The sequence below is a fragment of the Pelobates fuscus genome, chromosome 5, assembly GCF_036172605.1.
Source record: "Pelobates fuscus isolate aPelFus1 chromosome 5, aPelFus1.pri, whole genome shotgun sequence".
Classification (NCBI taxonomy): Eukaryota; Metazoa; Chordata; class Amphibia; order Anura; family Pelobatidae; genus Pelobates; species Pelobates fuscus.
In genome coordinates, this window is record NC_086321.1 from 330,408,747 (window position 1) to 330,552,925 (window position 144,179).

The 144,179-nt window shown below is 42.0% G+C and overlaps 1 protein-coding gene across 1 annotated transcript; it reads left to right on the top strand.

Annotated features, from left to right (window-relative positions):
* The first annotated feature begins 26,338 nt into the window (after positions 1-26,338).
* Positions 26,339-106,612, top strand: PPP1R16B (protein phosphatase 1 regulatory subunit 16B). The gene is made up of 11 exons (XM_063455705.1): positions 26,339-26,574; positions 44,110-44,436; positions 53,552-53,622; positions 70,440-70,585; positions 72,060-72,163; positions 72,722-72,846; positions 83,377-83,502; positions 83,789-83,864; positions 84,222-84,351; positions 85,228-85,378; positions 104,560-106,612. The coding sequence occupies exons 2-11, from the start codon at positions 44,181-44,183 to the stop codon at positions 105,034-105,036; spliced, it is 1,662 nt and encodes a 553-aa protein (XP_063311775.1). The 5' UTR covers positions 26,339-26,574; positions 44,110-44,180; the 3' UTR covers positions 105,037-106,612.
* Positions 106,613-144,179: the final 37,567 nt, after the last annotated feature.

A 144,179-nucleotide genomic window follows, 5' to 3' on the forward strand; every position in this document is an offset into this window, starting at 1 on the left:
AAAAATGCAAAAACGCCAATTTTGGCCAGTGTTTGTGACTACTAAAAAAGACTGGACATACCCCATTTGCAATACCTTGGGTTGTCTACTATTGCAAATGTTATGCCATCATAGGGGTAATTTTCATTCTTTGGCTACCATAGGGTCTCAAAGGCAACGTAACCAATCTGGCGAATTTTAATGTGAAAAAAATGAAACACAAGCCTTATATTTGACGATGTAACTTTTGGAAACACCATAAAACCTGTACATGAGGGGTACTGTTGTACTCGGGAGACTTCGCTGAACACAAATATTTGTGTTTCAAAATCGTAAAAAGTATCACAGCAATAATATCGTCCGTGTAAGTGCTGTTTGTGTGTGAAAAATGCAAAAAACGTCACTTTTACTGGCGATATCATCGTTGTAATATATTTTACTGTTTTGAAACACTAATATTTGTGTTCAGCGAAGTCTCCCGAGTAAAACAGTACCCCCCATGTACAGGTTTTATGTTGTTTTGGAAAGTTATAGGGTTAAATATAGTGCTAGCAAATTAAAAAAATAATTTATGAGTCTTGGGGAGGGGGGGAATGTTTGTGTATGTATGTCTGTCAGTGTATGAGTGTGTGTGGGAGCCTGTGTGTCTGTCAGTGTGTGCTTGTGCGTGTATGTCTGTGAGGAAGCCTGTGTGTGCGTGTATGTCTGTGAGGAAGCCTGTGTGTGAGTGATTGTGTGCGTCTGTCAGTGAATGTGTGTGTGGGGGGGTTTTGTGTCTGTCAGTGATTGTGTGTTGCTGTGAGTGAGTCAGTGATTGTATGTGTCTGTCAGATTGTGTCAAATCAGTGTGTGTGCCTGTCATTCAGAGTGTGTTAGTCTTTGACAGGAAGAGGTGGGGCATATTTAAATTAGGGGGTGCCTGAGTTCCATCATGTCTAGGGCAGCACAGATCCAAAATACACCACTAATCCTAGTTATGATTAAAATGGGTTTTAGGAGGCAAGCTCCTGTCATCACCCAAGTCCTGCCTGACAAACCTCCATGCTGTTGCCATTAATTGAACAGAGTACCAGAGTGTAGGCTGTCCGTCATCCTAAGAGCAGTATCTGAGCAGGAAGCTGCTGTAAGATTAAATATTTATTTATTTAAAGGTATATTCATTCTAATAAAATATGCGTGTCAGGTGAACTCTGATCAGTTTTATTTATAGCTCTTCCTGCAATCCTCACAAACGAAATGGTTACTTGTCTGGATTTTGTGCCAGTTTCATTGTTTGTTTCTTTATTTGGAGGAATTTACACGTTTGTGTTTCTGACTGTTGTATTGTTATATTAAAGGAACACGGGGGGAGAGGGGGGAATCAATTTTTTTTAGATATAGTAGATATAAATCCCCAAATATATACATTTAATATTTTGGGGAAAAGAATACATTTCTGCAGCTTATGTAAACCTTCCCCCCCATACATGATGGACTTTGGCCAATCACAGGCTTCTAACTGAGAACACTTGTGGGCAAATCATGCATGCACACGACTGGCCAATCATAAACGTCCCAGTAAGCTGTATTTAGCTCTGGTAATTGTACGAATTGTAAGGGCTGAGATCTGCGTCGTCCCTCGCGTCTTTAAATTATCATTCAAAACCGATGAGGCAGGAAACTCTCTCAGCTGTCAGATTGACACAAGGTGTCAAAAAGGTGTTTTATAAACATGCCGATTTCTCTTGCCTGGCAATTTAAACCTAAAGCACTTCAACAATTGAAGTGGTTTGTGTGCCTGCAATGCTCCTTTAAGCATGGCTGCACACATTCTATTTATCAGACATGCACGGCTTCTAAATCGGGAGATATTCAAATGCAAGACCATCAGCTGTTAATGAGCCGCAAGTCTGGTGTTTTGGTTTTGTTGTTTTTTTTTTTTTTTTAAATATTGTTGCTCTCCACTGATTATCTTTTTGTGATTTCAGAAATTATTTTTTCTCTGCCTTTTGTGTGCTGAATTCTTCTCAAATTTGTGTAGGCCTGCTATGGAGTATACGTGAGTTACATTGTCTAACCGAATATTACATTTGTAAAACACAAAGGAAAAAAACAATGATTTCTGCTTGATGTACATACCTCTCTCCATAGTAAATTTATAGTCCGTTAAAGCACAAGCTGTGCCTTTGGGATGGGCTTACTTGCGCAGTGTTCTCCTTGACATATGGTCCAGTTTTGAGCAACGTCAATGGCAAAGGTATTAAATCATTTGCGTTTCTCATATGATCTGTGTAATAACTGAACATTAAATAGTTATTAAGCCTTGGTAAAGTCCAATAATATATATTGGTGAATTCCACTGCAGGGCTTGGGAGCGATCGTGAAGGTGTGTTAAGGTTGTTAACATTAAGGAGTGTCTATTATAGAAAAGGAGTTTATATACTCACTAGTATTTTGTAACAAGTTACAGAATTAGGTCCTAAATAGCTGGGTTATTTAAAAAGAAAGCAATTGCAGCCAAGACAGGGTTTTGTGTTTTTTTTTTTTTCCGGATTATGGTGCTTTTTGACCTGCATTTTACTAATCTGTTTTTGCTTCAACACAACTCACCTTGAAATGATACACAGCTATGATAATTAAAATTATTTTAATGTCATTGAAATAGCTGTGAAGGTGTTTTTAGTATCACTCCAATGGCCATTTAAGTGTAAGCTCACGTCACGGCAAAACATCTCAGGTGAGTTCTACACAAACAATTCACCTTCCTTCTTTCAGCAAATAAGCACCAATCTCTAATGAGACAGAAAGGGGTATTTTTGTAAAACCCTACATGATTATCAACCCTTTATAAGTTAAACATGTGGTGGATGGCAGCACTGTAACATGGCGATGAAGTGCAGGTCTTCAGTTTGTGTTTTTAATTTAACATTAAACTTTTTTTTTTTTTTTTTTTTACTTTTTTTTTTGTTAAGGAATAACTGATGCTTAATACTAATTTTACAAAAAAAGCAAAAAAAACTGTCTTGATTTTCACATTTTACCTAGGATCAAGTTTGATCAAGGAGAGGCGCCTGTACTCTGCCTAATGTGAAATCCGGCCCTGTGTTCTTCCATGTTCCTGAATGCAATTCGGCTAGAGCAACCTATAATATATTATGAAATTAAAGTGTCAACCCCTTATTTTTGCATGATAGGTACACTTTAAACCAGGAATGTCAAACTTGATCCCAGGTAGAAGGTCAAAATCAAGACAGTTTTTTTTTTTGGTAAAATTAGTACTAATCATCAGTTATTTCTTGAAGAAAAAAAATATAATAAAGTATAATGTTAAATTAAAAAACACAAACTAAAGGCCTGCACTACATCGCTGTGCAGGGGCGGACTGACCGGTCGGGCACTTCGGACATGGTCCGAGGGCCCGGCCGGTAGGGGGCCCGGCCGCCCCTTTAAATGCTGCAGCCGCCTGAGCGCTCTCTTAAGAGCCTCAGGCGGCTGCAGCTTCTCACCTCCCCTCCCCTGTAGCTGTGCGGCCTGCGGTGCCCGGCCGGAGTGATAGGAAGGTGCTCAGTGTGCACCTTCCGGTCAGTCCGGCCGGGTACAGGAAACAGAAACTTCTGTTCCGCGCGGAACAGGAGTTTCTGTTTCCTGTACCCGGCCGGACTGACAGGAAGTGCACACTCAGTGTGCACCTTCCTATCACTCCGGCCGGGCACCGCGGACCGCACAGCAGCTCGGCCACGCTATGGGGAGGGGGTAAAAAGAGAGTGGGAGGGGAGGGGTGTGTGTTAAAAAGAGAGTGGGAGGGGGAGTGTTAAAAAGAGAGTGGGAGGGGGAGTGTTAAAAAGAGAGTGGGAGGGGGAGTGTTAAAAAGAGAGTGGGAGGGGGGGGGGTTAAAAAGAGAGTGGGAGGGGGGGGGTTAAAAAGAGAGTGGGAGGGGGGGGGGTTAAAAAGAGTGGGAGGGGGGGGTTAAAAAGAGTGGGAGGGGGGGTTAAAAAGAGTGGGAGGGGGGGTTAAAAAGAGTGGGGGGGGGGTTAAAAAGAGTGGGGGGGGGTTAAAAAGAGTGGGAGGGGGGGTTAAAAAGAGTGGGAGGGGGGGTTAAAAAGAGTGGGAGGGGGGGTTAAAAAGAGTGGGGGGGGGTTAAAAAGAGAGTGGGGGGGGGTTAAAAAGAGTGGGAGGGGGGGTTAAAAAGAGTGGGAGGGGGGGTTAAAAAGAGTGGGAGGGGGGGTTAAAAAGAGTGTGAGGGGGGGTTAAAAAGAGAGTGGGGGTGGGGTTAAAAAGAGAGTGGGGGTGGGGTTAAAAAGAGTGGGGGTGGGGTTAAAAAGAGAGTGGGGGTGGGGTTAAAAAGAGAGTGGGGGTGGGGTTAAAAAGAGAGTGGGGGTGGGGTTAAAAAGAGAGTGGGGGTGGGGTTAAAAAGAGAGTGGGGGTGGGGTTAAAAAGAGAGTGGGAGGGGGGTTAAAAAGAGTGGGAGGGGGGTTAAAAAGAGAGTGGGAGGGGGGTTAAAAAGAGTGGGAGGGGGGTTAAAAAGAGTGGGAGGGGGGTTAAAAAGAGAGTGGGAGGGGGGTTAAAAAGAGTGGGAGGGGGGTTAAAAAGAGTGGGAGGGGGGTTAAAAAGAGAGTGGGAGGGGGGTTAAAAAGAGAGTGGGGGTGGGGTTAAAAAGAGTGGGAGGGGGGTTAAAAAGAGTGGGAGGGGGGTTAAAAAGAGAGTGGGAGGGGGGTTAAAAAGAGAGAGGGAGGGGGGTAAAAAGAGAGAGGGAAGGGGGTAAAGAGGGAGGGGGGTAAGAAGAGAAGGAGGGGGTAAGAAGAGGGGGGGTAAGAAGAGAAGGAGGGGGTAAGAAGAGGGTGGGAGTAAGAAGAGGGGGAGGGGGGAGTAAGAGGAGGGCAATTGCCCCCTCCCCTGTCCGCAGGCACCGTGCGGGCAGCCGGCAGGGGAGGGAGGAAGAGAGGACCCGGGAGCTCGGCCTGCAGCTCCTCTGGGTCCTTCTTGCGCGAGCAGATATCGTTGCCGCGGTTACCACGGCAACGTTACGGCTCTTGCGAGAGTAAACTCTAGCCCTGGAGCTACGGGCTAGAGTTCACTCTCAACACTGTGACCACCAGGGATTCCTGGTGGTCGCAGTGGTGAGAGTGAACTCTAGCCCCATAAACACACTGCCCCCACACACCATACACATTCACACACTGCCCCCACACACACCATACACATTTACACACATTGCCTCACACACACATACACTGCCCACCCATACACACACAGCCCACCCATACACACACAGCCCCCCATACTAACATTGCCACACACATACACAGCCCCCTCATACACGCATTGCCCCACACACCCTACACATTCACACACTACACCCACTCACACACACTGAACCTTTCACACACACTGCACCCCTTACACATTGCACCACTGCTCCTATACCCTACTACAGCCTCATATCCCAGCAGACCCCAGGTAAGTTGTCAAACTGTTCTTAAACGGTTTGACTACTTACTCTGGGAGGGGGCCCGGCCCTCCTGGCACCATAACGACTACACAGAGCAGTAGTGGTTATTGTGCATGGATTATTTCTTTAAATAATCTACAAGTGCCCCAGTAGCTAGCAAGCCAGCCAGCCCACAGGCCGGCCAGCCAGCCAGCCCACAGGCTGGCCAGTAGCCAGCCAGCCCACAGGCCACCAGTTAGGCTTACAGCCAGCAAGCCCACAGCCTGCCAACCGCAGCCAGCAAGCCACAGCCTGCCAGCCAGCAAGCCACAGCCAGCAAGCCGCAGCCTGCAAGCCCACAGCCTGCCAGTCGCAGCCAGCAAGCCCACAGCCTGCCGGCAGTAGCCAGCAAGCCCACAGCCTGCCAGCCGCAGCCAGTAAGCCCACAGCCTTCCAGCAAGCCCACAGACTGCCAGCCAGCAACAGTAATTAAGGTAAGAGGAGCCAACTTGGCCTAGGTATCAGCGAGCTATGTTGTGTTGCTATATTGTGAATAGGAACCAGAGTGTTGGAGACCCCCCTCCAGTCCCCATTAGACTCCACTGTAGTCTTTAATGGGACCTGGAGGAAATTCTTTCTAACACTCTCTAAAGGACACTGAGATAGCCTCTGCTAGAATGCTCCCCCCCCCCCCCCCCCCCTCCATGGCCCATTAGCCCTCAATTGTAGTCTCTACTGGGGCCTGGAGGCGACTGTTTCCAGCAGGGACACTGAGATGGCCTCTGTTAGAAAGACCCCCTTCCAAGCCTATTAGACTCAATTGTAGTCTCTAATAGGGCCTGGAGGGGATTCTTTCTAGCACACTCTTTAAAGGACACTGAGATAGCCTCTGCTAGAAAGACCCCCCTCCATGGCCCATTAGCCCTCAATTGTAGTCTCTACTGGGGCCTTGAAGGGATTATTGCACTTTTGTTCCTTGTGTCTAAAGATTGTGTAGGGTGTGGCTGGAGGCGGTGCATGGAGGCGGGACATGGGTGGCGCTTGCTGCGGAGTATAGGTGGGGCCTGTAAGGGGGCCCTTGATTTATTTTGCCCGGGGGCCCTGAGGGTTCTCAGTCCGCCCCTGTCGCTGTGTGTGTGTGTTTGTATGTGTATCTCTCTCTCTCTCTCTCTCTCTCTTTTTATTTTATTACATTTTAAATGGTTTGATTTATTTAATAAGTTTATAATTTGTCCTCCTAAACAGTCTGAATTGACCAGATGTATGTAGTATGCAGGGAGGGCCAGATAGGCGCAGAAGGCGATCTGTAACATATGGAGGTTTCATTGAGGCTTCCTTGTGATCATGCACAGGATGTCTTGGATCATTATTGCACTTGGCAGAATTTCAGGCCTTCCTGATCTAGCATAAGACATTCTCTCTCATTATTGTCTTTCGTCCTGTTTGCAATAATGTAAAATTTTCCACAGTGAAAAAAGACAGGTGCTTCTCTGCATCATACAAACAGAAAGTCACACAGAACCAGGTAGAGAGTAATCCACCTATCATTCATACCATTTGTTCTTTTATTTTTTTTCCCCTCATTTTCTTTATTTGCATAATTTTTTGTTAGGTTTTTCTACTGGCAGCAGTACATTGTGCCAAATTTTAATTGGTGACTTAAGGAACAAATTCATTCTTATTCCTGGTCTAGCCAGGTGCATGTTATGTTGACTGGTCTAGAATACGTGCTGCTTGATTTCCCACTCCAATATAAAGTATAGTGTCAGCTGACAATTTGATTAAATGCAAAATGGTGAATCCGTTGAATAGACCAAGTGAGTTAAACAAGCATAGAAACGTAGAATGTAACGGCAGATAAGAACCATTCGGCCCATCTGCCCAAATTTTCTAATTACTTTCATTAGTCCCTTCTCCTTATCTTCAGTCTAAGATAGCCTTATGTCTATGAAGTGGAAATCAATCAATAAATTGATTATTTTGTGTATCTGCCCCTGGCCAAATTAAAGAAACAGTGCGTGCACGCTCCCTGAAGTAATTCACACCAGACACAAGTTTCAGGTTAATGAAGAACTTGAGGAATGTTTATTAGATGGGGTGGCATGCCCCTTGTAAAGCAAAATTACTTCATAAGCATTGTCAGAGATAACATTGATTTATACATCAATAATTGGTTAGGGGTTAAGTGGTTGATTCATTGCTTGTCCTACCGGGTGTGATGTCACTGGCATCTTGCGGGTCTCCCCCAGATTCCAGGGCCATCTTGTTAGTAAGGGTGTTATTCGATGACTAAGGGAAACTCCCTGGCCCTAGCGGCCATTTTAGGTAAATCATGTGAAACAATAAATGCTGATCAAAGCTATATAAAGTAAATAGACATTTTACTAACTAAAAGAAATCAGGATAATATTTCATGTCCACAATAGTCTATCCCACGCATGCATAAACTCCCTCACTTTGTTAACCTCTACCACTTCAGCTGGAAGGCTGTTCCATATATCCACTACCCTCTCTGTAAAGGAATACTACCTGATATTATTTTTAAACCTTTGCCCATCAAATTTAAGACTATGTCCTCTTGTGGTAGTTTTTCTTCTTTTGAATATAGTCAGCCTTATGCTCAAATTGCATCACCTTGAGACAGATGCATGGACTACAATGGTCTTGAGTACGAGCACAGAAGCTATTGTGTTTTTTTAATTTGCTCTTATAGTTAATGTTTATCATTTACAGTAAACAGTCTAAGCTATTATTATTATAATAACATTTATATAGTGCCAACATTTTCCTCGGTGATTTACAATTGACCAATGGGATATTTAAGAACAATTAATTGAAAGACAAAATATAATGTTGAAAGACAAGAGGTGAAGATGGCCGGCTCAAACAAGCTTACGATCTAGGAAGTAGTAAGGGAACACAAGTGGAAGAGCATCATTTCAGAAGTTGATGGACTAATTAAGCTTGGGATAGTAGTTTGTGAAAGGAGAATGAATGAACTATGGGTACAAGAGTAGTGTGAAGGGGCAGAAGGGTGAGAGAAGAACCAACCATCAAGATGGTAAGCTTTGCTAAAGAGGTGGATGTGATGGTAGTCACCATCACTGGGAGCTAAAGCAGAAAAAAAAACCCTGAAGTGTCTCTGGAACAATGGGTCAACACCCTTCTGGGAAAACGACAAAGAAAGTGGTGAGAAAATAGACATCATGTTCCTATAATGGGTACAGGGTGACTAAAACATAAGACCAATCTGGAGATCCACATGAAGTGTCCGTCTTCAGACCCCAGTGATGGTGACTACTGTCACAGTGGATTTTTCATGGACTTGAGGCTAGGTAAAAGTTAACTAGCTATATAGTAATCTTGATTGAAAAAGAGAGCTCTTCTAGAATGAGGTTGGGTATTCTTTAGGTATGAGGCAACCTTTCATAAATCCTGTAGATGAGAGATTGCAATGCAGACAGGGGAGAAGATCACTCAACATGCACACCTTTTCTGTTTATGTTTTGGTATCTATCCAAAGTGGTACAAGGGAGGACAACCGGTTAAGCCGCGTCAGGGTCATGGGTGGCTAAGGCTCATTGATGCAAAGGCAAGCCGATCTGGTCTGCCCACACAGAAGAGCTACTGGAGTTTAATTTGCTTAAAAAAAACGTATGCTTGTCATGATAGAAAGGTGTCCGAAAACACAGTGCATCACAGTTTGCTACATATTATGGAGATGCTGGAAAATCTTGGGTCCTGGCATTCATGTGGATGTTGCTTTGACACGTATCCCCTTCCTAGAGATTGTTGCAGACCACATACACCCATGGCATGGCAATTGTGTTCCCCGATGGCAGTGGCCTCTTTCCTCAGGATAATGCACCCTGCAACACTGCAAATATTGTTGACAAATGGTTTGAGGAAATATGACAAAGATTGCAAGGTGTTACCTTGGCCTCCAAATTCTCCAGATCTCTATCTGAGAATCACTGGGATGTGCTGGAACAACAAATCTGATCCATGGAGGTCCCACTTCATAACTTTCAGAACTTAAAAGATCTGCTGCTAATGTCTTGACGCAAGATATGCCACGACATATTCAGAGGTCTTATACAGTCCATGCCTTGACCCATCAGAGCTGTTTTGGCAGGACGAGAGGAACCTACACAATATTAGGCAGGTGGTTTTAATGTTGTGGCTGATCAGTGTATCTACTAAACGGAGATTTCTAATTATTTTTATTTTGGCAGTGAAGTTTCCTTTTTAAGTGTTACTGGAACAGGAAGCTTAGAATAATGTGTAGTGGTGTACACCAGACATGCAGAGTTACAAGTTCTCTAACAGCAAACACCTATGGTGTTTAGACAGGCCATATGGCAGTGAGCTCAGCATGGTCGTTGATCCTGGGGATCTCAGACTTAGACAACAACCCAATAATTATCATCTTTTGTATTCAAGTACTATAATGATGGGATGAAGGATCTGAGGGATAATACAATCTTTTGTGATTAGACCCATGTGATGTCTATTTCCTGTAGGTGCAAGATTTAAAGGGGAAAAAAACTTTTAGCTGTTTAATTCTTTGAAACAATTGTTCATTTTGTTCCATTCTGAATTTTTCTGTGGATCCCTCATGAATACACATCTCTGAAGATACACTATTGTGGTGAAACAATAGCAGGAGGTGATCTCACTAATGTGCTTTAGATGTATGGAGGTGTTTCCATTTTGTTCTGTAATATATTCTGTGTGAGACCACAGTGTAATGATAGGAGTGGGCTGAATGTTCAGATAACTCCCGTTCTTCTGCAGTGTTTTTCAAGTCTTTAACTACCATTTCTTCCGAGATTATGGGGTGCATTTGACAGGTGCATAAGCATCTGTTCGATTCTCTTTGTCTCTTTATCCATCTGTACGCAATAAACAAGTTGGCAGCTTTTATAGCAGACTCTTCTCTTTCCCATATCCCCGTTTTACAATTCAGTATCTGATAAAACTGTGGCATGTGGCTTTCATATCAACAATATGTATTTATTTGCAATCCATCTTTTATCTAAGGTCGTTGACCTTGGCAAATAAACGTTGCTTTTTCTGATTCCTGGCCAGCCTATCAGATGTGTATCTAATGTGTTCTGCCAACCATACCACCCAACATTTAAAATGGTAAAAGTAGGACACTTCTATTTTAGAAGTGTGGGTGTTGCCAGTGGCCGGTGACTTACTAATAACAAATAATGAGACTGAAATCAAATTGGGATTTTAAAAAAAAAGTTATGTTATTGATACATTTATTGTAGTTTAAAGACACATTGCTGTAAGTATTATTTGCTGTGGAGCTCTGTTATACACTCAGACACACTAACATGGAGCTCTTAGAAAAGAAGAACAGAGAGATTTGCATACATCACATGTGAAAGTGAATGCATTGAGCAGACTACTCGTGTGCTTCTGACTCTTAAAGGGACACTGTAGGCATCCAGACCACTTCAGCTAATTGAAGTAGTCTGGGTGCTGTGACCCTTTTGAACTTAGTGCTGCAATGTAAAACAGACAGCCACTAGAGGGCTTTCGGAATCCAAACTGACTTTTGGTCCGTTATCTGACGCTGGACGTCCTCACGGACCTGCCATTGCCTTGCATGTGTATTAGGTCTCCCCTGCCGGCTGACGTTGGCAGTGGAGAAGCTTGGGCAGAGCCTTACCCAGGGCCGAGAGACATCGGCGCTGGATTCAGGTAATTGGCTGAAAGTGGGCCTTGAGGGAGGGGGGCACTTCAGGAGTCTATAGTGCCAGGAAAACAGGTTTGTTTTCCTGGCACTATAAGATCCCTTTAACTTTATGCGCATCGTAAGATGCATATTCAGTAACAACAGCCTTCTCCTAATGTGACTGAGCAACTTGTATCAGATGGTAGATATTTACTCACAGTGTCTAACATAGGTCAACAGAAGAGCTTTTTCTCCCCAGATATGTTCCACAATGCAAGTAACACATACAATTTTTCACAAAACCATTCCATCGTGTCATTGCATAGTATGAACCGCGCATGATCATGAAATTAATGTTTTGAAGCCTGTATGAGCAGTTTGCTCCCTGGGCAGGTTAGGAGTATTACAAATGAAGCTCATGAAACTTTGGGTTTAGGAAGGGGGTAGAAGGACAAAGACAAGAGGTAATGGCCCAAGATAAATACACAGCACACTCATGCTGGCTCAAAATGTCTTACTTAAAATAAAAGTTCTTGGGGGCGAAGCCTGACCGGGAGCTGAAATGGCTGCGTAGCATGCAAGCTCCCGCTGCCGGGCTTAACAAACAGCTACGTAAATAACCGCAAGCGGTGCACGGACTCCCCAGCGACACGGCACACATCCGAATACCCCCACAGCCACCCGCGGACATGGGAGATAGAACAGGACAGGTGGAGCAGAGGGCTGATGAACTCCTAGAAAACCTTAACACACACAAAGCTGAAATCAATACACTGAAAAACAAAGTGGAGGAACTGGAGACAGGTATGGAAGACCTAAACAATCGCTCTAGGCGCAACAACATAAGAATAAGGGGCCTCCCTGAAACAGTCACTCCTGACATGCTGCTCTCCACGCTGCGAGAATTGTTCCTCACAATCCTCCCGGAGGCAACGCCACAAGACCTAGCCATGAACCGAGCACACAGAGCCCTGAAACCCCCTAGCCAAAACCAAATGGCGCCTCGAGATGTAATAGTACGCCTTTTACTATTTTACCATTAAAGAAGCTATCATGGCGGCCACACGCAAAACCCCGCCAAAATTCAACGCCACCATTCTCCAGTTCTACCAAGACATCTCACCCATCACATTAACCAAACGCAGGGAGCTCAAACCCCTCACCAGCGCACTGGCACAAGCAAACATAACATACCGATGGGGACACCCATTCAAGCTACTAGTCCACAAACAAGAAGCACCCACGTCCTTCAAGATACCTCAAAGATGGCGTCCTTCGCTGCCGCACTGGGAATCAGACTGCCCGAAGCATAAGCACACTCCATAAACCCATCGGACAATGCCAGACCACAACGGATGCCACTCTGGGAAAAACTACGGACACCCCGGAACCAACCACCCAAGCACCAGCAGCAAACATCGTCGCAAACCCAAGACCGGGACACCTGAACAACATGGGACTGGTATACAATGGACACAACCACACCCTGGCAGAGACCATCCCCAGAGACTTGATGGGACTGAACACTCTGATCACTCTCGGGTGAAGGAACGCACACCACTATATCCTTTTACGTTACTATCTTGGCGCTACTAAAGCCATGGTTTACTAAGGTTTAATGGGACACAAAACGGACACTGGGACACTCATACAGGCCACTGAAAAATGCCTATAGGGGGGGGGGAGGGAGGGGAGGCGTAAGGGACCAGGGCATTTAAAGAAAAGAGGGGAACTGGGGGAGGGGACACACTGGGCGGGTAGGGCGGGGGGACGACAAAGAGGCACGCTCCACTGCAGATATGTACAAGTTGAGGTAGGGACCCCCGACGGTTCCCCCACAAAACACCAATCCCAACACAGCACACCACAACTACACCTGAACACCAGCACATACCCACCCCTGTGCACTAACAGCAGCCCACATACACCCGGAGCGGGGTGCACACCGAGACCGTACTGTGCAATGCTCCACACAGCACAGAACGAGGGTCACGAGACCCACCCAGGTCGGGATAAATCCGCACACCCCACTCCATTAGGCCTGGCACAAAGCCTAAGACCAGGCATTCATTATTCCTGTTTTTTATATTCTTATATGTTAAGTTTAGTTCAATGGTTTAAATTGGTCTCACCAAGGGGTCACATGACGGAATCAATACTTAGACATACGGGATACTGTCCAACACCGGGGGGAGGTATTCTCCACCCCAACATACCAATAAAACACATTCCACCACACAACCATGACAGCTAGCCTAATGTGCATCTCTATCAACTGCAAAGGGCTAAATAACCCCACCAAACGCCACCAACTCATGAGATGGGCTAACCGTAGCAAAGTGGACATCATCCTATTACAGGAGACACATTACGCAGACACACGTCCTTTCCCTCTCCTGAGCCGCCACTTTAGGGCCTGTTACCTAGCCAACTCCAACTCAGGCAAACACAACGGAGTGGCGATTCTTCTGAGAAAAACCTGCCCCCTCCAGATCACCACCACACACAGGGACCCCAACGGCCGCTTCCTCACAATAGCGGGCACAATAGGCCCAACCAAATACACGATCACCTCCGTCTACGGCCCCACAATCCCGGACCCGGGATTCTGGCCCACCCTACAAGCCCACCTCAGCCTACACCCAAACTACCACCAGATTATAGGCGGAGATTTCAACGCCACGATCGATCCACAAATAGACAGACTCAAACAGCTACCACAGACTTCTACACACACCCAACCGACCAGAACTGACAAACGTATGGCAGACTTCATTTCCACAACCAAACTGATAGACATCTGGAGACTGCAACACCCTACCACACAAGACTACACTTTTTATTCCCACCCACATCGCACCTACTCATGTGGGGGAATCTCGGTAAAAATAAATTTAGTAGGCCGTGATTACCACGTGGCATGTGTACGTGCAAATGCCTACGTATCGGTCGGTCGGTTGCACGTGGCAAGATACGATCAGTAGTGTACGGAGCATGTGCAAGAATACCGGATGTAGTATTCCCCTCCTCCATTATGCTGGACAGGCCATGCGGTCAAGCAGGAAGTTAATTCTTATTTGTATTGATTGGTTAAGAGAATGTGCGGGTGGAGCTTAATATGGGAGGAGTTATGTGCCTATATAAGGAGCCTGCACTTTTGTCCGGGGCTCAGAACTTGTTGTATTTTGGTGACATTAGTCCCTCTGAGTCCCGATCGGTGAACCGAATAAAGAATCTCTTCCTTCCTGAAGAAACCTGTGTCCATCTCTCTGTGCTTGGCTTCCGTCAGTTTCTCCGGTATCATTTGGTGCATTGGCCGGGAAGCTCATCGTTCAACGGTAGCTGAGAAGCAGAGGCGTGAGACGGTCTATCTTTGCCCACGTTCTCTACGGCTGCACCCCTGAACTTCTGCGTGGACCTCCCTTCGTCTCTGCGCCACTGGTCTGTTGTCCAGGAGATCATCGGCCTCTACGTAGTAAGTGCTGGGGTGTCCCCGTCGATGAGTGTGAACTCAGGTTCAGGAACGAGGAGGTAAGACGACCACTGTTTTAGACGGCGGACCCACTAGGGGTATACCGATTGTGCGGTAGGCCCATAAGGGGTTAATCTGTGTATGGAATCTGCCCCCTCTGTCGGAGGGAAGGAGCGAAGGCGCACCGCTCAATTGAACGCTCTTTAGTAAGACCGTTTAATTTGGTTTGGAGTCAGGCGGGGTTCTGTGTAAATAGCCCTAGCCGGACACCGGTGTCTTGTCTAGACTGGCGTTCTAGGGTGTACAATTTGTTCGCTAGGTCGGAGGGACCGGGAGACTAAGCGGCGTCTGTGTAAATTCGGTCCGCTAGCTCTCAACCTATCTTGGCTAAGTGGGAAGGCGTGTAAATTTGGAACCCACTAGACTTTTGATAGAGTAGATAGACTAAAAGGGTTCTGTTGTAAATTTCGCCCTCTAGTTCGCTATATGACCTCCCTAGGCAACATAACGTGGTCAGACCACGCTGAAATATCAATAACGTTTCAGCCACCACGGATCTCCAGACCCTGGTCCTGGAGACTCAATCCGATACTACTCCACGACCCACAAATCATACAACAAATCAAAACAGAACTTAAAAACTACTTCGCCATAAATAAGGATTCAGTACAATCTAAAGCAATACTATGGGCTGCTCACAAAACGGTGATCAGGGGCTCCCTCATCAGCTTAGCCACAGCACACAAAAAAAGACGTCTCGCCCACATAGAAAAAACTCTAGCAACCATTAGGGACCTTGAATCCCAACATAAAAGCACCCCCACCCCAGACCTCACTACACAGCTCCAACACCAACGACAGGTCCTCAGAAATGCAATGGCAGTAGACGCCACCAGAGCCCTCCAATGGACAAGGCAAATGTACTATGAAAAGTGCAATAAGGCTGACAAACTCCTGGCCCGCAGGCTGCGCAAGCGCATCCAGACAAAGCAGATAACATGCCACCATCGGGACACAACACAGAGATACCCGCAAAAATCGCAGAAGCATTCCAACAATACTTTGCAGACCTATATGACCATTCCCCCAACACAGACAACGAACTGCCAACCTTTCGGACCGCATCCAAACCTTTCTGGACCGAACCCACCTGCCCACACTATCAGATAGCGCGATCACTCAACTCTCGAAGGAGATCTCAGAGCAAGAAGTAGCAACTGCGATAGGGGCCACTACACCCAACAAAAGCCCAGGACCAGATGGATATTCAGGCATATATTACAAAACATTCCAAGACACCCTCCTGCCCCACCTAGTACAACTATATAACTCCCTGCTACAGGGACACCCACTTCCCAAAGAAATGCTACAGGCCAACATCTGCCTTCTACCCAAACCCAACAAACCCCTCTCAGAACCAGGCAACTACCGGCCAATATCCCTAATAAACGTTGATGTTAAAATATTCACGAAAATACTCTCCAACAGGCTACTGCCATACATCACATAATTAATCCACCTGGACCAGGTGGGCTTCATCCCCACTCGCCAAGCTAGTGATAATACAAGGAGGATGCTAGACCTGATATGGGTGGCCAAACAATGCTCCATCCCGACACTACTCCTATCCCTAGATGCCAAGAAGGCATTTGACAGGTTACTCTGGCCATTTCTCTTTGCAACTCTGGAGAAACTCAGATTCCCCAAACCATTCCAAGACGCCTTGCGAACGATCTACTCCAATCCCACTGCTAACCCACTCATACCAAACACGAACCCCCCCTCGTTCTCTATCTACAACGGCACGAGGCAGGGCTGCCCCATATCCCCTATCCTGTTTGCCCTCTCCCTTGAACCACTACTGCATCTCATCCGCACCACACCCCAGATCACAGGCATCAAAATCCGCACCCAAACGTACAAAGCGGCAGCATACGCCAACGATCTGATGCTGTCACTCACAGACCCGCAAAACGCGCTCCCACCACTTCTCCAACTCATAGACGACTACTCAGAGGTATCGGGGTACAAACTAAATCTAGACAAAACAGAGGCACTCATGCTGACCATAGAAGAAAACCACAGACAAACAATACGGAACACATACGCTTTCAAATATAACACCTCACATATCTCGTACCTAGGGATTGCACTACCAGCGGAACTACACCGCACATATGCATTAAACTACACACCGATGATACAAAAAGTAACAGAAGACCTGCAGAACTGGAGGAACTTGTCTTTGTCGTGGCTGGGACGTCTAGCCTCGGTGAAGATGAACCTACTACCACGTTTACTCTACCTCTTTCAGACCCTCCCCATCCCAATACCCAACTCGGACTTCAAATACCTACAAACGCACATCGACAAATTTATCTGGTCGAACAAAAGACCGAGAGTGAAAAGGGCGACCATGTACATCCCCAACAGGACAGGAGGCCTAGGCCTACCCCACTTACAACACTATTACCACGCGACCCAAGTCACACAGATACAACACCTACACACCCCACCGGGGACAAAATGCTGGGTGGACCTAGAACACAACATATTGGGCTTTGACCTCCCCTCCCTATACCTCTGGGTTCCACGAAACTCCCGGCCCACACCACCGCCCATACCTCCAACACTATCAAACTCGATAAGCACTTGGGACAAACTTACCCGAAAATTCCCTATTATCAACAACCGGTCACCACTGACACCCATATTGCGCAACAAAGCATTCAGCCCAGGCATGAACCCAAAAGATTTTGCACACTATGAATATAATGATCTCTATAGGATCTACCACTTCTTCGAAGGAGGAAAACTACTGTAATACAAAGATCTCCCCCAACAACACACACAACTTTTTCAGATACATACAACTAAAGAGTTTTCTGGAACTCCCCGAAAACAGGCCAGCAGCCAGCACCAGACGCACACCATTTGAACGAGCATGTATAAACAACCCAGCCCGCAAGGGCCAGATCACAGACAACTACAGCTTACTAATTACTGCTCATCCCCCTACGTGGCTGCTTGAGAGAGGGACCTGGGGCCACCGGAGGACCCGACTGACTGGCAGGACATATTGGAGGCCACGGCTTCTATCTCTATATGTGTCAATCACAAGGAACAGGCCTACAAAACATTACTAAGATGGTATCTAACTCCCGCACGACTATACCACATGGGTAAGACTGACACAGACCTCTGCTGGAAACAGTGTGGACAAAGGGGAATATACATACACCAATGGTGGCAATGCCCAAAACTAGCACCGCTATGGGCAGAGGTCGCCCGTCTGGTCTCCAACTTACTCCACATAGATATTCCCCTAGACCCATGGATATGGCTCCTATCCAAACCCTGGGAACCCTTAACCAGAGCCCAAACAAACTAACAAATAGAACAGCCCTGGCAACCAGACGAGCAATAGCAGAACTCTGGGGCACCCGGAGGTCCCCACATTGTCCACAATTATCCGTAAGACTAGGGAAGCCATTGAAATGGACAGACTCTCAGCCCAGGTTCATGAAACGTCACATAACTTTTACAAAATATGGGACCCGTGGCTGAATGAACCTGCCCTAACAAAACCGAACCTCACTAAGCCATAGCCCTCACAAATGGCCAACAGAAGCATAGCACAGCATAGAAACCAGAGGGGGGAACCCAACAGCAAAGCATACAGGGAAGACCCCACAAAGGCCCGCACCCGCAACCCAATAGGGTAAGCCCACAACAGATCCTAGCTGACACCCAAAATCCCAGAACAGAACCACTAAAGCCTCCCGTGAACACACCACCCAACCCCTGAGACCAAAGGTTGAATTTGTTTATACTTGAATGTATATTTATGTTTATATTTAAGTTTCATTGTTTTCTATGGTTTCACTATTCTGCAATCTATCAACATGCTACCAATGCAACAGTATAGACGGAAACCAGCTACACAAAAACAATTGGTTATAAACTGATGTCATACATGTCATCCGATAAATGTCTATAGCAATGTTGAAAAATACCTCTGAAAAATAAAAAAAAAGATTGTTTAAAAAAAAAAAAAAAGTTCTTGACTCTTAATCTAGGCAGCATATTTGCAAATAAGAAATCCTAGAGTACATTAGGATTATACCCTTTCTGATTTCGTCTGCAGCGTTACTGTGTTCCTGGTGGATGGCCGTCCACAACTTCGTGCATTTTAACTGCATCTTAGAATGTGCATGGTTGCATCGGCATTAGTTACTGCTAACAGGGCAGAACCGTTAGTGATGGTCTTTGACACCTGCAACGTGTGAGCTGAAGGCAGATCTATAGTTGACCTCTTTCCTCTATCAACCTTGCTCAACCCAGTGGAATATCCTCTCATCGATTACTGCTTGAGCTGTTGCTGTGAATACTCTGTGAGTATGGTCGCTTCCTTACATCTACCAATAACCCTGAAACTGCAGGCCTAGTTGGTTTGAATTGGTTTTATGCTTGGTGCCTTAACATATTTAGTTGTCTTACCGGTAGGTTTAAGTATGCCTTACATTTAGCAAATCTATTTCGCCATATAAAATTGGCAGGCTACCTCTCCATGTACTTGATATTTAAATGACAGTGGAGTTATATAAATATAATTAATTCTAATTTTGGATATCCCTTTTTAGTTAAGCAATATCTAAGGAACAATACTAATTTGCTCCAGCCCGCAGAGCTGAGTAATCAGTGTTTTAACATTCAACAAAACAGTTTGCACTGTCAAGGTGTGAATATTACCTTTTTTCTAATTGAAGCTATGTAACTAGTCTAAACTAAAGACAAATATATCTAAAAAGATGTGTAAGTGTGTGTGTATATATATAGTACAGTGAGAGTGTGTGTATACTTAATAGTGTGTGCTAGTGAGAGTGTGTATACTTAATAATAGTGTGTGTTAGTGAGAGCGTGTCAGTGTGATTGTGTGTATACTTAAGTAAGAGTGCGTGAGTAACCATGTGACCAATTATATTCATAATACATATAGATTATATTGTAAAAATAGGCAGTGTGCATGTAAGGGTGTGTATGTATTAGGCAATATGTGTGTATCGATGTATGTGTATTTTGATGTATGAATTAGGCAGTATGTGTGTATGGGTGAATGTATGAGGCAATGTTCTTGTATGGATTTATATATTGAGCAGTGTGCGTGAGAAGGTATGTATGGACAGCAGAGCAGAGAGAAGCAGAGAGGAGGAGCAAGCAGACAGAGAGGAGCTGGTATTGCGGGCAGCGGCCTGTGCCACATCTAGGTAGCCAAGGGCCGAGGCCGGCAGGGGAGATCACAGGATCTCCCGGGCCGCCCATGCAGTGCCGACACTATCAGAGTGCCGTCCCTGCTGTGTGCCTTCATGGGCCAGTGGGGAGATCAAAGATCTCCCTCACCTGCCCACAGGCACTGTAACACTGCCGTTGGCTGGGGAGGGAGGGAGAGGAGGACCCGGTGGGGCTCTACCCTGCAGCTCCACCGGGTTCCTCTCACGAGGTTGGAGCATTGTCGCGGTTACCACGGCAACGCTCAGATCTCACGAGAGTGAACTCTACCCCAGGAACTGCAGAGTAGAGTTCACTTACCACTCGGACCACCAGGGATTGCAGCATGGCCCTCCTCCATGGCAGCATGACTCTCCTCTCCCAGGCTAAAGGTAAGAAGGGAGGGGGGATATATGAAAAAACAAAAACAAACATTTAATATATTTACATCTTGCCTCCCCCCCCCCCACACACACACACAATCCCTCCAGACATATTCACACACACAGCACATACACACTAACAGCACACTCACTCACACACACACAGCGCACACACACACTAACTGCAGACTCACACACAGTACACACACTAACAGCACACTTACACACAGCACACTCACACTAACAGCATACTTACGCACACAGCACACTCACGCACACAGAGCTCACTCACACACACCGCACCCTCAGACACACACAGCACCCTAACAGCACACTTGCACACTCACACACACAACACCCTCAGACATACATAGCATCATCAGACACACACAGGACATTCGCACACACAGCACACACAGCACCCTCACACACACACAGCATCCTCAAACACACACACAGCACACTTAGACAAACACACAGCACACTCCCCCTAGCAGCACACTTACACACACAGCACGCTCAAACACACAGCACACACACAACACCCTGAGACACAAATAGCACCCTCACACACACAATATAGTATAGAAAATAACTCTCAGTGAGTTAACAGACAAAGAGAATTAGACACATAGAATGTGATGGCAGATAAGAACACCCTCACACACACAGCACCCCTCTTACACACACACTGTAACCCTCACACACACATGCTGCACCCTTCACACAAACACACATGCTTCAGACTTGAGAAAGGGAGGTTCTCCCGAAAGCTTGTCATTAAAAAATTCTATCTGCTTTTTTACATAATTGTATTCTATTTCTCATAAAAATTTAATTTTAAATCTTTTACCTTTTTTATACATGAAATATACACACAGCCATGGCAAACAAGAGCGAAGATCACAGAACCACTAAAGATAACCATCCTTTAGATTGTAAGCTTGTTTGGGGCAGGGCCTTCTTCCCGTATGTCTAATGTGTTTTGTTAGAGTTAAATGTTTGTCTCGTTTTCTATTGTACAGTGCTGCAGAATATGCTGGCACTACACAACCCTGTGAGGTATAAAAAGCAGGACCGAAGGGTGTATGCCAATGGCATACAGTGTGAAGTGCCCATTAAATGTTACCATTTCAGTCATCCATTCAGTTTGCCTGTGTGCGAAGTCAAGTGCAGGCACTCTTGTTTAGCACAAATGCACAGAAACTGCTCTTCTATTAATGTAGAACTTTATCTGTTGTTCCCATAAGAGGTACACCAGAGAAAACACACAGGGATTTGGGGGTATTGTAGGTTTCTTCTTTTTTAAGGTGGTACCTTTTTACTCTAACAAATGCAACACATTGACAATTTTGTCTTTGAAATGGCTTGGAGTAATTTGTTTAAGTTAGTACAAGGTGTCATATGCAAAGTTTTTAATAATGTCTGTGATACAGCAGACAAATAGTGGTCCTTCAAATTCTTGTATTTAAGTAGGTTAAGTGGTGTGCTGTTTCACCAGAACAAATGAACACTTGGCGAGTACATATGACTCTCAACCTCTGAGTGAGAATTAAAAGAAACTCCATTCCAAACGTAAATACAATATATACTACAAAACAATTGGCATGCAGACATCTGCTTGTTTAACATCTAGTTAGAAAACCGTGGGTGTTAATTTGGACTTATGGGCAATGATATCAACCGAGTAGGCCTGACCCACAGCCTAAGATCTAATTCATGTGAAAGGGGTTGAAATCGGGGTTTGTGCAAACTTGTACAGTTCTTCCACACTAATTTTGTGTGTTTTATTTACAGAAAATAAATAGCAATGATAGTCCTAAATCACTTAGATGTAACTTAAACAGCTTTAATAGGGCAGGGATACGATGAACCACCTTGTCAGAAATGTGACACGTTCCTTAGATCCACATTATGGGCCATTCTATTGGCAATATTTGTTCATGTCTCTGAAAATTGCATGTCTGTGTGCTTGATGTTATACCTTTGCCAACCACAAGTGAGACTGAAATAGCCTATTCCACTAATTTCCACTAATTTCGAAGGAGCGTCATATTTTCACATATTTTGACCACGTCCTCTATAAATCCATACCTGCCTTGTGGAATGAATATTGCCAAACATGTTGTGCTTACTTGGTTGCAAGGACCTCTCATTGTTCCTGGTCTTTTCTGATGACCAAAGTTATGCATTAACCTGGTTGCTCACCCTTCAGGTACTGGATTATACTGGAGAGATTTGGTGTGTTTCAAAGCATATTACTTAATGAGGTACTACTGAAACCAACGAACAACTACAGCTCGAGTGATTTTATTTGTCTGGTGCTTGCTATATAGTTCATGAAAACTACAATTTTTTTTTTTTTTATACACAGGTTGATCCCATCAACATTGATTCATTCAAATTATATTTTGTTGTAAATCTGAATATTTCTGTTTAATATTTCAGTCATACAGGATGAGAAATGTAACGTAGGTAAGAACGGGACACTTTTTCTTTGGCAGGACATCTGATTATATTAATGAATCTGATTAATTACTTTCCCAGCATTTTATGGATGCACGTAAAAGTTGTATGAGCAAATACATACCTGGATATATCTTTAATTGTACACAGACGTATTCCGCACAGGCCATAATGCGTTACCTAGTATACCAGTTTGAAACCCTTGCAAATAAACTATAAACATTGTTTTGTTTAAAAAAATTTTTTTTTTTAGAAACATAGCAAACTAAGTATAATAAATATCTCTCTAACCGTTGCACACTGTCTTTAGGACATTTCTGATGTTATGTTACAAAACAACATAATTTACTGCTAAACATAGTTTAAAGTGGATACAGGTATCTTTGATGGTTATCAGGATGACCCACATGGAATGACAACCTCACCTCCAAGGTGTTCCATTGATATACAAGTTGTATACCTTCAGTATTTGTTTCCCAAACACAAAGAAGGGGATTATCTTTGAATGGCCAACACTCCTCAGGTCCACAGAAAACCGCATAATTGGTTTTCATTTACATAGTTGATAGGGGACCAAATGCAAACATTCAGTATATATTCAGTATGGCAGTATACATTTTAGAGTAGTGTCTGTACTGTACATAGCAGTGTGTATTTGTATTATATGCAGAGCAGCCTGGGTAGTATTATACGTAGAGCAGTGTGTGTATCTGTAGGGTACTCAGAACACTGTGTGTTAGGGTGACCATAAGTCCAAACTGCCATTCAGGGACACTTACTTTCACGAGTGCATTTCATCAAATTTATATATATATATAGGGGGCTGATTGTGGTGTGTGTGTGGGTTTGTGTAGGGAGCTTTAGTGTGTATATACAAGGACTGTTTTTTGTGTGTGTGTGTATAGGGGGCTGATTTCAAATAACAATGAAAAAACAACAGTACATTTATTCCCCACCTTCCTTCTGTATCCTTTTGCCAAGGGAGTAGGGTATCCTGGTGGTGTAGTGGGCTGAGTGCCCTCTCTGGCTGCTTCCTCTGACGAGCTACGCCGTTACTGAGAGCGTTGCCATGGAAAACCGCGGGCACAGAATACATGGCTGGCCCCCAGCTGGAGGTGAATTCAGCCGCTCGCTGCACCGCTCTGCCTGTCTGTGCAATAGGCCGGTGAAGGAGAATTCCAATTTCCTAACCGGCCCATCAAGGGACATTGTCACATGTTTTGGCCGCGCTCACTGAGCGTCCACCCTGCGTTTGCCAGACGGGGAGATCTTTTCTCCCTGGTTGGCCTCAGCCCTTGGCCATCGCGTCCCACCGGGCATTTTCCTGGTTTGCCCGATGGCCAGTCCGGGCCTGGAGTCGGATAGCGGCGGAGGCGGTGCAGCTCAGCTCATTCCGGGACACTATATTGTCCCGGAGAAGGTGCCCGTGACCCGGGACAGACTCTCAAAATGCGGGACTGTCCTGGGTGATACAGGACACATGGGCACCCTACCATGTGTATATGTAGGATATGCAGAGCAATATGTGTATCTGTATTGTACTAAGAGCAGCGCATGTATCTTTATTATACACAGAGCAACATCTGTATCTATATTATATGCAGAGCAGATTGTTTAGTATTATACGCAGAAAAATGTGTATCTCTGATCTCTGTGTTTGTGTGTATCTTTATCATATGTAGACAGTACATGTGTATTACATTCAAAGCCGCATGTGTATTTATATTGTACTCAGAGCTGTGCCTGTATCTCCATGATTTGCAGAGCACTGTGTGTATCTGTATTGTACTCAGTCGTGTTTGTACCTGCCTAATGCACAGTAGTGTGTGTGTCTGTATTATACGCGGAGCAGTGTGTGTATCGGTATTATACGCAGAGCAGTGCGTGAATCTGTTTTACACGCAGAGCAGTGTATGTATCAGTATTATACGAACAGCAGTGTGTGTTTCTGTATTATACGCAGAGCAGTGTGTGTGTGTCTGCCTTATACGCAGAGCAGTGTGTGTATCTGTATTATACACAGAGCAATGTGTGTATCTGTATTATATGCAGAGCAGTGTGTGTATCAGTATTATACTTAGAGCAGTGTGTGTATCTGTATTATACTCAGAGCAGTGTGTGTGTGTCTGCCTTATACGCAGAGCAGTGTGTGTGTGCCTGTATTATACGCAGAGCAGTGTGTGTATCTGTATTATACGCAGAGCAGTGCGTGTATCAGTATTATACGCAGAGCAGTGCGTGTATCAGTATTATACGCAGAGCAGTGTATGTATCAGTATTATACGCAGAGCAGTGTGTGTATCTGTATAATACGCAGAGCAGTGCGTGTATCAGTATTATACGCAGAGCAGTGCGTGTATCAGTATTATACGCAGAGCAGTGCGTGTATCAGTATTATACGCAGAGCAGTGCGTGTATCAGTATTATACGCAGAGCAGTGTATGTATCAGTATTATACGCAGAGCAGTGTGTGTATCTGTATAATACGCAGAGCAGTGCGTGTATCAGTATTATACGCAGAGCAGTGCGTGTATCAGTATTATACGCAGAGCAGTGCGTGTATCAGTATTATACGCAGAGCAGTGCGTGTATCAGTATTATACGCAGAGCAGTGCGTGTATCAGTATTATACGCAGAGCAGTGCGTGTATCAGTATTATACGCAGAGCAGTGCGTGTATCAGTATTATACGCAGAGCAGTGCGTGTATCAGTATTATACGCAGAGCAGTGCGTGTATCAGTATTATACGCAGAGCAGTGCGTGTATCAGTATTATACGCAGAGCAGTGCGTGTATCAGTATTATACGCAGAGCAGTGCGTGTATCAGTATTATACGCAGAGCAGTGCGTGTATCAGTAATATACGCAGAGCAGTGCGTGTATCAGTATTATACGCAGAGCAGTGCGTGTATCAGTATTATACGCAGAGCAGTGCGTGTATCAGTAATATACGCAGAGCAGTGCGTGTATCAGTAATATACGCAGAGCAGTGCGTGTATCAGTAATATACGCAGAGCAGTGTGTGTATCAGTATTATACGCAGAGCAGTGTGTGTATCAGTAATATACGCAGAGCAGTGCATGTATCAGTAATATACGCAGAGCAGTGTGTGTATCAGTATTATACGCAGAGCAGTGCGTGTATCTGCCTTTTACATAGAGCAGTGTGTGTATCAGTATTATACGCAGAGCAGTGCGTGTATCAGTATTATACACAGAGCAGTGCGTGTATCTGCCTTTTACATAGAGCAGTGTGTGTATCATTATTATACGCAGAGCAGTGTGTGTGTATATTATACGCAGAGCAATATGTAGTATGCACAGAGCAGTGCATGTCTTTGAAAAGTAGTTCATTTTTTCCCTTCTGAAAATGTTCTTTCCATTTGATATTCAGAAAGTAAAGAGTCAGCTAAGGTAATACAATGTTTGCCAATAAAATTATATATCACTATAAGTAGTCCTTGACAAGGGTTTATACGTGAATCTTAAAAACCGGTTAACACGTTAGGGAGGATATAAGCAGACATTGCTCCTTTAGGTGTGACGCATTACAGCTACCGAGCCTGGATGCTCCTATTTAATACATGTATGTAGCAGTGCCTGGCTGTGCTGGAGGAGGAGTATACACTGAGGCAGGCTCTGCACATGCTCCCCCTCCTCGCAAGGTCCTCAGTCTGCAGCAGACACCTCCTCTGTATACCCTGCAGAGCTTAGAGTCTTGCCTACTGCTCCCTTAGCTCTTATTGCACTGGATGATGAGCCCTGTCTGCACTGGTCCCAAGATGCTGTCTGTTGCTACATGATCCCTGTCTGTGTTTTCCCCTGAATGGCTGTCAACTGGTCTTGGAGCTCAGTCTAAGCTGGTCCCAGAACACTGCTTGCTGGTCCCAGAGCACTGATTTATCACAGGTAACACCAGCTTGCAGGGAGGGTATTTAAGGTAGATGTTGTATGATAAATTGATGTCTACAGGGCATTGTGTGTGTGTGTACATCAATCGTATACAATTGGGAATTCTACTAAGCTGTCATAATTTTCCACCATGTGACTGTTAATATGTTTCCATCAATACATATGTTTGCTGCATGCATGAAGATATATCCATCGGTCTAGCGGAGAATATGCCTGTCCCTATAATTTGTAGCTCGGTGTCTGCGTATATATTGACAGCATATATAAGTGATCTTGTCTTTTTCGAATTGATATTTATAGATTGTACAGCGCTGCGGAATATGTTGGTGCCTTCAAAGAAGTGGGTGCACATCATGTGTATATGACTAAGCTAGCGGTGTTTGATCTGTGTGGCGCTGCTAGAGAAGAAACCTATCTTAGCATCCCATGTACTAACAGCTTGAGTAACACTACATAATCATGTTAATACTACTAATAATAATGGGATTTAATTCACTTCACAGTGATACAGAGAATGTTATAACGTTGTTGCTATTCTGTATTCTAAACTGTAGTGCTGCATTTCCTTTTTTTTTTTTTGTACGTGGGGAGTGGGTGGTAGTTTGAGTTATTAAACGAAGTGGCAGGGAGCCTAGAGGCAAATCTATGTATGTATGAATCCGTATGTTGCGATTTTGTTTCTCATTTTTAACCCTCTTTCAATTTTTTGTCTATGTTAAAACAATTATTCACAGGAAAAATTCAATTGGTAAAGTAACAGGGTCTTAAAGAAGATTAACTAATGATTCATCTAAAATCGTGGTCCATAAAGTCTTATTTAATTGATTCATTATTTTCTTATTTTATTTATTTATTTTAAAGGACCTGTTTGCTTGGAGACCCATTTGTCAGCTGGGAAAATAGTTCAGAGATCCATATAACATTTAAATACATTTGGCGAAACAACTTAATTAGCCACCTTTCAAGATCAGAGGGGTCTTGGTTGCATTGGGAACGGCATAGCAGCTTCACTGATCACATCATTGTGGGCAGTTGCATGGTTTCTTTGGTGTGCCTGTTCGTACCTTTGGGACATAATCAAAATGACAGGGAAACATATTTGGCTATCAACCCAGGGGTTTAAGATTTATCCATATAGCCTTTGTGGGCAGCGATACAGTTTCTTAAAAACTTTGCGCAGGACCCTAGTAGTTACCCTGTATTTTGTATAATGTTAACTGTAGGGTATTCACAAAGTGGGTGCCGGGGGGGATTGAAACCTATTTATGTGACTATTGGTGTATTTAAATAATAACTGAACTAATTTATCAAACATTTTTAGATTTCTTTAAGTTCCGAATATCTGGCTTTATTTTTGTCTGAAGCGGCCAGACTTAATTACCAAAAACTAAAACGATTACTAAAGCTATTGCTGCCACCCAAAAGTAGTGGGAGTTTGAGCACAGGGCTTAATTCTGTGTGTTTTTACTTGCTTTTGTATTACACAGCCTTTTTACAGTGCTGCCACCCACCCCCCATGGGTGTCCTATTAAAGGTTAGTAAGTTTCATTAGAGATTTAGCATGTTGGCTAAAAGCAACAAGGTGCATTGTTAGTGTAAGACACCCCTAAGAGGTTTGCCTTGATGTAGCAGGTAAGGGACTACTACAGGGTCCCTCTGCCCCACCCCCTCGCAGCCTCCCCCTGATGGCAAGGAAAGGGTTGAATAACCCATTTTTCACTTACCAGATTCCAGTCCCTTGGCGCTGGGTCAGGCTCCTCCTCTGCTGACATCAGCTGATGGGGGGGGGCCTCAAGTGCATGCGCAGCATGAGTGCGGGACGCATTAGGTTTTCCCCATAGGAAAGCATTGATTCAAAACACACTGAACATCCTCATCAAAGCTCTGTGAAAGGCCAGGAATCGCCTCTAGTACGGTCTTAGCCATGCAATGAAAACATGGCAGTTTCTCTGAAACTAAATTGTTTGCCGTTGCAGGGTTAGGGGGACAGTGCACCCAGACCACTTCAATGAGGGCTACTGGATACTGTAACCATTGCTGCCGCCCAAGAGTAGTGGGAGTTTGAGCGCAAGGCTTTATCCTCAGCGAGCCAGATATAATTGTATTGTATCATCAGGAGTTATGCTACAATAAATGTACAGTGTGAGCAGAACACAGTTTTTGGGTGTCTCAGAAGAAGATAAAAATGAGGAATAATTTAATCTCCTCTGTAAAAATATTTTCTGCCCACACTAATTTCACACAGCTATGATATTTGTTCATTCTACTCTGTCACGAGATATGTAAAATGCAAATTGGGCAGACTGGGTTTTTTACTTTCTGAATCATTGTACCAAGTGCTTCAGGAATTAATTTAGATGGCAACTTGATTTATTTAATATTAATTGGATTAAATGTTTTACTTATTTATAAAGCACCGTGTTATTCTGTGGCATATTACATGGACGGATATGCAGTCATCTAATTAGAGATTCCAGTGAAGTAAGGACTGGACTTAGAATTGATTGTTTAACTAGGGTGCCGAGAACTTAGGGACTTTGTTTAACCCCTTAAGGACACATGACATGTGTGACATGTCATGATTCCCTTTTATTCCAGAAGTTTGGTCCTTAAGGGGTTAAAGGGACACTCTACAACCCAAATACAAGAAAAAATATGTTATAAATATTATTTTTTTTTGTGGTAGATACACTATAATGAAACTACGCATACATTTAATTATGTGTACGTTCAGGGCCGGCCGTAGGTGATCAGATGCCCTGTGCGAGCCCAACATATGGCGCCCCCCCCCCTTCAGCAAAACCCTGGCCACTTCTACAATAGCCCTGTTCCGCCTACTACAAAACCCCCGCCCCCCTTTCTACAAAAACCCTACCCCCGTTTTTACAAAACCCCTGCCCCTTCTACAAAACTCCTGCTCCCCCTTTAATAAAACCCCTGCCCACCCTTCTACAAAGTTTTTACTCCCCCTTTAACAAAACACATGCTATCATTATATATCTCAACTATACAGCAATGTACACATAATATCACTAAAAACCTTCCCCCTCCACCAAAACCACTGCCACCCTCTACAAAAGCCCTGTACTCATTCTACATAAACCTCTGCTCCTCTTCTACATAAAACCCTGCTCCCCTTCTCCAAAACCCCTGCCCCCCTTATACTAAACCCCTGCCCCACTTATACTAAACCCCTGCCTCCTTATACTAAACTCCTGCCCCCCTTATACTAAACCCCTGCCCCCCTTATACTAAACCCCTGCCCCCTTATACTAAACTCCTGCCCCCCTTATACTAAACCCCTGCCCCCCTTATACTAAACCCCTGCCCCCCTTATACTAAACCCCTGCCCCCCTTATACTAAACCCCTGCCCCCTTATACTAAACCCCTGTCCCCCTTATACTAAACCCCTGTCCCCCTTATACTAAACCCCTGCCCCCTTATACTAAACCCCTGGCCCCCTTATTCTTAAACTCCTGCCCCCCTTATACTAAACACCTGCCCCCTTATACTAAACCCCTGCCCCCCTTATACTAAACCCCTGCCCCCCTTATATAAACCCCTGCCCCCCTTATACTAACCTCCTGCCCCCCTTATACTAATGACTCGGGCCGGCCTGTGAGTGACTGAGTGCGAGCTGCGTCGGCCGCCTGGCGCCCCTGTTGCCATGGCGCCCTGTGCAGCCGCACAGCTCGCACACCCCTAAGGCCGGCCCTGTGTACGTTCATTGAGGATATATCTAAAAACAGCTTGGAAAAGCTGCAGTTCTGTTGCCTTTGCAAGTCCTCCTCTTCTAACCCCTCCCAGGGTTTCTGTGGCTGTCCAATCACAGACTTCCCAATGCAACTCAATGAGAAGTATTTGCAAGGCAGGTGCTCTGGGCAACTGCTGCCTCTTGAGTTCAGCTCCACTGAGTTAACCAACCCAGGAATTAACAGTATCGGTTGTCTTATTTATAGCCAGGGGGGTGTAAAACGAATAATTTAGAAAAGTGCCAATTTCTAGTCAAACCTGCAGTTTCTGTAAAATGAAAAAGAGGACACACTCGTCACAAATAAAGTATTTCAGCAAGCTGATGCGTTTTTGGTGTCTAGGCTTTAGGTGTTTCAAAATTGGCATAACAGACCGTTATCTTCAAGCACTGCTTTCCTGAAAGCAAACTAAACTGAACAACAAACTGTTAACATATTTAAAAACAGTGACTGACATAAAAACACACATTTCAAAAGGGGCAGAAAAAAAAGATACCCTAGCTCTCGTTGGCTTCCCACATGTGAATGCCTTGAAGAGACATTCCAGACCCCTAATGCACGTTAGCTTGCTGAAAAGGCGTATGTGTGAAGTGTGTGTCCTAATTTTTTCATTTTACAAAAAGTGCAAATTTCAGTAGAAATTGTTACTTTTAGAAATTAACCTGTTTACACGTCCTTGCATTCAAGCAGACAACAGGTAAACATTACTTTCTGGTTTTGGTCAGCCCAGCAGAGCTAAACTCTAAAGGCAGCAATTGCTCAGAGCACCTGCCTTGCAAAGACTTCTCATTAAGCTGCATTATAAAGTATGTAATTGGACAGCCACAGATAGTCTGGGCGGGGTCAGAAGGGGAGGGTTTGCAAAGGCTGCCTGCAGGTTTTTGCAAGCTGTTTTTATATATTCACTCAAAAATAACATAATTAAAAGCATTCAAGTTTTCATTTGGGGTATATCTTCTAAACAATGATTTTTAAAAACATTTTATTTTGTGTTTGGGCACTGGAATGACCCTTTAATGCTCACTGAGCAGAGGTTAGCCATCGCTGCACTAGGTTGTCCCCCTACTGGCACTGTCCAAAAGGGGATGGCCATATTTTCAGCTTAATCTAGACTGTAGAGCAGAGGTGGCCAAAAGGTAGATCCCTAGATGTTGTAGAACTACAACTCCCATGATGCTTAGCATGCCTTTAGAATGACAAAGCATCATGAAAGCTGTAGTTTTTTGTATAGAGCATCTTCATACTATACAATATTAGATGTCATTCCGACTGTGTCATTCTGACTAGAATGAGCTTTCCTAGCAAATCTCTAATTTAAAACAATAGAACCCATGATTTCTAATCTCCACCAGGTAAATTGCTGTACATAAACTATGGTTGTTTGCATTGCTTTGAAGCGGGTGCCTGTTCCTATGTGCACCGGCCCCTGTTTTCCTGGTTTAGCAAGGTACTAACTAGACTGTTTCTCCTATCACACTCCCACCCAAAATAGTGTGAACAATGGGCTGGTCTCTAACACTTTGTGGGGAAGCTGTTTACTGCCAAATTCATCCTGAAGGGTGTTAAAAGTTCAGTCTCTATTCAAGTCTTAGCAGACGTGTACCTATAAACACTCTGCCCATAGGCAGCTTCCTTCCCTACTTAAACGTAAATTATTCTTATCACAGAAAAAAATCATTGTGTAAACGTTAGGCCAGTTGTGGTCAGGTAGCCCCCCAACTGTTATATAACTAAAACTACCATGATGCTTTGCTAGCTTGAAGGCTAGCTACAGGTTGTTCTGCATCACCTGGGGGAGAGGAGCTACCTGTGTGGCATCACTGGTTTAGAGTATAGATAGCCAACCTGTAAGTATCCAGCTGTTGGACTACAATTCCCTTCATTCTAGTTCTGATTAATAGCAAGTTTTGTTGAGGAATACCAGCTTATCAGGTACCTACCGGCATCCATTTACTTAGGCTGTACAACCGGAGTAATGCCTATTGTCTAACTTGGAATGGTCAATTATAACGTGAAAAGGTTCAAGAAACTATGTATGGATATGTAAAGACATGACCGTGAATAGTACACAGTTTTCAGTTGCAGGAGATTAGTAAAATTCCATTAGCTGAGCCGTGAACTGCTCTGGACTGTAAATCCCATGATCCTCAGCAAGATCCGTTCTCTAAAGCAGCTGGAATTTGCTATGAATGGCCCTGATCATGTATACGTCTCCATTTCCCCCATGTCAGTCTTTTGTCAGGGGAAGTTTGTTACACAAGTTATTTTCCCCAGCTGACTTCCTGCACCTACTACTGTTAGGTAGGCGATAGGGGGGCTCAGCATGACAGTAGACTGATTTAAGAACACCACAGGAGGTGAGAGGCTGAGATTAAGATCTGGTTAACACTAACAATTTCTGGCACTTTAACTTAAAGTCATGAGTAACCCCTTAAGGACTGAGACAATTGCTCAACTTCTGGATCGAAACAAAACCTAGAATTTGAGCTATAGATCATTTTGTTCAGGAGAAATAGGGTCTTCATTTCACATCAAATATTTATATATGAAACATAATTTAATATGAATAAAATCTTAAAACGTGTGAGAAAGTAAGAAGGTTTGTTTTATTTAATCCTATGTGTATTTATTTATTTATTATTTATGTATAATTTTGTTATTATATGAATTATATATTGGGGATATGCCTGACAACCCAGGCAGTCTCCCTGCAGGCAATTCAGTCGATCCGAGTCGTGTGATCGTGGTGTCATCGTCTGGATTGGCACACAGCGCCAGCACGTCCATAAGGCGGCTCAGCCGGCTGCCTTAGGGCGCCAGAGCAGGGGGGGTGCGCAAAAATCTGAATCCCCTGCCTCTGGCTCTGGCCCTGCCTCTGGCTGGGGACTCGGAATTTTCAAATTACCTGTCGGCCGGCCTCTCCTGATGATGTCAGGAGGAGGGGGCGTGACTTCTACTGCTCCTCTCACAGAACCGCTGGGGAGTCTGGCAGAAGGGCAGAGGAAGTCACGCCCCCTCCTCCTGACATTACCAGGAGAGGCTGACTTTACTGACTGCAGACAGACTCCAGATCCTGTCCCAACCCTTCCCTGGCCCAAAGTAAGCTTCAGGCAGGGGGGGAATACATTTGTTTTTTTAATCCCCCTTCTTCAGCTCCTGTCTCTCACCTCAGCCCCTGTACCCTTACTCAGCCCCTGTCCCCTTCCTCAACCCCTGTCCCTCTCCTCAGCTCCTGTCCCCTTTCCTCAGCCAATGTCCCCTTCCTTATCGCCTGTTACTTTCCTCAGCCCCTGTCCCCCTTACTCAGCCCCTGTCCCCCTCCTCAGCCCCTGTTTCTGTTCCTTAGCCCCCATCCTCTTGCTCAGCTCCTTTACTATTTCCTTAGTCCATGTCTCCTTCCTCAGCCACAGTCCCCCTTCCTCAGCCCCTGCCCCCCTTCCTCAGCCCCTGTCCCCCTTCCTCAGCCCTTATACCTCTTCCTCAGCCCCGGTCCTCCTTCCTCAGCCCTTGTCCCCCTATTTCAGCCCCTGTCCCCCCTTCCTCAGCTCCTGTCCCCCTTTTCCTCAGCTACTGTCCCCCCCTTCCTCAGTCTCTGTCCCCCTCCACCACAGCCCCATAACCTCCCCACTACAGCTCCTCTCCCCCAATTGCAACCCATATCACCCACACCACAGCCCCTTTCCCAAATTGTAGCCATCAACCTACTTCAGCCCCTATCCCCCCCCCACTACATTTCATAATCCCCCAATTACAGCCCATACCCTCCACTACAGCCCCTAGCCCCCTACTACATGCCCTTCTACTACATGCCCTAACGTTTCAATTACAGCCACTACAACCCACTACCAGTGCTATTCCCGAGATTAGGCTCTGGATCCACCTCTGCTCTGTATGCCTGTATCTGTATGACTATAAACCTGTGTATGTATGTCTTTGTATGCCTGTGTCTCCATAACAGTGTCTATATGTCTGTGTTTGTATGACATTGTACTTGTATGTGTAGATTGCATGGCTGTGTGCCTGCATTTGTTTGATTGTGTGCCAGCATATCTCTGTGATTTAGTGTCTGTATGGTTGTGTGTTGCTATATATCTATGTCCATATCGCATGGATAAAGACACAAAATGCACTGAGGAGAGAGAGTCACAGAAAGGGACTGGGGGGGAGAAAGAGACACGCAAAAATAATTGGACACAAAACCCTTTCTGGTTATAGATATGCAAGGTAGATCGATGAGCATTAGACCAGACCGCAAAGGCTTAACGCTATGTTTTTTATTCACTACCAAATGCTTCTCCAGTTGAAATTGTGCAGGGCAGCACAGCTCAATAAGCATCTGTCCTAGCAGCAAAGACAAGGAGATATGTTAGTAGTTTATACCAAAAGCTTTTCATGTTTCAGTAATGCCTGCTTAACTGCCTAATCACTGCACTGTATGATACTACGCCTAAGCAATCACACAACTCGACTAACAAAGGCACCTGCACAAACCAGCTAGCGTAAAGCACCTACACAAACCAGCCAACTCAAAGCAACTACACGGACTAGCTAACTCAAAACACCTGCATAAACCAGCTAACACAGGGTAACTATCCGAACAGCTAACACGAAGCAACTACACAACCAGCTAACACAAAGCACTTACACAAACCAACTGACACAAAACACTTATACAAACCAACAAACTCAATGCAATTACACAGAACAACTGCACATACCGACTAACACAAAGCAACCGCATAAACCAGTCAACACAAGATAACTACACAAACATAATCTCGAACCACACCAGATAGCATAAACACAAAGATAAGAAACTAGCATAGCAAGAGTCACATAACGCATATGACTAAATTTGAATCAACTTGCTGTAAAACCAATGACTCAATTAATATGCCTCTGCGCAGGCAACAGCTCGCGTACCCACACATGTATCGATAATTACGCCTCTGCGCAGGCACTTACATGCTTGAATACAAATAAGTTTGCATCGAAATATATGGTGTGAAACCAATAAACATATTTAAAACAAAAAGAATGGGACACACACACACAACGGGGCTGGGGAAAGAAAGAGATACACAGGGGGATTTATAAGAGACACACAAGAGGGTGTAAGACATAATAAAGGAGGGGGGGATAAAATACACTAAAGAGGGTAAGAAAATTGCATAGCACACCTTAATGTAAGGGTTAAGTCTCCAGTAGTTTAATCTGCCATAGTCCGAGAACAATGAATAAACGGTGCATAGTTTACAAAGTTAAAGAGTATATTTGTAGAGCTCAAGGCTACCAAATACGGGATGCCATCAGACATTGTGGAGCAAGTTTAATCTAAACCCTGCCTTCTTATAGGTGTATTTACTAAAGTGAGAATTCAAAGTGAATTTCAAATTTAGGGCCAGAGTAGTTGAAATGAAACCGTAGCTGACTTACAAAGGTTACCAATTTGTCTCTTTTGTGTTAAAAGCTTTTTATTGTGTCACAGAATCAGAAATTTCCTATGCAGAGGAAGCAAACATAACAAGTAGACAAAACGTACAATAATAATGTATACATAATTAACTGACAGTGAGTTGACAACTTAAAATAAAAGAGCCAAATCTAAGAGTAATGATCGTTAACCTCTGTGAAAGTTTCAAGGTGGAATCTTGTAGCAATCAATTATACAGATCCATTGTTCCATGTAAAACAGTACAGTTTTTCCCACATCGTTATTTCGTCACCTCAGATCAGCATGCCCTCTCTATCCTTCCTGTGCCTTTATAGAGCTTCTCAAAGCGTACAGCGTGATTCTATTTAGAAAGGGGGAAATGCATAAGCACGATAACCTGTGTGTACCTCTGCGGGTTTGGGCCTCTATCTCAAACACTGGAGGCCTTATAAGCGAGCGGTCAAGCTATCTCTGCAATGTGTCTACCCTTCTGGCCTAGAGAATGGAAGAAAAAATGTCAAAGGGGAAAGGATGAACAGAATAAGTGAAAGGTTGTCAATTCGGCTTTTTTTACCTTAATTTTTATTTTTTTATTTTTTTATATAAATTCTGTATTTTTTGTTGTGCATGGAATAGACCTTAATTTTTTAATTTACTTTAGATTCTCACTTTAGTGAATAGCCCTGTGAGTTTTTTCCCTTATTCACCATTTTGTTTTAATTCTCATTCCCTTAGTGATATGTTTGTTCCTTTTTGAACTTATTGTATTTGTTGTTGTTGAGACTTACAAATGCTGTAGCTTCACAACTTCCAGCACATCAATGCCAAATAAGCTTTCTGGCCACTACACTATCGACATCAAACATAAAGCTGATTCCTACTGCCAGCTAATATGTTATTTCAGAAAATCTTACTGTGCAGCAGGGGATTATGAGATAGAAATATGGGAGCAGCAGGATTGGCTGAGTCATTTCCTCATTTGTTTAGGTCTCAAAACTGCAAAGCTTGTGGATTTGCTGTAACAGTGGGAACTTGAAGAATGAGTATATTTTTGTATTATATTTCGCATATATTCTTAATGCATTAACTACACACTACAAATTTTAAAAAGGATGAGTCTGCTCCAGTCACTGATTCAGGGCTGGGTCTGCTAGTCGGAAGCTGCCTACCGGTGCCTGACTAGTAAGAAGCATTTGCCGTGACTGTAATTGTCCATTTTTCTTAATTTGACATATTTTGATATACTTTTTTCTTTTTTTCCTCTTGTAGGGAACACTAAATAAAGAATACTCCACCTGTGTTTTAAGAAAAAATATCCCTCATATAATTTAAAATCCTGTGAACAATTGGGTGATAGGGAGGTAACAGTCCAACGCGTTTCATGCTGAATTCACTGTGTCATAGAGAGACTGAGATTTGCACTTCTTGACTCTCTTATTTCCCCATTAAATCATGGACTCAGGAACTTGTTTTTTGGGAGAAGGTGGGGGGTCCGGAGACATAAATCGGGCACTGCTATTACCAAATGATGAGGTAAATCCAAAATTCAGAGAACACGATTGCAGCCTGTGTTTGTCTGACTGAGTCACTTTAAAGTTTTTTTTTATGCTAATCATTAGGAAATTAAGGTTCTGTTTAGCTTGACTTACAATTTAATTTGCTTCTTACTTTTACGTCTAGTTCCAAATGGTCATTAATGTCATCAAGTTCTCACTCTATGGCTGCGCGGTTTTTAAAAATGATGACGTTTGAAAACCTTTCTGCTATTTTTCAGATAACCCTTCACTGATTGTGCTACCAGTTCTCAGCACCGTTCTTTCATGACCCTCGGTCTGACAGTTTCTTCTTGTAGCTCAGTCTGTTCTTCCTGTACGGAAAATAATGCAGTTATCAGTTCCATGGGTTGCAGTAGGTCTTTTTTTTTTTCCACTGCTGGAATATTTGTTTGTGTATTGATAAATGTTTTGGCCAAGAGCCACCTAGCAAGGTTCTAGTGTGGTATCTGATGGGGAGGGATTATTTTATTATTACTTTTTATAATTTTGTGCTTGTTTAATATTTATTTCATTATTCTAGATTTGGACCCTTGAGCAAACACCCCTTCCACGGCTTACTCTTCTAATGATGTAATTAGATGGTAACGTCATTAAAAGGGATTATTAAAGGAACACTATAGTGTCAGGAACACAAGCATGTATTCCTGACCCTATAGTGTTTAACCCACCATTTAGGTGGTTTGTCCCCCCTTAAAAGTTAATAAAACTCACTTTATTTCCAGCGCCGCGCTGGTCTGCTGGCGCTGGCCCCGCCCCTTGGTTACATTATCAAAATTGCTGGTTTTTAGCCAATCCAATGATTTTCCATGGGTAAAGCATTGGATTGTCTAAAATCAACAAGGGGTGGTGGCAAGCGCCGTTTTGGCCAATCAGCACCTCCTCAAAGAGATGAATTGAATCAATGCATCTCTATGAGGAAAATTCAGTGTCCTAAAGGCAATGATTCTACTCACCAGAACAACTACATTAAGCTGTAGTTGTTCTGGTGACTATAGTGTCCCTTTAATACATGATTAGTTAAACTGTGTAAAATATTTGATCAAAGACCCATTGTTAGCTTTCATATTGAATAATCACCATTTCTAGAATAACGTTTTCAACATGTTTTCGTGTGGCAGTGCTAAAGCCATGTGCAGACTTGGTTGAAGACTTACCATGTTGAAAACTGCAGCACCTATCTCACATGACAAATGGACAGACAGACGAGGAGTTCTGTCATATTAGAGACCTCATCTCCTGTTCTTACCACCAGGGCCAGATTTACTCTATCTGCTGCCCAATGGCCAGATTTGTAGATACATCCCAGTCCGTCATTTATACATAGTGAAGTTTGGTTTGTGTGATTGGACCTGTTAATGCAATTAGTTTGAGGGCAGATTGGATGATGTACATTACTAGGTGGTTGGTTGGATGGCAATGTGTGGCATGGTGTGTGAGCATACGTGACATGTTGTGTAACTGAGTTTGTGAATGTGTCCGGTTGAGTGGGTATGACTGAGTGAGTAGTAAGGCGGTGGATGGAAAGGGGCATATGACCAGTTCCAAGTATGTGTTTGAAAAACAGATATGTCATGTTGGTGGGTGTAGATGAACGATAGGTGAGGGGGTATGTGACAGGGATGATGAGTGCAAGTGATTTGGAATTGAGGTAGGGGTATATAACAAGGTAAACTGATGTAAGTGTCTGAGGGTATGTGACTGGACGTGTTTGTGTAAGTGACTAGGAAGTAGTGCGTAAATGACTCTCTCGGACATGTCCTCTTCTCTCCATTTTGTTCCCTTCCTTACTTGTTCCTTCCTCCTGTCTCATTTTCCCCTTTCTTCACTTGTTCCCCACGTCTCTCCCATTCCCCAAGCACACCGCTGCTCCAAAGGTTCCACAAACAATAAATTGGATCATCAAGGAGTTCCGCCCACTTCTGCTTATCTGAAATCCTGCCCTGTTTACCACATGCCTAAATGTTGGCAAGTACTGGTTTGCTTATACCATATGACTGCCTCAATATATTAGCCCATTACGACATGTGACATGCACACGAGAGGGACAGACCAAGTTGGAGACTTATCTAGGGGTAGTAGGTATTTTTTTGTACAGGCAAATAATCTACATTCTGGCAGCCTTTTTTGAGAGTCTTTGAAAAAATGGAATTCGTGGTGATCACCCAGAGCAATTCTAAATAGTGGTGCTACTGTAATGACAAAAATAACAAATCTGTATTTTCTGAGATTCTTGTCTGCTGTAATGACTGCATCCCTCTAAGACACACAAACACCTACACCTGCAGCCTGTTTAGACTAGCAATATTAAACCTGTCCGATGTTAAGCTCCCAGCTCAGATGTCCTGGTGTCATGGGGAGCAAGTAGAAAGATGTCCAACTTCTCCCATTGTCACACCTGACAGACAATTTTCTTAAATGCTCTTCAGCTCAATTCCTGGCTTAGATTTGGACTCCGTTATTAGGATTTTGTTGAAAGAAGACAACCAAGTCGATTTGTGGTCTGGTATTTGTATCGTAAGACTGTTACATTTAACTCTCAACATGCGGAGCCAAGTGTCAGTGCTATCGCAGGTGGTCATCGTGAAGTTAAACATAAAAAATGCATTAACGATATAGCTGCAATATTATGCATGCCAGTATCAAGAATTTTAAGAAACAAATGCAACAGTGAGCTCAGAAATAGCAAACGTCTTCGTAGACCGCAGAAAACCATTGTGATGGATGACTGTAAAATGTTTGCAATTGTAAAGAAAAAAACACTTTGCAACTGTGGAATAGATCAAGAACACCCTCCAGTATATAGGCTTAGAAGTGTTAAAGGGTGCAATAACTAAACGAATAGACAGCAATAACTTTATCACAAGATGAAAACCTCTTGTAAACTTTAAGTACAGAACAAACAAGTAACAGTTTGGCAAAATGTCCATAACAATGAAGAAATGTGAAATAAAGTAATATGGATGGGTGAGACAAAGGTTAACCTGTTTGAGGGTGATGGAGGCAGGAAATCAGAAGAAATTAAAGGACCACTATAGTGCCAGGAAAACATACTCGTTTTCCTGGCACTATAGTGCCCTGAGGGTGCCCCCACCCTCAGGGTCCCACTCCCGCCGGGCTGGATTGAGAGGAAGGGGTTAAATACTTACCTTTCTCCAGCGCCGGGCTCCCTCGGCGCTGGAGACTCTCCTCCTCCTTTACCCGTCATCGGCTGAATGCGCATGCGCGGCAAGAGCTGCGCGCGCATTCAGCCAGTCTCATAGGAAAGCATTATTAATGCTTTCCTATGGACGCTGGCATCTTCTCACTGTGAAAATCACAGTGAAAAGTGCAGAAGTGCCTCTAGCAGCTGTCAATGAGAGAGCCACTAGAGGCTGGATTAACCCATAGGTAAACTATGGACTATGGTTTCTCTGAAACTGCTATGTTTACTGCAAAAAGGGTTAAACCTAGCTGGACCTGGCACCCAGAAAACTTCATTAAGCTGAAGTGGTCTGGGTTCATATAGTGGTCCTTTAAGGAATTGCAGATGTTTGTGTGTTGCACTGGCGGAAGTAGAGTTATAATTCTGACTGTTGAAGAAAGTATATTCTCTGCTTAGATCCGGTTGAATGCCTTATAACACACTGGAGGGCATTTTACCTCTCAGTAGGACATTGACCCTCCATATGCTGCTAAATCAAAGCAAACACTTTCCAGAAACAAATGTCAATGATACAACCTGAATCCATTTTTAGAATGCCAAAGTTGAGACAGTGTTAAAAAAACAAACAAGGGGGCGTAGGGCCTGGATGAACGGTCGCAAATTTGTTGAGCTCCATGGAGAAACTCACATTTTGACTGAAATACTGCTCTTTTTATGCACAAATCCTGTTCTTTAGCTTACAGGTACAAAGATACAGCTTACGAGCTCAGCAAACCTAATTTTCTCACTCCTGGTTGTCGTGTAATCTAGCTCGGGTTTTTCTGCGACCTTACTACAACCATCCTGGTGGCGATGGTGGGAGAGAAGAAGCCAATCACTCTACCCTTGATCTAGCTGGAATTTGAGCCTCTGCAGCTAGTCCTTGTTTCCCACCATTGCCAGTAGGGATTATACTGGCGATCTTCGTTTCCCACCATTGCCAGTAGGGATTATACTGGCTATGATGCAAAGAGGAGAAGAGGTGGGATGCATCAAGCAACCTAAAATGGCGCATGTCAAGTGCTTATCAACCATGAAAAGCCTACAGTCCTATGACCTGGCTGGCTAGATACATTTTTGGAAGATAATTGGATAAAGCTGTCTGATAGACCGCAGACCCGCACAACGATGCCACCTACTACACTCTTCTGCTGTCAAGTGGCTCTGGTACAAGGAAAGGGCCATGCATTTGAACAGATGCGCCTACAACACCTCAAGGCCACTGTTTACACCGGTGCAGGGAATACACTGCATTGTTATTACTGGTTGCATGATAATACATAATACTCTGGGATTTGGTACACAGTTTACCTTACAGCTCAAGCTATGTTGTAACCCAGCATTGCAGCGAGGATGTAGGGTTTCTTGATGTGCTTAATTCTGTGTTACGGGACTGTGTTCTGCCACTTGCGGGAGATGGGTGATCTCTACTAGGGGTATGAGAGAGCCTCTCTAGCATAATGTATGCTTAAATGTCACTAATTATAAAGTCACCTGTATCTTATCACCACTTTGATTTTTTTTCTAATTTTCCTATTGGGCCCAGGGGTCTTTAATCTTTATTTGTTGTTGCTAGTCTATTCTCTAACTGTTTATTTTCAACATGCTCCATGTTATGTCTACACAATATAAAAGAGGCTTTGTTCATCTGTAAGCAATCTATATTACTTAAAAGTGGCTTGAATAATATACATGTGACTACATGTGCAATTTAATCTCACTATATACAACAGATATTTCTGTGTTAGCTCAGCTATGCTCAGACATATGTAACTGCTCATGTTGTATCATAATGCTTTTACACATTTTATGTTTGACAATGTCACTACTATGAGAAAAGTGTCTGTTTTATTATTTCATTTCCAATCCAATGTGTTGGAGTACATTGCCAATACAATAAAATGTCAATGTCCAAATACATACGGTCCGCCCTGAATAGCACAGTACTGATCAAATGCAGCATTGCCAATGGATCCTTTTTTTGACTAAGACTGTATTTATAGTAGACATGCATAGGGGACAAATTAAATTCATCCAAAATTAAATTATTGAATTTATTAATTAAATTGAAAAAAACCTGAATACATTATCAAACCTTTCACCCATTGCTTTCCTATTTCAATCCCCTGAACTGTTTGATGGAAGTCTAAGTTTAATTGGGGGGAACCTGGCCACGTGTCTCCCCCACCACTTACCATTAGGAATGCGAGGGATGCATGTATGTATCATGTGCAATGTCAAATGCAGAAGCTCTATACAAAACAATATCTACCAATATTTTTTTTATTTTACATTGCTTATATATGGTACCCTTATTCAGTGTACTGTACAAAATGGTATAATTATACCTTGAAAATGTAATGAGAAATACATAAACATCTAATGCATCAATCATACCTTAGAGGGACACTATAGTCACCAGAACTATTGTATTGCTTATTGTATTTGTCCTGGTGAGTAGAATCATTTCCTTTAGGCTTTTTGCAGTAAACACAGTTTTTTTTCAGGGAAAAAAAACATTACTGCTTAAGGATACCTCCACTGACCACTCCTCAGATGACTTCTAGAGGTGCTTCGTGGGGCAGTGCTGCACAGTGAGCAGTACTGCCATTCAGTGTATCCACCCTCTGCATGGAGACACTGAACTTTACTCATAGAGATGCATTGATTCATTGATGGGCTGTATTTGACTTGCGCTGGCTCTGCCCCTGATCTGCCTCCTTGACAGTCTCAGCCAATGCAATGCTTTCCTATGGGAAAGCCTTGTGAGTGGATTTGATAAACACTTCTGATGATGTAAGCCAAGTAGGGAAATCATGGGCAAAGCCATCAGCAGCAGACTGGAATAAAAGTAAGATTTGAAATAAAGGTTTGTGTTCCTTACCCTATAGTGTTCCTTTAAGGTGTGTGTGTATTGATTTTCCTGAGCCTTTTTGTACTATGCCTTTAATTTTTTTCAGTTATATCCATTTCATTGTAACTGTCTCGATTTATTTTCTGTCTGTTTTTGTATCGCAGTCACTATCTCTCTGTTATTCCTGTTCTGAACCACATCCTGTCTCTTCAGCCCTCACTAGACACACTGTGTTCAGAGTGCTATATCATAAAATATACTTTCACATCCAATCTCTTTCTGCTTTACCTGTTGCTTTGTATGAATGTGGTGTGACATAGAGTACTTAGTTGGAAACATCATATTACACAAAGTACTGGAAGTTAAAGGAAAAAGAGATAATAACACAATTTTTCCGCACTTTTATCAATCTGTCATGCATTGTACCTGCCAGCATGTTTCTCCTGTGACAACAGGAAGTTTCAAATTTGTCCAGTCTTCATTGGTCTTTCCTGAATTAGTGTGATCACTAATTGTCACCACACAGGATGTGCCCTGAATGTGTCTGCTCAGAGCTTCAGAGAGAGGAAACCACTGACTGTGAGATATTTACCCTGTAATCCAGTTTCAGTATATTTTAGACACATTGCAGACACACTTCTCCCATGTGCAATAGACTGTTTAGCTTGTTAATATCATTAGATTGTGTTCCAAGTTCATTGTAATTTAAATGTGTGTTAAACCGTGAAAATCACCACTCTGCTGCTCACTGCAGGTAAATCGGAGATGTGGAGGTGTCTACGGCTTGCTGGAAGAAAGGGGAGGCTGCAGCCCTGACAGTGACAGATGGCTACCAAACCCATGGATTTATTGGCTGAGCTACAGCTCCTGGAGAAGGCTTCCACACTTGAGCGACTTCGTGCAGCCAAAAAGCGTAGGGAGCAGCAGCTTAAAAGGTGGGCACAGAACGAGCGTGATGAAGAAGGCAGGAGACGCAGGCAGCAAAAGGCCAGAAGAAAGACTCCTACTAGGAGCAAGAGAGTTTCATTCCCTTCACGCGTCACTCTCCATGAGGCTTGTCTGAGGAACGACCCAGAGGAAGGTAACCAATGAAAAGATGTGACATTTAATGATAAATGTGTATTTTTAGGGAATAATGTTTTATTGCATGTTAAGGTTTATCGGTTTATCTAAGTTAGGGGATGGGATTGATTAGGGGATGTTGAAACGTGCTGTAATGTGAAGTAATATTTTAGTAAATTGTGGTAGAAGATGTGGTCTTTAAAAACAGAGATGTGGTGTGGTCTTTAGAGCTTTAGATATTAATAATTAAAAGATTGGAACTCAAAATGTGTGAGTCCCTAGTAATGCAGACTATACATTGTTTTCATTTGTATAGTAAAGAAATTGTAATTACGGCAAAAAGTGTTTACCTAAACAAATCGTTATTTGAACTTTAAAACACCGTTTGCGTAACTATAGTTATAGGAAGCAAAACTATTTACACTTACCAGTAGTTCCAAGGCATCTATTGGTGAGCAGGGGCCACTTTCTGGATATGCCTAGGCACCTATTGACAGAGGTTCCTGGAAGCCACTTGACAAACTGCTGTCACTTTCCCAGGTGTTGCCTGGGAGCCTGTTGAACAGGGGCCACTATTCTGAAGGATCCTTGGTACCTATTGGAACGCATTACTGGGGTACCTGGCCGGGTATATATTGATGAGCAGGTGGCGTTTTCCTGTAGAGCCTGGGCATCTATTGGCAAGCAGGGGCCACTTTCCTGGAACACCTAGGGCATTTATTGACAAGCAAGGGCCACCCTTCTGGGGATCCTGGTCACTTATTTACGAGCATGGGGGACATTCCTTGAGGGGTACCTAGTTGGTAATCAGCCAGCAAATGACCTCTTTCCAAGGATGCCTGGAAGTTTACTGCTGAGCAAGGACCACTTTCTGGTCTTGCCTGTGTGACTATTGGTGAGAAGGAGCCACTTTCTAAGGTTGCCTGGGGGAAATCTGGGGAAAAAAAACTGTAAGAAAAGTGCAAAACTGGTAGCCTAAACACTAGTTAATCAAACTTTTTTTTGGCTGAAATTACTATTTGCCTACCACAGATACCTGGGTATGTGGTTAATCCAGGGATAAGTCCAATTAACTTGACTAATTTTCTTCTTCCAAGGAAAATTTTATACCACCTATGTATTTTTTTTTTGCCTGCTAGAACACAGTTTGTTTATTTTGATTTAAATTTTAAGTATCTGAATATTGTCCTAACATACTGCTCAGTATTGCTTAAACGCGATTGTGATTAGTGCTGTGATTGTGTTGAGGAGTGTTGGTTAACACATTAGGCTGAGTCCCAGAATGGACCTGTCTGTCTACCACACTTTAAACAATGCACATTAAGATACACAAATAACAGAGCTAATAACCTGAAACTTGCCCTTCTGACTCAGGACTTTGGGTGTAAGGCAGGGATGATGTTGCCATAATAACATGTTTTTTTTTAGCAGGGAATTCCTGCAGAAAGGAACTATACATTTATTATAAAGGGCGTATACCACAGTAATTATAGTGTTTGTGTCCATAGGAAGGTGTATACGCAGAAGTCCTTCTGTGAAATGAGTTCAGAGGAAGAGTTAAATACACGGAGCTATTCCTGAAAAAATTCTAAATAATTTATTGGGCTGAAATACAGTGCAAAATAATAAAGCTTGTAAAAGAAATGCAGTGAGGTAGATGCACGTTGGTTAGGAAAATATTATGAACTGAGGAATGTGTTAAATAACACACATAATGTAATGCAGAATAGGAACATATATATAAAGTATAACACACTGGGGAAAAAAGCCCCAAAAAACTGGGGGTTAATCCACTAGACAAGGAGTCTGACCAATAGGGAATCTAAACTTTTTTTTTGACTATCTTTATTTTTGTAAGTTCTCAGTGATACATAATAAGACAGGTAATGGGGTAGTAAATGATCAGACAGTAACGAGTAGGTGCAGACATAGGTAAACAGTATTTTACAATTGCATAGTCTTAAAGTAGCAAATGTGAATTACAGAAATTTGTGTTATCTCTAGAGTCGATTAACATTTGGCTTGGTTACACAGCATATAACAGCAGATACAACCTTGGCTCCACCATCACAACTTATTGTAAGGCTCATTATAAGTCACAAAACGGAGAGGGATCAGTAGATATGGAGTACAGGGTTAGGCTCCATAGGCAACTGGATAAGGAATTATTTAGCTAAAGGCTTGAAAACAGGAGTGTTTAGAGCGGGGTTGGAAAGTGACAGGGAGGGTAAGTAGGAGAGAAAAGAAAAAGATAAAAAAGGGCGGGAGGGGAAAGTTCAGAAGCAGGTGAAGTATGCTATGGAGTGAGGTGGGTGTAAGGAAGAGCAGCATAGAGGTTGTGCGCAAAAGGCCTGTCAGGTCACCAGTTTAAGTATAAGGGGCAGTTTCGCTTTCAGGTGCATTCACACCAAATTTACATTTTATATTAAAGGGACACTATAGTCACCAGAACAACTACAGCTTATTTAATATGTTCTGGTAAATAGAATCATTAACTTCAGGCTTTTTGCTATAAACACTGTCTTTTCAGAGAAAATGCAGTGTTTACATTACAGCCTAGTGATAACTTCACTGGCCACTCCCCAGATGGCTGTTAGAGACCCTTCCTGGGTCATGGCTGCCTAAAATGCATCCAAATATTCAGTATCTCCTCCCTCTGCATGCAGACACTGAACTTTCCTCATAGAGATTCATTGATTCAATTCATCTCTATGAGGAGATGCTGATTGGCCAGGGCTGTGTTTGAATCATGCTGGCTCTGCCCCTGATCTGCCTCCTTGTCAGTCTCAGCCAATCCTATGGAGAAGCATTGTGATTGGATCAGGCTACCACAGACTGCTTGTTTTTCTGAAGCAAACAGCATGCAGAGTTACAGCTTCAGGCTTAAATACGGTAAGATTTTGCTATATTTATGGAGGCATGAGGGGCCCAGGGGGACTAGATGGTGGTTTTAACCCTATAGGGTCATGAATACATGTTTGTGTTCCTGACCCTATAGTGCCCCTTTAAGTACAATGAAGAGGGAGTAACAGGTTAGAGTGTTGGAGTGTTCCTTTAACAGCTGGGAAATTAGTCCTATAGGTATTTACTAAAATTAAGTCCAGCTCACTTGGAGCTTCTCGACTGGGTTTCCCTGTTGCTCTGCTCGTGTATAATATCTCGAAATCTCTGTGGCTCCCAGCTTGCACGTAGTGTGTTTTTTGTTGTTCTTTTTTAATGGAATACAAGCTCTCGAATGTAGTCTCCATCTATGTTTATGGAGTCCCAACTCAGACAGACTATGAGAAATCTAAATATGTGTAACATTCCTAGGCATACAACAAAGTAATACTTTATAATAACAATGTAAAGAATTATAATAAAATTCCACACAGTTATTGTTCTGACATGGAGACGGGACGATACTCATATTATTCTAGCAACACCTGCACTGTATGTCCGAAAGTATGTTGCCATCCCAAACCACTTGCATAAATATGACATGGAGTCCACTTTGACGCTATAAGAGTCTCCACTCTTCTTTGAAGGCTTTCCACTGGATACCTTTGTGTCCTGTATTGGCTTCAATTTAATAAGAGCATTAGTGAAGTTGTACCGTTGTTGGGTAGTTGGGTGCGGCTTGCAAGGTGTTCAGTAAGGTCCGGTTGTGATCTGTGCAGAACAATCCTTTTATTCTGCGCAAATCGCAACAAGCCTCTTCTGAACGGGTCTGACTTGGTTTAAGAAGACGTTTTGGCATTCGGTATAAGAAAGGTTTTTTCATGTTTCATTGTATGCTCTCGCACTAAAGGGGCACTGATTAAACCAAGCAAAAAAGCTCCTTAACTGTTATCACTCTTCCATGAAACTGAAGTTGACACTATAGCAGGCAGGTAGCATCCACCAGGAATTGGCCAATCACGGTTGTCGGTCAGATTAACAGATGGCAAAACTCCAGAGAACATTTTTTACTGCTCCACAGTCCAGTGGTTTTACAACCGCTACAGCCGACACAATCATTATGTTAGTGTGTGGCTACTTATGCAAACTTGTGTCATGAAACTCTTAACAAACAGTTCATGTTCTGTTGTTGATTTCCGACATCTCTTTGTGGTGAGTGATGATTTTACTGATTACCATTTCAAATTTGATGGTCCTTTCTGTGAGCTGTTTCTTGACCTCAAATGTTTCCATTTCTTAAAAATAGCACTTCGTTTCCTTTGACATTATAGATAAAACACATATTTTATAACAAAGATTCTTCCTAGCCTTTCAAATTTAGAGTCCCCTTTAAATTGAGTTTTGTTCACATTTACTCCAACCCAGTCCAGCCTCTCTGATACTCACTGGTATCATTAGTGCTGATGATCTCAGCCAATCTAATACTCCATCACAGGGAAGCATTGGGGCCGCTACTTAGCATCTCCTTATACAGACACATCTCTGTGTGCTGAGAGTGAAAACGGCAAATGTCTGTCCTACAAAGATTGTAGGAAGCACCTCTGTTGGAAGTCCGAGTAACAACCATTAGAAACAAATGTAAACACAGATAAGACAGCTTTTTAAAAATTAAAGACCGCAAGGACAGTCTCTTTGTACCAAAATCACGACAGCTGTGGTGGTTCTGGTGCTTACAGTGGCCATTTAACAAAGTACTGATTTAGGTTAACCCTAATAGGGCAGAAATTTGACAAAATGATCTGTTGGAAAGAGTTCATGTAGAAAAGCTCTCTGCTGAGATCTACAGAACATTCTACCGGCAGTGTTTACCGGTGGAAATCGCATGGGTTCAGTTTATACACCTGTCAGTGGCAGATGCTGCTGAAGTAGCCTGATCCACCAATTAGATGATGTTAATGTTCTCTATGTAAAGGTTTATCCACTAAACTCCACGTTGTAGAGAATTGAAAATAGAACGGCACATTAAGTAAAACAAATTGCTGATCTGGTCAAGTCCTTTAACTGCACTACAGTCACAGCGCACGTTTTGTCTTTCTGATTTCAGTTTGCTACAATTCAGAATTTAGTGAATATACCCCAGGGATAAATTATTCAGGCTGCCAGTGTGAGCTATGATATGCAGACATCGGATAATATGCAGGCTAATACCGTAACTATAGTAATCACCTGCTCTGCGAATACAGCAAAATGTACGAAAACGCTGTCTTATAATAGTCAAACTTAGAGCAGTAACTATTGCAGAGAAATTGTATACAGAATGATAGAGTGCAATGTTTAATAACCTGCAGAGTTATTCTAAAATGTTACAGTAACATGTCTATGACATGTAGCTACATCATCATATTCAGCATGTTACAGTGACATGTCTATGACATGTAGCTATATCATCATATTCAGCATGTTACAGTAACATGTCTATAGCATGTAGCTATATAATCACATTCAGCGTGTTACAGTGACAGATACGATGATATGTAGCTATATCATCATATTCAGCATGTGACAGTAACATGTCTATAACATGTAGCTATATAATCACATTCAGCGTGTTACAGTGACAGATATGATAATATGTAGCTATATCATCATATTCAGCATGTGACAGTAACATGTCTATAACATGTACCTATATAATCACATTCAGTGTGTTACAGTGACAGATACGATAACATGTAGCTATATAATCACATTCAGCATGTTACAGTAACATGTCTATAACATGTAGCTATATCATCATATTCAGCATGTTACATTAGCATGTCTATAACATGTAGCTATATAATCACATTCAGCGTGTTACAGTGACAGATATGATAATATGTAGCTATATCATCATATTCAGCATGTTACAGTAGCATGTCTATAACATGTAGCTATATAATCACATTCAGCGTGTTACAGTGACAGATACGATAACATGTAGCTATATCATCATATTCAGCATGTTACATTAACATGTCTATAACATGTAGCTATATAATCACATTCAGCGTGTTACAGTGACAGATACGATAATATGTAGCTATATCATCATATTCAGCATGTTACAGTAACATGTCTATAACATGTAGCTATATAATCACATTCAGCGTGTTACAGTGACAGATATGATAATATGTAGCTATATCATCATATTCAGCATGTTACAGTAACATGTCTGACATGTAGCTACATCATCATATTCAGCATGTTACATTAACATGTCTATAACATGTAGCTATATAATCACATTCAGCATGTTACCGTAACATGTCTATAACATGTAGCTATATCATCATATTCAGCATGTTACATTAACATGTCTATAACATGTAGCTATATAATCACATTCAGCGTGTTACAGTGACAGATACGATAATATGTAGCTATATCATCATATTCAGCATGTTACAGTAACATGTCTATAACATGTAGCTATATAATCACATTCAGCGTGTTACAGTGACAGATACGATAACATGTAGCTATATAATCACATTCAGCATGTTACAGTAACATGTCTATAACATGTAGCTATATCATCATATTCAGCATGTTACAGTAACATGTCTATAACATGTAGCTATATCATCATATTCAGCATGTTACATTAACATGTCTATAACATGTAGCTATATAATCACATTCAGCATGTTACCGTAACATGTCTATAACATGTAGCTATATCATCCTATTCAGCATGTTACATTAACATGTCTATAACATGTAGCTATATAATCACATTCAGCATGTTACAGTAACATGTCTATAACATGTAGCTATATCATCATATTCAGCATGTTACAGTAACATGTCTATAACATGTAGCTATATAATCACATTCAGCGTGTTACAGTGACAGATACGATAACATGTAGCTATATAATCACATTCAGCATGTTACAGTAACATGTCTATGACATGTAGCTATATAATCACATTCAGCGTGTTACAGTGACAGATACGATGATATGTAGCTATATCATCATTTACAGTAGTAACATGTCTGTGTAGCTTTATCAAGGTCAGGCAGGCTTTTAGTAGTCATGTGCCAAAACAAGATTTTAAAGTCACTTGGTGTGCCAATCATATTTTTATAAAATGAAGTGTGTATATTGACGTATTATGCTTGCTGTGTGCTTGAGTTGCTTTGTAGCATGGTATTGTGCGTATGTGGGCTGTTATATTGTATGTGTTCATGAGTGGTTGGAGATATTGTGTATGAAACCTATGAATGTGGGCTGTGTATGGGGGTCGCTTGTGTATTTGTTTGTGTGTAGATGATATGTAACACAGTGTGTTTGGTGTGTGCCTGTGTGGGGCTGTTTGGGGTATTGCATAGAGAGGCTGGTTGTGGGCTTGTGTGACTATGTGGGTTGTAAGTGGGGTTGCGGGACTACTATATGTGTTTGTGAGCGAGTTGTCTAACAGTCACAGTGTCACAGTATCACAGAGAGGCAGAAGGCCATTGTATAACTTGGCCTAGGGCCCATTAATAAAAGGTATTAAATGCACACTTCACACAGCTCCAGGCCAACTTCCAGAGTTAATGTACAGCTGAAGCCCTTGCCCTCACAGCACCCAACCCTGCAGGACTTGCCCTAAACAGAGGTCGTATTTCTGGATGATCATCTTGAGAATACCTGGACTTCTTATTTCTCCAATTTCTGTTTTAAATTGTATTTCTTTCTATCTCCATCCCCCACAGTGTTACTGCTTAATTGATGACTATTGCACCCTCCATCCTTAACTCTTGTTTAGTTAAATGTTTGTTTTGCTAGTATTCGTTACTCTAAGCCTCATTAATTTATGATGTTCCCTATTTATGACTTTTACCTAAGTATATCATATCACAAAGTGGTAACACTCAGAGTGATATATCACAACACTGCGTGACATTGTTAAATGAGCAGTTCAGCACTGAACCATGCAAAAGAGCAACATCCAAATAATAGTTTTAGAGTAGTCTTATCCCTAATCATCTGCCACTGCAGCTAAAGACTTGGTGTGAGCTGTTTAAGTTTTAATTACAAGAATAATGTCCTTTTAGTGGAGTTTAAATATGCAGGAGTGGCTGTCAAGGCCATATACATGCAAATGTCATTGGGATGGGACATTCTATCGTGTATCCAGCAGCATGGCAGAGAAAGAGTTATAAAAAGCACAAGGACACTATGATTTGTGAACTAATAAACCTTGGGGAAGCTTGTTATGCTGGCTTGTTAGGAACCGGAGCAGGCAGGTTTGTGATAGCTATGGACCAGATCTCCTGAAAAGGGGAGAGGCAAAGCCCTGCATTTAAGGCACAGGGAAACAGAGTTTGACAGGTTTAAGGAAGTAGTACTGCTAGTACATGAATTCAGCATGGTTTTACTCTGCCAGGATCAAAGTACGTGGTCTCTCTAGGAAATAACTTAAGAGCTTGGTACAGGAACTTCTCAGGATTCCAATTAAAAGACTGCTGTCATTAGGACAGGACTTACGATCTTGGTGTCACTGGTGTAGGGAAGATGGGATTGGTGTCGCTGGCGTAGGAATTAAAAATGGGAAGTCTCAGATTGGCACATAAATATGTTATGGTGCCATTTGATCAGGAGTAAACATTTTGGTGTCACTAGGGTACAAACACAGACAATGGACAAGGACAAAACATGTGGTGAGCCTATAACATGGATATGAAATGTGTCATAACTACACCAGGAATTGGCATGGTTTCTGTAGGGTAGAGGGTACAGAGTTTGGCTACAGGATGCTAAATCTCCACAAAGTACCCTGACACAGATGAGCCATCAAAGTTCTACAATAATGATTCAGAACTTGGCCTGGCAAAGACAGGGATTAGCTCCAGTAGGAGACTGGTGTAGCCTGGTGCATCTACGATGTTGAGTCCAACCAACATCTCTCCAAGTTATTGTCCACCCTCTAGCTTTTCAGAAACCCCCACAGCTTATACTGTATGTATATAATTAATGTAATGATTTCTGAAAGCTTGTGTGTATGCAACCTTCCACATCAAGACAATGACCAGTCTTCTCTGCTGGTATGATCAAGTCTGTTATAGAAGGCCGACACATCCTGGGCTAGAATAAACAGTTAGGGCTTTCTGAATAAAGGATGTAGGGACTGGCATAATTAGATCTGGTATACAGAGCTGGGATGAATCACAAACACTTTAGCCAACATTCTCACCCATTCTTTTTTTTTTTCCCCCACAGTCCTTTCTCTTCTTCAGAGCAATGTGGATCCCAACCTGTGTAATGAAGATGGTCTGACCGCCCTTCACCAGGTACTACACCAGTCATATAGCACAAAACACAAGCAAACAATGGTTACTTGATGTCTCCTTGATACAAACACCATGCTGGCCTTTACAGCCCTTGTATTTATATCTAATTGGCACAATGTGTCATGTTCACCTCTCGGTCTACATGTTCTCTTATCTCATAGGTGTTTTCCATCTGTTTTTTAAAAGAATTCAATAAACATCTTAATTAAAAAGCAAAACCTTAAGGATCACTGCACCATGACCACTTCATTGAGATGAAGGGATGTTTGTGCCTTAAGAGTGGTCCTTTTCTAGTTAATAGATAATGCTTTTAAAAAATATGGGAAACAAGCCAGTCAAAAATATTAACCCCTTAAGGACACATGACATGTGTGACATGTCATAATTCCCTTTTATTCCAGAAGTTTGGTCCTTAAGGGGTTAAAGATATAAAAGGTAAACTTGTGAACTTCTTTTCGTATATGCAAATCCTCACACTTTACATCCTCATCATTGAAATAGGAAAGTAGCTTGGTCAATCAGTTGATGCTCAATCTCACACAGCCCCGAATAAGAGACTCATCATTAACCTAGCACTGCAAGTGTTTAATTGCATACATCTCCCCAAGCCATTATTCACTGTAAAATGCATTTTTACCTTCACATTGCGTAGTTGAAGGCTGACTCTATCAGCTCTGCTTACAACATATATTTCCATGAGTTGTAGTTCAGTTATCAGCGTTCTTCATATGGAAGCTGTTAGGTGAACTACAACTCCCAGTAACCTTTACCGGCACAGCAGGTTAGAAGAGTAGGACAGAAAGGGAGCTGTGCACACGTACCGCAACTGTCAGAATGGATGTACCAGTATTTTAAAATGGTGAGATGGGGGCAGAGGAGGCAGCTTTAAGGTGTGAAATAGTCCAATATTTTCTTTTTACTTATTTATGCATTGTAAAAAGGTGGGAAGAGGGGATAGGGGACAACTTCACACCCAAACAATGGTCAAGACTCTGTGACCTCACACAGAACTGTGCGATCTGCAGTGGAGTACAGGAAACTGCTTATAAATTGCTAACTTTCTAGTACAGGACTGCAGGTCATACACACCTTCCACGGATGATGGGTGTTGGGGATGCGGGAAAGCCATAGGTACCACCCGCCACATGTGGTAGGAATGCCCACTAATTCGACCATTCTGGAACACAATCCACAAAATCATTCGGTATTTTACTGACGATCCCCTCCCCACTGATGGCAGCTGCCCTCCTCTTACACCATACAAATACACGGTCCTTAGTCTATAAAAAAATCCTTGCCCATCAGGATACTCAATGTTGCCAAGAGTCTGATCCCCATATTCTGGAAAAAACAAGACCCCTCCCCTTTCCATGGCACTATGGTTCCAATGTATGGAGAACCTCACCCTGCAGGCAGAAGAAAGATCCCAGATATATATGACAATCTGGACACAGTGGACCAAGCCGACTTTTAAACTCTATTACAATAAACAGGGGGGCACACAGACGACTGGGATGTAAGGTCATGGGTACAAACTCCACCTATACACATGTAACTTAACATATCCCCATATGAACATACTGTCTCCTGACCACCACCTGATAGCATATGAGTTATGACCAACCACACCCTACCTAATATAAGTAGGCACACCTACCTCAGACCTTTGACAACCCGCTCATACGGAGGCCAAACTTGGTCAGAGTCAAACCTCTGGCGTAGGTGATAAGGGAAGCCTTCTTTGAATTAAAGGTATACTCCAGGGCCCAGGCACCCAGACCACTTCTGCCCATTGGAGTGGTCTGGGTGCCAACTTCCACTACCCTTAACCCTGCAAGTGTACTTATTGCAGTTTTCATAAACTGCAATATTTACATTGCAGGGTTAAGTCCTTCCAGTGTTGCCGAAATCCCTGTAGGAAAGCATTGTATAATGCTTTCATATGGGGAGGTCTAATGCGTGTGCGCGGCAACGCGATTTAGGTCTCCCCCGCCGACGTCAGCCGGCGGGGGAGGAGAGTAGACGGAGCCTGACCCAGCGCCGAGGGACATTGGCGCTGGACCCCGGTAAGTCACTAAAGGGGTTTTAACCTCTTCACCAACTTGGGATGGTGGGTGGAAGGGAGACGGGCACTAGAGGGTCCTGCAGTGCCAGGAAAACTAATATGTTTTCCTGGTACTGGAGAAACCCTTTAAGGGTTGTCCCCCCAAATACAACGCTACAATCACTTACTTGTTGGGGATGCGTGCCTTTTTATTTCCTCAGCGGGACCACATGCCAGAGGTGGAAGGAGTACAGAATATATAGTAACCCTTAAGATAAATCCCTCCGGGAACGGCCCGTCAAGTCTTGATACACTTCCTATGAAAGGGCTTCCAGCCATATACCGATGCCATTGACTTGAATATGACAAACGCATAACTTGTACCTCGACTAAACGACCCCTTACTGGACATACATGTTATCAATCTACACCGCCTAGATACAAGACCCCAATCAGACAGAGCCCGTGTCTCTTCCCTCTCCCACCCCCCTTTTCTTCCCTCTCTCTCTCTCTCTCTCTCTCTCTCTCTCTCTCTCCCTCTCCCCTTCTTCTATTAGCCCTGCACCTTGCACTCTCTTAGACACTCCCCCTTGGTGCCTGGGCCCGCAACATAGTTCATTGCAGCCTCAACATTTTAGAAGTAGCCATTCGGCTCATGGAGACTGAAAAGACTTCTAAGACACTTTAAGGTCAATATATTCCAACACACTTGTTATATATCGATATCTTACACGTACTACATGTCTACGCTTATCTTGCGACCTGCGAGTTTCTTCTTTTATTGCTCGGTTTGAGATTTGCACATCTCCATTTGTCATAGTTGTTCATCATATACGAAACCTGCATTAAATTCTTTAATAAAAAGAACTCTTCAAAAAATGTTTTTTAAAATACAAATCTTCAAAATGAGCGTGCTAAACAAAAATGCAGGTAATTATTTTGTCCTAAAGCTATTAAATGCATTAATGCTGTGTTTATATCTCAACTGTCACTTTATTGGAAATTACACATTTAAGTCAAACATCTAACATTACCTATAACTTTGGTTTGATATACATTTAGAGAAAACGGAACATCACATGAAACATTTAGGTATTGACATCATAGTCCAGGCACAACAAAGGCACACAATGCACTGAAGGAGTAGGAAGTGCAACATTCTCTCCGTTCCTCCTCTTCTCTCTGTTTTCTTTTTATGCCGATAGCCAGATGCAGAGGACATTTCTTATAACATTGGCTGACAGCAAGCAAACGTGGAGGCAATCATTTAAAGATAGCTCTCTTTTTTTTTTTAATTTCCAAACACATATTTGTTAAATATAGTAAATAAGTAAACATCATTAAAAATCATGAGAAGTAACGTTGCCCCTTTATGCAATTGTTTGCAAGCTGCTCAGCTCTGAAACAGTTGAAAATTGTATAACCATGACAGCCGTTTGCATAGCAACAACCGGGTAGTCAATACAAACTGCAGTGTTAACCATTACGTTGCTGGGGTTCTCTCCTAAAATACGGCATAAGAGCAACTATAATTGTAACATAAAATTTATATATTATACAGTACTAGGCTATGTAATATGCTGATGAATTCTTTAACACTGTATTATAGACAAAAATGATTCTTTAACACTTAGTAGAAACATTTCACACTATGATTTTCTTTTCAATAACCTACCACACAGATGTGAGTAAGCCAAAATATTTAAAGAACATGCTTGAGGGCTCCTAACAAGTATGTATCATACTTTCATGTTGCTTCAGTGGTAACCATACTGATTTCTGCACTGACAGAACAGTATTGGCCTGATATCTGCATTGCCATCGAAAAAAAAAAAAGAGGGGGGATTTCGGGACACAACGGGAACATGCTTTTCTCAGTAGTGGTACTACCATAAATATCAAAATATATTCAAAATACAGATTAGGCAACAGCACACACAAAAACAATATACAGGCCATTTAAGCAGTAAGTATTGCAGTTAGCATGTTAATCTCCCATGTTAAAATTAGTGTAGGACCCACCAGTATTGGGGTACTGTGACGTAGTGGTGGGCTTAACACAATATGGCCATATGGTGGAACCAAAACACCATATCTGCTTGCTAAGCTAGGTGATTTTACGTCGCCTTGTAAAATTTAAAACTATGTATTGTATTTGTGCGACTGCTGTTCCCTAATCTGAATTTTATCATACCATGTTGTACAAATTGCTATATGGTGTTACTGCTAAGGTTGATTCATGTAAAATAAATATTCTCTATCTTGGTTACATTCTGTTCCTGTGTAGTCTAAAAGGTGAGAGTTTCAACACAGGACAAAATTTGAAATGAGGTTATGCCGATCTAAACTGTTTCTGTTCACCGTCGAAGTAACATTGTCTGTCAGTGGGGCATAGCAGTTGACTGTTTACTTCCAATGAGTCAGAGTACAGCTCTCTGCGAAATATATTTCTAATCCTTTGGTGGGTTAACATTGAGCCTTTCGCAGGCTTTTCGCTTAGAAAATTCACAGCTAACGCATTCCTTGCCTCCTCACATGGCTTTCTGTATGAAGACAAGCATTGTGTGCTACCCACTGTCTGTCTAATCCTCTGCCTTCCTCGCTAAAGCAATTGCAGCTGTGGGGGCGACAGCCTCTGGAGTGGGTAACAGATAACAAAACACTTGCCTTTCTAGATGACTGTGAAAAGAAAAAAGTCATGCATTTTCATGTATTACGTCCAAAGGTAAAGAGGTGGGAGATAGCATGATGCATAAATACAGCTCATATATCGAAGTATTTAAGTAGGCATTAAAATGGGCAGATAGGATGGGCCATTTATCTGTCCATCATCTAAATCTGTTCATAACTAACCACTACCTTCATAGAATGTACCTTCCTGTATACAGTATTTGTATAGCTGTGTTTTCAGATCTGACCTGTACTCTTTGAAAAGATTAAAGGGACACGATAGTCTTAATGTAGTAATTCTGGTGTCTATAGCCTGTCCCTGCATACTTTTCAATGTAAATGCTGCCTTTTCAGAGAAAATGCAGTGTTTGCATTAGTGCTTAGGGGCCTCCAGTTGCCACTAGAGGTGCTTTCTGGGTCAGTGCTGCACTTTGCATGCAGACACTAAACTTTCCCTGCAGAGATCCATTGATTCAAAGCATCTCTATGAGGAGATGCTGATTGGCCCAGTGTAGTATTTTACCAGTCATTTGGAAAGCATTGGGTTGGCTGAAATCATCAAGTTTGATGCTAAGCTTCACAAATTAGAGAAGACTAATGTGTTCCCTCTAGCACTGTGCTACCTGAATTACCCACTATGGCCTACACACCTATAGTGATACCTGCAACCACAGGTTATCTGTATATTGATGATATTTCTTTTTTTTTTTTTTTTTTTTAAATTCTTTATTTTGGTTGTGCAATAGTTTGACAAGCAGACTTTTTATTATGCCATGACATATTGTAGATTATAAGCATTTCACATGTTAGATCTTTGTGGCATATAGAAAGAACTGCACATTTTCTGTTTTTTTTTTTTTGTTGTAAAGGTAACATACAAGTAGGAACATGGTATGTCAGACAGTGATATGAAAACAGGTGTACTAGGGACCTAGCATGTGAGCTGACAATAATTGTGGCGTGAGTGAAATTGTTTTATAACATGCTGACTTATTAATTTAGTGATGTGTCCGAAGCGTATTAGCCGCTGGGAGCTCTTCAACCGGCCGGAGCCTGGTTTAGGTTGACGCTTAGTATAGTGATTGTGAGTATGCTAATCCGACGTGGTGACCATCTAAGCAATCTAACAGAAAAGATTACAAATGCGGGCTAGTACAGTGCCCCTAACCTAGGGGGGCTGTGGGGGGTGGGGGGGGTGGGGAGGTATTAACGCCATATGGTGTATGGGCCTAGGTGAAAGCCCCTGTGGGGTCTTTAGACCTTGGGTCTTGCGTATGTGTGAGTTCCTCCGGTTCCCCCTCCATGAGCATGTGGTGTAGTGGCTCCTGTGTGTGTGGGGGGGAGGGTGATATTATAGCCGTAGAGGTACATATTCCTATGCAATTGAAAAACATAAAAACATGAGAAAAACTTGCGTAAAAGAAACAAGAAAACATTTATAACTAGGGTAGCTCGAGCCAGTCCAGGTAATGTTCATCGGGGTTTCCAACCACGTCTATACGGTGTGGGTGCCCATGTCCCGTTAACATGGCCAAGTGTCAGCGCTCAGCACGGTATCTTACGGATCTGGCGGCGGTGTGGCTCTGGATCGCGGCACAAAGGGTGTCACTGCTGTCGGATCCCAGGTGCTTGTAGGTAGGCCAGAGGTTGCTGTGCTATCGGGCAGCCCCAGTTTTCGGAGGAACGATGCAGCTTCTTCCATGGTTTGTAGGACGTGAGTGGTCCCGTCTCGTGTGACTTGGATACAATTGTCTGCTCCCCACCTGTATGTTATGCCAGCTGCTCGTAGTTGAATAGTGACGGGGTTACAGGATTTTCTCCACAGCAGCGTCGCCCTGGATAAGTCCTGAAAGAACAGTAGTGCAGAGTTCTCAAAAGAAAGTGGCGTTTTGTCCCTCACGGCCTGCATGATCTGAATCTTTTCCTGGACAGTGCGGCATCTCAGGATGACGTCTCGGATCAGGTTAGTTTTCGTGTGGGTCGTCGAGGGGAGACGGTATACCCCGTCCGGGGTCAGCTTGCGGGCTGCTGCTGGGGGTAATAAGGTTGCGAGGAGGCGTCTTGTGTAGTGGGGTAATTCCTCCGCGGACACTGTGGTCGGGACTCCCCTGATCTTTATGTTTAGCCGGCGGTGTCGGTCCTCCATAACTGCAAGCCGGCCCATCAGGATTCTTTGGGACTGTTGCAGCTGGAGGACCGTGTCCTGCATCGCGTGTATCTTGTTGTGTGCCTCCGTTACCCCGTCTTCAACCGCTCCAACCTTCTCTCTGACCTCTTTAAGTTCTGTTTTGATCTTTGCTGAGTCCGCCTCCAGCAGTCTGTGTATATTGGCTAGGAGAATTTTTAGGTCGCCCTTTGTGGACGGAGCGGTGTCGTCTGAGGCCTCCGTAATTGGTGTCACTGGTGCCCGAGAGGCTGGTGTCGTCTCTGCCTCCCGGCCGCGTGGCTCGGTTTCAGCCTCGCTTTGGATTTCCTCCGAGGACGCATGGGTTTGGTGCTGTGCCGGCCGCTGGAGCATGGTCCCGATATCCCTGGTATCGGGCCCCGCAGTCGGTTTCTGAGACCGTCGGCCCATAGCCGGTTCGTATGTCGGCCCTTCCGCTTCTGGGTGGCCTGTGTAGCTGCTCCTCAAGAGTGCCTCGAGGTCCGCGGTTGTCAGCGGGCGGTAGGCCTCAACTCGGCGGCGCCGCTTCTGCTGCTTTTGCGGCTGGAAAAAAGGCATCAGCCGGTTCTGCCCCACTTGCTTGTTTGAGATTTTTGGGTTGCAGGGTCGGATCGATAGTATTTCAGGCGATATCTGGTGAATTAAGGGTTATTCAGGGAGAGCTTTGGAATATGGCGTCTGTTCAGGTTTGAGTTCAAGCTCCGCCCTCCTATTGATGATATTTCTAACCTGATGCTATCTACCGTCTTCCCTCTAGTCCCAAAACTAGTTTGCATTTTTTCTGTTTAAAACCTTAGCTGTCTGTAGTGTTCCTTTCGGACACTACGCTATCTGCAGTGTCCCCTATATCTTCAGCTTGTCTGCAGTGTTCTCTGTGACCTTTAATGACCACTATAGGCACTCAGACCACTTCAGCTCAATAAAGTAGTGCCAGGTCCCCCTAGTTTTAACCCTGCAGCTGAAAACATAGCTGTTTCAGAGGAACTCCACTCGGGAGCTGATGTCGGCAGCGGGAGGAGAGGTCACCAGTGCCAAGGGAGCCTGGCGCTGGATTAAGGTAAGTGGCTGAAGGGGTTTTAACCCCTTCAGCCCAGCGGGAGGGGGGCCACGAGGGAGGGGGGGACCTAGTTATCCTATAGTGCCAGGAAAACGGGTTTGTTTACATGGCACTATAGTGCTCCTTTAAGCTATCTAAAGTGCTCATACTAAAGATGCATACAATGTTCTTTCTAGTTCTGCAGTGTTCCATCTAAGCTCTTTGCAACATCCCCTCTAATCCCAGTTTCCAGTGCTGCTTTGAAACTGTTAAAATTACATTCCACTGCCCAAATACTAAATAAATAACAATCACTGTTTAGTAGATATACCCCAAATTAAAACATACATGTATTTAATTATGCATTTTTCAATGGGGTATATTTAAAACAGCTTGCAAAACTTGTAGATCTCTTTTCTGCTGCCTTTGCAAGCCCTCCCCTTCTGACCCCGCCAAGACTTTCTATGGCTGTCCAATCACAGACTTCCCACTGTAGCTCAATGAGAAGTCTTTACACGGCAGGTGGTCTGGGCAATTGCTGCCTCTTGAGTTTAGCTCCACTGAGATAACCAAAACGAGGAAGTAAAAGGACTTATTGTCTACCTGGAAGCCAAGGGAGTGTAACCAGGTTAATTTATAAAAGTGTCAATTTTTATTGAAACTACACTTTTTGTAAAATAAAAAAGAGGACTCACTCTTCACACACAAAGCATGTGAGCAAGCTAAAGTGCTTTAGGTGTCTGGGGTGCCCCTTTAAGGAAAAGTTTATCTTAAAAGATATACTACACAGTTTACACTAGAAAAAAAAGTCATTCGGTTCATCTCCAAACAAGTAGTGTTTCACTTGGATTCCACCATTTTCTTGCTGTTTTGTTCACGGCAGTGCTAAGATAACTAAAGCGGTTGTGTTTTAGAATTCTGTTAGCACAGTCTTGTATAATGAAGTGCCCTTTACTTACCCCATCGTGTTGCGGTCACCGGCCCGCCGAGCCTCACGGTCGTGCCCGACCGGCACGACCGCTCCGACTACACGAGCTTACCTGCTCGTCGGCGAGCCGGGAACCGCTCCTTCCGTTCTTCCGGGCATCGCGCCCGAATCAAACATGGCGCCGACCACGTGGTCGCGCCTAAGAGTAGCTCCGCCCCCGAAAATTATACTAACGTGTGCGTGACGTCACGACGTCAACGCACACGCACGTTTTGGGGTCAGAGGTCGCCCTCTGACCAATCATAGCCTAGAGAGGGGTATTTAAACCCCTAGCTTTCCCCATTACTTTGCCATGTCGTGGTTTCAGTTTCCTGGTTTCCTGAAAGTGCTAGTTTCGTGTTTCTGATTTCCTGGTATCCTGACCCTTGGCGTTTCCCTGGTTATTCTGATCTCTGGTTTCCCTGACTTGGCTTGTTTTATCGGTATTGAGTATTTTCTGGCTTCCTTGACCTCGGCTTTCCCTTTGACCATTCTCTGTCTCTAGCGTATTAGTCCGGCCATTCTAAGGTCCGGTTTACGCTCTGTCCTGTTATTTTTCCTTTTCTGTCTTATGTATATGTTTACATAGTTTCTGCGTGCTGGACCACATTACTAGTCGAGACATTACGACATGGCCATGGATCCTGCAGAACTATGCAAACATATGATCGCCTGTGAAAATAGGGTGGAGGATATGGACCACAGGTTAGACCAATTTGCCCAGGCATTTCAGACCTTGCTCCAGAGGACTGCCTATTTAGAGGTCCCTCCTGTACCACCTGTGGTTCCGCCACCTGTAGTGGTTCCCGTACCACATAAACCACCGTCCATAACCTTGTCACCGCCCCCTCGTTATGGAGGTGATTTTAAGGAATTCAGAGGTTTTTTAAACCAAATAGAATACCACTTTGAGGCCTCCCCAGGTTCATTCCCAACAGATAGATCTAAAATAGGCTATCTGATGAACCAATTAACTGGAAAAGCCTTGACTTGGGCTAACCCCTTATGGGAAAGTGGTGACGCAGTAGCCCGTGATTACAGTACCTTTCTTACGGCCTTTAAAGCTACATTTGAACCTAAAGGCAGGGAGAAGAACGCTGCCAAAGCCCTTATGCGAATCAAGCAAGGCAGTCGTTCTGTAGCCGATTATGCAATAGAGTTCAGGACATTAGCGTCTGAGGTTGATTGGACCAATAGCGGTCTGGTGGCTGCTTTCTCTGAAGGTTTAGCTGAGAATATACAAGATGAGACTGCAGCTAGAGACCTTCCGGTTAATCTTAACGAGTTTATTGCCTACATGATAGACATTGATAACCGGCTCAGAGAGAGAGAGAAAAACAAACAACGTAACAGACGTTCTGATTTGTCCATAGCTCCTCGTTTCTCTAACCCAGTCGTGAGTAGCCAAACACCTCTTCCAGAACCTAGACCCATGCAATTGGGTAGTGCTAAACTCACTAAGGCAGAGAGACAACACAGACGTAACGAGGGGTTATGTATGTATTGTGGCAAAAAGGGACATCTAAGATCATCATGCCCGGTTCGGCCGGAAAACTTGCACACCTAAGGCACGTACGGGGACCGACCTTAGGTGTGATGTATATGTCCCCTAAATTGACCACGAACCGTTTCCTTATCAAAGTATCCTTATCCTTCGAGAACACTGCTGTTCAATGTGAGGCTATGATTGACTCTGGGGCAGCGGAGAGTTTCCTAGACAAAGAATTCTCTGCAAAACATCTCCTGCCCTTAAGACATAAAGAGAAACCTATAGCAGTCGAGGCCATTGATGGAAGGCCTCTTACCCAACCTTTCATCACACACGAAACTCTGCCAATCACTGTTTCAGTGGGTATTCTCCACTCTGAAGAAATGACCTTTCAAATTATATCTTCACCTACAGTGCCGATAATACTCGGTTTTCCTTGGCTCCTGAAACACAATCCACGTTTGGATTGGATTGAAGGAGAGATTGTGAGTTGGGGTGAGAGATGCAAAGGTGTGTGCTTGAAGCAAATCCCACAACCTATTGGCACCATTAATGTCCCTGTTACACCTCCCTTGACCACACAAATTCCACAGCAGTATATGGATTTGAAAGAGGTATTTAACAAGATCCAGTCAGAAGGGTTACCTCCTCATAGACCTTATGACTGTACTATAAACTTATTACCAGGGACTATGCCTCCCAAGGGAGGAATCTATGCCTTGTCCCCCCAGGAAAATCTTTGTTTGGAGGAATATATTAAGGATGCTCTCAGAAAGGGTCATATCCGTAGGTCCTCCTCACCAGCCGGGGCTGGATTCTTCTTTGTCTCTAAAAAAGAAGGAGACCTACGCCCTTGTATTGATTATAGGGGTTTGAATAGGATTACCATTAAAAACGCCTACCCTATTCCCCTTATATCAGAGCTATTTGACAGATTGAAGGGAGCTCGAGTCTTTACCAAGCTCGATCTCCGAAGTGCATACAATCTAGTCAGGATTAAGGACGGTCACGAATGGAAGACCGCATTTAACACCAGAATGGGACATTACGAATACCTGGTTATGCCCTTTGGATTATGTAACGCTCCAGCGGTATTCCAGGATTTTATTAACGATGTCCTAAGAGAGTACCTTCACATGTTCGTTCTAGTGTATTTGGACGACATCCTCATCTATTCCCCAGACCTAGAGACACATCACGATCATGTGAGGATTGTACTGAAAACCCTGTTACAGAACGGCCTTTACTGTAAACTGGAGAAATGCCAGTTTGACCAAACGGAGATACAATTCCTTGGATACGTTATATCTCCGTCTGGTTTCCAGATGGATGCTCGCAAACTGGAGGCAGTCTTACAGTGGCCATTACCCAAGGGCCTTAAAGCTACTCAACGCTTTATAGGTTTTGCAAATTACTACCGCAAATTCATAAGGGGATTTTCCTCCGTGATTTCCCCTATAACCAATTTAACAAAAAAAGGAGCGAATTGTATATCTTGGCCCAAAGAAGCAAAAGAGGCATTTGAACAATTAAAATTTTTATTCTCCTCAGCACCTGTCCTGACCCATCCTGATCCATCCAAACCATTTATCCTAGAGGTGGATGCATCAGAGACAGGAGTTGGAGCCATTCTGTCTCAAAGAGAAAGTCCTGATACGCCTTTACATCCCTGTGGATTTTACTCTCGCAAACTCACACCTGCAGAGAGGAATTACGACATAGGGAATAGGGAACTTTTGGCCATTGTACTTGCCCTTAAGGAATGGAGGCATCTCTTGGAAGGTTCCAAAGAGCCACTTTTGATCTTTACTGATCATAAGAATTTGGCTTATATTGGGGACGCTAAGAGACTGTCCTCTCGTCAGGCTAGGTGGTCATTGTTCCTCTCCCGATTCAATTTCGTAATTACGTACAGGCCTGGTACTAAAAACACCAAGGCAGATGCGCTTTCTCGGCAGTTTGAGACAGATGAAGTTCCAGAACAGGTGATATATCCTATTGTACCTCCTGAATGCCTCATTGCCACTACTGTTTCCGAAGTGTCTTCTCCACTCTTCTGTGCCATAATAGCAGATCAAACTCAGGCACCTGTGGGAAAACCTCCGGACAAACTGTATGTGTCACCTCAGTTTCGAAAGAAGGTACTAGAATTGTTCCATGACAACCTTACAGCGGGCCATCCTGGAGTCCATAAAACTCTCTCAGCCGTCTCCAGGAGATTTTGGTGGCCTGCTCTTAGAAACGATATCAAAGATTATGTTGGGGCATGTCAAATATGTGCCGTTGCTAAAGTACCTCCTAGGTCGCCTCCTGGACTGTTACAACCACTGCCCATACCTAGTGCTCCATGGACCCACTTGGCCATGGATTTCATTGTGGATCTACCCAGTTCAAACGGGTTTAATACAGTCCTTATGGTTATTGATAGATTCACGAAGATGGCACATTTCGTCCCACTTAAAAAATTACCATCTGCTCAAGATCTAGTTCAAATATTCTTGAGAGAGATCTTTCGGTTGCACGGTGTACCCAAAAACATAGTATCTGACAGAGGTACCCAGTTTGTTTCTAGGTTTTGGCGTTCCTTTTGCAAACAATTGGGCGTCGAACTCTCCTTTTCGTCAGCATATCACCCTCAAACAAATGGAGCAGCAGAGAGGGCGAATCAGTCTTTAGAAGCCTATTTACGTTGCTTTGTAAATGCCAATCAATCTAACTGGTATGAGCTCTTACCCATGGCTGAGTTCGCCAGAAACAACGCCACTCATGAATCTTCTAATCACAGTCCATTCTTTGTTAATCAGGGTTATCACCCCACTGTTTTACCTTCTGCATTCTCAGACACAGAAATCCCCGCTTTGAACACCCGTTTAGAATCGATTCATGATACCTGGGATTCCGTCCATTCAGCTCTGCAAAAAGCCTCATTACGAGCAAAGGTCCAAGCTGACAAGAAACGGGGCGCTAATCCTGTCTATCTTCCAGGTGACAGGGTGTGGCTCTCCACAAGACATATCAAGCTTAAGGTCCCGTCCATGAAATTTGCCCCTCGGTACATTGGTCCCTTTCGAGTTACCCAGCGTATTAATCCAGTGACCTATACTTTAGCACTACTCTGTCCTGTTATTTTTCCTTTTCTGTCTTATGTATATGTTTACATAGTTTCTGCTTGCTGGACCACATTACTAGTCGTGACACATCGCTTACGAACAGAAAAGTAAGCCTTTGTTTTGACAGAGGTGTTTTTGTATGTAACAAAGATGGGTTATTTCTGGTTTATAAGGTCATGCCTACTAACTACAAACTACTTAAGATCAAGTATTTTCAGACTGGAGCACTTATTTACTAAACTGGAAACTATAAGGCATGTCAGTTGCAAATTATAGTCCAAAAATGAACTAAAAACGTCATGATCATGTCAATGTCTCCAATCTGCATTTCCCTCATTATCCAGAATTCCCAGTAAAATGAATAAACCTTGTTATGTCAACCTGCTCCTTCACTGAGTACTGAGGCAGCCATGCATGCGCTACACCATTACGTCACATTTGTTAGCAATTGATAGAACGTACTACAAGTAAAATACTTTGGGATTAGAACTTTCTTTCCCCTTAACAGAGTCTCTTATCTTATATTGCCTTCTTGCTAAATGACCAATTAACTGCGTATGTAAAACCTCATTTTATTAACAAAATGATTGGGTGATAATTTATGGCCTCGTAAACTTTCACAAGGGAAATCCACTTTTTTTTTATAGACGTTTTGACAGGCCCTGTGATATTTTTATTGATGTGTTGTTTTTTTTTCTTCTTTAAACTGCCCTTTAAAGGTCTGTGCAGAAACAATGAAGATAAAGCATGATTATTATTATTATTTTTTTTAAATCTCCCCATACCACCTAGCTAAAGATAACATTTTCCCATATCATGGAATTATCCATAGGAGGCTTTATTCATCTTGTTTGCATTGTTGCCTATTTCTTGTTCTTTAAATTTGGATCAACAGCAAAAAAACAAATATGATGAAGGCTGAACGTGATGGACACATGTCTCTTTTCAGCTATGTAACTATATTACTTTGTAAATCATTGTAGAATTATTGGTTAAATTACATTGCGTGTAATAAATGTATCCCTCATTCTACAGGGGGGCGTCTTAAATCAGAAGCCAGCTAATACCACTTTATTATCAGATTATGATGAGGCTACTCTGACTTTAACAAGGTTATTTACTATGAGAATTGTAGGGAATTCAAAGTAAATTTGTAATTAATTTCAGGTTTAAAGGGAACCTATAGTGCCAGGAAAACAAACTTCTGTCACTTACCTGGCTCGGGCCTGCCTTCTCTCCTCCCCTGCTGACATCAACAGCCAGGGGGGCAGACCTAATGCGCATGCCAATGCTTTCCTGTGGGGATTCTGGTGACGCTGGTAGGCCTCATGCATAGCGTGAGGATGTCCAGCGTCATGCGACCAAAAGTTGCCTAACGATCCCGAAGTCCCTTTAATAAAAAATAAAAAAGCTATAATTACCTTTCCAGGGTTAAGGGTGCTGGGACGCAGCACCCAGACCACTTCAGTGTGCTAAATAGGTCTGGGTGCCTATAGCGTCCCTTTAAACCTAAAGTAGGTAGTAAGTAAATGTTTTCCAGTTAGTCTATGTTAAACTTAAAAGAACACTACAGTCACCCAAACTGCCCAAATATATTTCAGTGCTTTCAGCTGTATGAACCAGACATATAATATAGCATCATTTAATTTAACAGTCATTTGTAATACAGTGATGATCACTTTGTCAAAGTGTAATTCCATTTTATACAAGAATGGCTATCATTACATATTATGACTGGAAACAATTTAATTTAATTTAAATTTAAAGTATGGGCTTCAATCTATTTCTTTTTTAAAATGCACATTGAAACTCACATAGTAACATTTTAATTTGTAAACTGTAATTAAACTAAATTGTAGCAATCACAAATTGGCATGGATCATTTTTTCAGCTTGTCTGTTTGGCCAAAAATGTTCAACTTCCATGTATGCTATTTCTCCAGTTTGACAATTCTATCCTGAAATGACTTATTCTGATGTATTCCTCAGTACTCCTTCTGTGTGTCTGTTTGTACATCTTTTTTTTTTTTATTATTTTTCAGTAATTTATAAAGTGTTTTTGTTTATGAGGATTACAGAGACCCTACAGCAATAAACCAGCACAGAGCTGCAATAAATGTGCATATATTATAGTCTGTGTCAATACAATCCTTCAGCACTCTTGCGAAAGATTTTCCTAGTTCTAGCCAAAAATAGCTCGTAGAATTACCTGGAAACAGCCGGTAAAGTCTGGTTCCTTACAAACAAAATGTACATTTTTGGTGATATAAAAGTTCGGAAGGTACAATCCATATCTCTCAAACATTTAGGCTTGAATATGCTTTTTAATGTGGAAATGGTTCAATACTGTTAGAAAAACTTTCCTAATAATTTATCTACAGGCGTCACCATTAACGTCTATAGGAATATTTGTAGAGAAATCTATTTAACTGTATTTAATCATTTGGAAAGCATATTAAATCAAGACCTTAGTTACCTATATACTGGATGTTAGTAGTATTTATATAAAGCAATATGTGTAGGATAACTGATCTATATGATAATATAGAAAGTGATCCGAACTCACAACAACCAAGATCATAGTGTTTATGTATCTAAAGCTGTTCTGGGGTAAAGTTCTTAATATGGAACAGTCAGCAGGAACATTCTGTATGTTTCCATGGTGATTGCACTTTATTTAAAAGGCCACTTTAGTCACCAAAGCAACTTTAGCTTAATGAATCGGTTATGGTGTATAGATCATGCCTTTAAAGTTTCAGTGCTCAATTCTCTGCCATTTAGGAGTTAAATCACTTTTGTTTCTGTTTATACAGCGCTAGCCACAGCTTCTCCTGGCTGCGTCTGACACAGCCTGCATGAAAAAAATGTTTTCACTTTCAATCAGATGTAACTTACGTTAAAAGTTTTTATCTCCTGCTCTGCAAATTGAACTTTAATTACATACAGGAGGCTCCTGCAGGGACTAGCAAGCTGTTAACAGAGCAGGGGATAGGAAATTCCGATTTAAATAGAATTTGCAATAAAGGAAGTGTAAACATTAGATGACTCTTTACAGGAAGTGTTTATGAAAGCTGTGTAAGTCACATGCAAAGAGGTGTGACTAGGGCTGTATAAACAAAGTAATTTTACTCCTAAATGACAGAGAATTGAGAAGTGAGACTGCAGGGGCATGATCTATATACCAAAACTGCTTCATTAATGTAAAGTTGTTTTGGTGACTATAGTTAAAGTTTTGCCTCAGAAATACTCTATAGACATATTGTTTCATTGTTGTATCGAAGGTGGTCCATAAGTGGTCCATAATTGTCTTAATTTGTTCCCTCTTTTTGTCCCCTCAGTGCTGCATCGATAACTACGAGGATCTCCTGAAGTTGTTGCTGTCACGTGGAGCTAATGTTAATGTCACAGACAATGAACTGTGGACCCCTCTCCACGCAGCTGCCACATGTGGTCACACCAACCTGGTGCGCATTCTGATTCAGCAGTAAGTATATAATAAGAAATATATTTAGGTTTATTTACTAAACTGAGAATTCCTAGTAAATTGAACATTTAAGGCCAAAGTAGTCAAAGTAGAAGCATAGCTGACTTGGAGAATGTTTCCAGTTGGACTATTATGAATTTTGGCATTCAATGTGAATTCATTTTGAATTCTCACTTTTTTGAGCCCCTGCTGACAGGATTGCTAGTTCGGAAGTTCCACTTCCATGTTACCATGGCAGTTATAGCCTGAGTCCATCATCCATCATATTAAAACAATTTGGCCAAGAACTGACAGATGGCTACCACAGCTTACTAGCACTATAACTACTACAACAGCATGTATGGGTTATAACACTTAAAATGCCCCTTTAAATTGGTGGATTTAATAAGCTAAGCATCATTAATGCCATAATCCCTTATTTGTGACGTAATTTCTGCTCCAACTGTAATTTTACTTTAATTAATTTTGTTACTGTTAATACAATGACATGCACACCAAACCCAAACCCTGACATTGATTCATACAATTGGCATAATTTAATAATATCTACAAATGTAGCTTTTATTTATAAGTTAACCTTATAAACGGCTCTGGGTATGGGCAAAATGTACAATGCTACCTTTGGCACTGCATCTTAGGTGGGATTTTACCACTGATGGAGTGCCCACGGAAGGATTGCACATTTTGCCCATGCACAGAGCCGTTTAACCCCTTAAGGACACATGACATGTGTGACATGTCATGATTCCCTTTTATTCCAGACGTTTGGTCCTTAAGGGGTTAAGGATGGGCTGTTTTCCTGATGGTTAGCCAGTAATGTGATTGCGTGTGTTACTGTAGTGGCTGCTATCATTTCTTGATGCTCGGATCGCTGAATATGACTTGATGAGTGCAGCCTACAACAGCAAGTATTCAAGAGCATTATGATATATTTAGCATATTAACACAATCTCTCTTCATCATTATACGGCTCTCTACAAACTCTGTTTACTTCAGTCAGAGTTGATAGCAGTTATAGCCAAACTTTAATAAAGTATGAAATATTGTCTAATATAACCCATGAGTAAGGACCATATGGAATCAAAAAGGCATTATTGTTCTCTATAGCGTGTCCCTCTGTATGTGTTCTTTGTCATTAGATTAAACATATTGTTGTTGGATTGACTGAGGAAGACTTTCTGTCACCAAAAAAATAATGTATTTTCCTACTTAGTTAAATTATGGGACAGGCATTAGGGCTAGGCCTACAATAAGAATGAACTAAGTGGTTATTTTACACACCAAACCACCAAACTATGCTAAATATAAGGCATTATAACAAAATATATTAGAGGCTAGGACCACCAAAATCCCAAGAACTTTGAGGATGAAGCTATGTGCCCACACAGCTAATTAATTAGATATAATGCAGTATACATCACCACATTGCAGAGCTCAACAACTGGATTTCCTGTCTTTCTCTCTCCCTATCCAGTGGGGCAGATCTGCTCGCTGTGAACGCCGATGGTAACATGGTCTATGATCTTTGTGAAGATGAAGCCACCCTGGATGTTATTGAGAACTGCATGACCTACAAAGGTAAACATGAGCAGGCAAATCAATTATTGATACAGTGTTTTATGTATTATGAGTAGTGATGTCCTGAACAGTTCGCCGGGAACCGTTCGCTGGCGAACATAGCGTGTTTGCGGTCGCGAACACGCGCAATGTTCGGTCCGCCCCTATTCGTCATGGAGTTGGGAGGGTCTGCTGCTGATTGGCTGGAATGTGTCTGCTGACTGTGAGGTACAGGGTCAAAGTTTACTCAATGATGACGAATAGGGGGCGGACTGAACATCGCCGGAGAACGGTTCCCGGCGAACTGTTCGGGACATCACTAATTATGAGTAATTCTGGAGTAAAGTTATAAAAATGGGATAATCATCGCGGTGATTAAGGGAATCTCCCTGCTTATTCTTCCCCGGAATGTTTCTTTATAAATAACTCACTTTGTCTCTAATCAGACTTTAAGAAGACTGCCAGCTTAATGACTTTATTAATATTATTTTTACTAAAGATGGTGGCATTGGGTGTAGTCATGGGCTCTGAAGAGTACAGAAACTTTTTAATTCTTCTGATCGATTTTTCCTTTTACAGGTTTCACACAGGAAATGATTAATGATGCTCGACAGGCCCCAGAACATGAAATGTTGGATGAAGTCAGAGCTCTGATAACAGCTGCAAAGGATCTGAACAGGATAGATAGCCAAGGGGCCACTTTGGTGAGCTATGTGACTATGGCAGCAATGGTTAATGACAGGCAGTGACCCATCTACAACCACTGGTAGGCACTGTCACACACCTAAAGCTGTTGGCCTACGCAGACATACATTGCATCTGGTGATCTCAAGAACATGCACAGTCACACATTACACCCACCTACAGTCATTACCCTGCACTGTCACACACTGCACCCACCTAAAACGATTGGCCTACATAGTCACATCATAGTGCATCTGACGATTATCAAGAACATGCACTGTCACACATTACGCCCACTTGAAGCTGTTAGCCCACACACTCTACAACTACGAACAAGGGCAAGTAATGTAACACACTCCGCCTGTGACATTTCCACTCCCCACAGCTAATATCAAGAAATATCATGTTAACACATTATGCTCTGCATTAATCAGTGGCATTCACGGTCATCCCATCTACCCAGACACAGTCACATTCTGGACATGTTAAACCAAGGTATAATCACCAGGCACTATCACACTCTACAACTACCGATTATTGACAGGCACAGTCACACACTACATTAATATCAGTATATATAGGATCACTCAACCTGGTACAGAGTAATGAGTATTTGGTGCAATATGGAGAATGCCACCTCCCCCTAGTGGTCAGTAAGACAAATAGCACATCAAAATGTAAAAACATATACAAAATCACTTTATTAATCAATTAATCAATATAAAAATACAAAAACGCCAAAGGAAAATGCATATGGTCCAAAAGCAGTTAATTTGGACCTTTGAATAGACCATAATCAATGCTCTACATAAATGCTACATAAATACAAATGTAAATATACAAATCATCTGTATAAAATAGTGTTACCACAGAACAGTAGTAGTACTAGCCGCCCAAGAGTGTGTAGTACTTTACCTAAATGCCTTTTATATAGCGGTGTAGAGAAGTATAATGGCGGTAAACCCATCAGCCAATACAAACCATTATCTTGAAATCTTTTCATAAACAGGGCTATACATAGGACACAAGGCCATGCATTTAGGCTGGAAGAAAGGAGATTTAATCTAAGGCAAAGGAAAGGTTTTTTTTTTTTTACAGTAAGAGCAATAAGGATATGGAATTCTCTGCCTGAAGAGGTGGTTTTGTCAGTCTATACAGATGTTTAAACCGCAATTGGATAAATACTTGCAAAAACATAACATACAGGGATATAATTTCTAATTAGTGGGGTAATAGCTGCTTGATCCAAGGAGATATCTGACTGCTATTTTGGGGTCAAGAAGGATTTTTTTTCCTAGTTTGTTGCAAAATTGGAAGTGCTTCAGACTGTTTTTTTTTTTGCCTTCTTTTGGATCAACAGCAAAAACAAATGTGAGGAAGGCTGAATTTGATGGACACAAGTCTAATTTCAGCTATGTAACTATGTAACACACTACACCTAGCTACTATTGATGGCACTGTCACATACTACACCTAGATACTATTGATGGCACTGTCACATACTACACCTAGATACTATTGATGGCACTGTCACATACTATACCTAGATACTATTGATGGCACTGTCACATACTACACCTAGATACTATTGATGGCACTGTCACATACTACACCTAGATACTATTGATGGCACTGTCACATACTACACCTAGATACTATTGATGGGCACTGTCACATATTACACCTAGATACTATTGATGGGCACTGTCACATACTACACCTAGATACTATTGATGGGCACTGTCACACACTATACCTAGATATTATTGATGGGAACTGTCACATACTACACCTAGATACTATTGATGGGCACTGTCACAAACTACACCTAGATACTATTGATGGCACTGTCACATACTACACCTAGATACTATTGATGGCACTGTCACATACTACACCTAGATACTATTGATGGGCACTGTCACATACTACACCTAGATACTATTGATGGCACTGTCACATACTACACCTAGATACTATTGATGGCACTGTCACATACTATACCTAGATACTATTGATGGCACTGTCACATACTACACCTAGATACTATTGATGGCACTGTCACATACTACACCTAGATACTATTGATGGCACTGTCACATACTACACCTAGATACTATTGATGGGCACTGTCACACACTATACCTAGATATTATTGATGGGAACTGTCACATACTACACCTAGATACTACTGATGGGCACTGTCACATACTACACCTGGATATTATTGATGGGCACTGTCACAAACTTCACCTAGATACTATTGATGGGCACTGTCACACACTATACCTAGATACTATTGATGGGCACTGTCACACACTATACCTAGATACTATTGATGGGCACTGTCACACACTATACCTAGATACTATTGATGGGCACTGTCACACACTATACCTAGATACTATTGATGGGCACTGTCACATACTAACACCTAGATACTATTGATGGGCACTGTCACATACTAACACCTAGATACTATTGATGGGCACTGTCACATACTATACCTAGATACTATTGATGGGCACTGTCACATACTAACACCTAGATACTATTGATGGGCACTGTCACATACTATACCTAGATACTATTGATGGGCACTGTCACACACTATACCTAGATACTATTGATGGGCACTGTCACACACTACACCTAGATACTATTGATGGGCACTGTCACACACTATACCTAGATACTATTGATGGGCACTGTCACACACTACACCTAGATACTATTGATGGGCACTGTCACACACTACACCTAGATACTATTGATGGGCACTGTCACATACTACACCTAGATACTATTGATGGGCACTGTCACACACTATAACTAGATACTATTGATGGGCACTGTCACACACTAACACCTAGATACTATTGATGGGCACTGTCACATACTATACCTAGATACTATTGATGGGCACTGTCACATACTAACACCTAGATACTATTGATGGGCACTGTCACATACTATACCTAGATACTATTGATGGGCACTGTCACATACTATACCTAGATACTATTGATGGGCACTGTCACACACTATACCTAGATACTATTGATGGGCACTGTCACATACTACACCTAGATACTATTGATGGGCACTGTCACACACTATACCTAGATACTATTGATGGGCACTGTCACACACTATACCTAGATACTATTGATGGGCACTGTCACACACTATACCTAGATACTATTGATGGGCACTGTCACACACTATACCTAGATACTATTGATGGGCACTGTCACACACTAACACCTAGATACTATTGATGGGCACTGTCACATACTATACCTAGATACTATTGATGGGCACTGTCACACACTATACCTAGATACTATTGATGGGCACTGTCACATACTACACCTAGATACTATTGATGGGCACTGTCACACACTACACCTAGATACTATTGATGGGCACTGTCACATACTACACCTTGATACTATTGATGGGCACTGTCACACACTACACCTAGATACTATTGATGGGCACTGTCACATACTACACCTAGATACTATTGATGGGGACTGTCACACACTATACCTAGATACTATTGATGGGCACTGTCACACACTATACCTAGATACTATTGATGGGCACTGTCACATACTAACACCTAGATACTATTGATGGGCACTGTCACATACTATACCTAGATACTATTGATGGGCACTGTCACACACTATACCTAGATACTATTGATGGGCACTGTCACATACTAACACCTAGATACTATTGATGGGCACTGTCACATACTATACCTAGATACTATTGATGGGCACTGTCACATACTAACACCTAGATACTATTGATGGGCACTGTCACACACTATACCTAGATACTATTGATGGGCACTGTCACACACTATACCTAGATACTATTGATGGGCACTGTCACATACTACACCTAGATACTATTGATGGGCACTGTCACACACTATACCTTGATACTATTGATGGGCACTGTCACATACTACACCTAGATACTATTGATGGGCACTGTCACACACTATACCTAGATACTATTGATGGGCACTGTCACATACTACACCTAGATACTATTGATGGGCACTGTCACACACTATACCTAGATACTATTGATGGGCACTGTCACATACTATACCTAGATACTATTGATGGGCACTGTCACACACTACACCTAGATACTATTGATGGGCACTGTCACACACTATACCAAGATACTATTGATGGGCACTGTCACATACTACACCTAGATACTATTGATGGGCACTGTCACACACTATACCTAGATACTATTGATGGGCACTGTCACACACTACACCTAGATACTATTGATGGGCACTGTCACATACTACACCTAGATACTATTGATGGGCACTGTCACACACTATACCTAGATACTATTGATGGGCACTGTCACATACTATACCTAGATACTATTGATGGGCACTGTCACACACTATACCTAGATACTATTGATGGGCACTGTCACATACTATACCTAGATACTATTGATGGGCACTGTCACACACTACACCTAGATACTATTGATGGCACTGTCACATACTACACCTAGATACTATTGATGGGCACTGTCACAAACTACACCTAGATACTATTGATGGGCACTGTCACACACTATACCTGGATACTATTGATGGGCACTGTCACATAATAACACCTAGATACTATTGATGGGCACTGTCACACACTATACCTAGGTACTATTGATGGGCACTGTCACACACTATACCTAGATACTATTGATGGGCACTGTCACACACTATACCTAGATACTATTGATGGGCACTGTCACACACTATACCTAGATACTATTGATGGGCACTGTCACACACTATACCTAGATACTATTGATGGGCACTGTCACATACTACACCTAGATACTATTGATGGGCACTGTCACATACTAACACCTAGATACTATTGATGGGCACTGTCACACACTATACCTAGATACTATTGATGGACACTGTCACACACTATACCTAGATACTATTGATGGGCACTGTCACATACTACACCTAGATACTATTGATGGGCACTGTCACATACTATACCTAGATACTATTGATGGGCACTGTCACAAACTACACTTAGATACTATTGATGGGCACTGTCACACACTATACCTAGATACTATTGATGGCACTGTCACACACTATACCTAGATACTATTGATGGGCACTGTCACACACTATACCTAGATACTATTGATGGGCACTGTCACATACTACACCTAGATACTATTGATGGGCACTGTCACATACTAACACCTAGATACTATTGATGGGCACTGTCACATACTAACACCTAGATACTATTGATGGGCACTGTCACATACTATACCTAGATACTATTGATGGGCACTGTCACAAACTACACTTAGATACTATTGATGGGCACTGTCACACACTTTACCTAGATACTATTGATGGCACTGTCACATACTACACCTAGATACTATTGATGGGCACTGTCACACACTATACCTAGATACTATTGATGGGCACTGTCACATACTACACCTAGATACTATTGATGGGCACTGTCACACACTATACCTAGATACTATTGATGTGCACTGTCACATACTACACCTAGATACTATTGATGTGCACTGTCACACACTATACCTAGATACTATTGATGGACACTGTCACACACTATACCTAGATACTATTGATGGGCACTGTCACATACTACACCTAGATACTATTGATGGGCACTGTCACATACTATACCTAGATACTATTGATGGGCACTGTCACAAACTACACTTAGATACTATTGATGGGCACTGTCACACACTATACCTAGATACTATTGATGGCACTGTCACACACTATACCTAGATACTATTGATGGGCACTGTCACACACTATACCTAGATACTATTGATGGGCACTGTCACATACTACACCTAGATACTATTGATGGGCACTGTCACATACTAACACCTAGATACTATTGATGGGCACTGTCACATACTAACACCTAGATACTATTGATGGGCACTGTCACACACTATACCTAGATACTATTGATGGGCACTGTCACATACTACACCTAGATACTATTGATGGGCACTGTCACATACTATACCTAGATACTATTGATGGGCACTGTCACAAACTACACTTAGATACTATTGATGGGCACTGTCACACACTTTACCTAGATACTATTGATGGCACTGTCACATACTACACCTAGATACTATTGATGGGCACTGTCACACACTATACCTAGATACTATTGATGGGCACTGTCACACACTATACCTAGATACTATTGATGGGCACTGTCACATACTACACCTAGATACTATTGATGGGCACTGTCACACACTATACCTAGATACTATTGATGTGCACTGTCACATACTACACCTAGATACTATTGATGTGCACTGTCACACACTATACCTAGATACTATTGCTGAGACCTGAGTATAGCTACACTGAGCTAACCAAACTAGTAAGCGACAGGACTGGTTGTATGATTGACCAGGGGATTGTAACAATGTTTATTTATAAAAGTTCAATTGGAATCTGTATGCAAAAGAGGACAGTTCCGTAAGTTAAAGTGCTTTAGGTGTGTGGAGTATCTCTTTAATAGTTTTTCCTTTTGATTCTATTCCTTAGTTGTATGTATTTACCATTAAAATACACTGTTGGATTTTGCTATGTTTCCATTGTTTTAATCCATAATGCCCATTGGAAATGTCCAGCATGTTTTTACCTGCATCTTCAGCAAATTAGGAATTATATTTATTAAAATTATGCAGTTTACATTTCAAACAACATGGCAGCCAGGTGTTAATTTTTTGCACCGCATTATTACAGTTTAACATTAATTCACTAAAGTATTTTATTTAAAAACAAACAAAAAAACAATCTTTATTTTTGGATTTTCATTATTGTTGACAAGACCGTGTTGTACATCTTGAAATATTGAAATAGAAGCATTTTACATACAGTTATTAAGTTAACCAGTAGCTTAACATATCCACTTCCTATACTTAAGCCCTCACTCCTGTGTTAAGTAGTTTAGTGGGTTCAGCCTTTGTGTGCTGTAAGTGCTGATTCCTGCTTTGGGATCATGGCTATCTCCATGTGTGTTGACGGGAGGTGCCTCAGCGCTGTTGTACCAGCGGGATAGGGGTAGGGATTGGGTGAATTAGGTGAGGTTATTGACTCCAGGGGAAGTAGAGAAGGAAGAGTGAAGAAGGAGATAAAGAGAGAAGCGGAAAGAGAGAAAAAAAAGGGGGGGACGCAAGTTGTAGTTCTATCTATTTACTGCCACCACTGCATGCTATGACCCGGTTAACAACATCAGGTCTGTCTGTCTGTCGGTCAGAGCTTGTGAGTGTCACCTCTCTAGTGTCGTGGTATGCTCCCTTCCGGTGTCTTGTTGGGGCTGTCGTCTTTCCCTGTGTGTTGCCGGGGGATTATGTCTTGATGTTAGTGAGTGTGTAGGTCTGCATTCCCTCCCTATGGGTGAAATCGGTCCAGGGGTACCATTTCAGGGCACGTTTGTCGGAGTTACATTTAAGGTCTGCAGTTATACTTTCATACTTTCAATGGTGTGTATCTCCTCAACTTTGGCCACCCATTGCTGAAAGGTCGGCGCACCCGGGTGCTTCAGAGGCCGGGGACCAGGAACTTCGCTGCTGTGAGTAAGTGCATTGTGAGCAATTTTTTTTTGTATGTCGCCACCGTGCTGTCTGTGTGGTGCAGGTGCATGGGAAGTTGTTGGTGAGGGAGATCTGCGCCCGTGATTTCGCGTGTTTTTGTGTTTAACATAGTCCAGAAGGGGGCAATCTCTGGGCATGACCACCTATGTGTAGGCCGGTCCTGGCCTCTTCGCCACAATGCCAGCAGATTTCGGGGGTGTCAGGGTTTATTCGGTGTTGCAGATCTGGGGTTCTGTACCAGTGGGTTAAGAGCTTGTAGCTTAGCTCCTGGTATTTAGTACCAACTGAGCATTTATTTGTTAGAATGCTTAGCTCCTGGTATTTAGCACCCACTGAGCATTTATGTGTTAGAATGTATATTTTATTCCTGTCGTTCTCAGTTAGTGTGACAACACTTTCCCATCTGGATATGAATCCCGGTGGTCGGTCGTCCTCTTCCATCTTCAGTAAGGCATAGAGGGCTGAGACCCCTGTGTGTAAGTGTTCCCTAGCTGTGCAGTAAGTCTCAAATTGTTAATATGTTATGTGGAATTGTAGGTGGCCCTTCATTGCCTTAGAGTAGGTTTGTATTTGGTGGTATCGGAACCTCTCTAGGGCAGTCGGCTGTCTGTCTGGGATCAAGTCCAAAAGGGCTTTAAGTTGCGTTTCTGTGCACCATTGGCAAATATATTTCCAGTCTGAGCCCTGAAACCCACCTAAGTCGGTTGGTCTCAGTCCATCTGCTAGGTCTGTTGTTGCACAAGGGGAGTCAGCAGGGAATGGGTTGTTGTCAATTGCCTCACGTGTCTAACTGTGCACCGCACCCAGAGCGTTGCGTCAATAATTGTGTTTCCTGTTCGCAGCTGCACTAGTGTTGTCCCACCAAGCCATAATTTCGCTGGTATAGCGTCTCCCGCATATTGGGTCTCCATGGGGACCCAAAGTTTAGTCGGTATCCGGACATGCCAATCTATGAGGCCTGAGTGTTTCGGGCAAATCAACTGAGTTTGGCATATTCGAGTAGCTCTACCATTCCACACAAAGTTCCGGACTGCAGTTGTTATTAATTGGAAAAAGGCCCTAGGAATTACCACTGGTAAGGCCTGGAAGAAATAGAAGAGTTGCGGTAAGTTATTCATCTTGACCACATTAATGAGGCCAAACCATGAAATGTATAGGCCCATCCATCTCTGCAGGTCGGTTTTCTGCATGTTCAGGCTAGAGAGGAAGTTCACAGAATATGTTTGCGTCAAGTATTTAGGTAGCTACGTGCCCAAGTAACGGATCATGGCGTTGTTCCAGCAAAAATGGAATTATGTTTGCAGATGGTCTTCCAGGTTCCATGGGAGAGTGATGGCCAGGGCGTCCGACTTATCTAAGTTCAGTTTCAGGTTAGACATCTGACCGTACCGCTCAAAGAGTTTTAGGAGGTTGTGGAGGAAGACCAGTGGGTTCTCCAGAAAGAACAGCATATCATCGGCATAAGCCGCTACCCAATGCTTCCCCCGTCCGGCACGGAACCCGGTGATTCCCCCGCCCTGTCTGACCGCCTCCAAAAACGGTTCTAGAGAGGGGGCAAACAGGAGGGGGACAGCCCTGGCGAGTGCCATTTTGTATGGGGAACGGTGCTGCGAGGACTCAGCGGGAGACTGTCCAGCTCCGGTGCACGGGGTTCTTTGGAGTTCTTAAGGGCCGCGCGAAGGTCCTCGATGGTCAGGGGTTGCTCAACCTCCACAGTCTCCCCTAGTGTGAGCTTATGGGTGACGCTAGGGGATAGGGGCACTGTAGGGTCCTGCAGTGCCAGGAAAACAGATATGTTTTCCTGGCACTGGAGAGTCCCTTTAAGATTTGTGTGACCAGGTCAGTGATTTGTTATGTCTTGTCTTGTCTTTCTTTCGCTGTGTGCACACTGATATATAGTAGCCCCCTATTGCACATTTGTGCGCTTCCCATACCATCGGGTGTTGGGTGCCTTGCGATGCGTTTGGGGGGGTAGAGGTAGAAGGGTATAGTCTGGTTAGTGGCGGGGCAGGGGGGTAGACATAATGTGATTCAGTAGGGACAGGGAATTATGTACAATCTTCGACCTCGCGATCAGGGTATATGGGTGAAAGGAGGCCCAATACCTCTTCGGGACCCGATCTTATGTTCACCGTGAGTCCATTTTGTGGGGCGTCATGTAGCCCCGGGGTGTGAGTGTTAATTTCCAGCGGCCCCGAGGCACCCAGCCCACGCAGTTGAAATGCGTTTGTCTGCATTCGTTTTCAGTGCCTAAGGATGGGGAGCTACTTGGCCGTACTACCTGTGGCGCTATGTGTTGAATCTAAAGTATTTATCACATAAAGGAATTGTTATGAACAGATATATATGCTTGTTTTTGCATGATCTTGTCCATCTGACTTCTGTTGTGAACGTGTGACACTAGTTTCCGATTGACTATGTTGAACCATTGTGTAACTAGCTGTTTTGGTTTTAGTGCAGATCATCAGTAGACACCCTTCCATCCTCCAGTTGTTGTGGACTTTATATCCCATAATGCTCTCACACATAATGCTGGCAAAGCATTAGGAAAGATGCAGTCCACAACATCTGGAATGCCAAAGGTTGCCTACCTCTGGTGTAGATGATGTTCTCTTATTCATCTATTGTTCCCAGGTATGTAGCCCCTCTCATTGCGTCTGCTGTTGTCGTACCAGTCAAGCAGGTCTAGTTTCTCACTTTGTGTCAAGAAATGGTTTGTTCCAGTAGCCTACTTGTGTCCGATTGCCCTGGTTTTTCTAGCATCTGATGTGGACCGTACTTGGTTCCTTTTACTCTGATATTAATAAAGTGACATTACCACTGCCCTATTGTATTTCCAGCTCCATATAGCTGCATCTCGGGGGTATGCTGAAGTGGCAGAAACCCTGCTTGAAAATGGGGCGCAGGTTGATGTGAAAGATTCAGACAGCTGGGAACCTCTACACGCTGCAGCTTTTTGGGGGCAGGTAAGAGGTGCATCTGCTCAATTTGCCGCATTCAAGGGAAGGCAACCTTCGGCACTCCTGATGTTGTGGACTACATCTTCCATAATGCTCCTACAGCTATATTGCTGGCAAAGCATCAGAGAAGATGTAGTCCACAACATCTAGAAGTGTTGAAGGTTGCTTTCCACTCCTGATTAAGCAATACGGTTCATATGTTTTTTTGTTTTGTTTTTTTTTTATATTTTTACGGGTAGTAGAGCCTAGCTTGTGTGACATTAATAAATGCTTCTATTATTGTCTATTATAGATTTATGTGGCAGAGATCCTGGTGTCTCACGGTGCCAGTCTGAGCAGCAAAACTTCCCTGGAGGAAACACCACTAGGTGAGTCCTGTATTTTGTTTATTTTTGTATTGTATTTTACAACAATGAGCATTCATGATGTACATTCAAACCACATATTTTAAAATATATTTCTCTTATATCAGCTCTCTTCATTCACTTTATTCCTTACGTTCATTTGAAGTGAAAACCTCTCTCCAGTTACTGACATTTTTATATTATTAATTATTTGCTGAAACAATCATCAACCTCTAAACACTGGCAGTTATGTTGTTTTCTATATCATGCTGTGGGCATGATACTTTTTTAATTGGAGGAGTGTAAGTACTATGCTGTACAGTGCACCTTATTGTTCTGTTCCTTGTTTCTCTCTTTCTGAACCTGCCTGATTCTAATAAGATCTCTGTGAAGATGAGGAGCTCCGCTCTCTGCTCCTGGAACTGAAGCACAAACATGACCTCATTATGAAATCCCAGCAGAAGAACAAGTCCTCTTTGAGTCGGAGGAGCTCTAGCACTGGGAGTCATGGGTAAGTAATAAAGTCACATTAGATTGCATTGAGGGCATTACATGTAAACAAGATCAAGAACAGGTCCATGTCATTGACACCGGCATACAGATGCAGCTATATGGCCTGTACTGCTTCCAAATCAGCTTCTAAGCGTTACATACAATTAAATTAATAGAATCGATGTAACCATTATTTATTTTAGCTTGGTAGGACATGTTTTATGTGTTCTTTCTTTATTTTCTTTTTCTTTTTGGCCTAGTAGCTAGTGCTTGTTAAAGTACAACTTGGAACAAAAAACAAACAAACAGTGGACATGGAGACAGAGGGATCTCTCTGTCATTTATTGAACCTTTATTTATTTGTTGACATTTAACACTATCATAATGGCCGGTATTTTTCTCTGACCAGACTCTGGGAGTGAAGCCAGAATATCCACCTCTAGGTAAACACATATGCAAACAATGATACAGACACAGTAGACACATAGTGACACGCACTGCCCCATACATTCATACACAGTATGCACACACTGTTATACATACACTTAGACAAAGTATACAAAAATGACAGACACACACTTTGACAATGACACACACTCATTCTGACAGTATACACACACACACACACACTGCTACATGTACACAATGATACATGCAGTCAGACACCTTGTAAGTAGTTTATTAGTGATTTAAGGTATTTTCCCTTTCCAAATGTGTTTTTTTTCTCTTATGTCACTCCCAGAGATGTTATGCATCATCAGGTGATGTTGTGTCTTGTGATGGCACGCATATATATCTAATTATGCAAATTAGCATGGCTGGTATTTTTTCCAAAAAAGGTGGCAACCCTACCAATGTTATCTTTAACATTCTATTTGATCTCTTCCTCTCACAGGAAGGTTGTACGTCGTGCCAGTTTGTCTGAGCGAACAAACCTTTATAGGCGGGAATATGAAAAGGAGGCTGTGGTGTGGCAGTGTCTGGTTTCTGCAGAAGATCCTGATGGTACCCAAGAGGAGGAGGAGAGCAGCCCAGATTTACAGAGAGTAAGTGGTACCAAATTACATCACTGGCTGACATTAACTACATGCATCTAGACAGGGGTCAAGTCCTGGGGGAAAAAGTGTGGGAACTCACCCAAGATTCCCGCACCCCCCAACCCCCCCCCCCCCAAAAAATTAAATAATTTATACTCCTATGCATATAGTGCAGTGCAGGGTGTGTATAATGCATGTAGTGTGTTTGTAGTGAATGCAGAGTATGAATAATGTATGTAGTGTGTTTGTAGTGAGTGCAGAGTGTGTGTAATGAATGTAGTGTGTTTGTAGTGAGTGCAGAGTGTGTATATTGAATGTAGTGTGTTTGTAGTGAGTGCAGTGTGTATAATAAATGTAGTGTGTTTGTAGTGAGTGCAGAGCGTGTATAGTCAATGTAGTGTGTTTGTAGTTAGTGCAAAATGTGTATAATGAATGCAGTGTGTGTAGTGAATGTAGTGTGTTTGTAGTGAGTGCAGAGTGTGTATAGTGAATGTAGTGTGTTTGTAATGAGTGCAGAGTGTGTGTAATTAATGTAGTGAGTGCAGAGTGTGTAGAATGAATGCAGTGTGTGTAGTGAATGTAGTGTTTGTAGTGAGTGCAGAGTGCATAATGAATGCAGAGTGTGTATAGTGAATGTAGTGAGTGCGTATAGTGAATGTAGTGTGTTTGTAGTGAGTGCAGAGTGTGCATAGTGAATGTAGTGAGTGCATAGTGTGTATAATGAATGTAGTGTGTTTGTAGTGAGTGCAGAGTGTGTATAATGAATGTAGTGTGTTTGTAGTGAGTGCATAGTGTGTATAGTGAATGCAGTGTGTTTGTAGTTAGTGCAAAGTGTGTATAATGAATGCAGTGTGTGTAGTGAATGTAGTGTGTTTGTAATGAGTGTAGAGTGTGTATAATTAATGCAGTGTGTGTAGTGAGTGCAGAGTGTGTAGTGAATGTAGTGTGTTTGTAGTGAGTGCAGAGTGTGCATAATGAATGCAGAATGTGTATAGTGAATGTAGTGAGTGCAGAGTGTGTATAGTGAATGTAGTGTGTTTGAAGTGAGTGCAGAGTGTGTATAATGAATGTAGTGTGTTTGTAGTAAGTGCAGATTGTGTGTAATGAATGCAGTGTGCGTGTGCTGGAAGATGCGTGTGTGCGGGATGATGTGTGTGTGTGCGGGATGATGTGTGTGTGTGTGTATGTGCTGGATGATGTGTGTGTGTGCGTGCTGGATGATGTGTGTGTGTGTGTGTGTGTGTGTGTGTGCTGGATGATAGGGGGGAAGCATTTTTTTTAATTTATGTGTTCATATTTTTTTATTCCCCCTTCCCTGCTTCTTACCTTGCCAGGGAGGGGGGAGATCACCTGGTGGTCCAGTGGTATGGTGGAGAGAGCCAACCGCTGCACACGGGGGCCCAGCACACTCTGTGTTCCCTCTCCAGGCCCTTTGTATATCTCTTTCTTCCTACCACAACCTTTGTGTTTCTCTTTTCTCCTCACAGCCCTTTTGAGTCTCTTTCTTCCCCCAGCCCATTTGTGTGTCTCTTTCTTTGCACCACCACTTTCTGTGTCTCTTTCTCCCACCACAAGCCCCTTTGCCTGGCTTTTTCCTCCCAAACCATACAGACATAGATATACAGGTACAAATACATACATGCACAAAGGCACAACCATACAGACACATAGTCATAAAAGGAACACACAGTCATACAGAGACAAACAGACGAAAGGCATACAGAGACATACATAGACATATACTGCTTGTGATGAGAGGAGGAGAGGGATGGCTGCTAGTGATAGGGGATAAGGGATGGCTGCTAGTGATGGCAGGGAGATAAGGAATGGCTGCAAGTGATGGGAGGGAGAGAGGATGCTAGCTGTTGGTAACATAGAGAGGAGGATTGCTGCTAGTGATAGGGGTGAGAGAGGGGTGGCTGCTAGTGATGGGAGGAGAAGGGGTTGGCTGCTGGTGATAGGGGTGAGTGAGGGATGGCTGCTAGTGATAGGGGAGAAAGGGATTGGCTGCTAATGATAGGGCAGAGGAGGATGGCTGCTAGTGATAGGGGTGAGTGAGGGATGGCTGCTAGTGATAGGGGAGAAAGGGATTGGCTGCTAATGATAGGGCAGAGGAGGATGGCTGCTAGTGATAGGGGTGAGTGAGGGATGGCTGCTAGTGATGGGGAGAAGGGGATGGCTGCTAGTGATAGGGGTGAGTGAGGGATGGCTGCTAGTGATGGGGAGAAGGGGATGGCTGCTAGTAATAGGGGAGAAAGGGATTGGCTGCTAATGATAGGGCAGAGGAGGATGGCTGCTAGTGATAGGGGAGAAAGGGATTGGCTGCTAGTAATAGGGGAGAAAGGGATTGGCTGCTAATGATAGGGCAGAGGAGGATGGCTGCTAGTGATAGGGGTGAGTGAGGGATGGCTGCTAGTGATGGGGAGAAGGGGATGGCTGCTAGTGATAGGGGTGAGTGAGGGATGGCTGCTAGTGATGGGGAGAAGGGGATGGCTGCTAGTGATAGGGGTGAGTGAGGGATGGCTGCTAGTGATGGGGAGAAGGGGATGGCTGCTAGTAATAGGGGTGAGAGAGGGATGGCTGTTAGTGTTTAGGGGAGAGGAAGCATAAGAGGAATACAAGTGAGGTGGCACTGTTGGACCAATAAAACACAGAGCTCCACATGAACTATAAGATTTATCTCTGTGGAGCTCTGTGCTGGATATATAATTATTTAATGAAAAAATAAATAAAACATGGCTACTTACTGTTGGTGGTGTAAGTAGCTGAAAAGAGATCTTCTTACTCCTCCCTGCTCGGTAATCCTCTAGCAGGGCCTGACAGGAAGTGAAGTTAAATGCCCCGCCCACTGCAGGCTTCACTCCTCACTAAACTACCGCAGGGGAGAGTAGTGTGAGCAGGCACATCGCCTGCATCTTGACAGCCATCAGACCACCAGCAGCAGCAGCAGCAGACAGTGCATTGTGGGCGGCACTATGCTGGGGACTGGGAGAAATGAGGCAGCACAGCGACATTGCACCCCCTGGGCCAGTCCTGCAGGATCACTAGCGGGAACGGCGTTCCTGCTTTGGAAAAAGTGCAGGAACGCCGTTCCTGCAGGACTCGAGCCCTGCATCTAGAGGGCTTGACTGTTTTGCTGGAGCATAAAAACATTGTACTCTGTGTCTGCAAAAACATGGGGGGTTATGTGTCCGTTCTGAAAAGTGGTGAAAACATGGAAAAGGAATGGAATCACCAGTACCTCACTTTTTGTACCTCACTTTTCAGAACATGACTCGTTTTATACATATTCCCCAATGATTGTGTTCTGGAAACTCTCCTTTTAAAAACTCAGTACCAAACTCAGGCTTCATCAGCCTAAAGACAGTAGAGCCATCTAGTGGTGAAAGTGTGCAAGTATTCTGGTCACTGGCAACCACTGCAAAATATACACACATATATTAGTATTATTATTGTTGTTATTATTGTTATTCATAAAACGCCACCAAAATAAATGGACTCACAAATAAGGATCAGCCAAAAGAATCAGCCAAAAAAGATCAGCCAAACAAATGAGCCAAAAAGGAACTTGAAGGTTGTGAGTACTCTAAAATAAGCTTACAGTTTACCACAATAAAACCACTCGTAGGTTAACTTTTTATGTTGAGGTAGATTAAATAAATTGTACCCCCCAAGCATCAACACAGAATTGCTCTAAAATGTGACTATTAAAAATGATCTGTCCATTTCACAGCTGGCAATATCAGCCATCAATCACATCCCTCTGATTTTTGTTGTTTCACAAATTGTCTGTATAGAAAGTTTAGTGAAGAGACTATTAAACTCAGTAGTGAATCCAATTTTTAATAGTAAAACAAACATTCCTCTTCAAACATATACACTAATCAGTCACAACATTAAAACCACTGACAGGTGAAGTGAAAAACATTGATTGTATTGTTACAATGGCACCGGTCAAAGAGTGAACTGTCCGTTCTTGAATTTCATTTGTTGGAAGCAGGAAAAATTAGCAAACGAAATGATCTGAAGGAAAGTGTTGTGGGTTGTTCCTGGTATGCAGTGGTTAATACATACCAAAAGTGATGCAAGGAAGGACAACAACGTCAGGGTCATGGGCACCCAAGGCTCATTGATGCACAGAAGAGCTACTGTGGTTGAAATTGCTAAAAATTTAATGATCACCATAATAGAAAGGTGTCAGAACACATTGCATCAACAACAATGCATCAGTGCATCGCAGTTTGCTGCATATCTGGCTTTGTAGCCGCAGCCCTGTCATAGTACCCATGTGCTAAAAGTTCCTTCAGGGGACTCAAGCATCAGAACAGGACCATGGACCAATGGAAGAAGGTTGCCTGATCTGATGAATCACATTTTCTTTTAGGTCAAGTGGATGGCCTGGCATGTGTGCATTGTTTATCTGGAAAGAGATGGCGGCAGAATGCATTATGGGAAGAAGGAAGGCCAGTGGAGGCAGTGTAATGCTCTGGGCCATGTTCTGCTTGGAAACCTTGGGTCCTGGCATTCATGCTGATTTAACTTTGACATGTACCACCTACCTAGAGATTTTTGAAGACCACATACACACCTTCATGGCAATGGTGTTCCCTGATGGCAGTGGCCTCTTTCAGCAGGATAATGCACCCTGCCACATGGCAAAAATTATACAGGAATGGTTTGAGGAACATGACAAAGAGTTCAAAGTGTTGCCTTGGCCTTCAAATTCTCCAGATCTCAATCCAATTAAGCAGCTGACCAATGGGGGTCCTACGTTGCAACTTGCAGGACTTAAAGGTTCTGCTGTTAATGTCTTGGTACCAGATACCACAGGACACGTTCAGAGGTCTAGTGAAGTCCATGCCTTGACGCATCAGAGCTGTTTTGTCAGCATGCGGGTGAACTCCACGATATTAGGCAGGTGGTTTTAATGTTGTAACTGATTAGTGTACATTGTGTATTTTTTGCTTTGCCCAGTGCTGCATAAGAAGATCTGATTAATTTCAGCTGGGAGCAATTTCTTACACCTGTCCTTCCTTAGACTGGGTTTTCATATTTGCTCTCATGACTAACCAGCCTAGATATGTATAGCCTAGGGCTGTATTCTTTATTTTCGTTCAGAATTAAATGATCTATATTAGTCATGACACTATCGTGCAATTCACTGTCCAAATGGCATACGTGTTTTTTGACTTGTAAAGCCCAACACATTGAGCAGTGCAGTATAGCCACATAACAGGTAACATACGATTACTGAATGTAAAATCCAAATACTTCAGAATTATACGAGATCTATCCGTAAAGTATCAATGTATGTAGTATGAAAAATAGAGACATTTATTGAAGAAAGACCAGCGCGGCGCTGGAAATAAAGTGAGTTTTATTAACTTTTAAGGGGGGACAAGCCACCTAACTGGTGGGTTTAACATTATAGGGTCAGGAATACATGTTTGTGTTCCTGACCCTATAGTGTTCCTTTAAGTGCATTTATTATATATAATTTTGTTCAGGAGATACAGGGCCTTAATTTCACATCAAATATTGATATATTAAACATAATTTAATATGAAATCATGTCATGATACTGCAATAGAGTACACATATTTGTATTCTACGATGTCTCCCGAGTACAAAAGTACCCCCTATGTACAGGTTTTATGGTGTTTTGGAAAGTTACAGGGACAAATATAGCACATTACATTTTCAGTTTATACACCTTGAAGTTTGCCAGACTGGTCATGTTGCCTTTCAGAGCGTATGGTAGCCCAGTAATGAAAATTACCTCGATGATAGCAGGGCCGGCGCGTCCATAAGGCGGCACAGGCGGCCGCCTTAGGGCGCACCGGCTCCGGGGGCGCAAGATTTCAGTGACCGGCAGGAGGGAAGCTCTCCCTCCTGCCGGCCACCATCTCCGCCCCCAGTGCGGCAGTGCTGCGATCAGGCGCTGCGAGGGAGCTCTAACCTCTCTGCTCTGCTCCCTCGCGCGCTGTCTAGTGATGCCGCGGGAGCCGGAATATGACGTCATATTCCGGCTCCCGCGGCATCAGCAGACAGCCCGCGAGGGAGCAGAGCAGAGAGGTTAGAGCTCCCTCGCAGCGCCTGATCGCAGCACAGCCGCACGCCGCCCAGCAGCCCCACTGGACCCCAGGGAATGATCCACACCAGCTCTCCAGGTAGGGAGGCTGGGTGGATATTATTTATTTATAAAAATAATTTGTGAATGTATGTGATGTGTCTGTGTGTGAGAGTGTCTGTGTTAGAGTGAGTGTGTGTGAGAGTGTCTGTGTGTCTGTGAGTGAGTGTGTGTGTGTCTGTGTGTGTGTCTGTGTGGGTGTCTGTGTGAGTGAGTGTCTGTGTGTATGTGTCTGTGAGTGAGTATGTGTCTCTGTGTGAGAGTGTCTGTGTGTCTGTGAGTGTGTGTCTGTGAGTGTGTGTGTGTGTGTGAGTCTGTGTGTGTGTGTGTCTGTGTGTGAGTGTGTGTGAGTGAGTGAGTGTCTGTGTGTCTGTGAGTGTGTATGTGTCTGTGTGTGAGTGAGTGTCTGTGTGTCTGAGTGTGTATGTGTCTCTGTGTGAGTGAGTGTGTGTCTGTGTGTGAGTGTCTGTGTGAGTGTCTGTATGTGAGTGTCAGTGTGTGTGTGAGTGAGTGTCTGTGAGTATGTGTCTCTGTGTGTGTGTGCGTGAGTGAGTGTATGTGTTACTGTGAGTGACTGTGTGTGTGTGAGTGACTGTGTGTGTGTGAGTGACTGTGTGTGTGTGAGTGTCTGTGTGTCTGTGAGTGTGTATGTGTCTCTGTGTGAGTGAGTGTGTGTGTGTGAGTGAGTGTGTGAGTGAGTGTGTGAGTGAGTGTCTGTGTGTCTGAGTGTGTATGTGTCTCTGTGAGTGAGTGTCTGTGAGTGAGTGTCTGTGAGTGAGTGTCTGTGAGTGAGTGTCTGTGAGTGAGTGTCTGTGAGTGAGTGTCTGTGAGTGTGTGTCTGTGTGTGTGTGTGTCTGTGTGTGTGTGTCTGTGTGTGAGTGTCTGTGTGTGAGTGTCTGTGTGTGAGTGTCTGTGTGTGAGTGTCTGTGTGTGAGTGTCTGTGAGTATGTGTCTCTGTGTGTGTGCGTGAGTGAGTGTATGTGTTACTGTGAGTGTATGTGTGTCTGTGAGTGACTGTGTGTCTGTGAGTGACTGTGTGTGAGTGTATGTGTGTCTGTGAGTGTGTGTGTGAGTGTATGTGTGTCTGTGAGTGACTGTGAGTGTGTGCGTGAGTGAGTGTATGTGTGTCTGTGAGTGTGTGCGTGAGTGAGTGTATGTGTGTCTGTGAGTGACTGTGAGTGTGTGCGTGAGTGAGTGTATGTGTGTCTGTGAGTGATTGTGTGAGTGTTGCATGTGAGTGTGTCAGTGTATGTGTGTGTGTGTCTGTCAGTGTGTGTTTGTGAGTGTCTGTCAAATCAGTGAGAGTATCTTTGTCATTGAGTCTGTGTGTGACTATCAGTGTGTCTGTCAATGAGTGTCAATCAGTGTGTGTGTGTCAGATCAGTGAGTCTCTGTGTTTGTCATTGAGTGTGTGTGACTGTCAGAAGAACACTAAGGGACAGGGAATGGAGGGGACCAATAATGGACGGGGAGAGGGGCTGGTTAAGAGGCACATAGGTGAAGATGTTATTTTTGAATGTTATTTTTGAATGGGGGGGGGGGGGGGGCGGAAAAATACATCTTCGCCTATGTACCCAAAAATCCTTGCACCGGCCCTGGATGATAGCATACCATTTGCAAAAGTAGACAACCCAAGGTATTACAAATGGGGTATGCCCAGTCTTTTTTAGTAGCCACTTAGTCACAAGCATTGGCCAAAGTTAGTGTTTATATTTGTTTGTGTGTAAAAAATGCAAAAAACTAATTTGAACACTAATTTTGGCCAGTGTTTGTGACTAAGTGGCTACTAAAAAAGACTGGACATACCCCATTTGCAATACCTTGTCTACTTTTGCAAATAGTATGCCATCATGGGGTAATTCTCATTCCTGGGCTACCATACAGTCTCAAAGGCAACATAAACAATCTGGCAAATTTAAATGTGAAAAAAAGGAAATGCAAGCCTTATATTTGACTCTGTAACTTTTGAAAACACCAAAAAACCTGTACATGGTACATGGTTATACTCGGGAGACTTCGCTGAACACAAATATTAGTATTTCAAAACAGTAAAACAGTATCCCAGCAATTATATCATCAGTGAAAGTGCCGTTTGTGTGTGAAAAATGCAAAAATAAACACACTTTTACTGACGATATCATCGTTGTGATATGTTTTACTGTTTTGAAACACTAATATTTGTGTTTCAGAAGTCTCTCGAGTAAAGAGTACCCCCATGTACAGGTTTTATGGTGTCCTGGAAAGTTACAGGGTTCAATATAGGGTTTGCAAACCAAATTCTCTGGACTATGTGGAATATGTGAGTTGTCAGGCACGTCCCTCATAATGTAATTAATGACATTACTTAATTATGTAAAAATATTATATAAACATATTTGTATAATTTAAATATATATATTTATTTATTTATATTTTTATGTAATTATTTTTATATATATATATATATATATAGAGAGAGAGAGAGAAAGAGAGAGAGAGACATATATAAGTTTATAACGTCATTCTAAATGTATTTTGATATATTAAAGGGACACTATAGTCACCTGAACAACTTTAGCTTAATGAAGCAGTTTTGGTGTATAGAACATGCCCCTGCAGCCTCACTGCTCAATCCTCTGCCATTTAGGAGTTAAATCAATTTGTTTATGAACCCTAGTCACACCTCCCTGCATGTGACTTGCACAGCCTTCCATAAACACTTCCTGTAAAGAGAGCCCTATTTAGGCTTTCTTTATTGCAAGTTCTGTTTAATTAAGATTTTCTTATGCCCTGCTATGTTAATAGCTTGCTAGACCCTGCAAGAGCCTCCTGTATGTGATTAAAGTTCAATTTAGAGATTGAGATACAAGTATTTAAGGTAAATTACATCTGTTTGAAAGTGAAAACAGTTTTCTTTTTTTCATGCAGGCTCTGTCAATCATAGCCAGGGGAGGTGTGGCTAGGGCTGCATAAACAGAAACAAAGTGATTTAACTCCTAAATGACAGTGAATTGAGCAGTGAAATTGCAGGGGAATGATCTATACACTAAAACTGCTTTATTTAGCTAAAGTAATTTAGGTGACTATAGTGTTCCTTTAATATTAAAATACAGTTAGAACGAATTTAAACAGGTATATAATTTTATTTAAAAAATTTAATTTCTTTTTTCTTTTTTCTTTTTTCTTTCTTTCTTTATTTATTGATCATTTTTATGTTACATAAATATAATTATATATATAATTAAAATCATTCTAAGTGTATTTTAATATTAATATATATATAATTATTATAGATGTTATGTATACAAACTCTTTTCAGAACATGACTCATTTTATACATATTCCCCAATTTTCGTGTTCTATTATAATATAATTATATGTATTAATATAAAAATACACTTTAAATAATGATGTATGTGTATATAAAAGTACTTATATATATGTTCTAAGTACTTTTTTATTTAATTTAAAAACTGTTTTATAACTTTTATTAACTTTTTAAAACTTTTGTACAGGCTCTAGGGGGACAGCCTGAGAGCTCAAGCTGTCCCCTCGCAGGCACTTCATTAGCCGGCTATTCCGTGGGATCGTCGGGGATCCGGTAACTGCCCGTGACGGCAAGGACGTTCTATGCCACCCTCCGGCATTTAGAGCCTGCCCAAAAAGGACGGCATAGAACAACCGCCGTCCTTAAGGGGTTAAAGTAGGCACCCTGGGACCTCACACAGTTCTCCTAGCGTCTCTTCCACTGTTCAAAACACTCTGCAAAATCCTTTGTTGGAATCGCCATCAGCTGCCTCGTCGTATTTACCTGAAACTCATCAACGGTCTGAAATCCCTTTCAAAGGTGATTTTAGTTTTTGAAAAAGCCAGAAGTTGCAGGACGCCAAGTCTGGGCTGTGGGGGCTTTTTCACCTGGGTGATTTCATTTGCGATGCACTCATTGCATCGTCCCCAAAAGTCTTCTGAATCATCCGAATAGTTTCCATAGAGGATTGTTGAAGCTTAACACAATATTTGATGCAAATTTGTTGCTCAACTCTCTTTAATTTTGAATGCGACGGCCAGACAGTACACATGCTCACTCAACGGCATCTAGCTTGCCCGCTGACTAGTACAGTGAAGTTGTCATTGTCCACGCATGCGCATTCCAGTTCACTCTCCTTGACTGTCAGGTTATATTTATGTCGCGCAAACTGTTTTCGTTAAATTACATAGTTACATAGCTGAAAAGAGACTTGCGTCCATCAAGTTCAGCCTTCCTCACATATTCTTTTGCTGTTGATCCAAAAGAAGGCAAAAAACCCAGTCTGAAGCGATTCCAATTTTGCAACAAACTAGGAAAAAATTCCTTCTTGACCCCAAAATAGCAGTCAGATGTCTCCTTGGATCAAGCAGCTATTACCCCACTAACTAGAAATTATATCCCTGTATGTTATGTTTTTGCAAGTATTTATCCAATTGCAGTTTAAACATCTGTATACACTCTGACAAAACCACCTCTTCAGGCAAAGAATTCCATATCCTTATTGCTCTTACTGTAAAAAAACCTTTTCTTTGCCTTAGATGAAATCTCCTCTCTTCAAGCCTAAATGTGTGACCTTGTGTCCTATGTATAGCCCTGTTTATGAATAGATTTCCAGATAATGGTTTGTACTGGCCCCGAATATAGTTGTATAATGTTATCATGTATAATGTAATCATATCCCCTCTCAGGCGCCGTTTTTCCAAACTAAAGAGATTTACATTTTTTAACCTTTCTTCATAACTAAAATGCTCCATTCCTTTTATCAATTTTGTAGCTCGTCTCTGCACTTTTTCTAGTGCCATGATATCTTTCTTTAGAACAGGTGCCCAAAATTGCACAGCATATTCAAGGTGTGGTCTTACCAGCAATTTATAAAGAGGCAAAATATATTTTCATCTCGAGAATTTATGCCCCTATTTATACATGACAAAACCTTACTGGCCTTAGCAACGGCAGATTGACATTGCATTTTGCTACCTAATTTGTTGTCTATAACAATTCCCAAATCCTTCTCGTGTGTGGTTATCCCTAGTTCACTACCATTTAGGGTGTAAATTGCTTGTGCATTCTTAACCCCGAAGTTCATAACTTTGCATTTTTCTACGTTAAATTTCATCTGCCATTTTAGTGCCCAGTCCCCCAATCTATCCAAATCCCTCTGCAGCAAAGCAATATCCTGCTCACATTTTATTACTTTACAAAGTTTTGTGTCATCTGCAAACACTGATACATGGCTTTCAATGCCCATTTCAAGATCATTTATAAATATGTTAAATAGAAGCGGTCCCAAAACAGAACCCTGAGGGACACCACTTACCACTTTTTTCCAGCTTGAAAATTTACCATTTATGAGAACTCGTTGTACTCTATCTTTAAGCCAATGTTCTACCCAAGATCAAGAATATTCATCTAGACCAATTTCTTTTAGTTTGAAGACTAACCTATTGTGAGGAACCGTATCAAATGCCTTGGCAAAATTTCAAGTAGATCACATCCACTGCAACACCGTGATCTATATTTCTACTTACTTCTTCGTAGAATGCAATTAGGTTAGTTTGACATGACCTATGTTTCATAAAACCATGCTGATTATTGCTAATAACACAGTTCTTCCCAATTAATTCCTGAATATTATCCCTTAATAGCCGTTCAAATAATTTCCCAGTCACAGAAGTTAAGCTCACAGGTCTATAATTTCCAGGCAAGGATTTTGAACCCTTTTTAAATATAGGAACAACATCTGCCTTCCTCCAATCCTCCGGTACAATACCTGAAACAAAAGAATCTTGAAAAATTAAATACAGAGGTTCACTTATTTCCCCACTTAGCTCCTTAAGTACTTGTGGGTGGATACAGTCAGGCCCCGGAGCTTTATTTACATTAATTTTATTTAATAGCTGTAGCACCTTGTCTCAAGTTATACAATCACAAGTTATCTGCAAGTTTGTTGCAGCAATCATTTGCATATCTCTTGCCATAGGATCCTCATTAATATATACTGAAGAAAAATAGTTATTTAAAATTTCTGCCTTTTCCTGGTCTTCATCGACTAACAGACCCATCTCTGTTTTCAGTGTACCTACACTTTCATTTTTTGTTTTTTTAGAATTAATGTACTTGAAAAAAATGTTGGGGTTGGTTTTGCATTATTTGGCTATCAATTTCTCATTTTCTAGTTTAGCCACTTTAATTGCCTTTTTGCAAGTATTATTGGCTTCCTTATATCTTTTATATAGGATGCCTCTGATTTGTCCTATTTAAATGCTTTAAAAGCCCTTTTCTTATTTTTAATCTCTTGTTTTACTTCTCCACTAAGCCGCATTGGTTTTAATTTGTTTCTTTTATATTTATTACCCAATGGTACATACTGTGAAATGTACCTTTCTAATATTTGTTTGAATAGTTTCCATTTTTTTATCACTAAGGAGTTTATGCCAGTCGATATGTTGTAGAGCTGCCCTAATCTTATTAAAATTGGCTTTTTTAAAATTATACGTTTTAATATACCCCACGTGCTCCAGACAAGCATCCTTTCTAGTTGGTGCTTGAACCAGTTATGACATAAAGGTGTCATTTAACACATTCAAAAAACTGATTCCCCTAGCTGAAGTACTAGTCCCTCTATCCCAATTTATGTCCGGGTAATTAAAATCTCCAATAATTAACGTGTTACCCCGATTTGCAGCTTTACCAATTTGCTCTAACAGCAGTTCTTCCTCATTAATATTTACATTTGGTGGTTTATAACATATCCCAACCAATAACGTATTTCCCTTTGTTTGCCCCAAGCAGATATCTACCCATAAAGCTTCCACATTTTCCTCGTCACACTCCACATGCCTAAGATTTGACTTTAACTCATGGCTGACATACAAACATACCCCACCACCCTTCTTGTTTTTCCTATCCTTCCTAAATAACGTGTACCCATTTAAGTTAACTGCCCAGTCATGTGTCTCATCCCACCATGTTTCTGTTATGCCTATTATATCGTATTGTTTAGTGTATGCTATTGCCTCTAGTTCCCCCATTTTGTTATATAGGCTCCTTGCATTAGTAAGCATACATTTAATATTACCATGAGTCATTTGTACTTTTTGTGAATTATCAATATTACATACCTCCTCTGTTCTGAGCTTCCCCCTCCCCCATCTCTACCCGCTTTTTTTCTGAGCTAAAGCCCATCTCCTTTCTATCCCATCTCCATTTTCTAGATTGCTTTGAGCCTCCCCCCCTACTACTAGTTTAAAATCTCCTCCAACCTTCTAGCCATCCTATCCCCCAGCACAGCAGACCCTCTTCCGTTTAGGTGCAATCCATCATGACTATACAGGTTGTACCCAAGCGCAAAATCGGCCCAGTGCTCTAAAAACCCAAAACCCTCCCTCCTGCACCAAGACTTCAGCCACGCATTGACCTCTCTAATCCCCCGCAGCCTTTCTGCTGTAGCGCGCGGCACAGGTAATATTTCTGAAAATATTACCTTGGAGGTCCTTTTCTTTAGCTTACTTCCTATATCCCTGAACTCACTCTTTAGGACCTTCCATTTTCCTCTGACTTTGTCATTGGTACCAATATGGACCATGACAGCTGGGTCATTCCCAGCCCCTCCCAATAATCCCTCCAATCTGTCGGCAACATGCCGGACCCGAGCACCCGGGAGACAGCAAACTGTCCGGTTGAGTCGATCAGTGTGGCAGATTACCCTATCTACTCTCTTAATAATAGAGTCCCATACCACCATAACCTGTCTAGACTTCCTTACCCTCTCAACCCCACCCGTACTAGAGGGGCTGTTCACACAGCTGTTAGAAGGAACAGCTTCCTGCAGTATAGCTACTCCTGAGCTGATGCTACCAACATCTTCACTCAAATGGGCAAATCTGTTAGGCTGCACTAGATCAGGACTAGCTAAACCTTTACTCTCACCTCCCCCTCTGCCTCCTCGCCCCACTGTTACCAAGCTATGTGCCTGTTCTCCAACTGTCTCATCTCCTCCCACTCCACTACCTGCACCCACTAAACTCTGCTCAGTGAGCAGCGGACTCCTCTCACGATTATCAATCTCCCTCAGTGTTGCAATTTGCCTCTCCAGATCTCCAATCCGAGCTTCCAGAAAAGCCACTCGCTCACACCCACCACAGAGGTATGGACCCTGGACAGATTTATCCAGGCATGCATACATGCAGCAGGATGTACACTGAGTAAAACGTGTAATCTTGCTAGCACTCACCCCCAGTTACAAAAAACACAAGTGAGCAAAAACAATATTTACCCTCTTGATTTCAACTCCTGTTGTTTTAACTCCTACTTAAAAAAGACTACTTGAAATAGCCTACTTTCAAGCAAACTCCAGTGAGCAAGCTCTGTGAGTCAGTAGTGGGTTTATATTGGCAATACAAATCCCACACAGCCAGGTGGAAATTAAGGGGCACTCCCCCTAATTAGCTCAGCAGCAGCAGCACCCACAAGGAGGGGAATAGAAACAACAAGAGAGGGAAAACGTTTTAAATAAAATCAGCAAGGAGAAAATATAGAAGAAAAAAAAAGAATTGACAATGGCTGGATACTTTCCGGACAGACCTCATATTTCCCATAATGCTGAGCTAGCTTTAAAAAACCATAGAAACGACTGGCTGTGCTCATAAAACTTTGCATTCCGTACATGTTGGACTGTAATTATATAAAATGTATAATAAATGGAAGGCCAATAATCAGCCAGTTTCTTGCAGTTATCGATTTCCCCTTTTTCATAAGCCTATCTAAAAAGGTTTATGGAGTTAGTGTGACAAACTACCTAGGGACCCTGTTATTCTTTTAAGCCCAAGTTTTTTGTCCCCTTTATTCGTTAGTTCTATCTACCGAACGTAGAACACCCCCTGGCTCATTATCTTCAAAGTAACCACAAAGTTAAGTGCTCTCTCTGGCGATCGCCGTTCGTATAACCGAAAGACACATGCAGCGGTACTTGGTCGTTGAGCGTCTGTAACTCCAGGCTGGATACGAGACCTCCCGAACATCGGTAACTCTGTACCGCCGCCTGCTTCTTTTCCCGACAAGCCAGGAGAGTGCTGTTCGTCGGCAAGCTATGTGCAATGAGACGAACAATTGCTACCTAAGAGCCAGGGGAAACGTTCGGTATTTTGTTCATTTTGCAACTCCCGAACACGCTTTGACTGTATTCATGGGATCTGAGAGCTATTTGGACACTTTGGGTACTTGGATCCAGGCTATCCAGGGATATAAGACTTGTGGGGGTTCCTATTAATATTGTGTATGTTTTGGGGGCTTTTATGTTTTATTTTCTGTACCTCTAGTGCCTGGGAGATAATTAGTTTAAACAAAGTACACTCACTTATCTCCCACACACAGAGGTGTGTTTTACCCATGTTTCTGCTGGAGACCCCCATGCTGGAGGTCTGTGTATAAAAGTGGGCCATATAGCCATAATAAAACATGCCTGTTGTTCATCAGGTTTCGACTGATGTTTGGGTATGCGAACGATAAAGCGATTTATTTCTCATGACCTGGTTGGATTTTCGGGAGAGTACGAATGAACGTACTATACGAATGGGCTATAATTCACATGACCGTATAGTATGTTCGTTCGCACTCTCCCGAACTCAAATAAGAAGTACAAGGGGTTAGTTACAGTAAGATAAAATAAAAAATAAATAAAATAAGGAATTTGTCACAGGTTCATTCACTCAACACCAAGTTGTAGTGAAGACTATCCCTTTTCACGTGTAATAATTGCAGTGCAAACTTCATCCAAACATGCATTCATCAACTTCCTAAGCTCTCTTCCCAAAGGGGTAAAAAAAAAAAAAAAAAAAAAAGCTAAATAATGTCTAACATATTTAGGGTGTTAACATATACCCCTGTTTGGTATCCCGTGTGACCAATAATTATTTGGTGAAACCTTATTGCAAGACAATGCATTATTCCATAATCACAAGTATCGTAATGTTTCCTCGATAACACAATCATTCATCGTTTTTTATTGTTATACATATCTGTGCAGTAATGGTTAATTGTTAGCAGAGGTTAGAGTATACACAGGGTTAACATGAGTACCAGATGCTCATTGAACAGTAATTCATGTTATGCTATTGCACATTAGAATGATTAGGAATGTAGATAATTCTATATGCACAGAAGATAACAAGGAAAAACCTATAGCAAAACATGTCATTAGGGTTTGTCATCTTAGGAATTCAGACAGTTTAAGAAGAATTTACTGTAGGTAAAAACAGATGGAGGAATTGCTCCAAGCTACAACATACTAAATCCTTGCGTTGAGGCGAAAGTCAGGGGCTGCGAGTGTACACACTGTGGTTGTTTTCTTATAGTGCTCTGTATTTTTTTACAATTATGCATCGATGTGTTTTAACCACTTCAGAACCAGAGTTACGCAAATCTGTTGCTAATGTCACTTTATTTTCAGCACATTTCAATTTTCATTTCTATTTTGTTCTTATAGCAGACCTTAAAAATAATACATTTAAGTTGCGTTAAAAAGCAGCAGTAAAAAAAAGGATTTGATCACTGTGTGTGTTTCCAATGTAAGATGGCTGTTGTCTATATTATTATTTTATTATTTATATAGCGCCAGCAAATTCCGTAGCGCTGTACAATGGGTGGACTAACTGACATGTAATTGTAATCAGACAAGTGGGACACACAGGAACAGAGGGGTTGAGGGCCCTGCTCAATGAGCTTACATGCTAGAGGTAGTGGGCTATAGTGACACAAAGAGTACAAGTAGGGGTAATGAAATAGGTTGCTAGAAAAGTAATCACTAAGAAGTACCGTATTTTTCGCTCCATAAGACGCACTTTTTTTCCCCTCAAAAGTGAGGGGAAATGTCTGTGCGTCTTATGGAGCGAATATGAAGCTTTACTTACCTGTCTTGCAGCGTTGGCCGGCAGCACAGGGCGCACCGCGGTACTGGAACTTGAATTTCATGTTCCGGTTTCCGGCGGGACTGAAAGGAAGTGTGCACAAGCTGAGTGCGCACTTCCTTTCAGTCCCGCCGGAAACCCGAACATGAAATTCAAGTTCCACTACCGTGGTGCGCCCTGTGCTGCCGGCCAACGCTGCAAGACAGGTAAGCAATTATGGGACAAGGGGAGGGGGACAGTATGGGAGAGAAGAATATGGGGAGGGGGATGAAGTCTATGGGGAGGGGGGAGATGAAGTCTATGGGGAGGGGGGGAGATGAAGTCTATGGGGAGGGGGGGAGATGAAGTCTATGGGGAGGGGGGGAGATGAAGTCTATGGGGAGGGGGGGAGATGAAGTCTATGGGGAGGGGGGGAGATGAAGTCTATGGGGAGGGGGGGAGATGAAGTCTATGGGGAGGGGGGGAGATGAAGTCTATGGGGAGGGGGTGGATGAAGTCTATGGGGAGGGGGTGGATGAAGTCTATGGGGAGGGGGGGGATGAAGTCTATGGGGAGGGGGGGGGATGAAGTCTATGGGGAGGGGGTGGGTGAAGACTATGGGAGAGAGGAGAAGACTATGGGAGGGGGGGACACTATGGGACAGGGAAGAAAAAAATATTCTGTACAAACTGTCCCATAGTAAGAAACACTAGGTGCATCTTATGGTGAGGTGCGTCTTATGGAGCGAAAAATACGGTAGGTGTAATGAAATAGGTTGCTCGAAAAATAATCACTGAGAACTTAGTAGATTATTTTTGACAGTTGCAGGAGAGGAGTCATGGGGGGGGAATGAAAACCCACTAACAGTTTAGATGATATGCTTTCCTGAGGAAGTGAGTTTTCAAAGATTTTTTTTGAAGGAGTGGAGACTGGGTGAAAGTCTAACGGAGAAGGGAAGGGAGTTTAACCAAAAAGGTGCAGCCCTGGAGAAATCTTGGAGGCAAGCATCAGATGTGGGAGTACAGACAGGGGATAGACGTAGGTCTTCGGCAGAGCGCAGGGGCCGACGGGACATACTTGTGTATTAGGGAGGATAGGTAGGTGTAGGGACTGATAGAGGGGGGGGGGGCCGTGGGAGGTGTGGGCGACCAGCACCTTAGCTGCGTCTGTTGTTAAATAGGGGTGGATGCGCGCTGTTTTTTAGATGGAAGTGGCAGGATTTGGCAATCGACTGGACATGAGGGGTGAAGGAGAGGTCGGAGTCAAAGAGAACAACTAGGCTGCGAACCTGTGAGGTATAGGTGGTGGTGGCGCCGTTGACTTGGAGGGAGACAGACATTGGAGTAGCAACACTTGAGGAAGGAAAGACCAGAAGTTCTGTTTTTGACAGGTTGAGTTAAAGGAAGTAAGCAGCAATCCAGTTGGAAATCGCGGAAAGGCAGTCAGCCATCTTATCAGTTTTGAAACATTGTTTTTTGGAACACATGTGGACATCAACACTGTCTTTTATATAAGGGCACTTTTGTGACTTTCTGCGTTATCATGTATTTAACAAAAGCCATTTGCAAAAAAATACTTCCTGCCCTTTTGCTTCATAAGATCACAATAGATAGGTATAACTTCCAATGCTTGAATGAATACTTGCATGATGTGTGCGCCATACATGTGCCTTATGTATGTCTTCTTCCATAGTGGTGTCATGAATATCTTTTCATGAATGAAACTACTGTATCCCTCAAACAATTGCTGTTCGGTTAAAAACCACAAATGGCCAAAACTGGTTCTGATTTTTCTATAATTTGCTGATCTGGGAAAGGTTAGTGCTAGAGATGCAATTCTTGTAGGCTTGCAGTAATTTTAGGAGCTTCTAAGGTGAAGTATTTTTTTAATTTACATTTTTTACTTTTTATATGATTTTTAAATCGCAATTTAAGCATATTCCACTTGTGATATAATATTACTTGTTTGAGCCTAATGTATCCATAAGATAATAAGTGCGTCTTCCATGTATGCATCTTTCACTCTAGCAGTGTTGTGATTAGTCGCAACACAGTGGCAGGAAATGAAAGACCTAATTGTTGTGCAGATGCAATGCTCAATGCTGTGAGCGTGTCCAGAACATCTCCTGCACTGTGATATACTGATAATATTCTCTTTTTTTTTTCCACAGAGAGAACCAATGGACGTTCAGCCTTCTTTAGGTCTGCAGGACAACTTTTCAGAACCTCAGTATCGGAATGGTTACTGCTCCCCTATTCCTTCCTTCTATTGCCCTCCGACCATCAGTGATTCAAGCCTACCCACTCCAGTAATCAATGGTAACTCCAACCACTCCCTGCCATCTTATAACTCAGGACCTCTGTGGAACAGCGTCTTGGACCAAACGCCCATCACCCTCTCTGAGCTAAAACGGCAGAGATCAGCAGCCAAACAAGGGAGATACTCACAGAGGATTAACGGAGACTTACAAAGAGCAGGGTCCCTAGACTATTCCAGCGAACCTGGGACCCCAACTTGGTGTTTTAATGGAACACCTATCTATTATACACCAAGCAGTGGGGACCCCCCCATCCTGAGGCTAAAATCTCCCATGGAAGAGGATGAAGAAGACGAGGGAAAATTACTTCGATGCTGTCGGATGTCCTAAAACGTGATCAGAATATATACCAGCACTTTAAAGGGAAACTAGCCAATATTCAAATCGCTCCCATTTTCAAAGAGCTTTTTCTACCTTTCACAACTATATGGGTAAACATTTTCATGTGTTGAAACTAGCTACGGGAAGTGCACTTTAAAATTAAATAACCTCTAAAGAGCATTTCCTGTAGGCTTTCGAAAAAGTAAGGTGGAAGCAAAAAAATGAAAATAAACGGCTTCCCCCATTTAAACAAAAACAAAACCATACTGTGTAATTTTAAATATCCTAAAATTTTTCAAAGTATGAGATTTAACATTTTTACACGCTTACTTATACTAGTTGTCCTTTTATGCACTGCAAGAACAGTGAATTGTGCAGTTTGTATTTGTACATTACCCAGAATAAGGTGTACATTTGAACATACAGAACTATGTGGTCCCCTGTATACAGCACTATTTGTATATTTATATACACTGACCTATGTATACTTATATATAGACAGTTATGTATATAGACCTCTGTGTGCATTTGTGCATAGGATTTTATCTATTTATATAAAGAGCTTAATATACTTGTAAATATGCTAATTTATTTATAGGTGTATACACAATGCAATGCGTTTTTCTAAATAAACATTGCAATGTAAAGTATATCTATAGAACTACTGTATGTATTTCAGCAAATGCACTCACTGTATATTTATGTGCACATAACTGTGAATACCTGTGTTTATGATATAAATATGATAGAAAATAGTCAGGCACTCCCGTAAAGTCCCGAAATTACCAAAATGATGAGAGCATATAAAATAATATTGCATGATCTGCCTATTATTATTTGAATTGCACAGTGTGCAGTGTCATGCCATGCAATTAAAAATGTATTGCGTGGTGTGACTAACACTGTCCACTAGGGGCAATACTCACTTCCGGGACAAAACTGGAACATAGATGCTCCCTCCTGCCCAAGATTTGTAAGAACAGCAACATAGCTACTGCTGTGATACACACACTAGCCATTGGCAAGTAAAAATTCAGCCCTGACGAGTAGAAATCCACTTCTAATGAGTGTGCCATGGACCCCTAGGTTTGCAGTGACCTGGCTAGCGGTGCAGGAGTTGCCATTTTAAGCCCTATATATGTATATGTGTATATATATATATATGTACACACACACGCACGCACGCACATATACATAGCAAAACAAACCCAAGGGTGGAATGTTGTATAAAAATGGGTCAATGTTCTCTAGAAGAATTAGGTCCACCAGCATAAGCTTTAAGTTGTCCATATGGAGGCACCTTTCACCCTATCCTTGGGCCTTTTGACTGTGTGATTGTTGTTTGCTTCTAAGCCAAGCAATAGCTATAGGGAAATTTGTATATACACAGACTAATGTGCATCAGGGCAGTATCTGGCTAGCGCTGTGTGAAATGGATATGGTATGTGATAACTATGCATAGCATCACTGTTTCTGTAATATGCGTTGCTACATGTATGCACCTGTAGACAATAACCTTTTTGCAAACTTTTTGCAAACACAGTAAAAATAATGCCTTTTTGTAATAAAATTCATTTGAAACTGTTTTCTGTATGTTTTGTAATTAACCAGAACTGGAGGGTGGCTAAAATGTTGACCTGTATGTATGTAATGTTTGTATATGTATCTGTATGTGTATGTGTGGCAGTGTTTGTATCTGTGTATCTTTATTTGTTGCTGTGTGTATCTGTGTCTGTATCTATATGTGTGTCATTGTTTGTATCTGCATGTCTGTACATCTGTATGTGTGGCAGTGTGTGTGTGTATCAGTGTGTCTGTGCAACTGTATGTTTGTCACTGTTTGTATTTCTGTGTCTGTGCATCTGCATGTGTGCTAGTGTTTGTGTCTGTATGTCTGTGTATCTACATGTGTGTCAGTGTGTGTGTGTGTTTCCATGTCCATTTGTGCTTGTGTTTGTGTCTGTATATATGTATGTCTGTATCTGTATGTGTGTCAGTGTTTGTATCTGTGTGTCTGTATCTGTATGTGTGTCATTGTCTCTGTGTGTCTGTGTATCTGCATGTGTGTCAGTGTGTGTATCTTTATGTCTGTATCTACATGTGTATGTGTGTGTTTGTCTTTCCATCTCCATTTGTGCTAGTATTTGTGTCTGTCTATGTGTATGTGTGTCAGTGTTTGTATCTGTGTATCTGTATGTGTGTCAGTGTTTGTATCTGTATGTGTGTCTGTGTATGTGTCATTGTATCTGTGTATCTGTGTATCTGCGTGTGTGTATCTTTATGTCTGTATCTACATGTGTATGTGTGTGTTTGTCTTTCCATCTCCATTTGTGCTAGTGTTTGTGTCTGTATATGTGTATGTGTGTCAGTGTTTGTATCTGCGTATCTGTATCTGTATGTGTGTTTGTATCTGTGTGTCTGTATCTGTATGTGTGTCTGTGTGTGTCATTGTCTTTTTGTGTCTGTGTATCTGCATGTGTGTCAGTGTGTGTATCTTTATGTCTGTATCTGCATGTGTGTGTGTAGATGTGCATGGACAGGAAATCAATGCATATAAGTGCCAAATGTTTCCATGTAAAAAGGAAACGATCTTTCTACTTGTAACTGTCACAGATAACACCGTTATCTATAATATAAAGTATACTGGCACAAATATTTGGATGGATGCCCTTACTAATCACCAGCTGAACGGTAAGAAGATACTTTATTCCAAATAAAACACATAAAAGAAATCAGTCTCACAGCACTGCGGTACGGACAGTCACTGGCTCTGTAGGAAGCCGTACAAGTGTGCTCCCTCTCAAGGCTGGTCCAAATTCACCCTCATAGGTAATTTGACCATGCACTTAGTTCAATTCACTTTTGTACAAAAATCTGCAAATGTTTGGAACATGCAGGGTTGAAAACTTTACTTTTTCATGGGGATCAGACAGACCAACTGCATGCACCCCTCTCAACTAAATCCCAATATTTCCTTTGAGAGGAGTGCATGCAGTTGGTCTGTCTGATCCCCATTAAAAAGTAATATTTTCAACACTGCATGTTCCAAACATTTGCAGAGTTTTGCACAAAAGTGAATCGAACTAAGTGCACGGACAATAATCTATATATATATATATATATATATATATATATATATATATATATATATATATATATATATATATATTATTTTTATTTGTGCATAAAGTTACAAACTTGCTAGCCATGACACAACAGCAGGTACCATCTTGATCAAGCATTGCTTGACAATCAATATTATTTCATGTGGTTAGTCACTGCTAGCCATGCCCCCATATTATTATTATTTTTATTTTTTTAAATATTATTTTTAGGGGACAGATGAGAAGAAAGGGGAGCCTAGGGCAGAGAAAAATGTAAAATGGGACAGGAAAACATACATTTGAAATAACAACTAGTTTAATTACAATTATTTTGCTAATATGAGGGGTGCAATTTATGGAAATGTGCTGCCATGGGGTACTCAAGTGAAAAAAGGTTGGGGACCACTGTCCTAGAAACTGCTCTTCTCACTGACCAAGTATACAGATGTCATCATTTTTTATCCTCTTTAACCTTTCTGCTATATTTGATAAAGTTTTCTCATCATAATTTGTCATATTAGGCTCATTTTGGTATCACTGGTTCAGTCTACACCTGGCTCTCATCCTATCTTTCCAAATTTTCATACATATTCTCCTTGAACAAATTCGTCCACCCCACCCATCACGGAAAGATCACATACCACCAGGAGCAATTTAAAGAGCTCTGCTTACTGTTAACAAGATTAGTACTTCCGGAATTAAATTACTGTGATCAGCGCTTTCTTCCTGTATAATGAGTGAATCTGTTCGTTCTTCTGTTTCAGTTTTTTTATTTATTGACATAATAAAAGCATCTTACATCTAGGGAAGCAACAACTGAATATTCAATTTCATATTAACCCGTGCTAGTCTAGACAAAGGCTTGTTACCTCAATCAAATTGACAGCATTTAAAGGACTTCTAACCGTGGAATTAACTTTAGTAATACATGCCCAAAAACCTCAACCTTTTGACCCTACTGGGTCATTATCAAGATAATGCTAAAACCATAAATATGTGTGTATATAGACAAAAATAATTGAACAATTACACTCCCCAATTAGAGTATTATCCCTTCACTGTCAGCCTGTTGCGAACACCGGGAGTGATGTCTACACGATATAGAAAATCATGTCATAAGAATACACCACATGATCTAACTCGGTATGTGTATATATGTTGTCATTGCAAGAATCGTGTTGCAAGTTGCACGGTGGGGCCTTCCTCAATCAGATTTGTTGTTCCAGCACAAAGACAACACCTTGAACTCTTTGTCATGTTCCTCAAACCATTGCTGAACAACTGTCAGGGTACATTATCCTCCTAAAAGAAGCCACTACCACATCAGGGAACACCATTGTCACGAAGGGGTGTATGTGGTCCCCAACAATCTCTGGTTAGGTAGTAAGTCTCGAAGTAACATCCACATGAATGCCAGGACCCATGGTTTTCCAGCAGAATATTGCCCAGAGCATAACACTGCTTCCTGCTGTCATCTTGTCCCCAGGTAAACGACACACATACAATACACACGGTCATCCACCTGATCTAAAAGAAAACGTGATTCATCAGAACAGGCAACCTTTTTCCATAGCTCATTGGTTCAGTTTTGACACTTATGTCCCCATGGAAGGTGCTTTCGGTGGTGGACAGGTGTTATCATAGGCACTCTGATCAGTCTGCTACTTCGCAGCCCCATACACAGCAATCTGCGATACACTGTATGTTCTGACACTGTAGATTGATGAAGTCACCAGATAAACTTTAGATGATCCTGGACATCCTCATGTAAAGAATTAAACACTTTGAAACAACAGGAAGCACCTCCAGTGGCTGTGTGGTAGACCGCTACTAAAAGTAGTCCTAACCCTTCAATGTTAAACATTGCATTTTCTCAAAAACTGCAATGTTTTCTGCTTCAGGTTTATTGGTACAGGGACACTACACTTAGACCACTGCAATGAGATGAAGTGGTCTGGGTGCCCATAGTGTCCCTTTATTTTTTCAGCAATTTGAGCTACAGTTGCTCTTCTGTGTGATCGGACCAGATTGACTAGCTTTTGGTCTCCTCAAAGTGCGTTTATGACACTGACACTGGTTGTCCTTCCTTGCACCGTGTTTGGTAGGTACTAACCACTGCATACACCTCACAAGACATGTCCTTTTGCAGATACTATTTGGCCATTGTCAAAGTCACGCAGATCTTTTTTGCTTGTCCATTATACCTGCTTCCACATGAAATTCAAGAAATGACGGTTTACTTGTTGCAGGGTGGATGCATAGGATGCACCAAGCTAGGTGCCAGAAGGTGGGGGAAGCTGAGAAGAGCGGTTCAATGGCCTGTCACATGGGGCCCAGGAGGTGGCCAGCTGGACTTGGCAGATGCTTATTTCCATATTCCCATCGTTCAGCAACATCAAAAATTTCTCAGATTCGCAATGGAAGAAGGTCACTTCCAATTCCGTGCCCTTCCATTCGGTCTAAGTACAGCTCCACGTACATTCTCCAAGGTTCTGGTCGTTTTAATAGCAGAACTTAAGAAAAAAGACCTAGCCATTTATCATTATCTAGACGACATATTAATGCTGGCAGAAAACGAAGAAACCTTAATAAATCACGGACATATATGTCTGCAATTCCTTCAGCATCATGGTTGGAAAACCAACAAAACCAAGAGCCAACTGACTATCAGAACATGATATACCGGGGAGCCCTGTTCAACACTTCCAAAGGTACAAGAATTATAAGGAAAGTCAAAGACATGTTGGCATCCAGTGTAGCCTGAGCAGAAAAGACTGCTAGGCTCCATATCCTCCACTAAAGGCCTGACAAGATGGGGACAATGGAGAATGAGAACTTTCCAAGACACTTTTCTTTGCCAATTCAAATCAGAGAACCTGCATCAACCAATCAAAATTACTCCTCAGGTTCACCAATCGCTTGTGTGGTGGCTGCAGAAGAAATTCCTATTCAAAGGATCTCCCCCAGGAAACATTCCGTGGATTGTTATAACTACAGATACCAGCCAGTTGGGATGGGGAGCCCGTCTTCAGAAAAAATACAACCAAGGAAAATTGACTTTCTATACAGCAAATACATCTTCAAATCTTGCAGTTTTAAAAAAGCCCTGAAACACTTCCAACAGCTTCTACTTCACAAATGGGTCAAGATCAGGACAGACAATGCCACCAAGGAGGAACGCGGAGTCACAGAATGATGAAAATGATGAGACCTCTTATGACTTGGGCACAAGCAAATCTGGCAGGCATTACAGCCATACATCTTTCAGGAATACAAAATTCTGTAGATGACTTCCTCAGCAGAGTGAAAATAGATCCAGGAGAATGGAGTCTATCATACAAGATATTCCAGATCAAGCATGTCAAACTCAAAGGCTAACACGGGCCAAGTAAACAAGTTTTAAGTTTATGTGGGCCGCAAAAAAACTAAAACTTCATTTTTCATTAAAAAACTTTATTTAGGGGGCGGGGCCGGGCCGCCGAGCCAACTGGAAGCCATCTGCACTGGCTCCAGTTCCAAACCCATGGAAATCACATAAAACGGTGGTACCGACCGACCCAAAGTCTGCTATGCTAACACCATTCCACAGAGCATATCCCCAGCTTTAATCCGATACCTGGAAGGCACCCACTGCACACCAGATGAGCTAAAACAGCTACCCTCAGCCTACTAGCCGCCATAAGCCTGAACACAGGCGGCCGCCGAGATTACTCTTAATGCCAAGTCGGGAAACAGTCTCACGGAGGAAACCTGGACACGAGGAGCCCTACCGCGGCTCGGGGCACGGCCCCGCTCCCCCCCCTCGGCCGGTGGGGGTTATCCCGGCCACATGGCGGCAGAACAGCCTGTCGGAAGAGTGGACTATATTGCTATGGGGACAGTCACAGCGGATACCTTACTAAAGGCTGCTTAGAACCCCGTTAACTGCACTCCAGACCGCGAAAACTACTCACCTATCGTGAGGACCCAGCATGGGCAGTACACGTGGCCTTCGGTGCTGCCGGCCTCCGGATGGATTCCCCGGCAACCAGCCTGCAAGAGGGGTAGGCGCCCTGGCCTCCGGGTCTGAGGGGTCCCCGGAGACACTTGTCCCTGATGCCGTGAGCCCTGTGGACCAGGTGGTGGCGGACGGTCCGGCGGACCGGTGGCCGTGACTGACGTACACCATCCCCAAGAGTGTGGCCGGCGCCGGGAGAGACAGGGGGGGCACACACTCCAGAGGCTTGAGAGGCGATGGGGAGGTGCAGGAGGCAGACGGTCCGTAGACTCTAGGCGTGGGGGTCATGTGGACGGGTCCTGCCTCTGAGTGCCCACAGAGCCATGGAGAGTCTTGCTGACGGGCTGAGGCCTGCCTGGGGGAGACGGATGGAGACCCGGCGGGCTGAGGGACATATAGCTGCTGTGCCAGAGACCAACATTTTCCCAGCGAGCCACAAAATGGACTATCTGCTTCAGCACACCAGGGGCGCAGGGTGAAGGTTTGCAGTAGCCTCTATCCCTGCTGCCACCCGGTCAGAGCTGAACTAAAGGGGTATTTACCTTATAGTTGCCCTATGCTTAGCGGCTTAAATATTTAGCTTAAAATGTTTTGTATGCTTAATATACCACACAATACTACACATACCTATGTCACACAGGACTGACAAGTCTAACATTGTCTCCGCACTCAAACGCAGGTGACAAATACTCACATACCTGTTATAATCATACTTCTAGAAAAAAGCCATCACCAGCTACTTGTCTGTTTTACATGATTGTACCAGCCTAACTCTACCACCATGACACACAGGCCCAGCATAAATATGCAATGTATGTTCTACTTTGTCATTTACCTTTCCTAAACTAGATACTAGCATTGCCTGTTAGGTCCTTTTTGCATTAACGTTACCAACTTAAGCTATAATTTTTGATGTTAAGCTATAGTTTTAAGCTATCATTTCTGATGTTACTATGTCTAAAACCCGGTTACCTCACCATAACGGGAACAACCAAGCGTTAACTCTAAGGCACTAATCTTACGCTCCCACATATCCTAAGCCATTGCTGTAATCTAACTATGCCCTTCATTATCAACAATGTGCCTATAACCCACTGCTCTATCGCACCAGTATAGCACTGTTCCTCATGGCACGTAATTATTAAAATCCTACTCGATATTACGCGTATGTCTAATCAGCTTTAATGTTATCCTGTTAAACTTGCATGAAACTCCAAATTACCAAAAAATTTGCAAGTTATTTATGTACCACATTTATGTTAATCACTCTATGAAAACCGCCCTTGTGAGGGCTGATGTGGCTGTACAAGCAATGTTGTAACCTCCTATGCACAACAAAAAAAAAAAATTAAAAAAAAAAAAACAACTTTATTTAGAAAAGCACAGTTTAAAAAAAACTGGACATCTTCACGCTTATAGGGCTGTCAAAATAAACAAAAGAAAAATTTATTTTAAGGAGACGTGTATTTGCATATAACCAATATTTCAGTCCAACTACCATGACTTATTAAGAAAAGTTTGGTAATAGGAATGAAATGGGGAATGTATGCTGTTGCCCAGATGTAAAAAACCAAATTACGTTATCTTGTTGATTTTGAAGACTTATGAGTGTGTTCTTCACTTGGGTTGAGATCATCAAACTTGATGATCTCAGCCAATCCAATGCTTTCTCATAGGAAAGCATTGGGAGGCTATTGTACATGTGTGGTAAAAAGCTGTGCGGCCAATCAGCATCTCCATGGGGAGCGTTCAGCGCCTCCACGCAGACCCAATCTAATACACTGCCCCTCCCCCACTCTAATACACTGCCCACAAATACAATACATTGCCTCCAAATACAATACACTGCCCCCCTTCCTCTGTTACCGGAGAAATAACAGGAACAAACCGCAGAAGCCACACATAGAGATATGGACTCAAGTCTTCAGGAAGTAACAGGCCTTTATTCACGTACGGATCGGGTCTCACACTGAACTTGTGTTCAAAAGGTATGAGCCCTGAGCACATGTTTCAGAAGCATTTTATTAAACAATAACTCCTCCCATTAATAGCTCCACCCACACATGCACTTAGACCAATCAGTGTATACAACATCCTGGATCTCCTTATATGGGCAGACCACATGGCTTGTTGAAGACAAAGGAATTTACTAACCACTTCCACACATGCTCAATATACTGATGACTCATCCAACTGTTTGTAATCAGATACTAATTAGCATATGCCATGTGGAGATTTCGGCCTACAAAATTTTGACCATGCTGGAATCCCATCACATTCCCCCCTTTGATGCTTCTGATATAACATTATTCCAGATGCATCACTAATCATAATCTGCCAACACCACTCAAGTAACCATGAACCAGAGCAGACCTAGTAAGCATCTTAGCATCATCACAAACTCCTTCAGTGTTCCTCATCCCGATTATTCTCTCTCTGGGCTAGGGGTTCATACTTCCAGACAGCCATTACATGGACAGCTGTCTTTCTTTCTATAGTGCTCTCCATGATACTACGTATAGATCTGACCACTAATGGAATTAGGCAGGGCAGAAAGAGACATAAAATATAATGAATATTACTCCTCCTACCAGTGGCGTACGTACCGCGGTCGCAGGGGTCGCAGCTGCGACCGGGCCCGGTACTCCAGGGGGCCCGGCCGCCCTGCGGCCCCCCGACGACCGGGTAGCAGCTGCCACGCTTTGAGGCCCCGGCCCGTGCGGCAAACCGCTGGGGCCGCATGTTAAGGGGTCCATCGGGTGGCCCATGCTGTCAGGGCCACCCGATGGACATGGATTGTAAGGGGGCCCGGTCTGCGCTGAGCGCTTTAAGTGCTCAACCGGGCCCCCTGTGAGGACATCATCACTGCTGGGAGGAAGTGACCGCACGTCACTCCTCCCAGCATAGTGAGAGCCCGCGCGGGAGGAAACAGAAAGGAGGAGGGAGTCAGAGTGGGAACTCTGACTCCCATCAGGCTGAGCCACCACTGGACCCACACATGGTAGGAAACATTGTGTGTATGTATGTCTGTGTATGTGTGCATGTATGTCTGTGTCTCTGTATGTGTGTATGTATGTCTGTGTATGTATGTGTGTATGTCTGTGTATGTGTGTATGTATGTCTGTGTCTCTGTATGTGTGTATGTCTGTGTCTGTGTATGTGTGTATGTATGTCTGTGTCTCTGTATGTGTGTATTTATGTCTGTGTCTCTGTATGTGTGTATGTCTGTGTGTGTGTATGTCTGTGTCTCTGTATGTGTGTATGTCTGTGCCTGTGTCTCTGTATGTGTGTATGTCTGTGCCTGTGTCTCTGTATGTGTGTATGTATGTCTGTGTCTCTGTGTGTATGTATGTGTGTGTGTATCTGTATGTATGTCTGTGTCTGTGTGTGTGTGTGTGTGTGTGTGTGTATCCATATGTATGTCTGTGTCTCTGTGTGTATGTATGTCTGTGTGTTTGTCTCTTTATGTGTGTGTGTATCTGTATGTATGTCTGTGTATGTATGTTTGTGTTTGTGTCTCTGTATGTGTGTATGATTGTGTGTCTGTGTCTCTGTGTGTGTGTGTTTCTGTATGTGTCTGTCTGTATGTCTGTGTATGTATGTGTGTCTGTGTCTCTGTATGTATGTGTGTGTCTGTGTCTCTGTATGTGTCTGCGTGTGTGTCTCTGTATGTATGTGTCTGCATGTGTGTATGTATGTGTCTGTCGGGGGTGTGTGTATGTGTTTGTGTCTGTATGTATGTGTCGGGGGGAGGGGCCCACAGTCAGGGGGAGAGGTTCACGGTAGGGGGGGCCCACGGATCAGTTTTGCACCGGGGCCCCATGGAGTGTGTGTACGCCACTGCCTCCTACTAACGCCTTAATCCCTCCAAGCTGCTCATACCAACTTCCAAACCAACCACTAGGCTTGTACCCATTCCAGAACTGAGTTGGTACATGCGTCAGTTTAACCATGTGGCTTTGTAAGATCAGCCACTGCCTGCCCTCATCATTTATGTGCAGAAAACAGTTACTAAGGTTAAACTTCCCACATACACCTCCTTCTACTGCTAATAGGTAGTCCAGAGCTAATCTATTTTGATAGATGGCTGATCTCATTCGAGCATTATGTTTAGCTAGGAGATTGAGCGCTTGTGCTGTCTCATTGGTGATAATCTCAACCACCGCCTGTAGTCTTATAATTCGGTTGAGCATATATATTGGGGTTTTATATCCATAAGTACCATCTTCCGCCCAAGTAGCCGGTCCATAATAATTAATAATACGTTGGGGAGGCCACTCATCATCTTCCCAACTACCTATATTCAAAGATGCTTGCTTCTTTTTATGATTCACATCATAAACCTTAACTCCCAAGGTCTCTCCTGCTTCGATTAGCAACAAGAAGAAGGATGGTTTGAGCATACCTAGTACACATGCCCCCTCCCAATCTTGTGGTAACTCAGAGTATGCTTTTTTTTTTTTACCACAGATCCAGTACAAATTTGATGGGGCTCTCCAATTAGATGTAGCAGATAAGTCAAACCACACCTCTTTCAAATTTGTGTAATTGGCAAACGGATTAGTAGGTTCCGAGACATTTGAAGCTGACCACCAAGTAGTATCTTTAGTATCGGCATTGTAGGCCTTCTGTCCCAAACATGTTAACTCGCCAACAGGTGTATTATACATTGGCCCTCTTCTAGCTAAACATACATGACCTATAATAGAGATTTTTAACCGCCATTCTGATTTACCTCTAGTACTTACTTGATGATCAGACTGAGAAGGCATCTGTTGTTCAACTGTCTCAGAACCAGGGTACAAAATCTCTTTTGTCTCCCATGTGGTGTATTACCAAACTCTATAAATTATTATGTACGCATACACATATAAACTCTGGTCCATCTACTTTAACAAATATTTATTCAGACAAAACAACAACAACATGCAAATAATGACACACAATCTAACTAACTATACCAACAACAACAACAACAACCTAACTAACAATAACAACTAAATCTTATAAAATCACCAGATCCCACTCACAGTTCACCATGATAAAAATTAGCCCATGTCTGCTTAAGGGTCTGCTTAGTAGCACAGCCAAGAAGGAACAGAGGGCTGAATAGGGATAGGGGGGAGTGGTTATCTCTTTCCTGGCCTGTAAAGGTATTGAATTACCATATCAAAGGTAAAGCTTATCCCACTGTGAGAAAGGCATACATGAGCTTGGTCACATTGGACCCCTGGTCACCATATTAGTTTGATGACAGAATGTCACCACATTCCCTCACTTTTTTTTCCTCTTATGTTGAGCACATTTAAAAGTGAGAGAAAGAATATAGTCAAACAGGGGTTGCATCACCCCACATTCCCCCAATTTCTATTGTTTTCAGTTGTTCCGTTTTTAAATTAAATACTGCCCTAGTGGGTTGGTAAGAACCCTGGTAGTTGTTCATTAATATTATATGGTAATGTGTTCATGTGAAGTAAAGTAAAATCCAGACACAATCAACCCCATACAGTAATAATCACTAGTTTATGACACAATATGATGTTTAGTTTAGCCTGGGACTGGAATCTGAAGACTGTGACTGATCTGTGTGCTTGATAGCTGTGATTTTAGAATGAATTCTCCTTGAAAATTGTCTTAGCCAATCCATTACAAAGCTTGAGGTTTGTTTGTTTAATGGCACATGCAAGTTCATGAGTGTAGGGGAAACTCATTCTGTGACCACCTTGAAATGACACAAATTCCTGCTTCTTGCTGTTACTTTATCCTCATTCTGGGCTGTGTTAATAGTTTGACTTGGTAATCTCAGCACTTCTTCATCTGTGTAGTATCCATTTTCAGGATAATAGTTTGACGTGTAATCCCAGCACCTCTTCATCTGAATAGTAAACTGTGACAGGACATGTCAGTTACCTTCACCTCTCTGGGCCTTCCAATTAAAATGTTCTTTGAATCAAACACAGACAATGAAAAATGTACAACAGTAATCAGCGTATTGTCTTGTGTCAAAGGCTTAACTAGTTTTGTCTATTTGGTTGTGGTGTCTTAAGGCTATGTTTAATTTAGACATTTACTCCACACCTGATGGAGAGTTGAACACAAAACCATATTAGTTATTTTATAATTTACTGGTGAATACATGCAATAATCACAAAATGTACATAGTTTTAACCAAAAATTATTATACATGAATGTGAGTGGGAAAGATGTAAGGGTGAAAAATGTATTCGCAATTGAACGTAGGTGCAAATTCTCATACCCACAACTATTTAATCCCCTGCGTATAGCCAAATAGAACAAATAGCATACATTGTCACTTCATTCTTTATGCCATCTTCACTCAAGGCAATCTAATTTCCCTATATTCTTAATGACAAAAAGCAAAAAAAAAAACAAAGCATAGAGAGAAGAAAAAAAAATAAAAGAAAATAAATAGACTGAATGCTACCATGACACAGTTTGGCAGCGTGCAATCTATAGAAAACTGTCTGTTGCTATTCAAAAATCAAAAATCAACTTGAGGCTATATTTGTTGGGAACCAATATAAAAAAAAATGCTTTTAATGTTTTTACTGTTGTAAACCAACAGAAAGTTACACTATCACATCTCTCCAGTGTGATCAAATATAAGCCTCACGTTGGCCACAATTCACTTAAACTATGAATTTTTTAATTATTAATCCAGCATCAAAAAAATAAAATAAAACATAGCTGGCAGTGCAGGCGTGCTAAACTAATAAAAACAAAAAATATTTGGAATTTGGCCCACCTGACTGTAATTAATGAATTTAGAGGCTTATCCTTAATATGAAAAATATATATATATATATATATAACAATACATACTAAGGTCCTCTTTAAACTGCAGTGTTACGAGATAATGGTGAGACAGATAAAATATAGAAACAAAAGAAAAACAAACATACATACATACAGATGTAGAGGACAACAAACATTATGGGAGTTATTAATTACTGGGGACCCCCAATTGATCAGTATTTCCCTCCCTCATCTGTTCCCTAAGCGCTTTCACGTCTGCCTCCAATCTCTCAGTCTGTCTCTTTAGGTCCCAGTAGTCTCTATTCCCTTCTTTATTCCTCCAATTATCCCAATTCCGTCTATTAGTCTGATGCTCATCCCATCTATGGTTCCTTCTCCAATTCTCCCAATAACTGTTCCTGTTGTTTCTCTGTTTTTCTTGCCAACTGTGATTTTTGCAGTTATTCTCTCTCCTTTTTAGCCTCTCCCATGTATTATTATTATTCCAATTATTATTGATTACCTTAGGCCCCTCCCATCTATTTTTCCAATTATCTCCCATTACATTGCTTCTTTTAGCACTGTCCCTATTCCTATGGTCCCTCTGTGGATCTCTCCATCTTTTGTCAAAGTCCTGTTTTGGTCTCCAGTTCTCATTATCCCTCTTGTTCTGGGGTACATCCCACCTCTGGCTTCTCCATTTACCATCTAAATCTCTACCAGAGTCAACCTTGAATGTTCTTATGGCTGAAACAGAGAAGGCCTGTTCTAAGGAAGGATGCTTAATCCACCAATTGTCAGCTCTAGTTAGTACCATTTCTAATTTTGCTGGTGTTGGATCAAAAAGCCTCACACATTCTTGACACTCCCAGGGAAGGGCTTCCATTACTTTAGCAATGTGTTCTGGTGAGCCCAAGACCAGAGGCTGTTGAGGTTGGCGTAGCGTATACCAGAACAATATCCTTTGAGCTACCTCTCTAGGACCATCTGCTGGCCTCATCGTAATATTAGCTATTTCTTTCTCTATGCTGAGTAGATAGAAATTTGTTGCAGCAATTCTTCCTGCCTGATCAGACACACTGTTATTAAATCCAAATAGTCTGCTAGCCAAAGGACCCATAGCATATTCTAACAGTTCTGTCCATTCTTCTAAGTTAAGACCTCCTTTTTTTGCTCTATTTGCTCCCCTCATAAACCAATGTGTAAAGGTGTTAAAGTCATCAGTTGGCATACTTCCCCACCATTTCTGGAAATTATCTTTGTCTGTGATTGACATAGTCCTTGTCTGTCTAGAGAAGCTAGTAGGCATTTCTCTTACATTAAAATGTTCAGTTATTATTATAGGGGCTTGTGGGACACAATTTACAATTGGCACATTTCCCTTGTGTTTTGTTCCCAGCACTGGTTCTTTACTTTCAGATATAAAATACGACTGGTCTGGGCATACTCTAGGAATCTCCTTATCCCATTTATTTCTGTTTTCTTTAATTTTCATTTTATATTTCATGACTAGGTCTTGGAGTTCAGTGATCTTAGCACTATATGCATCTCTCTGTTGTTCTATTTCCTTTAATTCCTTCTCCAACCCCTCGATCATTTTGTTTGTTCTTAGGGCAGCTATTTTAAAACAATCTCTTTCATCAAGAGCATCTTCCATTTTATTAGTGGTTACTAAATTAGCTTGCTGCAATTCGACTACCATGCTTGCCAAACCCCTTATTGCAGCAACAACCGCTTGTGCCACCAAGCTTTTCCTTTTCTTAATATGGCACTTTTTATTAGTAACAATCTGTGTCAAAACATCCATGAAACCTTCATATTTTCCACAATTGGGGCCTGCTGGTTCTGGAAGCTCATATGGTCCATCATGTTTGTCAATGTCATTCTTGAAGTACTCTAGTACTTCTACAGAAAAATACTTAGTACCTAGAAATGACATTTTAAAACTGAGCTCTCCCTGAGTCTTTAATCGAAATAGACTAGCAGACTAAGTAAAAACTTTTAACAATGGGATTAATTTAAAAAACAACTGAAACTGGCTCCAAAGAGATTGAACCATTTGAGAAACTTAATTACATTAACCTATTCAAACAAACTCTTGTCTTTTAACCTCCCTGGCGGTATGATTATGTCAGGAATTTTGTACCAAAAGCGGTACCATTTTTTTGCATTTGAATTACCCGCCCAGTTCCGCCCCCATGAGCATCCGCCGGGGCTCTCACCGGCAATCACAGCGCGGGGACATCGCTGGATCGCAAGGAGAAGTTAACCCCTTCAGGACGGAGTCAATAGTGCACGTTCTGATCAAAACAAAACGTAAACAAAAACTGGAATTTGCGCTATATGTCTGTTCACCCGTAGTTCCCCTCTTTCAAATTATATGCACCCACACTTATTATATATCATTTTGTTCAGGAGAAACAGGGCTTTAATCTATCATTAACTATTCATATATGGAACATCATTTATTATGAATAAAAGTTAAAAAAATGTGAGAAAATAAGATTTTTTTTTTAAATTTGCATTTCCGTCTGACATTTTAACTGTGAATGTCATAATACTGTTAGGTTTTACTGCAAAAAAATGCACATATTTGTAATCAGCGATGTCTCACGAGTACAACAGTACCCCCCATTAACAGGTTTTATGTTGTTTTGGAAAGTTACAGGGTCAAATATAGAACATTCCATTTTCAAATTGAAATTTGCCAGATTGGTAATGTTACCTTTGAGACGGTGTGGTAGCCCAGGAATGAGAATTACCCCCATAATGGCATACCATTTGAAAAAGTAGACAAGCCAAGGTATTGAAAGTGGGGTATGTTTAGTCTTTTTAGTAGCCACTTAGTCACAAACACTGCCCAAAGTTAGCGTTCATATTTGTTTTTGTGTGAAAAAAGCAAAAAACTAATATTTGGCCAGTGTTTGTGACTAAGTGGCTACTAAGAAAGACTGGACATACCCCACTTGCAATACCTCGGGTTGTCTACTTTTGCAAATGGTATGCCATCATGGGGGTAATTCTCATTCCTGGGCTACCATACGCTCTCAAAGGCAACATAACCAATCTGGCAAATTTCAATGTGAAAAAAATGAAATGCAAGCCTTATATGTATAAAAGAAATATCTACAGGCAAAATAGTAGGCGCTATATATTTAGTGATAGTGAATACAATTATTTATTTATTCCAAGTGAAACAATCTTAAAAAAGCTGCACCTTAACGTGTAAAATAGCTCAGAAAAACACCACTATACAATTGCAAGAAAAATAAGGTGCGCTATGACTTTAAATAACTTAATAGTGTACAATACAATAATAATTCTCAATATTATTGTTGAAAGTGCATGTGCAATGTGCAACACGTGAAGAAAAATGGGGTAGCAAATCCACACTCACAATTTTAAGCCTTATATGTGACTCTCTAACTTTCCAAAACACCATAAAACCTGTACATGGGGGGTACTGTTATTCTCGGGAGACTTCACTAAACACAAATATTAGTGTTTTAAAACAGTAAAACATATTACAACAATAATATAGACCATAAAAGTGCAATTCGCTTGTAAAAAATGCAAAAAACGTCACTTTTACGTAAAATATCATCGTTGTAATACAATTTACCAGTTTGAAACATGAATATTTGAGTTCAGCGAAGTCTCCCGAGTAAAACAGTACCCCCTATGTACAGGTTTTATGGTGTCTTGGAGAGTTACAAGGTCAAATATAGTGCTTGCGAATTAAATTCTCTGTACTTTCTCCCTGTGTTGTCAGGCATGTCAATCAAATTTTGATTAATCAAATCACATAATTACGTTAAAAGATTATTTAAATATACATGTAGAATTTTAATATATATGCATTTATAGGTATTTAAATTCTACGTGTATACTAATGTAATCTTTTATGTAATTATATGTATTTATCTATATTTATATATTTGCGGTTATTTGTATTTTATATATATATAGATATATATAGAATGTCATTCTAAGTGTATTTTGTTACCGATATATATATATTAATAACAAAATACAGTTAGAATGAAATTACATATGCATATATAATTTATATTAAATTTTGTTTCAATATTTTATTTATTTATTTTATTATTTTATTTATTTATTATTTTAATTATACGTATTTATATATAATATATATATGTACATCTATTATATATATAATATATATACATATTATATATATGTAACGTCATTCTAAGTGTATTTTAATATTAATATATATACTTATATTAATATTAAAATACACTTTGTATGACGTTACATATATATAATATGTATATATATTATATATATAATATATATACATATTATATATATATAAAAATATATTTAATTTATTTTTACACTTGTCTTTTATTTTATTTTTTTATACTTCCCACCAGCAGGGGGACTGTCTGATATTTCAAACAGTCCCCCTGCTGGCAGATCCACAGCCAGCTATAGAGGGCCATGTGATCGCTCTTTGAGAGCGATCACATGGCCCCTGGGGGCCTGATTTGCCGTGGGAGGGCTGCCTGGGCTGTGAGGCAGTCCTCCCGAAGCGGATCGCGGCGGAGGTAAGTACATCTTACCTCCGGGGGCTGGAAGCTGCCAGCTCTGTTATCTACCCCGAGCGTGATTCGGGGTTACCGCTTCTGGCAGCGAAAATTAACCCCGAGTCACGCTCGGGAATACCGCCAGGGAGGTTAAGAAAAAAACTTCACAGTCTCAATACAACAAATGCCCACAGATAGCAAAACACAAAACCACCCTTCTGCCTTTGTTTAAGGGGAGGGGGTGGGGGGTTTACAAATAAACAGAATGATTTAAAGGAAGATATGGGAACTGGAAAATACCTGACTGTAACTTCAGCACAATGATAATTCCCAACCATATAACAATCTAACATAGGCACCTTTACTTCATAATATTTACCTCAAATACAAACTGTTCATTTTCTATTAAACACACTCCAGTGTAAAAATGGAAATGGTAACCTGGCTAAACAATAGCCACCACACTGTATTAGCCCCAATACCTTTATCATGTAAACACAATGCTCCTACCCAGAATTCAATGGTTCAAACAGACAAAAGAGAACCAAAAAAAAAAAAAAACAGTTTGTTATTTAAACTTAGAATGCAGTGAAGCCACAAAATGTACAAAATGTAACATCTAAAAACAATTACAATATATTCAGTTTAGTTCTAGTTAGTTGCAACAGGAGAGAGACAATACAGCACATGGGCTATTAAAAATGGCCGAAACATCAATAATACCAATGCAGTGCAACTATTCAATCTTCCCCTTTAATCACCAATAATTTAAATCTGTGCAGAAACAAAATTAAACTATAAATGCTACAATTTGCAACAAAATATGTTCTGTCAGTCATAATGCACAAACATTATGCTCCTATCCTGAATTCAATTATTCAAACAGACAAAAGATAACAACAACAAAAAATGTTTGCTATTTAAACTTAGAATGCAGTGAAGCCTCAAAATGTAACATCTAAGAAAACAATTAAAATAGATTAAGTTTCATTCTAGTTAGTTGCAACAAGAGAGAGACAATACAGCACATGGGCTATTAAAAATGGCCAAAACATCAGAGGTTCCAATGCAGTGAAACTATTCAATTTTCCCTTTTTATCACCAATACTTTAAAACTGTACAGAAACAAAGTTAAACCTATAAATGCTACAATTTGCAACAAAATATGTTCTGTCAGTCACAATACACAAATTCAAACCAGTCAACAAAACACATATGTATATTTGTTTCAACAACGAATCCTATGCTATAAAGTCTCTTGCTCTTAGATTATGTATCAATATGGTAGTTATTGCGCCTCACAAACATTTGTTGTAGAAGTCTAAAATTCATGGTCGCCACATGTGGTGTATCACCAAATTAATATAAATATTACACAAGGTTCGTCTACATTAAAAGGTATTTATTTAGAAGACAACAACACAATACTATAAATGTATCACAAACACACAGCCCAGACCCACGGAGCAACAACCCTTTTAAATCTATCTATCTATATAGTAATCCCCTTCCCCACACGTTTGATCTCACCCACGGTTAGGACTTCACATCTATTAATGGCTCACTGCTGCAAGTCCAACATCACATCCACCAAGGAAGAAAAGGAAGCAACAGAGTATAACATGGTTCACCAAGATAGCACATGGCGTCTGCACATCTGCTCAGGAGCACAGCCAAGAAGGAACAGAGGGCTGAACAGGGATAGGGGGGAGTGGTTATCTCTTTCCTGACCTGTAAAGGTATTGAATTACCATATCAAAGGTAAAGCTTATCCCACTGTGAGAAAGGCATACATGAGCTTGGTCACATTGGACCCCTGGTCACCATATTAGTTTGATGACAGAATGTCACCACATCCCATAGCCATTGGTCTACATCCATAGCAGTTAGTTATATTAAGACTACCTGCAATACTCTCAGCCAAATTAATAAATAGGTTCTTAACATTATGGGGAATTTTGTCCTCAATACTCAACTCCTCATAGAAGGAATGAAAAACCTGATGAGTCTGGGTTGCTACTGTCTCCATTTCAAGACCTACATATATTCCGGTCCCTGGATCTACTCCTGTACCATGTATTTTGAAACCCAAAGAGATTCCCAAACTTATCAATGAAGTGCTGTGGATTGGAAATGGTCATATGCACATGGTTACACTCCATAGTTTTACAATACAGTGCAGTGGGCAACATTTGGATAATTATATCTTGATCATTCTTCCCCTGGTCGCCCACCATACACATCACCGAAATGGGCAGCAATTAAAGTCTCTGTTTGGGCAGTCAGGATCAGTAGATCTTTTACTGGGACATAAATATTTATCATTGAACCCATAAGTCCGTTCCCATTTAAGATTACCACATACATTCCAAGGTTTTCCACTACCCGAAATTGCCTTACATGCATCAAATAATAGAATACCCGTGGAATGTATGGTGCTTATCACAGTCCTATTTATTAATGTCCCCTGGGAGTTACTATTCCGAATTACCAACCAAATTGTACGGGGTTGGAATTGGGGATCAAAACACTTGGGCTCACCTGATATCGGTTGACACACACTATAATCAGTATCTAAGTACCTACACCTAGACACAGATCCTTTACATTCATAGTGTGAGTGCCAAATTAGGGTCTGGGATATCTGGTTACCTGTTTTCGTAGTCTTAATGCAACTAACACAGCTTTGAATATCCTTACCTTTACCCTCCTGAAAAATTATAAAAATACTAAAGCACATAATAAAACACATTATTCTTGCGGTCCTCATCTTTATTCTTCGACCGTGCGACGGCACCTCAGCTTCCCGATTGTGAGGGCTGCAAAGATTGGCGTTCTTCTGATCCTCACTTTCCTTCACAGAGGTCCCTTCGCGACACTCTGGCTATGAAACGTAGGCAGGTGGTCAGGCTTTATTATGGCCGTCAAAACACCTACTTGCTGATCTCTGATGTTACTTTCAACCACGATTCTTCAAAAATCACCTCATACTTCTCAAGTCACGTTCAATTCGACTGGGTAATGCGCTTCAACCGGATCTTGCAAGGATTCTCACGATCTGGAGTAGCTTGCCAGCTGGTTTAACCCTAGAGTGATGAATCCAAGGAGTCACCTCTGCCACCTTTACAGCTGTTGGGGTAGATAAAAGAACAACATACAAAGGCTAACAGGATACACCCCGCGCTTTAACTCAATATGTATCGGTGGGATGTTACGGGCAAGTCCTGGAGGATTATTTTCTGCTCATACTCCTGGATGTGTCAAATACAGATCCATCACTCTTTGAGTTCGCATTTGTCATTTCAGAATAGAAACACCATTTTTCTTCTTTTGCACCGATACCGTTATTATGCCAGGTGATTTATTAAACTTCAGAGACGTTGATCCATTAGGTAGAAAAGTTATCTGAGCTTGAAGCTTTGATAATAGATCTCGTCCTAGAAGTTGAACTGGAAACTCCTGCATGTATAGGAACTGGTGCTTAACAAAATGGTCTCCTAGAATGCAAGTACGACTCCTGAGAATCGGTCTAGCAAAGCTTTTCCCAGTAGCTCCTGTCACAGTTATAGTCTTTTCAGAAGGAACAGCTACCAACTTGGTCACCACAGAATCAATAGATAAGTGCTCACTATGCTTACTGTTTTCACTATTTTCAATGTTTATGGAGGCCTGCGAGCCCCGCTGGACCAAATGTTCTACTGCCACATACCTATGCTGCTATGAGCATAACCACCTCACCCTCTTTTCTCTTCTTGTCTACCACCTGCAATATATACCCTCTGTAGACAGTCACTCTTCCAATGCCCTTCCTCTCTACAATATGCACATTGATCTCTACCTAATGATACCCTGCTCATCCTATTCTCAATTCCTCTATTCATATACACCTAATTTGCAACCTCCATTAGCTGTGATATGGATATCCCTGCAAATCCCTCTAATTTTTGTAGCTTTCTCTTAATATCACTCTGGGCCTGGCTGACAAATGCTGAGTCTATCATTCGGAAGTTTTCAGGGGCTTCAGGATTGAAAGGAGTGAACAATCTGTATGCCTCCAGTAATCTTCCATAAAAGGCACTAGGTGACTCATTACCTTTTTGTAACACTTCAGCCGTCCTGGACATGTTAATTGCCTTTTTCCCTCTTGCCTTCATGCCAGCAATAATGGCTTGTTGATAGGCCTTTAGATGGATCATGTCAGCACCATTTACGTTCTAAAGATCAGTAATAATTGCTGACAATCAGCCCAGGTGGGATTGTGTGTTTGTATAATAGAGGTGACCAGATCAATCATGGCTTGAGGCTTATCGGTGTACGAAGAGTTATGGGTCTTCCAATTGAACAGGTCAGTCGTGGTAAAAGGGACATAAACAAATACAGGATCTGCCAATTGCAACTGTCCATTACCGTCAATATGTGGTGAGCCAGGTGTAAGCCGGAGAGGCATCTGGAAATATCGGGGTTGGAGGGTACCAGTCATCTGTCGGGTTAGTATGGGGCTTCAATAAGACTACTCAGTAATAGGTTCCGGTCTGGGAGTAGTAAGATAGGTGTAAGGGGGTGAGCTAATTTTACTAGTCAACATTTGGCGGATGAAAAAAATAAAAAAGTGTTAAACCAAAAACCTACTAGTAGGTGTCACCAGAGGGTAAGTAATTGTATCAAAATAATCTTGATGGGTCTAATAATAAAATGTAACTTTTAATATATTTATACATAAAATAAAACCTTATAGCAATAAATATATTAAAATATCAATGTAACTCCCGAAGATGGCCAGTAGGTGGCCCTAGAGTGCCTCCCTAAAGTCTAATGAAGCAGATAATTAAAGTCTATGTCCTTATTTTATTTTTACTTATTTTAATCACTGTCCACCCTGATATCTAGGCTTGAATAAAGCTTTAGTTCTATGGTACATTAAACATCTCTTGTATTTTAGTAAAGGGGATATTTTGAACAAAGCTGGGAGGGGCCCATCCAATAACTAAAAAAGGATAAAAGTGTACTCTAGCATCTTATACCATTGATCATTTCTTCCAGTTATATTTTAGACTGTTCAGTAGGTTTAGTGCTATTTCAATGATTATGGTACAATGTCATTGCTGAGAATTATCTAATCCAATAGACTCAGTTACTGTTATTAAGAATTCTCCTCACAATTTAACTGTTAATAAAATTCAATGCTAAAATACACTCCTTCCAAAAAGGAAGTCAGTTTAAATTTACAAAGAATCAGTGGGGTTTGGTAGAGAAGAGTTTGAAACAAAAGAACAGATAGGTATGTGGGTAGGCAGGGACAATAGAGCAGGGTGAGTGCAAATACCAGTTACACTAGTATTAGCTTGGGAGGACGAGTGGGGGAGTGGCTACTCTGGCTATGGAGGATGAATAAGGGGTTGGTAATCAGATGCAAGGAGGGGAAGGTGTCCAAACTAGGTGGAATTAAGGCCTTAGTTCTGACCACCATGTGGCTACATTGTTCCTCATGGCACAGTTTAATTCACCAAGGCAGTTTTTCAACAATCGGTTTACAACAGTCAATATATGGAAACTGATCATAGAGTTCAGGCCTACTAGTTACAGCCACATGTACACCCTGCACTAAATTTAAGTCAAGACTGCCACATGGAGGCCATGCGGCCACCAGGACAGGCCACTCCCTACTACACAATGTGGTAATTTTTTTTTTTTTATTTAACATACAAGACAAAGGACCAACAGCCTTGTGAATCAGAAATTGATTTCAACAGAACGTCTGATTCAAAAGCTGTACAAATATACACACAGTTTCAACAGTCACACCAATCTCCTTAACACCAGCACCACATGGCACAAACATACACATACACACACGCACAGGATCCTCACATGCTCAATAATATCACGACGTCGCCAGGGGTGTATCTATCATGAGGCAAACAAGGCATTTGCCTAGGGCGGCACTTGCCTATGGGGCGGCAAAATGCCTTGTTTGCTTAGTGATAGTTACACAATAATATGCCAAATATATATATATATATATATATATATTTATTTTTTTTTGCCGGAGTCCGTTGCTTCACTATGCGAGCGGCATCGCCGGCGCCGCATAGTGAAGGAGTTGCTCCTTCTCCTGACTTCCTCCCGACCTCCCCTGCCTTTTACGGACACGCGTTGCCGTTGTGACGTCACACGGAGGTGGAGTCACGGGCCGACAACGCTAGGGTGAGCCTTATCTCCTACAGAGCGGTGCTACACACGGTCACCATGAACACTGAGCCCGGCCCCAATGCACTGATCGGAGCCTGCTGTCTACCTGTCTTCAGAACTGTAAGTACTTAAATTACAGTCCTTCACTAAAAATAAATTACTTAGTTGCTTTATGGGGTAAGGGGGCTGGGTGGTTAGAGGGGGGAGGATTAGGTAGGGGTTAATTCTGATCTCTAGCTGCACATTGTTTTTAAAAAAAAAAAAAAAGTAATCTGTAAAATACAGTATTTATATAACCATTTGATTTAATGCATTTGTGCTAATTTCTGTGCTGTTGGAGAAGGGGGGGGGGGGAGTGAAGGGCAGTATTACACAATCATTATATATATATTTTTTATACATATAAAGATTGTGTAATACTGCCCTTCACTCCCCTCCAACCAACACAGAAATTAGCACAAATACATTAAATAAAATGGCTGCCTGTATCATTATTCTAAAAATTAAAAAAGCACAACTTCTGACATAAATACTTTGTATTTACAGATTACTTTTTATATATTTGTTATGCATATGCAAAGTAATCTCCAAAATACAAAATGTTTGTCAGACGCTAAAAATCAAACTAAGAATGTGCATAGTTTTTTTTTTGTTGTTGTTAAATAACTTTTAGATGATACAGACATTTTATTTATTTGTGATGATTATTTTTCTTCTCTATATTCAAGGGACACTATAGTCACCAGAACCACAACAGCTAAACGTAGTAGTTCTGGTGTCTATAGCATGTCTCAGCAAGCTTTTTAATGTAAACACTTGCTGTTCAGAAAAAAGGCAGTATTTACATTACTGCCCAGGAATACCGCTAGTGGCCACTCATCAGACGGTAACTAGAGGTGCTTCCTAGTCCACTGTTGCACAACATGTAGCACTGGCATTCACGCTGAACACTCCTCATAGAAATGCATTGGTTTAATGCATCTCTATAAGAAGATGCTGATTGGTGCAGCGCAGTGTTTTGCCACACATGCGCAATAGCCTCCCAATGCTTTCCTATGGGAAAGTAGTGGGTTGGCTGATATATACTCAGACACTGCACATTTTTGTGTGGGAAGCCGGGATCCAGAGGGCCCAAGTAAATTCTTGCCCAGGGTCCAATCAATATTAAAGACGGCCCTGCCCCTTGCACTTGCCGCTCTCTCTCTGCTCTGTCCCTGCTTCCTGATTAATGTCTGACTGTTGCCACGGAGAGCAGACAGCAAGCCGACCTCCCACAAGAAGCAGCATGCTCCTTCAGAGCCTCCGTCCATTATAGCCGGGCAGCACGTGCTACGTCTGTTGATTTTCACTGACGCTATTGCGGTTTATTTTCACTGACGCTATTGCGGTTTATTTTCACTGACGCTATTGCGGTTTATTTTCATTGACGCTATTGCGGTTGATTTTCATTGACGCTATGGCAGTTGATTTTCATTGACGCTATGGCGGTTGATTTTCATTGACACTATGGCGGTTGATTTTCATTGACGCTATGGCGGTTGATTTTCATTGACGCTATGGCGGTTGATTTTTATTGACGCTATGCCTGTTGATTTTTATTGACGCTATGCCTGTTGATTTATATTGATGCTATGCCTGTTGATTTTTATTGACGCTATGCCTGTTGATTTTTATTGAAGCTATGCCTGTTGATTTTTATTGACGCTATGGCGGTTGATTTTCATTGACGCTATGGCGGTTGATTTTCACTGACGCAATAGCGGTTGATTTTCACTGATGCAATGGCGGTTGATTTTCACTGACGCAATGGCGGTTGATTTTCACTGACGCAATGGCGGTTGATTTTCACTGACGCAATGGCGGTGGATTTTCACTGACCCTATGGTGGTTGATTTTTACTTATGCTATGTCGGTTGATTTTTACTGATGCTATGTCGGTTGATTTTCACAGGATTGGTACTATCCTTAGCAGCCATGAGTGACGGGCGAAAAAGGCTAAGTGGAGCAGGTTACCGAAAAAATGCAAAAATTAGGCGTGAAAAACAAGCCAGGGAGCTTGAACAGACAGGAAAAATTAAACAATTTTTCTCAAAACCTGTGGCTTCTTCTAATACTGACCAGGGTGAGGAAGTAGTTGAAGATTTAACTGCTGACATCTGTGAAACTGATGTAGTTGCTACATGCAGTTATGATACTTCACTAGCTACCAGTAATTCTAGTATTGCCAGAGAAACTGAGACTTCTGAATCAGGTCCTTCGAGTTCAGTAGAATTCGATGATCCTGTTGTACAAATAGGAGTGAGCTCTGACCCTGCTGAATGGGTTTTAAATGATTGCACCAGAGACCATGTGGCTAAACATGGAATAATTCAAAATGAGAATCTGGACTTTACACAGTCGAGAAGGCTTTATGCTGACCATTCTAGATTGCTAACCAAACACCTTTTTGAAAAAGAAAACTTTAATGGAGAGAAACAAAAAAGGAGCTATTTGGTTTACTCCAAAAGCAAAGGAGTAGTGTTTTGTGCTCCATGTTGTTTGTTTGGTGGCAAATCCCAGTTGGCAGAAAGTGGCTTCAATGACTGGAAAAATGGCACGGCTCGATTAACCCCTTAAGGACACATGACGTGTGTGACATGTCATGATTCCCTTTTATTCCAGAAGTTTGGTCCTTAAGGGAAGGACCACTCTAGTGCCAGGAAAACATACTCGTTTTCCTGGCACTAGAGTGCCCTGAGGATGCCCCCACCCTCAGGGACCCACTCCCGCCGGGCTCTGGGGGGAGGAAGGGGTTAAACTTACCTCTTTCTCCAGCGCCGGGCTGGGAGCTTTCCTCCTCCTCCTCTTCTTCCTCGCGACGTCATCGGCTGAATGCGCATGCGCGGCAGGAGCCGCGCTCGCATTCAGCCGGTCGCATAGGAAAGCATTCATAATGCTTTCCTATGGACGCTTGCGTGCTCTCACTGTGATTTTCACAGTGAGAAGCACGCAAGCGCCTCTAGCGGCTGTCAATGAGACAGCCACTAGAGGCTCTGGAGGCTGGCTTAACCCTCAGTATAAACATAGCAGTTTCTCTGAAACTGCTATGTTTATAAAAAAAAAGGGGTAAAAGCTAGCTGGACCTGGCACCCAGACCACTTCATTAAGCTGAAGTGGTCTGGGTGCCTAGAGTGGTCCTTTAAATGAGCACGAGCGTTCAGCTGAACACAAATCCTGCGTGCTATCTTTAAAATCAAGAGCATGTACACTGGGGAGAATTGATGAAAGTCTTACCAAGCAGCGTTCTGATGAAATTCAATATTGGAGAAATGTTTTAAAAAGAGTTGTTGCTGCAGTTAAGGCACTTGGCACTCGAGGACTTGCTTTCAGAGGGAAAGATGACCGTTTTGGTTCCACACACGGAAACTACATGATGATGTTCGAATTTCTGTCAGAATTTGACCCATTTATAGCAGAACACATTGCCCGTTATGGCAATGCAGGAAAAGGAGTCACATCTTACCTCTCATTCGCTACCTGTGAGCAGTTTATTCAGCTTATGGCAGATTCTGTTACAAAGCAGATGGTTAAGGAGGCAAAGGCTGCTAAATATTACTGATTCAACACCTGATAGCTCCCACACGGTTCAGCTGGCCTTCATCTTAAGGCATGTCAAGGAAGATGGCTTACCGGTTGAGCGCTTTCTACGTTTTATTCCAAATCCTGGTCATAAATCGAAACAACTGGCTGAAGTGGTCCTCACCACTCTGAAGTCATATGATCTTGATATTGCCAACTGTCGTGGTCAATCATATAACAATGCAAGCAATATGTCTGGCCATTATAGAGGATTGCAAGCCAGAATTCTGGAAAGAAACCCACTTGCTGTGTATATTCCATGCTCTGCACATTCTCTAAATCTAGTAGGGAAGCATGCTGCTGAAAGTTGTCCGGAAAACTGTTCATTCTTTGGTCTCCTACAATACCTTTGCATTTTTTTATTGTTTCCACTCACAGATGGGAGATTTTACAAGAACATCTATCATCTGTGCCAAACACTCTAGCGGTCAAGAGATTATCTGACACACGGTAGTCAGCCAGGGAAGATGCCTGTCGAAGCTTGAATCGAAATTGGACTCAAGTAATCGAAGCCTTAACAAAAATTAAGGAAAATACAGCAGAGGCACCAGGAACATGCAAGGAAGCTGAAGGTCTTCTGAATAAAATATGACATCTGGAGACTGCACTTATGAGTGGTTTGTGGGGTACTATCCTGGATAGATTTGGTGCAGTTAGCAAAAAACTCCAAAGCATTGGCATTGATGTTGGAATTGTAGGGGAGCTGTATGAGTCACTGATCCAGTTTGTTCGAAAAACCAGAGATATATTCCCGACTTTCGAAGCTGCTGCAATAGAAAAATCAGTTGTGAAGGATTATGAGACTAAGAGGAAAGGTGCACGAGCAAGGAAAGGTTCAGCAACTTCCAGCAAGACACAGGGAGAGGAAGCCCAAGAACATTTTCACATTAACACCTTTTATGTTATTTGTGACAACTTGGTTGCTGAACTTATGAGAAGAAAAACAGCATATGACTCTTTCTTTGGAAAGTTTAAATTCATTACTGATTTATCAAAAACTGAGCCATCAGCAATATTACAGTATGCAAACAACCTTTGTTCTTCTTACAGCAAAGACTTGGAACAGGAGTGTTTTTTTGATGAGTGCCTCCACTTTCGTTCATACCTAATAAGTTCTTCTGCAGAAGATACCTCTGTTCTGTCAATGTCCCGAATGATAAGGGAGAGAGGATTTATTTAAATGTGGACATTGCTCTCAGAATATTTTTGTGTACTGCAGCAACTAACTGCTCAGCTGAGCGTTCTTTCTCAACTTTGAAGCGAGTTAAGAACTACTTACGATCCAGAATGGGAGAGGAAAGATTGAACTCCCTGGCAGTGTTGGCAATAGAGTCTGAACTCATAAAATCTTTGGACTATGAAGAGCTCATCAACAGCTTTGCCACATAGAGGGTTCGGCGAAAGCCACTTTAGTTTAGTTTACAAGTATGATTTAGATCTAATAGTCTAACATTCAACAGTTTGCACTTATTTAAGTCAGAAATGTTTACAGTTTTATTTGTTGTATTCAACAAGTTGCATTTCAGTTTAATATATTTATATATTTAATTCAAGTTATCTAAGTTATTAAAAACCTCATCGTGTCAGTTTCAGGATGGATTGATGTAAGTACATGGTGTGTGAAAGTCTGTGCTATGGCTAAAGTAGTGTAATGGACTGGATGTGTTGATATGTACAGTGGCATTGTCTTGTATGAATGACACAAATTGTGTATGCATGTCCAGTAACAGCTGTTGAAGCCTTGGTGCTGTTACTGCTATTATATGTAAAGATTCTCTTAAAATAATACATGCAACATTTGAAATGGTACAGAAAACACAAAATATTGGCCTTCGTTATTCACTTTTAAATACAGAAAGGAAGATGTGAAGCTCTAACAGGAGAGGGTGGAGCCTAAAGAGGAAGGGGTGGGGTTTACACAGGAAGGGGTGGCTCTTAAACAGAAAGGGGTTTGACCTTGACAGGAAGGGGTGGGTCAAATTTATATTAAGGGGGTGCCTGAGTTTAGTCTCGCCTAGGGCAGCACAAAACCAAGATCCACCATTGGACGTCGCACACACAAGTAAAAGACTCACCAAACACTATATACTAATCAATGCAACTATTAAGCAAGTCATACAATTGTCCACACAATTAATCAACATTAACTAACCGATAGCATAACATTTCAACAATTTCGTCTCTACAGTCAGTGGTTATGGTACGGTTAGTAACTATTATACAGTTTAGACAAATATGATTTTAAAGTTACAATATCAGTTAGTAATAGTTAAGGTGTTACACATACAATGTTAAACAGTAATTTTAGTGTCGTTAATGTAATATCAGTGGTTATGGTATTTTGAAGTAGTTATGGTATTATAAAGTAGTTATGGTATTTTGAAGTGGTTATGGTATTTTGAAGTAGTTATAGTATTTTAAAGTGGTTATGGTACAGTTTTTAAATCACAGGTCCATTAGTAACAGTTATGGTGTTACACATATAACATAAAACAACAGTTAGTTCTAGTAGTTCTGTACAATGTTAGTGGTTATGGTACCGTGCACTATTTTACAGTTATACACACAATTTACACTCCCATTAGACGGCAGAGCTCAAGCTTTCTAGCAGGACATACAATTTAACCAATTCACCAACTACAGTATATCTAACAATATTTACAATAATCCCAACTATTCTAATTGGCCAGCACCTTGAGAACTATCGAACTATTTACACCAAGGTTCGGTTAGTGTACGCTGCCCAAGCACCACATATAGCGAACTAATGAGCGGAATGTATAACAGGACTCATTTAGTCTATTTTACTCTTACAACATTCTGGATCTCCTTATATGGGCAGACCACCTGGCTTGTTGAAGACAAAGGAATTTACTAACACCTTCCACACATGCTTAGTATACTGATGACTCATCCAACTGTTTGTAATCAGATACTAATTAGCATATGCCATGTGGAGGTTTCGGCCTACTAAATTTTGACCATGCTGGAATCCCATCACACCTCCACTTTAATACACTGCCCGCTCCACCCATTCTAATACACTGCCCCTTAATCTAATACACTGCACCTCTTCCCTCCACTCTAATTAAATACACTGACCTTCCTCCCAGAACTCTAATTTAATACACTGCCCTCCCTCCCCCAATTTAACACACTGCCCCCTCCTACCACTCTAATACACTGCAACCGCCCTCTCCCAAATTAATACATTGCCCTCCCCCCAATTTAACACACTGCCCCCTCCCCCACCACTCTAATACACTCCCACTCCCTCCCCCAATTTAATACACTTCCTCTCTCCCTCGCCCAACTTAATACACTGCCCACCCTCCCCAATTTAATACATTGGCCCCCTCCCTCCCCCAAATGAATATAGTGCGCCCTCCCTAAAATTAGTACACTGCCTATTCCCTTCCCCCAATTTAATAAACTGCCCCCTCCCTCAAATCAATACACTGCCCCCTTCCCAATTTAGTATACTACACAGGAAGGTCCCCCAAGCCCCTCTTCCAGTACCTTAAGGTGAGCCGCCAGTCCTACAGTTCCAGCACTGCTCTTCTCTGCTCAAGCAGGCCAGACGCTCCTCTGCGAGCAGGAGGGAAGGGGGAGTGGCTGGCCTGCGGGAGCACACGATTGGCCGTGGGAGGGAAGACAAGAATCAGACCGGAAATATCTTTCCTGTCTTGAGGCTGGTCGCAGTCACAACACAAAGTGGCCCCAGGGCAGGTGGGCCGCAAATATATCCATTGTGGGCCGCAATTTGACATGCTTGTTCCAGATGATTGCAGAGAAATGGGGCCTTCTTTAAATAGACTTGATGGCAAGAAGCAGCAACAGGAAGGGGAAGGACTTCTCGAATAATCTGGACCCACAGGCCATAGGAAGAGATGCATTGTCATGCAAATGGGAATTTAACTTACCATACGCATTCCCTCCAACTCCACTCATCTTTCCCCTGCTTAAGAGGTTAAGGCAAGAGAAAGTATCAACATAATTGTACTGCGCTATGGAATTTTGCTGGAGCAATATAAATAATAAAATAATAATAATAATAGCTCCATTCTGGTCACACAGACCATGGTTTCCACTCCTACTGAGTCTCTGCAAGAAAGACCCATGGCACCTCCCAGAAGTTCCATTCCTACTGCAACAAGGTTCAGTTCTTCACCCAGATCCAGCATCCCTCCATCTTATGGCGTGGTATTTAAAAGGGAAGGGTTAAGAGACAAATGTTTTTCACAAGCAGTGAATGATACATTCTTACAGGCAAGAAAAAAAGTCTACTTCAGCCACATATTATAGAGTCTGGGATGTATTTTCTTCATGGGCGATATCTAGACAAATAGATATTCAGAAACCATCAACCAAAGATATTCTGGAGTTTCTGCAATCCGGCTTAGACAAAGGGCTAAGTTATAATACTTTGAAAGTCCATATTTCAACCTTTTCAGCTCTTCCCAACCATAAATGGGTTTTTGACATGGATAGATCAAACCACCTATCAAACCTATTGCTCCACCATGGGATTTACAGCTGGTTCTGAAAGCGAGAGACATCGTCGTTGGATTCAAGTAAGTGGCTGAAGGGGTTTTAACCCCTTCAACCGCGCGGGAGATGGGGTGCAAGGAAGGGGTGGACTTATTAAACATATAGGGTCAGGAAAACGGCTTTGTCTCTTTAAAGACAGTTTCTGAATTCCGCCATAAGGTGACTACAGCCAGGGTGACATCAGAAGAAATAGTGCTCCCAACATTGCATTCGGAGGAACAAAACAATGAAGAAGAAATACATTTTGGATTCTATTGACTTAGTACGATGCCTGGAAATTTATTTGCAAATAATTTCAGAATAGCGAATCTCTCAAAAAAATGTGTCATACCTAATGGCATCTGGAGAGGCCTTCATGCATCTAAAGTAGCCATCAGTAGATGAAAAGTCTCAGCTATTATCCAAGCTTATAAAGCATCTAAGATGAGGATGGTCTAAAAGCACACTCTACACCAGGGCCGGACTGGGAAAGAAATTAGGCCCGGGCATTTTTCAATCAGAGCAGCCCCCTAAGAAGGGGGCAGGGCTAAAGAGGGTGTGTTTTGTCATCACTAATGACAAGCACGCCCCCTCTCAAAGTGAGCATGTTGGTTCAATGTGCAGAGCCCTGCTGAAGAGCTCTAGCATGAGAAAAGGGCCCTGTATTTGTTCTGCACAACGCAAGCAAATTTAATAACATTCTTGCGCTGTTTTTGCTTTTAACTTGTCTCTGGTGTCTCCATAAGTGGGATACCAGAGGACAAAAGGGCCAGGAAAGTGTATGGTGCATGTGTTTGGAGCCTTCTTGTGGGATTGCGTGTGTGTAGAGTGTGGTATTGTGTAAATAGGTTGATTTAATTAGTGTTTGTGGTGTAATATGTGTGGCTAGGGGCTGTAGAGAGTGTGTGTATAGGGGGCATAGTGTAATAGGGGATGTAGCGAGTGTGTGCATATGGGCTGTAGTGTATGTGTGTGTATAGTTGACGTAGTGTGTGTAGGGGTTGTAGAGAGGGTGTGTTTAGAGAATGTTGTATGTGTTTGCTGACAAGGAATGTAGTGTGTGATCTAGTGTGTAAAGGACCCAGAGTGTGTATTGGAGATTGTGTGTGTGTGTGCGTGTGTGTGTGTAGAGGATTAAGAGTGTATATAGGATAAGGGATCTAGTGTGTATCTGGAGCGTAATGTGTGTAGTGGTGCAGTGTGAGGGGTGCTGTAGTGTATATATATATATATATTTGGACTTCTTGTATGTGTGAGGAGTGCAGTGTGTTGGGTGTGCTGTGTGTATGTGTGAGGGGTGCAGCGTGTGTGTGAGGGGTGCAGTGTGTGTAAGAGGGGTGCAGTGTGAGGGTGTTCTTATCTCCCGTCACATTCTATGTTTCTTATTTTATATATTATCTATACATATATATATATATATTTATGGTCAGGACAATAAAAAGCCATAAGTATAATTGATATCTTCTCATACCAGTAGGAGTATGACTAATTCGGTTGAGGTGTGCCGAAACTGACGTATTGGTAGACCTGTAAATAAAGTGGGCCCACCAAGGAAGGTAGTTTTAAGTGAAATAATAATTTTTAAAAAGGTGGAGTGGTGGGAGGGACTCAAAACGGAACGAATGCCTAGGAGGAGTCTAGTGCCGAGGGTGAGTATTTATATCAGCACTAACCAATCCCACAACTCCAGGCTCCGCCTTTACATTTGTGGTCAGGACAATAAAAAGCCGTAAGTATAATTGATACCTTGATTGATACCCCATACCAGTAGGAGTATGACTAATTCGGTTGAGGTGTGCCGAAACCGACGTATTGGTAGACCTGTAAATAAAGTGGGCAAAAGATGTATGCCAAAAGATTTTATTCAATCAACAATAACTTACTACAACATAACATCATAATGTCAAATGTTGGAAGCTTGTCTCAATCTCTCTCAGGTTGTGATACAGTACGCTGTAGATTTCCACTGCCCCAGTGACTTGATAATATGAGTAGGTATGTTCCTGAAGCTGCTCCAATACGGAAAGAATGCCCCGAGTAGCATGAGGGGTTAAGGCCTAACCTCATCAACAAGATTCTAATATAAAGCATGAATTTGCTTGTCGTGAGGATGGTGCCGTGTAAGGTGAGTAACGCGTGATTTGTAGGTGCTTGTAAATTAGTCAGATAGGTTTCGAAAGTCTTTACGGGACATCATTTATTAATTAAAGGTGGGGTAATAAGGTATTGTGATGGTTTTAGGTTTAAAAGGAGAGTTATCCAAAAGGTCTGATAGTGATCTGAACACATTCCCCGTAATAGGCAATCTTTGTGGTGCTAGTGTTGTTCTGCTCCTCTGAAATCCTTTTAATAAGGTCTTAATTTGGTAGGAAGATAATAAGGTCTGTCTGTTCGGAAATAAAGTTAATATGTGGTGGTGTAAGCCCGTGAGGTAGAGTTTAATTGTATTGCAAGACAAATGTAAATTGAGGTGGCAAAAAGAGGCAAATGATACCAAAGTTTTCATAGCGAATACGTCTGCCACCTGGAAGTCCCTAGTAAATTTTACAAAAACATTAAGAGCTCTTTTGTATGTGCGCCTGGAGTTTTCGGACAGAGCTCTCTGTGACAGTATTCTGCCATGCTCTAGGAGTTGCCTCAATCTAATATGAGGTCTTGAAACTGGGGGGCCGGAGTTCCTACCAAGGAGGCATTGGGATGGAGTAGGCGAAATTCCTGAAAACGGAAGCGGGACAAATGGTCAGATGCTACGTTCTGAACACCCAGTATGTGTGTGCAATACAAAAAGAACTGATGGGTTTCCGCCAGCCAAGTTAATCGCCTCATGAAACTCATGATGATTAGAAAGGGGGACCGGCCTTTGTTAATAATGTGGCATTTCGCTTGGTTATTTGAGTAACAATGGACCGTGTGTCGCAACCAGGAGTGTCCCCAAGTTGCTGCTGCAGCCTTGATAGGGTATATTTCTAGTAATGCTGAAGTATGACCAAAGGCCTCCAATGTTCTGGTCTCAGGCGGCCAACTACCCCATAACCATTGGTCACCCCAGATGGCCGCAAAACCAGAAGAAGCTGCTGCATCCGACCACAATTTTGGGGAATCGGGGGACAGTGGAGGTATGAACATGGACTTCCCATTCCAGTGGAATAAGAAATCCTGCCACATGCGTAAATCAGCTGTGGCCTGGGTATCCAGGGAGACCATGCTGTCCTCAGAGGGCAGGTTAGGCAATAGACATAAAAGTCTAGAAATAAAAGACCTGCCCTGTTGGCTGATTCTTATTGCAAAATTCCACAACCCCAACAACGACTGTAACTCCTTCCGACTACAGCAACCCCGTCGCAAGTAGTCACTAATGTCTGCTAGCATACGTTGAATTTTGTCATGCATCAAGCTAGTCTCCATGGCTACCAAGTCCAGTTCAATACCCAGAAAGTTGACCATAGTATCCGAACCTATAGTTTTGGAGAGGGAAATAGGGACACCCATCCTCCCAAACAGCTGTTTGGCGACCTGAAGACTTGAAGGTTGGTTATGATTACTTTCTATAAAGAGGAAGTCATCCAGATAGTGTAGTACTGATGGACATCTGCATGAATTTAAGAGTAACCAGCATAAGGCCTCGCGAAGGTGTCGAATATTCTTGGGCTACTTTTAGACCCAAACGTTAGCCTGTTGAAAAAATAATACTAGTTTCTCCATTTATTACCATGCAGATGCCACAGTGACGGGTGAATAGGAAGCAGTTTAAAGGCGTTAACAATATCTGTTTTGCTTATCCATGCTCCTACCCCCGCCGCTATGATGGTTTGTACCGCGTCATCTATCGTGGTGTACAGCAATAAGAACTCTTCTGAAGGGATTAAATAATTCAAACTGGGAATGGTGGAGGAGTGAGGTGCAGAAAGGTCAATAATCAGTCTTTTCTTCTAAGAGTGTTTCCCAGTTACAATAACGATCGGTTTTGTACACCAACTAGAGAATGGGGGTGTGGAAAAGGGGCCTATGACAAACCCTTGATTCAGTTCCTGTGTTTTCCTGTGTTAACAGTGAATCAACTGCACTTGGGTCATTGACAGCGGATAGTAATTTTTTACGATGAAGTGAAAAGCCGTTAGTGAACGGTGGTGAAGGGTGAGATGCTAAAAGTTGAGACGACTGGATAATATCAACAGATGTGAAATACTGTTTAGAATTCAGTTTATTAGGGCACATTGTTTTGAAGTGAGCACAGAAACATTGAGTACACACATGTAATGCGTCTATCTCATATATTAGTTTCCCCTTTTACGTTGCATTACTAAAATAAATGAACTTTTGCACGATATTCTAATTTTTCGAGTATCACCTATATATAGCTTTTCCTTGTTTTTCTTGTGTTATATTCAGTGCTATACTTGTACTGTTTATGCAGCCCTTGTCACACACCCCCTGACTCAAACTGACACAGCCTGCATGAAAAAAAATTGTTTCACTTTCAATTAGATGTAATTTACCTTAAACAAGTGTATCTCTTTTTCTGTAAATTGAACTTTAATCACATACAGAGGCTCTTGCAATGTCTAGCAAGCTATTAACATAGCAGGGGATAAGAAAAAACAAATTAAACAGAACTTGCAATAAAGGAAGGATAAACTTTAGATGACTCTTTACAGTTAGTGTTTAGGAAGACTAAGTCACATGCAGGGAGGTGTGACTAGGGTTCATAAATAAAGTGATTTAACTCCTAAATGGCAGATAATTGAGCAGTGAGACTGCAGGGGCATGATCTATATACCAACACTACTTCATTAAGCTAAAGTTGTTTTGGTGACTATAGTGTCCCTTTAAATGCAATTTCAGCCCTCCATAGCATGTGATTTTGATACCAGCTGTTCTAGATAAGTAAGTGAGTTGTTTTGTTCATTGTCTAGGTCCTTATAAAGTGCAATTTGCTATGATGATTTAAAATGTATTTCTTTAAATATTTGTTCAAATAATAATACTAATAAATTATGCATTACCTGAACAAATTTGCTTTCAAATATCATCTTTAATTATGTCAGATTCTCCTCCTATAAGAAATCTCTTAAGGGGACCAGAGCCTTCCATTGTTGTTGATGGCAATTGTCCCACAGCTTGAATGTCACTCCAAATCTATATATATCGATTTGTTATAATGATGTTGGGGGGAATTAATATTGCTGTTTTTATAACATATATATATATATCTATTAATTGCCACGTTCTGAGTACCTAGCATGCCTAAATAGAAAACTTTCTGTAGATAGATTTCCGCCCCGAAAAGCATTTTACTAAAATAAATCCAATTTAAATAAAATAAAAAACAACAGATTTAATGTATTAATTTATTATTTATTTATAAAAAATAAATTAAAGCTAATGACAGCAATGACTATAGTACAAATCAGCCCCTATACATACAATAATAACAAAAGAAAAGAGTTACTTGCGAATATTTGAAGGGCCACAGTTGGACAGCCTGGTGTATATTTACATGTAACTGTTATAACAGGTGTTGGTGTTGGACTAGCTATTGTCAGTGGCTTGTTGGTAGAAGGTTCTTTACTGTGTCAATATAACTCTCCCTATCGTCAATGAGGTGATGCATGTGTGTACAGTGAAGGAAGCTGGGAGGGGTAGCATCAAAGTCAGCGATTGGCTAAAGCACACGAAAACGTCCTGTTTGTAAGTTATTTTAAAAGTATACAGACACTGCAGGTTGGAGATGACAAAAAGAAGTTAGCGGCGCACTATCCCAAAACCCTATGTACATTTAAATAACAGAGATTCTTTTTTGTCAGTCTTTGTTTTATTGAAGCAGGGTAAATACAGTACAGAAATAAGGAGAGATATATCAGCAAAAGCAAGACATATTATTATTATTGGTATTTATATAGCGCCAACTAATTCCGCAGCGCTTTATAATATTATGAAACATATGAGCTGTGTACAATGTCAGTGATACTTTCTGAGTGGCTGCTTCTTTTTATGAATGTGAAGTAGGACGGTCTAGCTATGCTCGATCTTAGGGTAGTAAATACCTTAGGTCTAATATGTCTGCCGAGTGGCAATACAGAGATGCTAGAAGGCCAGGGTATGTATGCTGACATAATGTGAGTTGCCAATATGCTTGTCTATATGAAATGAACATACTAAACTTAACTGAAAACAAAAAACAGGAATGTTTCATATCTATGATTGCGGGGGACCAAGGTGACGCATCTCAGAGAAATAAGGTGACATGCAGCTATAGTTTGCCTGAACTTTGGCTTGCGCCTAGCTTTCACCCAATACCCATGCTGACTATCAGAGTCAAGGATCCACACTAATCTCATACCCATCTCATGTTCCTCTAAATCCTCCTTCAATACTGCCCTCTGGAACGCACGCTCTGTTTGC

Excerpts from the sequence above, each read along its gene's own strand:
- PPP1R16B (XM_063455705.1), top strand. The coding sequence starts at position 44,181 with ATGGCTACCAAACCCATGGATTTATTGGCTGAGCTACAGCTCCTGGAG. Across the intron at positions 83,503-83,788 it reads CTGCAGCTTTTTGGGGGCAG|ATTTATGTGGCAGAGATCCT; the intron begins GTAAGAGGTGCA and ends TGTCTATTATAG. Across the intron at positions 85,379-104,559 it reads GCAGCCCAGATTTACAGAGA|AGAGAACCAATGGACGTTCA; the intron begins GTAAGTGGTACC and ends TTTTTTCCACAG.